Below are 123,256 nucleotides of genomic sequence, written 5' to 3' on the forward strand. Positions count from 1 at the left end.
CTTCATTGGATGCATAAACAGCCAACTGTATTCACCCCAAATTGAGAACAAAGATTATGTAAGGTTTATTACTCATGTTATGAGAGATATAGAACTAAGGTAGCTGAAAGAAAGGATCTCACCTCAATTCCTTTTTCTTTAGCTTTTCCCGAGAAAAGTGATAGAACTTCCTCTAGAATAGCATGTGGATCAAAAGCTACAGCTTCAAGTTCAAGCTTGCGTGCCTCAATCTTAGCCTGATCAAGAACCTCATTTATCACTGATATAAGATCCTTACCACTCTTATGTGCAGTTTGGGCATAATCCATCTGGTTTTCATCAAGTTCAGTGTCCATCAACATTTGCAGCATACCTGGGAAATGATTTTAAACACTTGATATCACATACTATTGACAAGAACAGGTTTCCTATGATAACATCAAATGTTTTCAGTTACCTAAAACACCATTCATTGGAGTCCTGATCTCATGAGAAACTGTTGCAAGAAACTGCAAAAGTGGAAACAATCCTTCGAGGTTAAGATAAAAATATTAATCTAACTTGTAAAAGCAAAAATATTATATAATTTATAACAAAGAATTCTGATGTTGAATCTGCTTTTGAGAAATCACAATATTCTAACCATCACTCAAATATTACTTTGCATGACAGAAAGCAACAATCCAAGAAAAATATAGCACCTGAGATTTTGCAACATCTGCAGCTTCAGCACGAACTTTCAGCTCCGCCATTTTTTGAGTGTCATCCTCCACCTTTTCTATTCGTTTTATGGCTACATAATATATATAACCAATAAGCAAAACGATGAGAAATATGCCAACCGAGTAATTGATTGCTTTCCAAGGGAGAGGAGGCCTCTGCTTGAACCTGAAATAAAAAACAAAAAATTAAAAGTAAAGATATTAGGAACTGTGTTGATATGTGATACCAACTCTTTGGACATAAGACACTTATAAGTTAAAGAAAAACCTGCAGTGCATTTCATGTTTTCGAAGTGGATCCCCAAAATCTAGACTGTTTATACGTAGTAGTCCAGTATCAGCAACATCAGTACCATACATTGTAATCGGTGCAGATGCGTTGGTTGTATCATAAACATTTACAACAATTATTTGCTTGCTTGCAAGTTGGTGGAGAAGCTTGTCCACCAGTGATCGAACATCATATGATGCACCCAGGTACCTTCCAATAAAGAAGTACCAATACACACATTACTGAGTTTGTGATCAATTTCTTTTCATATTAAGAGGAAATATACATGGTTCAAGGTTATGTAAAGCTATAATTAGATAAAATTACCCCACAGTAGCTTCGATTCGCTGCTTTGGTGTAGCATCTGCAGGAACATTGCTGTTATAAACAGCAAATGTAAGTACAACACCAAGGTGATTTGATTTTAGAAGTTTAAAAGGGGATGTCAGAACCCCCTTTCCTGTTGCCCTTGCTCGCAAGATATTCTCACGGTCCTCCTATATAACAACAACAACAATAATAATAATAAAGGACAAAAGTTAAGATCCTTCTGATTGAAATTTTCCCATGAAAGTTTTCTGTTTAGTACAGAAACACTTATGATAAGAGCATTAACATGAATGTATTAGAAAATGAGGATTATTTGGAGGCAATAGAAACATAAAAAAGAGGCACACCTTCCCTGACATCATGTCAATAGACACAATATGAGAAACCGTTTCTTGAGCAAAAATCACCGGTGCATATTCATCCTGAATGGGCGCCGGATCCAATTTTTCTGGAATACAATCTTGGACTAGTGCTTCATTCTCTGTTTCCATTTTCTTAATAGTCCACCCATGCTGCTTCTCAAACTCAGCCCTATCAGAGTGGAGAACTTTCTTAGCATAAGCAACACCACTAGTAAGTGGTCTCTCAAATGCAGTAGTCTCAGTATATTCTCCAAAAATTTTCTGCAGTAAAACCGGAACTCCAAGGTTATGCTATCTTTAATTGATATGTATGTATTCAAAACTACAAGGGAAGGAGCTACTATGCCTCCCCACTAGTTTACATATATGACTTACAAATTTCCATCATTACTACACTATCACACAAGTACTTCGGCTAGATTTCCTTACACAGTCAAAAAGCTATGACTAAAAACACTGTAAAGTATTTGACATTGGACCATGATTAATTCTACATGGAATGGACTAAGAATAAGCATAAGAGATTGATGTCATGAACTCTACCTGGTCAATTGCAGATGGATGTTTACCATGGTGAAATGTAGAAACAAGAACAGCCAGAGCATGAACATGGTTCATGCTGACATTAAACTGATCTTGAAGCATACGGGCACGCTCGTCACACATATTGGTAAGCATTTCTTCTCTTGTCTGCTTAAAGTCGGTGTATAAGTCACCGAATAACCAAATGGAAAAAAGTATTCCAAGTGACAAGAATATAGCTAGCGACCATTTCCTCCAAGTCCCAACACTCTTTAAAGGGTTCTGGGATAAATCTCGCAGCTGCTTTTGATGACCAACTTGATGTCCCTCAACTAGCTTCTGCTTTTGAATTCTTAGTAAACAGAATCCAGACAAATTGCATGATATTATAATTCCTACAAGGACCCACCAGTACTCTTTAACCAAATTTAATGAACTTGTATAGTCCATAATTGCAGAGACATGCAGTTCCCATGACTGCAACATGTTCTGAAGAATCAAAATAAAAAAGCAATATTATTATATTGTGGATGTAACTGTTTCATATAAGCATGTCTCAAGTATCAACTTCATGCTTTCTCAGTTACTGCTCAAGCTAAAATGCAATCTGTCTACAACTATGGCAGCAAAGGCTCTACTTGAATCAACTTTAATTAAAATTCTCTGCTTTCTAAAGATATGCCTTTACATAATAATGTTATGGGAAATGGGAATGTAAAACAAATGGCACAAAATGCTCCTTAAAATCTAATAAGAATGTTAAGGTGTGGTTAGGCAATTTAGGGAATTATCTGATTATGTGTTCAAGTTCGTAATCGTTTAGTTCCTAACCCAGCATCCACCATCTCAGCAATTTTTCAGGAAATGATACACAAGAAAAGCCTAATGCTCATGAACCCTTTAACAGGTTGAGCAGTTTGAAATGGGAATGGTAATTCAGCTAGAATTCAAAGGTACTAACTACTAACTATTTTGCAAAGAATTGACACAGTAACTACTAAACTTTATATATATATATGTTCCTCAGCTTTGGTAAAGACTCTACCTTTCCACAGAACAGAAAATCAACCAAATTGGACGAAAGTAGAGAGTGTGATGCCAACAATACGTATTTTTTAAATGGAAATGATAATTGAATCCTTGTCCGGACATAATCCTCGAGAATTGGGCATTGTTCTATAGGTTCTACAGTGTCTGCAAAACATCTATGCTTCTTTTGTAACTCCTGATTCTCTGGACAACAAACTAACTGTGGATTGCAGGCTATGCCACTGTTTAACAGCATTTGTAGTCTTCTTTCATCAATACAGTTGGAGAAAATCTGCATTACATACTAGTAATAAGACACAGGACAAAGAGCACCACTTTGTTTACCTCTCATTCATATCTTGTGGCAAAAGCATCAGAAGACAATAGTTTATGTTCTCATTATTTGACAATTTTTTACTTCAGCTCAAAGTTATAATTGAACAAGTCAAAAATTCAATGAGAATAACACTAAACTAAAAGAAAGAACAGTTTGTACAGAAGCAGCCAGCTAATTCAAGGTTCTAAGCAGAAGTAGCTGTCCTCAACAACCATATTTTTCCAGCTTCCAAGCTAGAAAGCAAGAAAATTAAATACAGAAGAGTAGCTAAGTGCATGTTATCACCTGATCTGATCCAGAGAATAGGGAAGCCAAAGCATGAAGCTGCTTCCTGCTAATGTTGTATCTTTGTAGCAAGATTCTTGAACTCTCTTCACAAGCAGCTTCTTTCTCCTTGCTCATCAAATACTCACTATTCTTGAAACTCAAGAAAAGCCCGAAACTTGCTATGATAACACCAAAAACAATCAAAAGGAGCAAGGGCTTCCTCCTCCATGTTGTCCTATGAGGAGAATTAGACCCATTTAGAGGCTCATTGACCTTCCATGACTTCATGCTTGGTTGCAACCTCCCATTTGATCCTGAAATTCTTTTATTCACAGACATCTTCTTTCCTTTTGCCAAATTCAGCAACCTCTCTTTATCTTCTTCACAAACTCACTTGAAGATTCAAATCTAAGAAGGCTCCAGCTTTCAGCAGAACATTCCAAAAAACAGCACCACCAAAAGCACCCCACCATGAATCTTCAAATTGATTAACCACAAAAGAAAAAACTGAAGCAGACCCAGAAATTCTGCCAGCAATCCAGCTCCAAAAACTCATAAAGTTTGATGCTTTATGATGTTTCCCTTCAACAGAACCAAACAAAGACTAGAACTTTGAATGCAATCCACTTCATATCTCAACAAACCAGCTCAAATCAGACACTGTGGTAGTGGTCCAAGGTTGTTGTTGTTGATGTTGTTGTTATCTATGTTGGTGCAGCAGTCAGAGTGTGGCTTTTTATGTATATGATGATGAAAAGGAAGAGGTTGGGAGAGTAGCAGGGGCATTTGGGTGGGGGGTAATGGTAATAATCACTCACACAACAGCACAAGAAGCTGAATCAGAACCAGTTGTCATTTTGGCAATCTCACTCACTGAGACAACAAATTTTTGTTTGTTGAGAGAATGAGGATAGCAAAGTTTTGTTCTTTTTCCAATAACAAACACTTTCTGCCTCACTCAGCTCTGAACACCCAAAAGAAGCATCAAGTTTGGAACAAAAAAAAATCTCAAAGAGAAAGGGTTCCCATCACCACCTTGCAAATGCTCATAATAACTTCAATTTTTATTTTTTATTTTTTATTTTTTATTTTTTCTCTCTCTCCCAGTTTGGTGTGCAGCATTTGAGTATGGATCATGATTATCTCATCATCTGGTGGGGAAGGTTTAACCAAAAGCAAACAAAAATTCCAAGATTATAAAAAGGAAGGCTAAATATTTTTGGAAGAAAAAAAGAAAAATGTTTTCATTATTGTTATTATTATTATTATTATTATTATTATTATTAATTAACTTTTTCTGTTGTTTATTTAACTTGTGTTTTGGTGTTATGCTCTTTTGCAAGAGTTGAAAAAGACCACACCATTGAGTGTTTAAAGATGGGGTACTCACAACTGTGAACTGTGGCACTGCAGAAATACGGACTTATGAGTGACAGAGAAAAAGATAAAGAGAGAGTCAGAAGAAAAGATGTGAGAAGAAATGGTTCTGGTGAAACCGTGAGTGTGAGACACAGACACACACACAAACATTTCTAACATTGAAACAGGGAAATAAGGGTAAAAATGCCATTGCACACTTCTCTTTTTCTATTTCCCAGTTTCATCACAAGTAGTAATATGCCATGCTCAATGCTCTTTCTTTAGGCTGGATCCAAACACTTTTCACTCCACCGTGGAACTAGGATTTCTTAAACAATTTAGATAGGTTTTGTTATTTTGTTACTTCTTCTAGTTTTGCCGAATGACTTGAATCCGCAATTTCTAGATGAATATGAGAAAATTATGTCATTTGAGTTATAGTTCGTTGACAACTTAATTAGATCTTTGACGGCATGTATTGTAGAAAAAATATTTTATTTATTTTAATATTTTTGACATACAAAAAATCTAATTACAAAATTAAAAGTAATATAAAGACGCAATTAAAAGAAAAAAAAAAGTATAGAGATCTAATTAAAAATTTAGTACAACAACAAACAACAACAATAATAACAACAAAGTATTGTCTCACTAAGTCGGCTACATGAATCAAACGACGATATTGTGCTCTGTCATGTATCATGTCTACAGAGAAACTGTTTACATGTAGATCTCGTTTGACCACCTTATGAATGGTGTTCTTAGGTCTTCTTCTGCCTTTCGCCCCTTGTCATCCACCCTCCTGACTGGATGGTTTATTGGTCTTCTTCTCACATGTCCAAACCACTTGAGACGCGATTCAACCATCTTTTCCACAATGAGTACTACTCCAACTCTCTCCATTATATCTTCGTTCCTTATTTTATCCAACCGCATATGACCACTCATCCATCTCAGCATCTTCATCTCTGCCACACTCAGCTTATGTTCGTGCTCCCCTTTAGTCGCTCAACACTTCATATCATAAAGCATAGCTTGTTTTATAGCGGTGCGATAGAATTTACCTTTAAAATTTAAAGGCATTTTTTTGTCGCATATAAAATCAGTACTAAATTTTTAAAGTATAGAGATCTAATTAAAAATTTAGTAAAACTATAAAAATCAATAAAATAATTAAACCATTTAGATATTCATTTTATTTTTAAGTTTATGCCATATTGTAAATAAAAAATATTATATACATATAAAAAATAATCATCAAATTCATCACGAGTATTTATAAATAAATATATATTGTTTTATTTTTTAATATATTTTATTAATTGATTTTTAGTGTGTCTATATATATATATATATATATATATAACATAATTATTTGAGATTTTTTGCCGTGATCTTTACTCTTTTCTAAAGTGTGTAGGTTAAAAAAAATGCAACCAAAAAAAAATGTCAAGGTTGCAATTAAAAAATGCTTGAAGGACAAGATGTAATATAGTTTTAAGGTTTAAGAGACTATGTAAGTTGGACTAATATGCAAATGATGGAAAATTCAAGGAGGTGGAGTGCAATTAATCTAACATAAAGTGACAGTGTGACATTAATTATGACACAAGTATAGCAAAATATTCTGTGGTGTAGGGTGGAGAAGGGTTCATAGTAAGAGAAGATTGGCAGGGGTCAAAAGTACTAGAAGGAAGAGTGGGCCATTCATTGTTACAGAGGGGTAGTGGCTAATGTGCGCATGGTGTTAAAAGATTCCTGTGTGATTGGAATCAATGGTTTTCAAGAAATTATAAAGGTTTGTAATGGGAGCATAAAAAAAATTGAATGTCGGCTATATACCTTAACCACCAAAATATATAATAATCATAATATTAACAATAATGAAATTAAAGAAAGTGAGAATCAACAAGAAATGGTACTAAACAAAGTGGCAATTTGATTAAAAACTACTATCAAAAGCATAATTGGTTTGACCATCATTGCAAGGATATTATTATATTAACCTGATTTTTATATTATTGTTTATTATTATATTATTAAGTTAATCTTAATTAGGTGGTGATCAAACACACAAAATGCCCTTGTAGTTTAGATCTTTGGATTTCTTGCATTTAGGGTTAATTAAGAATCATTATAGGGTGATGATGAAGAATTTTGGTTTAATTTGCAAAATGCTATATTTGCAAAGTTGTAGCTACTATTTATGGATAAATATAATTTTATTAATATTTTCTAAACCGTTGTCTTTCTCTGTTTCTCAAAACAGCTTTATCAGTGATCCAACATTTTTATGGTTCTTAAATAATGTGTTGATGATGTAAGCACAACTTGTTGACTTGTACTCTTTATCTATTTGTTTAATTGTTTATTTATATAGTTATTTATTTTTTACTCAAGAAAAAATGAAAAATAAAATTACCAAAGAAAAGAGAGAAGAAAAATATAGCAACATAAATAGAAGCTAAAAGTGGTAGAAAAATAATGATCTATAGAAGCTTGAAGCTTTCCCTTTCATTCAAATTGATAACTTCATATGCTATAATCATCAACTCAATGAAACCCATCCATTGAGTTCTATCGATTGGTCGTTTTCATTGGTGAAAAATTATCGTACACGCATTGCATTCCCCCATCAACTTATTAAATTCATGAGTTAATAATTAGCTCCTTGCGTATAATTTATTTTTAATGCAATTTGAAATATACTTGACCAAGATAACTATTCATTATACATTATCCATTTATTGAATTTGATAGATCTAAGAATAATATTTCGGTTGTAATTCAAATCACAAGTTAAAAAATAATCATTTCTAATATTCAAAGTGAATAAGAGAAGTTATACTAGGGATGGCAAAATTTTTCAAGATGCGAGAATTTCTGCGAAGATTATTTAGAATGAAAATTCGACTGTAAAAATTTTTTTTTTGCAAGGATAGAGATGGAGGATAAAATTTTTTTGAGGCAGGCGCAAGATTCCCGCCCCGTGCTCGCTATTTTCCAAAATTTATGAATTTACTAAATTATCCTTAATAGTTTATTTCTCATATATGCTTTTTTAGTCATCACTCACACATATACAGATATATATCTAGAAACCCAAAACTCCTCATCTTCATTTACTGTTAAATGTTATTGCAAAGAAGTAATAAGAGAGAATTTGAAGAATAAGAAGAGGATTTGAAGAGAGAGAGTAAGTGTTATTCAAGCATTATGAATGAACCAGTAGTTTTTCTTATTCTGCAGAAGTAACAAGTTCACCCTTATATACAAGTTGAGGCCATACTAAGTAACAAACTTCTGCCTAATAATTATAACAAACTTGAATTTAAATACTTGTATCTATCTTCTTCGTTCCTTATTTAGCTAACTAATAATATGAATGACATTCCCCCTTAAGTTGCTAGTTTTGAGACAAAACTGACAACTTACAATCTGAATTAACAACCACCACAAAACTCATACATTCCCCCTAAAGTTGGGAGAATAGATGTCCAACAATCCCAACTTGATGTAGAAAGTCTTAAAAGGAGCAGGTGCAAGTGGTTTGGTGAAGATGTCAGCATTTTGTTCTTTGGTAGAAATTGGCAAAAGTTTGATAAGACCTGATGAAGATTTTTCTCGTACGACGTGGCAATCGACTTCGATGTGTTTAGTGCGCTCATGAAAAACGGGATTGGTAGCAATGTGACGAGCGGATTGGCTGTCACAATAGATAGGAATAGGACTAGAACAAGGTAAGCCAAGATCAGACATAAGATAAGAGAGCCATTGAGCTTCACAAGTTGCTAAGGCAAGAGCACGATACTTTGCCTCTGAAGAGGATCTAGACACTGTCAATTGTTTCTTGCTCTTCCATGAAATGAGGGAGGTCCCCAAGTAGAAACAGAAACCAGAAACGGACCTTCTTGTATCGATGCATGATGCCCAATCGGCGTCAGAGTAACCCGAAAGCAACAAATCTGAGGAAGCTGAGAAAAATAAACCAGCTGCAGGGGCTTGTTTGAGATACTTTAAGACACGAATGGCAGCTTGATAATGAGCAGTGGTTGGACAATCAAGGCAGTGACTGAGTTTGCCAACGGCAAAAGAAATGTCAGGTCTTGTTGTGGTAAGATAAACAAGCTTGCCAATTAATCGTCGATATGAAGCCACATCAGAATAGGGAGGAGTTGAATTTTTACTTAACTTGGTAGAGTAGTCCATAGGAGTAGATACAGGTTTACAATCAGTCATACCATAGTCAGCTAGAAGATCAAGCACATATTTTCGTTGATTAACAGCAATTCCCTTGCTTCCCCTGGCGACTTCTAGTCCTAAGAAGAATTTAACATCCCCAATATCCTTGATTTTGAAAGCCTCGTGAAGGTGTCTCTTGGTAGATTCAATCTCTTGTATATTATTCCCAGTGAGTATGAGATCATCAACATAGGCTAGGGCAGCAGTGAATGTCTCATCGGTCCGTTTTGTGAAGAGAGAGTAGTCATGTTTGGATTGAGAATAACCAAGAGATGTGAGCATAGAGGTCAGCTTAGCATTCCATTGTCTACTAGCTTGCTTTAATCCATAAAGAGATTTTTGAAGCTTGCACACCAACCCGGTTTGAGAGACAACAAGGCCAGGAGGAAGTTGCATGTAGACCTCCTCGTCAAGATCACCATGAAGAAAGGCAGTGTTAACATCAAGCTGGTGAAGATGCCAATCTTTCGCAGCAGCTAAAGCCAAAAGAAGTCGTAATGTTGTCATTTTGGCTACAGGGCTATATGTATCAAAGAAGTCAAAGCCTTGCCTCTGAGTGTACCCTTTTGCAACCAGTCTTGCTTTATGTCTCTCAACGGAGCCATCAGGCTTCAGTTTGAGTTTAAACACCCATTTACAACCAATGTCTTTCTTTCCTATGGGTAAAGGAGTGAGGGTCCAGGTCTTATTTGTAGCCAAAGCTTTTAATTCAGCGGAGATAGCGTCTTTCCAACAAGATTCAACAATAGCCTCCTCATAATGTTTGGGTTCAACAGACGATGCAATAGCCACAGATAGTGTGTGATGTGTCTTAGATAAATTATGAGAAGAAACATAGTTAGAAATTGGATACCTTGAGGATTTTGTCACAGCGGAATCAATTGAGGTTTGAAAATAATGAAAATCATTAAGATATGCAGGTTGTTTCTTTTCTCTAGTAGATCTTCTAATATTGGGAAGTGAGGGTGGAAGTTGTGAGTTATGTTGTGCATGTTGTGATGCAGGTCTAGGAAGAGAGGGAGATGCTGATGCATTAATATAAGTGAAATGAATATTATTTTGAGGTGTGATGGATGCATGAGCTGTGTCGAAAATGAATGTATGACCTTGTGGTGGATTGTGCGTGTGTAAGTAGTCAAAAAGTGTATCAAATGCAATGGAATCATGTGCTTGTGCAGTGGAATGAAAGTTCATACTATTGTCATTAGTACTGAATGCAGAATTTTTGAAGGGTAAAACATGCTCATAAAATGTCACATCTCTAGAAACTATGAGTTCATTAGTTTTTAAATCCAAAACCAAAAAACCTTTTATGTCGTGCTTGAATCCAAGGAAAACACATTTCTTTGCCCTCGGATCAAGCTTTTTCCTTTGACAAGCAAGAGTAGAGATGAAAACTAAGCAACCGAAGACCTTGAAATTTGTGAAATTAGGTAATGTGGTGTTTAAAATCTCAAAAGGAGTTTTCTGAGCTAATAACTTGCTAGGAAGACAATTAATTATGTGAGTTGCATATGATAAAGCAAGATCCCAATAACAAGATGGAACGGAAGAATGAAACAAGATGGCTCTTGTGACCTGTAGAAGGTGTTGATGTTTCCTTTCTACAATTTCATTTTATTGGGGAGTCTCTATGCAAGACCGTTGATGCAAAATGCCTTTAGAGTTAAAAAACTGGTCTTGAGAAAATTCTTTACCATTATCTGAACGAATGCATTTTATATGTGCATTAAACTGTGTTTCTGCATAAATAATGAATTTTTGAATTAAGGGAGTAGTATCAGATTTTAGTGACATAGGGAAGGTCCAAGTGAACCTGCTATGGTCATCAACAAGAGTAAGGAAATATTTATTACCATGTGTTGAAGGGATATTGATTGGACCCCAAATGTCAGCATGTATAAGCTCAAAACAAGAAGTTGATTTTGAAACGCGCATTGAAAAAGGCAATCTTTTATGTTTAGTATAGTGACAAGAATCACAAGGATGCATGCTTACAGTTTTATTGAATTTAAAACCATGAATGGATGGATACAATTGCTGCAGAATTTGCAATTTATTAAATGGTAAATGTCCTAATCTAAGATGCCAAAGTGCAGTAGGGTCAGTGAGTGACGGTGAAATGGTGCCAATGCTCAATGCTGTGTGTTCCTTAAGTGAACAAGAATTTTTTGTGAGTGCATATAACCCATCATTGATTTCAGCTGCTCCAATCATCCTCATTGTATGGTAATCCTGTATTTCACAACCAAACTTGTTAAAAATGAATTGACAGTCAAGTGAAGAAATCAATGCTGAAACGGAGATAAGATTTAATGCAAAATCTGGGAGGTAAAGCACATTAGTGAGATATAATGAATTTGAAAATTTAACTTGACCAGCTATAGTAGCAACTAAGATGCTTTGATTTGGCAATCTGACCCTAATTGGATTTATTTTAGTGTATGAAGCAAATGCAGCAAGACTAAAAGTAACATGAACCGTGGCACCTGTGTCAATGACCCAGGATTCATGACTATGAGGTGAAAGAGAAGACATAACCACAGAGTTACCTTCACTTGAAGACTGTGGATTTGTGGCAATAGTAAATTGATTCACATTTTGAGGATTAGGTGTTGAATGGTGTTGGAGAAGAGCTAACAGGGCGTCCTTTTGCTCAGCGGTAAATGAAGTACCTGAACAAGCATTCTCCTTATACAAATCAATGCTATTGTGACCATCAGTTTCATCGAATTTTACTGTGACACTATTAGCAGATTGCAGCATTTTTTGCTTGAGGTGAGGAGGCAAACCATGCTTCTTGTAACAAGCATCAACAAGATGACCGGTTTTTCCACAGAAGGAACACAACCTTGGAGGTCCTCTTCCACCAAAATGTTTGCCTCCTCTGCCTCCCCGTATATCTCTTCCTTTTCCTCTACCATTCCATGATAGATTGTAAGTGGCATTCCGATCCACTGCATTGATGAGGACTGGAGAACCAAGTGAATCAGTCCCAAGCACCTGCCGTTCTTGCTGTAGAAGCAAAGCAAAGGCTGTATCAATGGAAGGCAAAGGAGTCATCATCATGAGACTTGACCGAGCGGTAGAGTATTGCTCATTGAGGCCCCGAAGAAAGCGCACAACAAACGTGTCTTGCCGATGGTTTCTTATCACTTGAAATCCACAAACACAAGTAGATGAACAAGGACATAGAGGTATCGGCCGAAAAAGTTCTAATTCCTCCCAAATTGTTTTCAATTTTGTGAAATATGAGGTAATGCTCAAGGCGCCCTGTTTAGTAGAAAATAATTCTTCATCTAATTCTGCAATTCGAAAAACATCACCGTGATAAAATCTCCGTTTCAATTCTTCCCAAATATCATGAGCATTGCTGTTCCAAATGACGCTGCTAGCGATGTCCGGACTCAGTGAGTGTGTGATCCAAGAAGCAACTAGAGTATTACAGCGATCCCAAGCTTCAAAGGTAGCATCATCCTTGGATGGTGGTGGCAGAGAACCATCCACAAAAGCAAGTTTATTTTTGGATTTAAGAACCATGCACATTGACCGAGACCAAGAACCATAATTTTTGTTGTCTAACACAATTGGAATTAGGGATTTACCAGGTTGTTCACCGGGGTGAATGAAGAAAGGAGTAGATGGATCCATGATTGGATGCATTGGATGTTTGGAGCTAACATCTTGAATTGCATTGATTTGAGTAATTAAATTGGCAAGAGTTTGTAGATCAATATTGCCAAGGGAGGAATTCGGAGGCGGTGAATCTGAATCCATTGAGGAAAGAGGAAAAAAATGCGTACTGGGTTGTTGGAAATCAAATAAGGTAGAAGAACTTCTTCTCTAAAACTCGTGATCGAAACGCATCATCAAATGCATGGAACTGTCTCTGATGATGACATTCTCATCAGCTCTATCGTGTGAGTTAAGGAGAAAAAAAAATGAGAATGATGAAAAAGAAGAAAAGAAAATAGAAGGGATAGGATGAAGGTGATGCAGCATTGCAATGGCAATGGCTCACCGCACCATGTTAAATGTTATTGCAAAGAAGTAATAAGAGAGAATTTGAAGAATAAGAAGAGGATTTGAAGAGAGAGAGTAAGTGTTATTCAAGCATTATGAATGAACCAGTAGTTTTTCTTATTCTGCAGAAGTAACAAGTTCACCCTTATATACAAGTTGAGGCCATACTAAGTAACAAACTTCTGCCTAATAATTATAACAAACTTGAATTTAAATACTTGTATCTATCTTCTTCGTTCCTTATTTAGCTAACTAATAATATGAATGACATTTACATAACCATTCTTCAATTCAGATATCTCTAATGCTGTCCATACAGCCACCTTCTCGCCACTTTCTCTTCTCACCGCATTGTCACACCTCACCATGCCATCACCCTTCACTGCGTCATGCTTTCTATTTGCGGCGTTCCTTTTCGTAACTCTGCCGTCATGTCCATTCTCGTCTTTGTTGCCGCGTTTCTCACCTCGTCCACTGCTTTGTCCTTTGGCTCGTCATTGTATCCCCCTACTGCGTCATTTTGAAAGAAGTCACCATCATGTCATTTAGATTTTTATATAAAATCTTGTTATTTTTGTATATGATGGATACTTGCAGTTCTAATCATATAGAAATCAATAATTAGTTAAACCTATCAAATAAATGGGGAATGTGGTCCCTACAAAAAATGGGACCTCATGAGAAATGAAAATAGAGAGCAATATTCTCCTATGACAGGGAATGAAAATAGAAAGCAAATTTAAGGACGGAGATAGAGAGTAGGGAGACATCCCTGCTCCTGCCCTGTCCTATCCCATTGACATCCTACATCTTTATAATACCGAATTATACTCATATTCAAAAAATTTTTAAAGATTAATTCAAAAATTAAGCATTTCATTCATTCATTTGAGAAACGAAAACAATATAAAATTTTTAAATAATTTTTGAGAAAAACTTTATTTCCATACTTAAAAAAATACAAAGCTATAATATTTGTTAATAAAACTAATAATAATGTTTCGTTCATTATTTTCAAGAGAGAATAAAACAATATTTATTAACCCTAATATAAATAAAGGAAAAGTATATGGAACCAACTAATAATCAGCCAAGAATGGAACAACATAATTAATTATAATTAGTTTTATTAATTTATAATTTAATTTGTTTTTTAAATTATTGTTGACCACGTTCAAAATATGAGGGAAGATACGCTAGTGATAGGAGAGAATCACGGAACAGATCCTTTGATCATTAATTAGCTGGTTCCATATAATTAATTATGTTTTATTAATGCGTAATACATGAAACATAGAAATAATATCCAAAACCATCTAATTTACAAGAAAAAGAAACATCCGTGTGCCTATCAGTAGCAACATCCAGTTAAAGTCACCGGTACCTCTAGTTTACCAGTTGGCTGATTCTTGGCTTATATAGAATTGGTTCCCTAGCATTGTTGATAAATAAATACTAAATAGTGTTACTTTCTAGCGCCGGAAAATTGAAAGTCTAGATAGACATAAGGTGGCTGTAAATTTAATTAAATCAAAACCCAAATCTTAGGAAGAAAAAGAGATAAAACCCCACCATTCATTTTAAAGGATCCATATGATCTATCAAAAGAAAGTAGCTATAGCCAGAAGGAAAAAAAAATTTTCCAATCATCAAAGTATAAACATACATTACATGGTTTAAAATTATGTAGGGCCATGCTTCATTGTAATCCACTTTGATATAATAACATTTTGGAAGCCTTGTTATTTTCCTCTTCCCAACTTTTCTTTTCACTTCTTGCTGTGGAAACACTAAACTACCATGCTATAACTATTTGATTATTTAATATTAATATTAATATTTAGGGAGCACAAAACACTTTACTAAGTTATGTACATGTTCCTCGCACATAATACTCATTGATATTTGTTCGACACACATATTTTGTATATTTAATTATATCTTAATAAAAAATTATTTTTTTTAAATATATTTAGATACATCTAAATAACATCATATGACAGTATTCAGTCTTATTTTTAATAAACAAAAAACATGTTAAGTATTTTATGTAATAAAAAATTAAAAATAATTAAAAATTAATTTATATTTTAATATAAATAAAATATTAAAATATTATTATAATTTATCTAAAATTACTTTATATTTTATATATATATCGTGTCTTCATATCTTATAAAAAGTTAAGATTTATGTATTTATATGTTTTATATCGTATCGTATTTTATATTTATATCTATATCAGTATTCATGTATTATAGATTAATATTAATATGAATTATTTAATATATTCATGTTTGGAGGTTTAGTACTATGTTCATGTGGGAAGTGCATAGGATTACTGTATGGGGCACATCAAGTAACATTGTAACCTCAATAATTACGAAATCCAGTTGGACATAGACCCACCACTATGTCTATTATATTATTCTCCCTAGGAAGATTTCTCTTCAAGAATATGCATTCCATTCGTAATTATTCCACCTACATAAATGATATCATTTCCTTCCTTTTTCTTCTACACAATCTATTAATTTAATCAACTAATAAAGACCATGAATTTATGAAATTTTTTTTACGACGACAGCTCCTTCTAAATTTATTTTTCTAGTGAGAATACTATTAGGACCCTTCTAAGGACTGTTTAAAACAACTATTTGAATACTAGGGATAATAAACATCTTTCTAAAAGATTAAACTGATTTTGAGGTTTATCCGAATACTAGGGATAATAAATATCTTCCCAAAAGATTAAACTAATTTTAGGGTTCACCAAGAATCGAATTCTTGACCTTTCAAATCTAGCGCTCTAATACCATATCATGATACCACTCATTTCAAAAGTTTCGGTTGATAAAAAAAGGTAACATTAATGATTATATCTCTAATACTTCATAAACATAATTATACGCATTATACAAATATTCTATTGGCTCCTCATACTTTCCCTATTATTATTTATTATTCATAGGAACATCTTTTCTAGCTTGTTTATATAAGTTTTTTTTTTCTCTGTTTTTTCCTTATATGATATATTATTTGTAATTGATGAAATCATCTATTGGACAAGAAAAAATCTTTAGATTCTTATAATTTTCCCAACTAAAAAAAGAAGGGGGATCGACAGCCTATTTTTAGTTATATTCTTAATTCTTAAATAAGATAAAATTCTGATAGCTTACTTTTTCTTGTTAAATATATTCCCCAATTATATGGCCTTATCTGGAATAATATGAAGTTTTCAGAACTAAATACTTATGAAAAAGTCTAAATTTTCTAAAATTTAGAGTGATCATCAGCATAATTATTTCGCAAATAAAATTTTTTGGATTCAAATTTTTGAAAAACGCAGAAAAATTATAATATTATTTTAAAATTAAACAAACTTGTGTTGATTCAAAATAGATGATTGAGTTATTTATTTATTTAAATTTATAATTATTTTTGTAATTTTAATTTTACTATATTTGATAAAAAAAATTAAAACTCATATATATCTTCCACATGTTTACAAAAAATTATTTTATAGTGAAAGTCAGAAGTCACAATCTCTAAAGAACAATGAATTAGGTGTACAAAGCTCTTTAGGTTCAAATATTTGTACAATATTGCTGTTCATATGCATGCCAGCATTTTAAAAGGGATCATATATCCCTAGCTTAATAATTTAATGAATTTTAATATATAGGAATAGGATGGCCAATTTTTTCCTCTTAGATATAATGTAATTCCCCAAATGGTTGAGTAATAGTTTAATCTGAAATTAAGGACCTTGATTGAAAAGTTAGGTCAACTTGCCAATGTTAAATTAAAGTAATTGAAGAAACTTAAGTTTATCAAAATTACACACATTAATTTTTTATTTAACTAGTTTTTTTTTAAAAGAAAGAAACTCAACACATCAAGTAGAGCGAACAATAACAAAAAAACCCGAGTAAATCATAAACTAAGCTATCCAACTCCAAGTAAAACTACTGTTTATTTCATTATTATCTCCGTCATTGCCATCAACAAAAAAAAAATCCACACTTTGACTAATATATATTCACTTTTCTTAATTTTTTATATATTACCATAGTTGCACATGTAAATAATACATGTAAACTTCTTAGTGTAAATGTAACTAATATATATCTCTACATATGTATTTGTTATCCGTGTATATTAAAATTTTTTTTTCTATTTTATTTTACTTTATTCTTCAATTGAAATAATGATAAAAATATCTTTCACATAAATGTTAATGATCAAATAAAAAAAGTAGTATGTGTTCCAAATATAATCCATTATTAAATTAGGAGAGTAATAATCAAGTTGCAAAATTTGATGACATCAGTTTATAGAAATTAAGAGCAACTAATAATCCTTTTTTGGATTTTCATTTTATATATATTCAACAGTTTGTTCCAAATAGCAGTAACTACTTAACATGTAGAATCCCATTATAAAATTCAAAGCCAAAAGAGCTTCATGGAAATTTTGTAAAAGAGTATAAGTTCAATAATTATTTCTCAAGAAATATACAATCCTTTCCATGCACCCCAAATATATAAGAATGGAAGAGTTTTTAGTATACCTGAAACACCAGTGTTCTAATTGTTTTAACCATTGATCTGAATTATAAAAAATATATATAATATATATTAATTAAAATCAACAATTAAAATAATTGAAATACTAATATTTCAGATACATTTAAACTTTTTTCTATAAGAATATAAGTTACTTCTTAAGTTCTTAGATTCTCTTTCCAACTAACAAAAATGGAAAATAAAAAATAACAAAAAATGTTGAGAGGATAGAAAGTAAATTAGGTAAGATTAATTGTGTGAAGCATGACCCACCTAATTAAACAATCACACTAAAAAATAAGGGAAAAATGTAAAGAAATAAACAAGTAAAATATATAAGTAGGTTATAGTATATAAATAATGTAAGCATGTAAGTTGTATAAATGTAACATCACACGTTTGATGCAAAGGCAGTACCTAACAAGAGTTATGCTTGCGTTGAGCCAAGATCTGTTTGCAGCCACCATGTGTTGTTTGTCTCCATGGAACAATAACTGCTGTCTCACTCCCTTTCTATCTTCGTTTAGCAAAAATTTAGGTGAAGTTAATTTCATATGAAATTAATAGTTAAAAATTATTAAATAATAATTTAATTAAATTTATCAACATATTTAACGACTTTTAATTATAATTTCATAAAAAATTAACTGCATATAAATTTTTACCATAAAATTTGGTATGAATCTACCACATGCACCAACCTAGCTACCCGGCTACAAGACAAAGTGACAAACATAGATTGTGTGTTATAATAATAACAAGCTATCATATTTTTACGTAAAAATAATAACTGATGGATGAATTAACATATTTAGTATAGTATTAGTTAATTAGTTAATATTTTAGCTATTATTATTTTTATATACAAATATTTTCACGTAAATAATCACGTAATAATAATATTTAGACTAAACTAAAAATGTTCGTCTGTAACCCATTTATCACATCAATTTAGGTCCAATTTGAATAAACAGCTTAATTAAATTACTTTTAAAAAAATAGCTTAAACAATAAATAATTATATTAAAAGTAGTTTATAAATAAGTTATTTTATATTTATTTTTTAATTTTAAAAGTATTTATTTTATAAAAATTTGATAAAAAAAAAGTAGTATTATGAGAAAAGTGATTTTTTTTACTTTTCTATAAGCTTCTAAATAGACTTTTAAAACACTGCAATTTAATTTTGAAAATTACACCAAACATTAATATCATTACTTTTCATAAGTCAAAAGCTCAAAAATTACATATGATGTCAATTTATTTTTTTTTATTAAATATGTATGTGACATTTATTTAGTCTATAAAAAGATATTCAACATTATTTGTATCTCATACAAGATGCACATATATAACATATACTTAATGTTTTCTTTCTATGGGCTTACTTGATACTACAAAGCACATTTCAAGAATTAAAAGCATATATGACACATATTTTTTGGCAACTAATTAAATTAATGTCAAAATTCTTTTAAGGACTAATTATTAATTCATATCATGTGTATCTGTATCTTTTAAGGGATCAAATTGCTCATTTAGTACAATATTTATTGTGTAAAATGTAAACCTTAAACATACAAGTAAAAATAGCACACTTTAATTCAAGATGATTGTTTCATATTATATGATTGTCCAATCTATCTGTAAATCTATATATAAATACTACTAAATGTCATCTTTATCATAATTTCTCTTTAATAAAGAAGGACAACTGTAACTTTTACACAAATGGTTTGAAGTTGACAAGTTAATCAAAATAGAGACAAAAGTGATAAGAAGACAAGGGACATTATAAATAAATTAGCTCACCCATCTATTTTTTCCTGACACACAAACCCCTTGTCTTGACCAAAGTTTTGATAGCAACCCTTTCTCTAACTCATATTTGTATATGCAAGACATGTGTTGCAACCCTTTTCTTGTGAACATTATTATTCCTGTAACAAGCTTACATATAGTCAGCAAAATTTGAAACTTCATCACAAAATGTTTGTGATGTGTTGGTATTATTTTATAATAGGTGTGTGAAGGGGGATATGGTGATGCAAAATGACTTTATAAATAAGAGCATGAAAGATTGTAATCTCCAAACTTGTCTCTAAATGGTTTATCACTTATTGACTCTAGTCAAATTAAAGTTTTATAACTTTTTATTTATTTATTATTTTTTGGTTTAGGTATATAGGACTTAGGAGCTAGCTATTTGGGTAAAGGGGTGTCCCCTACCTTTTTGTGGTGAAACGGCCACCACTACATCAAAGTGTCAATTCAAGTTTTTTTCAACAATTGAATCAATTTTAGAGCATAATAATTGAATTGACCCTTTAAATTTGACAATAAAATGGAAAAACTTGGCCAAAAATGTTGAATTCAACTACAAGATAAAATTCATGTTAATTTTAAATGATTTAATATTAAAAAAAAATTCAAATGAACAATTATATTTTAAAAGAATTCATAAACTGCTACCTAATACCTACTAATTGCAATATACTAATAATTTTTGTTCTTATTTAAGAGCTGCTTCTTTTGCAGACCTATAATATAATAGCCTGATATTTTTGACATTAATGAATTACTCTCATCAGTCATTACCTCACTAACTAAGAAATTCCACATTTGTTAGTTGTTCACAACTTTTTTATAGGTTTTGATACTTGAGACTATAGGAAATGGAAACTTTTGAAACAAAAATATATGACTTTTTCTTTCTCCAAAAAGAACAACACACTTCATTTCATTTGTTGATGATTTCATTATGTTAAATATTTATTTAAATGTTGTACATAACATTTGATTTATGTATATAATCTTCAAAGTTTATCCATTTTACTCAAATTCTGAATCAATCCAATCCTGCTTAGTGAATTAGTGGGATTATGTTCAGGGTGGTCCAAGTTCAAAAATTTAAGCAAACCAAATGATCAACCCCATAATGGTAAATGAGGAAATGTGTATATCATGAATATACAGAAGGAAGATTCATGATTAGATTAAGTGGGAATTTCAGGTTAAAGTCATAATGATCACTCTTTTGATCTTACCATTGACGTGAAAAGAGTAAAAGATACATATGCAATGATAATAGATTATGCATGCATGCATGCAAGCTCTACTTTCAGGATTATTAACAAAATGGCTTCATTATTATTGCTTTTCTCAACCTATTTCAAAGCAGAGTTTCAGCTTTTAGTGCTGATAACTAAAAAATCATTATTATACTCTGCTTTTTGTTCTGTTCAAAAGAGATAAGAGCACCTCTTCATGCACAACCAGCTTACCACCTACAAAGGGTTAAAAGGTGTGTGGCAAAATAGGTGTGAGTTATTATTAACAAGGCTATAAATACCTAAGAAAGTGAGACTTCACTGCATTCCATTTATTAACACAAACTGAAAGCATTGAAGCATAACTGCTTCATCTTTTGACCCCAATGGCTATCTGGCTTGTGGTCTTTATTACCCTATTCGCAGTTGGTGAATCTCAGCCCACGCCGCCTTTCAACCAAACTGATTTGCAGGAAGCCATGGCTGACATGAGAAGTAAGTCTTACTATGGATTTGTGATCCTCCTCAAAATCCTCAACAGCCAACCAAACTCACTGCAGACCAATGATCTGACATTCCTAATGCCAAGTGATGAAGAACTATCTCAGTACACAATAACTCCAGACCAGCTTCATGATTTCATATTCAGTCATTCTATTCCAACATCACTGGTGCTCAATCATCTATTGCATTTCCCAAATGGCTCTGTGGTTCCCTCAAGTCTTCCAAGCAGGGTGATCAGCATAACCAATAGTGGGAGAGCAGGTTTGTTTGTCAACAATGCAAAAGTAGTCACACCAAATGTGTGCCAAACCTCTTTCATAAGGTGCCATGGAATCAGTGCAGCTTTGACATTCGAGAATGATGCACCTTTTCGCCGAGTTCAAGATCCTAAGAATCCCCCAAAGGGTAGTGATGTACCAGTCCCGAACCATTCTGTCAAAAAGATGAGCATTCCGCCTCTCTATTAGGGCAGAAGATAACCCCTTTAGAGTAATCTTGTGCACTTGTGTTCTTTATCAATAATAACATTTTACTTTCACGTACAATCTATCTCATCAATTCAGAGGACACATAAAAAACAGCAGTAACTAATTTCAGATGCATAACATAAAAAAGGGATCCCAGATTTCACAAAGTTAAGCAAACGATCAAACTCATCCAAGTTTGTCAAAGCATATTTATATATATACTACATAAAACAAGCCAGTTTCAAACTGATTTAGAGCCTTTACTAGTACCTCTCATCCACAAAGGCTTTGGCGTCTTGAATCTTAATGGAATTAGACTGACTTTTCATCAATTGTTTAACAAAACATTGCTACAATTATAATTATCTAATATATTACGACATACACATCTTAGTACTCTCATGGATTTGTTCGGAAAGGGTGGCACTCATTAGATTGACTGTCTGCCTTGGGAGGAACACTGTACAGAAGATCATGGATTTTGGAATACATCAGCATTGAAGAGGGATCACCGCCGCTACTGCTCTGTGATACTCGAGAACTTTCCTGCAATTTGATCTTCTCATACAGATATTGCTTCTCAGCCTCAGCCTCACTTAATTTTTGTTTTAAATAATTGCTAGTATATTCCTCCTCTGATTTGTCTGACTTGGCAAGAGCAATCCTCTGGAGCTTCTCAGCCTCCCTTTTAGCTTCATTAGCTTTCAGTTGGAACATATCAGATTCTGCCGTTTTAAGCCGCACAATTCTCTCAAGCTCTTCAATCTGAACCTTCTTTTTCTGCCTGTCCATCTTGAGCTCTGCTGCTTCTCTGGCCTTATCGGCTAATTCACGATCACAAGCCTCAAGAGCCAAGCGGGCCTTCTTGAACATCCTCATCTTCTCATCAGCGACTATTTCCATCTTTCTTATAGCCTCTTGCACCACTTCAGCAATTCTATTGCATGCCTCTTGAGGAGCAATCAGCCTTCCACCTTCTGAATTTTCCAGGCTCTTAGGAGAGTCCATCTCAAGCTCTTCAATTAGGAAAGGCATTGGTTATAACAAGGAATGGGATAAATAATTAGAAGTAACATCTAAATATCCAACTACAATTATATATCATTAACTCCATTTTCTAATGACAACACCCCATTCATACTAACTTCGCATGTGACGAAAAGCCTCCATCAGGGAAGAAATATCAAGACTAGATTTTGCAGGTAAATTATAAAATATGTACCTTGGAAAACCATCAAAATTGCTCTGCATGCTGCCTTAGCATCCACCTTTCCAGTCTTAAGTTTTTCCTTGAGATCATCACACTTCCAAAATAGTTTCCTTCCTCGCTGATCCTTACTGCCATGGAAAATCCTACTAACAAAATCAAGTTCTCGCATTAAGGCTTCCCCATCCCATGATGGTGCACAATGTTGGAAGACATCTTTAACCCAACCCAACAGTTCTGAAGTCCTGTTACAGGCTTGACACCTGAAAACCATTTCACTAGCTCCTGCTCCACTCTTCACAGAAGGGCCCATGCAAATAAGCTGCTCACGAATGGCACAATCCGTGTGAGTCCAGTGAGAACACAAGTCACATCCAATCCAGCGGCATGTATTTACTTCAAAGTCAAACTTGCTGCAGACTACACACATGCAAAGATTGCAGAAACCATTGCTGTTAGTGCATGTTTCACAGGTACAATCATCAGCTGGAAGCTGGCTTTGGCAAGCTATGTTTCTACATCTCTTGTACACAAATATCTCAATCAGGGAAGTCTGTGATAGGCTGATGCTTGGATGTAAGAATCCCTGAATTCCAGTATTTATGGCAACAAGGATTTCAAGCTGCACTCGATGTGCTCTAATCAATGTCTTGGCTGTTAAATCAGATCTGCTTTGAACAAGCTTCTGCAAAATGAAAAATTCTTCCCGATGCTGTGAGCCATTACCTCCCTCAAGGATGACTCTAAGTCCGTTTTTTAGCTCCTCTAGAAATTCTTCGGGTAGATGATGCATTTTTTCACATATTACATCAACTCTTTCTCTTGCAATGTCCTGAAGACTAATTTTGTCTGCACTAGAAACACGGCGAATAACAGACTGCTCAGGGCAATCAATCTCAGCTTTACCATTCTCAATCTTCTTTGATGCGATTGCATCAGCTGTAGGCCAAGTTTCTCGAGAACTGGCACTTTCAGTAGGAGATTCACGGAGGTTGTCAGAGTTTGATCTAGGTTCCTCCGGAGAAAGACGAGTATCCAATGGAACTAGAGACAGGGATGTTTGTGGTCCACCAGCCCGGGATTGCTGTCGTGGAGGAAGCATCTTTCTTCCAAGGCTTCAGGTTGATGTTAGAGACTGGCTTGCCATACCCATGACAGATTTATTATGTCAGAAACTCAAAAGAGATGCTTTATATATATACACCAAATAAAACCAAACAAGTTAAATGAAGGAGAAACGTAGTTTTAAGCAAGGGATTTCAGTGTTCAACTCAAAAAACTATCTTTAGCTTTGTATTATACGAAAGAAGCACGGAAGTTACATATGCAAAATCTAACTAAAATTCTTATATTAAAGAAGTTAACTCATCAAGTCAAAAAGCAGATCAAGTGATAAAATATGCAACTTGAATAATACTCATACGAAGTTGACCTAGAAATTCAGCACTTAAGAACCAAAAGTGAAAAAACAGTGCAGCAGATTCACAGAGCAAAACAGAAGCTAAAAATGAAGTATCAAGAGTTTGCACAGCTCAATTTGAAAATTATGCAATCACAGAAAAAAGTCTCAGTTTTCCAAAGTAGATAATTGAAATTCAAAGGAGAAGAAGCTCACCAAAGGAGAAGAACGCAGAAGAGAAGCCCCGATTGAAGTATCTTCGACTTCGATTGAAATGGGATCGAAAAAGAGAGAGATATGATTTAGGTCAAAATAAGAACCAACAATGTTCCCATTTTGCCCCTAATCGGTGGTATTGTATACGGTTCAGACCGGTAGAATGAGCGAACCGGCGAAAGATGACAAGAAAGATGGAATATAATAAGTTAATAACAAATTCTTCAATGTATTTTTTCAATAATAGTTACGTGAATTCTTTTAATGTATTTTTTAACAAATTCAATGTTTTAAAAACTTACAAATTTTATCATTTTATTAGAAGTTTTCTACTTTTCGTTAGCAAATTTATTTCGGTATTTATATATATAGAAAAAATCAGTTGAGGGGGTCGTCATTTTCAACGCCTGAGTCACGAGTGACCGGTTCAGCAGGCTGACTAGCTATTGCTTAACGCGTTCACTCTTTGACTTCTGCAATTTTCTCGTTTTTCTATTTCACCGGAAGAGTGTAAGACCGTTAGGCTTTCTGTTATGGTTACCGTTGCCGTGGAATTATGCGGATTCACTGTAACGCTAATAACGGTTTCCGTTTAAATTACAGAATAATGCGACCACTTCAGTCTGAATATTTTGATAAGAATAAAATCCCATAACACTAGAGAGCATGATATATACATGCTTATAATTCTATGTACCCGCCAGTTATATAACATTATAACCTTTCCAACAAACAATAAAAATCATTGAAATGTTGAAACAGAATTACTTGGAGACGGTGTGCTATTGACTACTTATAATAGCATATCACCAAGAAAGGACGAACTCAGTATCCGTTACATTGAAAATCGCTCATTGTATTTGTATGTGAAGTGTACTACTCACTACTACTACTACTATTCAGTTGATGTTGTCAACAATACTAACTTGGTCCATAAGGAAATGCTAAAATGGAAAAATTATAGAGCGAATTGGGGGAAGAAAGAGCAAAAATCTTGATCATTTCTGAGTGCCTGCCTCAGCAGGTTCAACCACCTCAGCTTCTACGGTTTCAGGGACATGGGGCTGGGTTCCAGTGGGATGAAACTGACCAGAAGAGGCGGACCATTTACCGGTCAGAGCCATACCCATCATCTGGTATATCTTCCCTCCGAGCTGTGCTGGATTATCAGGCTGCGTGCAGACACGCACAACAAGAAATAATGTCACACGTAAAGTTAAAATAGCCAATATATGCAGCACCTTGATCAAATTAACAACCCAACTACAATAACTTTCAAAACAATAGTATTAACCGAGCCAATGAACTTACCGTAAATCCACTGGAAACCAAAGCTGCATCATAGAGAAGGTCAATAGCTCTGAGGGCATCTTGATCATCAGGGTTTGTTTTGAATGCAGCCTGAAAATTACACAAGATAGATTTGCATTTAATATTATTGGACCTATTTATTGATGATAAAAGAAGAAAGTAAAAACACTATTTTATCATACATCTAAGTTCCTGATAATAGGGTGGTCAGGATTGATCTCAAACACCCTTCTGCTTCTCATGAAATCCAAGCTAGAGGCATCGCCCATAGATTGTGCCTTCATTAGCCTACAGTGAATTCAATTACATAGAGCACAATGTTAATTTGTTATGTAAAATCCTCAAAATTCGTCATTAAGTACATGATAGAAAGGAAGACCCACCTTTCCATGTTTGCAGACCAACCAAATTTTCCTGACACCAGAACACAGGGTGAAGAGCTTAGTCTGTTTGAAATTTGCACACTTGCAACTTTATCCCCCAAATGTTTCTTAATCCAGTCACAAGTTTGGCCGAATTCCTGTTTCATCTCCTTTTCCCTTTCTTCATTCTTATCACCTGTAGAAACAACAAATCAAATTTAACTAGCTATAAAGGACCAAGCCATGATGAATCCACCGAAATATTAAGATTGCCTCTACAAACAAGGACTACTAAATATTTTGTTGGTGAAAATGCTGATACCATTGACTAAATGAGCATTTTCCCAAAACATGAAGTATATCAAGCATTCGAGATATGTTATTCCCGTACACAATGTAATAGGAACATACCTAGATCCAAGTCTTCCTTGCTAATATCAACAAAATTCTTTTCCTTATATGACTTGAGGTTTTGAATAGCAACCTCATCAATTGGATCCACCAGAAACAGTACCTAAAAGAAAAAATCGCAAACACCAATATTAATAAATGATATAATTAATAGGTACAAAGTTATAAACTTAGGAAGGAAAACAAGCTTATACTTCAAGATCCTTCTCTGCAAGTCTCTCCAAGAAGGGTGTGTTCTTAGCACTATTCACACTATCGGCTGCAATGTAATAAATATCTTTCTGATCAGGCTTCATGTTCTCAACATATTCATCCAAGCTGATCAGTTCTTCTTCACTTTGGGATGAGAAAAACCTAAGCAATGGGGCGATGCGTTTGTGATTCTCACGATCTTCAATACAACCCAGTTTCAAATGTTTGCCAAAATTCTCCCAAAACTTCTCATAGTCCTGCATACAGAGCAAAACATCTAGTCAAATACTAATGAATAAACACATATAGCCATACGGATAATATTAGTGAATCTAAGATGAAGCTACCACAATTTATCCTATGTAGAGCGGAATAATGGCAGAATGTGTACAACTAAAATTCGTCAAAATATGAACATACCTCCCTGTTATCACTCATAGATATCCCCAAAATCATGTCAAAAGCTTTCCGAACTAAACGTTTCCTCATAATCCGCACCTTCATGAAACATGGAAAAAAGGATAAGCAAGATGAAACTAGTTATGAATTCTGCATATCCAAAACAGAGTGATAGGTTTAAACTTTATACGCACGTAACCTCCTACTACTTACTACGCGACTTTCTTGGAGAATTTCACGTGACACATTGAGTGGAAGGTCATTTGAGTCAACCACACCCTTGACAAAGCTTAAGTATCGGGGGAACTGTCAAAGAAAATAAGAAATTAGCACAGGAAAAAAAGTTATGATCAGACGATCAGACCCACCAAGTTGCTATTACTCATGGTGATGGACAGTAAAGGGACTATACCAGCTCTCCATCAAAGTCATCCGAAATGAATACTCTCTTAACATATAGTCTTATATTCTTTGTCTTGGGATTGATTATGTCATCCTTCCCCGTAGGAGCAAAGGCAGGAACATATAGTATAGACCTAAATTCTACTTCACCCTGCAATAGCAAATACCACCACCACAAATGTCAACAAAAACAACTGTCCAGGACATCAGATTCCAAATTAGTATTAAAATCTCATCATTATATGTTTAGAAGTCGCAGAGTATGCTTTACTGCAGAACTAAGAATTTAATGTTTATGAACAGGTGAACATTACACATACATATATAAACTTACCTCTGTGGTAAAGTGTGATGATGCTAATGGTTCCAAATACTCATTAAAAGTTTTCTTGTAAAACTCATTGTAATCCTCCTTAGTGACTTCTTTTGGGTTACGAAGCTGCACAAGCAGACTGGCATTTAATCTCCATTCAAACAACAAATTTCAATTAAAGCAGAAAACATGCAAATTAAGATCATAAGACTCACCCAAATTGGTTGGGTCTCATTTATGAGCTCCCAATCCCAGTAGCGCTCAACAACAGTCTTAGTCTTCTTCTTCTTCTGCCATAATAAGGTTTCAAAGTCATAATTGAGTGGTAAACATGCAGAAGCCATACGACCTCACACATAAGAAGTGAGAACAAATACTTGGTTCACGTAACAAGCAGAAGATTACCTCAGTCTTCCCATCTTCTTCGTCTTTTTTTGCTTCAGCTGGATCCTCATCAACCTCAACCTGGAATAAGCATATATTTTAATAAATGCAGAAAACATTCATGTTTTCTATCAAATTAATCCAGGAGGAGGCAAAACCAACCCAAGTATACATACAGTGCCATCATATCAAACAAAAAAAGATTTGTAGAAAATAATGACATACTTCTTTGGTATATCCTTTTTCCTGCCAAGTGTATATTGGGAACGAGACAAATTGTGAATAGTTTTTCACAAGCTTTTCAATTCGCTCTGGATGAGCAAAACCTTTATCATCCCTCTGAAATGAAGTCACAGATAATACCACTTCGTAAGATCAGGCCAAAAAAAACATTGTTACCCCGGAAAAAATAAAAGACTATCAATAAGCAACATGCCTTAAGATGCAGTGTAAGACGAGTTCCCCTTGGAATCAACTTCTCAGGATCTGTCTCTTCCCTAATGGTATATGAGCTAGCATTTGCCTCTCCTTCCCAAACATATTGTTTATCAGATTTGGGGCTCTTGGTCGAGACAGTTACCTTCAGAGTTCAAACATCAGAAAATTAATAACTTGAGATACCAAAAATGGACACACTTATTTTTGTTAAAATGCATACCTTATCAGAAACCAGAAAAGCAGAATAGAACCCAACACCAAATTGACCAATTAAGTTGTTGTCACCAGCAGCATCCTTGCTATCCTTTTAAATGATAAACATTTGTCAGCCTATAAGATATATAACTGTAAAAGAAATAAAGATAATAAAATCATAAAACATCTAAAATCATAAAGCATCCTTCAGAAGATGTAAGACCTTCAATGCCTTCAAAAATTTTGCAGTACCACTCTGTGCAATAGTTCCAAGACAATCAACGAGTTCTTGTCTTGTCATACCAATACCTGTATCACTGCATAAAGCAAAAAATTGCATTACCAACCGAAAATAGGAAAATATTAGTCAAAAACAATTTAAAAAAGTCATTTATCTTACGTGATAGTGATAACCCCATTATCTTTATCAGCTTGGATTCTGATATCAAAATCTACAGCATCCTTCAAAAGTTCAGGCTCTGTAACACCCAGAAACCGCAGCTTATCCAAGGCATCACTTGCATTGCTGTATGTAAAACAGTAAACAATCAAGAGCTATACATAAAAGTGAAGATTAAATGTTACTCATATATAAGCAGAAGTGGAGAACAAACCTGATAAGTTCCCTAAGGAACACTTCCTTGTTACTATATAAGCTGTTAACAATGAGGTCCATGAGCCGGCTAACCTGCAAAACGATGCATACAGACAAAATTATGATCACGATATGATATATTATTCACACTATAAGGATAGGAAACATGGACATGAAAAAAGAGCCATATACCTCAGCTTGGTACTCGTATCTCTCAGATGGTGTGGAGTTGGATTCAGCAGACTCTGCAGCAGTAGACTCATATCGCTTCCCCAAAAACAAATCTTTCTTCAAGTTTTGATAATTCCTAGATTTCTCTGAACTTAAGACGGAGTACCATCTAACTTTAGCATCTTCCTCACCTACCTGCTTCCAACCCAGGAAAAAAAAAAGGTATTGATAACACACAACTACCTCAAAAAACGCCACATTTCTAAAGCAACAGAACAAAGAAAGGTAAAGCAGCTGGTTCAATGCTTATCCATAATATCAAAATTTCAAACTACAATTAGAATTGCAATTTTTAACAGAAAAAACAGAACTGAAGAGAAACGGATGGAACTTGAGAAAATTGATAGGAAGTAGCTAGTGAAGCTAACATGGAATTGTAGGAGAGACAATTAGTTCAATCAAATGAATTCAACGCGAGAAACACACAAAAGCGATGGATTATACCGAAGAAATGGAAGATAGAAGTGGAACAGCGAGGTGACGGCGAGGAGCGGCGGCATGGCGGAGGACGGCGGATAGAGAGGAGCAGCGCCTTGATAGCCGGTGCATTTTGACGGTTACGATTGACCGAGTGAGTGAGTGATAGAAATGGTAGGGTTTTAGAAGGGCTTTGTGATATTAGCTCAAATAGTGGGGGTTTCCGTCTTCAGAAGCTTCTCGATGCTCCTCGTTTCCTCACTTCGCTATTTGCACGTGATGTAAAGATTTTGCAGTCAAAGAAGTAATTATTTGAAAACCTCCCCTGTAATAATAATGATTCAAGAGTTTAGTTATAAAATGTAAAAGGAAATTGTTATTTAAATAACTAAATATCATAATCCAGCCATAACTTTTAGCTGTTTTAAATAACAATCCAGTAAGATTATGCAAATTAAAATTCTACTGCCTTGAAGACACCACGTATTTCGTTTTCTGTCGCTAATTTTATGGTTTATGGACCATTTGGGCTTTGGGGTTTGTAGTTTGGCCCATATCCACTCTCAATCCTTTTTCACATCCAAAAATAAAAATCCATTTTCCATAGATACCAACTATAAAAGGCTTTCCTTCATGTCCGAAAAAAAGAGGCTTCCCCCAGTGACAAAAAACAGCACCCCCTCCCTTCCCCACATATAAAAGCTAGTTTAAGGCATTACCAAAAAACCAAAAAAAAAGCTAGTTTAAGGTGCATGGCTGCATGCCTGCACAATTTAACTGAACAATTTTATTCTGAATTGCAGAGATCAGAACCTCATCTTCAACAATAAATTCAACTATAATAATTTTCAACAACAAAAAATTAGTTACAGCAACAAAAAAATTTAGTTAGCCATTATTTCAACAACAGATACAACTTCCAACAACAAATTCAACTTTCACCAACAAAATCAAATGCAGTGATGCAGCAACAGAAAATTTGTTGGAACTCACCAAATCGGTTTGTGCGAAGAAAACTGACGACGAAAATCGAGGCTTGCACGAAGGAAGCTGACTGCGAAGGAAGCAAGAAGACGACAACAAAGACCAGCTCACCGGGACCTGCTGCCTCTGCTGCCGGCGACGACTAGCTTAGGGAAGGCCCGCGCCTGAGTGCGAGACGATGACGAGACAGAGAGCGACGAGGACCACCAGTCCCGGCACCTGCTACTTCTGCCGCGGCGAAGACAGAGAGCGACAACGACGACTGAGTGCGAAGCGATGATTTCGAGACCGAGAGAAAAGTGACAGATCGGAGACGAGAGGTGAGAGACCGGAGATGAGACGAGCTGACGAGAGCTTGAACTCGTGGGAGAGAGTGACGAGAAAGAGAGTCGAGAGACGTTGGGGGCTCCAACACTTTGTTTGGATAGATAATAGAAAATGGAAGGAAAGAAAATGAGAAGAAAGAAAATGAGAGGAAAGAAAATAGAAGGAAAATAGATTATTTTATGTGTTGTTTGGATAAAGAGAAAATGGATGGAAAGAAAATAGAGAGAAAATTTTCTTTTGTTTGGATGAAAAGAAAAGTGAGAAGAGAAAAAATTATAATAGAAGAAAATTACATTAATATCCTTATATCTTTTATTTTTTTAATTAATCAAAGGTTAAATTAATAATTTTACACTTATTACACATTTTCCTTCTATTTTTATCTCATCTTTGAAAAGAAAACATATTTATGGGTCCCACATCAATTTTTTTCTTTCCACTTTATTTTCCTTTCTCATCCAAACAACAAAAAACTCACATTTTCATCCATTTTCTTTCTTCACATTTTCTTTCCTCTCATATTCACCTCATCTAAACAAAGTGTAAGTCTACAACGCGTGTTTCGTTTTTTGGAAAAAAAAAATAAAAGAGCTAAGTCCGGGTTATATAAAACAGGGAGGGTCACCAATTTCAGGCGGGTCGAACCGGGTTTCGTCGGGCCCAATGTAAGTTTTTTGTTGGGCCAATTTTCATCCTTACATGGTACAATTTGGGCCGGATTCTTTTGCTTTTTTTCTTTTATCTCCTTTTCTCTCACTATGTCTAGTACGTAGCTGTATTCTCTTCCAGCCCATTAACAGAACCAAAACTAGCAAAAGGATAATGATTAGTCAAAGTTTGATCAATGTTTAGGTTAATTATGTGATGTGATATGTCCAATATTCAGAGTCAGAACAAAACGTGTTGGTATCGTACATGGAAACATAGAAAGCTTTATTATGTGTAAGAAATAGAGCCTATAAATTAAAATATTTAACACCAAATATTTTAAAGTGCAACGTGCTTAACTAAAAAGGATATTACAATTTTGGAGAATACATGATTTTTGTTGTGATAAGTTTAAAATTGTGGATGACCATTATGGGCGGCTGTTTTTCCCTATGAAGAAATGAAGTCCCCAGGACAAATTGTAATTAAATAAAGTTTGAATTTGTCAATTCTTTACCTCTATAAATAGTGAGGTATGAGAGCAACAAAAAAAAACAACAGAAGAAAATAATATTCTTCCCTCCTTTTCATACAAATAATTCAGTCCTCTTTTATGCAATCAAATACCCTTCTCTTTATATTACTATTACAATTCTTTCTCTTCTTTTATTTTATAAGTATTTTAAATTCTATTTTCTATTACTCTTTACATATAATATTAATAGCAATATTAACCATCTTTATTATATTGAGATAGTATCAAATGCAAATCTCTCTCTCTTTATTTTTAATACTTTTTCTTATCTTTGTATATATATACACAATACAACACATAATATTATTATATATATATAATAATTTTTGAGCTAATTATATTAATAATAAAGTCTTCTATTTATACATCTCTATTTTATATCTTTTATTTATTTTACAACACGTTATCAGCACGAGACTCTGATCAAATTTTTAGGAAAACTCAGGTAATATTTTCATTATGTCGAAACTCTCTCATCTTGAATTCAATGCTCTTGATATATCTGGAAACAATTATTTATCATGGATATTGGATGCTGAAATCCATCTTGATTCAATGGATCTTGGAGATACCATTAAGGTTGACAATAATGCATCCCAAAAGGATAAAGGTAAAGCCATGATTTTTCTCCGTCGTCATCTTGACGAAGGATTGAAAAATGAATATCTCACATTAAAAGATCCTGCAGATCTTTGGAAAGACCTTGAAGAAAGGTACAATCATCAGAAAACGGTGATACTTCCTCAAGCCCGGTATGAATGGACGCATTTGCGTTTACAAGATTTTAAATCTATAAATGAATATAATTCTGCAATGTTTCGAATCACCTCACGAATGAAATTGTGTGGGGAAAAAATAACTGATCATGATATGTTGGAGAAAACTTTCTCAACCTTCCATGCCTCGAATGTGCTCCTGCAGCAGCAGTATCGAGAAAAAGGGTTTAAAAAATATTCTGAGTTAATTTATTGCCTTCTTGTTGCTGAACGCAACAATGAGTTGTTATTGAAAAATCATGAAGCGCGCCCAGCTGGCGCCGCCCCATTTCCTGAAGTAAATGCGGCAAATCATTACCCCAGAAGAGGTAAATGGCAAGCTTTTAATAACAAGAAAAATTATGGAAGGAAAAAGAATTATGTTCAAAAGAGAGGATCTCACCAGAAGTGGGACAAAGAAAGGAATATCGGGCAGAATAAATCAACCGAGGAGAAGTGTTTCCGCTGTGGTGGAAAGGGCCATTGGTCACGTACCTGTCGTACCCCAAGGCACCTAGTCGATCTTTACCAGGCATCTTTGAAAAAGAACGACAAAGGAAAGGAAACAAATTTTGTTTCAAATGATGCTGAGAACTCCACCACTCATTATGATGTATCTGATTTCTTTGAGGATCCTGAAGGGAATATTGGTCATTTGATCAATGATGGAATAGTTTAATATGTGGGATTGTGAAGTATATATGTAAATAAATAATGTAAAGAACTTATTGTTAAGTTTTATTTTCTATGTATTTAAGTTTCAAATGTGATGTACATAAATAATGAAATATTAATATGAATTTTGAAATTATTAAATGTGTCAAATTTTAAAATAAAATTTTAGTATATGACATTATTTTATGTACAGTGTTTCTTAGAAAAATAATTCTGATCAAGTACTCAATTTAACTATGCATACTACTCATTTTATTATTTGTTTTTGAAGAATGGCAAGGATATGTAATGAAGATGTATGCCTTGCGGATAGTGCAAGTTCGCACACTATTCTCAAAAGTGATATATATTTTACCCATCTTGTGCCAAAAGAGGAATATGTTTACTATTATTGGCTCAGGCAATGTGATAGAAGGCTCCGGAAGAGCTGTAATTTTGTTTCCTGGAGGAACAAAATTTATAATAAATAATGCACTATTATCTACCAAGTCTCTGAGGAACTTGTTGAGTTTCAAAGATATTCGCCGAAATGGATATCATGTTGAGACGATGAATGAGAAAAATCATGAGTATCTATGTATCACAACTCATGATTCAAATAAGAAAGTTATATTAGAAAAATTACCCTCACTTTCATCTGGGTTGTATTATACCAAGATTAGTGCAATTGAATCACATGCCATTGTAAACCAGAAGTTTACTAGCTCAAATGAGTTCATAACTTCGCACGACCGATTAGGTCATCCGGGAACAACCATGATGAGGAGAATTATTGAAAATTCTCATGGACATTCACTAAAGAACCAGAAGATTCTTAAAACTAGTGAATTTTGTTGTGCTGCATGTTCTCAGGGAAAGTTAATTTTAAGGCCATCACCAGTAAAGATTGGATTTGAGTCCCCTGAATTCCTAGAAAGAATTCAAGGTGATATATGTGGACCTATTCATCCACCATGTGGATCTTTTAGATATTTTATGGTCCTAATAGACGCATCTTCGAGATGGTCACATGTGTGCTTATTATCTTCTCGCAACCTGGCGTTTGCGAGATTACTGGCTCAAATTATTCGATTAAAAGCACAATTTCCAGAAAATCCAATTAAAGCAATTCGTCTTGATAATGCTGGTGAATTTACTTCCCAAGCTTTTGATGCTTATTGTATGGCTAATGGAATAAGTGTTGAACATCCAGTAGCTTATGTTCACACACAAAATGGGTTAGCAGAATCACTTATTAAGCGCCTCCAATTAATTGCTAGACCCTTGCTAATGAGAACAAATCTCCCAACCTCGGTTTGGGGGCATGCTATTTTACATGCCGCAGCACTTATTCGTTTGAGGCCAACGAGTTATCATCAATTCTCTCCTATACAATTAGCTTTTGGCCAGCAGCCAAATGTTTTCCATTTAAGAATATTTGGGTGTGCAATATATGTTCCCATTGCACCACCTAATCGCACCAAAATGGGACCCCAAAGAAAATTGGGGATATATGTTGGATATGATTCTCCCTCTATAGTGAGGTATCTTGAGATACAAACTGGTGATGTGTTTAAAGCCCGGTTTGCGGATTGTCATTTTGATGAATCAAAATTTCCAACATTAGGGGGAGAGAATAAGCTTCCTGAAAAGGAACTTAATTGGAATGCATCATCGTTGATGCATTTAGATCCTCGATCAGGGCAATGTGAACTAGAAGTTCAAAAGATTATACATTTGCAAAGAATAGCAAATGAATTGCCTGATGCATTTTCCGATACAAAGAGGATAACCAAATCTTACATACCAGCGGAAAATGCCTCAATTCGAATTGACGTCCCAGTAGGACAAGTAGCCAATGAAGCAAATTCACGCCAGAAGCGTGGCAGGGCGGAAAATGCCCCAATTCGAATTGATGTCCCAGTAGGACAAATAGCCACGGAAGCAAATACACGCCAGAAGCGTGGAAGGCCTGTCGGTTCCAAAGATAAAAATCCTCGAAAGAGAAAAGAGGTAAATAATATTCCTGTTGAAAAAGACATAGTAAAGACACCTGCAGTTGTCCAAAATTCTGATATAACGCCAGAAGACGTTCAGGTACCTGAAAATTGTGAAAATGACGAGATCTCGATAAATTATGTCTTTACAGGAGAGAAATGGGACCGAAATAAGACAATTGTCAATGAAATATTTGCATATAATGTGGCAGTAGATATCATGCATGAAAGTAAGGATCTTGAGCCAAGATCAGTCGAAGAATGTCGACAAAGAAATGATTGGCCAAAATGGGAAGCAGCCATGAAGGCTGAATTAGACTCACTTGCAAAACGTGAAGTCTTTGGACCTATAGTCCGTACACCTGAAGATGTAAAACCTGTTGGATATAAGTGGGTATTTGTGAGAAAACGAAATGAGAAAAATGAAGTCGTGCGCTACAAAGCCCGACTTGTGGCACAAGGTTTTTCACAAAGACCCGGTATAGATTATGAAGAAACGTATTCCCCTGTAGTGGATGCGATAACTTTGCGTTATTTGGTCAGCTTATCTGCATATCATAAATTGCATATGCATTTAATGGATGTGGTAACAGCCTATTTATACGGCTCATTAGATCGGGATATCTATATGAAAGTCCCTGAAGGATTAAAGATATCTAAACCATCCAATGAATATTTGCAAGGGTTATACTCAGTCAAATTGCAAAGATCTTTATATGGTCTAAAGCAATCTGGACGAATGTGGTATAATCGTCTTACTGAGTATCTGGCCAAAAACGGATTCAAGAATGATGATATCTGCCCATGTGTTTTCATAAAGAAATCTGCATCTGGATTCGTTATAATTGCTGTGTACGTTGATGATTTAAATATCATTGGAACTCCTGAAGAGATTCCAACAATTATAAAAACTCTAAAAGAAGAGTTTGAGATGAAAGATCTTGGAAAGACTAAATTTTGTCTCGGCCTGCAGATCGAGCATATAAAAGACGGGATCTTTATTCATCAAACAACATACACAGAAAAGATCTTGAAAAGATTTTATATGGATAAGTCACATCCATTAAGTACACCAATGATCGTAAGATCTTTGGATGTGAAAAAGGATCAATTCCGTCCTAAAGAAGAAAATGAAGATATCCTTGGTCCTGAAGTACCATATCTTAGTGCCATTGGAGCGCTAATGTATCTTGCTAATAATACGCGACCTGACATATCATTCGCGGTGAATTTACTAGCAAGGTATAGTTCCTCTCCAACCAGAAGACATTGGAGTGGAATTAAACAAATTTTTCGATATCTTCATGGAACGGTTGATATGGGATTGTTTTATCCCTATGGATCCAAGTCACAACTAGTTGGCTATGCAGATGCCGGATACTTGTCTGATCCTCATAAAGGGAGATCTCAAACAGGATACCTGTTCACATATGGTGGTACAGCTATATCTTGGAGGTCCACAAAACAGACGATTGCTGCAACATCCTCTAATCATGCTGAAATACTGGCGATTCATGAAGCTAGTCGCGAGTGTTTTTGGCTGAGGAGTCTGATTCAATATATTCTGTCATCATGTGGACTGATTGATCATAAGATAGCTCCAACGGTCCTGTTTGAAGATAATACAGCATGCATTGCTCAACTTAAAGGTGGATACATCAAAGGTGATAGAACAAAGCATATTTCTCCCAAATTCTTCTTCACTCATGACCTTCAAAATCAAGGGACAATTGATGTCCAACAGATCCGTTCAAATGACAATCTGGCAGATTTATTTACAAAGTCACTCCCAAAATCCTCCTTTGAAAGATTGGTACATAAGATTGGGATGCGCCAATTTCGAGACATTAAATGATGTCGGCAAGAGGGGGAGACTGTACTCTTTTTCCCTTGGTCAAGTTTTTTCCCATTGGGTTTTTCTTGACAAGGTTTTTAATGAGGCAGTCTCTATCATATAGGATTTTGTACTCTTTTTCCTTCACTAAGGTTTTTCCCACTGGGTTTTCTTTAGTAAGGTTTTAACGAGGCATAATCTTAAATGGTCATCCAAGGGGGAGTGTTGTGATAAGTTTAAAATTGTGGATGACCATTATGGGCGGCTGTTTTTCCCTATGAAGAAACGAAGTCCCCAAGACAAATTGTAATTAAATAAAGTTTGAATTTGTCAATTCTTTACCTCTATAAATAGTGAGGTATGAGAGCAACAAAAAAAAAAACAACAGAAGAAAATAATATTCTTCCCTCCTTTTCATACAAATAATTCAGTCCTCTTTTATGCAATCAAATACCCTTCTCTTTATATTACTATTACAATTCTTTCTCTTCTTTTATTTTATAAGTATTTTAAATTCTATTTTCTATTACTCTTTACATATAATATTAATAGCAATATTAACCATCTTTATTATATTGAGATAGTATCAAATGCAAATCTCTCTCTCTTTATTTTTAATACTTTTTCTTATCTTTGTATATATATACACAATACAACACATAATATTATTATATATATATAATAATTTTTGAGCTAATTATATTAATAATAAAGTCTTCTATTTATACATCTCTATTTTATATCTTTTATTTATTTTACAACAATTTTACAATTTTACAATATGATGACATAATTTATTTATTGGTTTGACATTTTGTTTTTTAATTAGCTATAAAACATATAAAAAGATATATAACAAACTATAAAACATATATTTACATCAGCAGATTTAAGGATTATAAAAAGAAAAGAAAAAAGAACACTTTCGGTATTCCTATACACAGATTTATTATATATAATACACTATTTTTATAAATTATAGAAATACGCGTACTGCCTAAGTGAAGGATAATAGTAACCGGAAAAAGAAAAAAGGGGACCACAAAGCCTTATGCAAGTAACTAAGTAAAGTAAAGTCACTCTATAAAAAATAAAATAAAATAATAAATTTGGTATTCCGCTGAGTGATGATGAAGAGGATGAGCTCATAGTAGGGTTGAGACCGGTTGTATACTTGAGAAGTATTGATGATTTTGCATTGTCTTTATCAATCAAGTTGAAAGCTTGTTCAGACTAGGTTGTTTTATGTAGATATGTTAAAAATGGGCCTAGTCATTTTTTTGGTAATTATCGAAGAAATTCATTTTTGGTAATAATGGTTTTGATGAGAGAAAAATTAAGGTAAGTTATGGTAAAATAGAATGGGTGTAGTTTAAGGGTAAAAAACACAAATAAACCATGGGAAAAAAGTTGTTATATGAATAAGCCAAATTGAAGAGTGATTTACGAATGAGCCAAAGCATACTTATATGTAATTCGAACCTATTTGGTTCGAACTACATTTGCATATAAATCGAACCTATTTGATTCGAACTACACACACATAATTTGAACCTAATTGGTTCAAATTACACATGAATAGGTGCCATCACATAATTCGAACCTAATTGGTTCGAATTTCACTAATTGTAAATCGAACCAAGATGGTTCGAATTACTAAGGAACATACCTGAATATGTTACGTGCATGGGATCGTAATTGATGAATATGTTTCGTTTAAGGAGTTTTAAACGAAATGTCTGTTGAACGCACATGGGAATAAATTAGTCTACGAATTAAATTAATTAAGATATGATGCGGAAATTAAATAACATCAAAACGCAAAGTACATGTTTTCATAGTAACACACACATACATCTAAAGGTGGATACGAAGTAACACATAACAAAATACATAGACGAAGATAGGTAACATACAACTCGGCACAGAAATCATCTAAACAGGTGCGACCCCGTGAAGCAACGACATAGAACCCGTGTCCTCTAACCTCTCTGGATAAGCGGCTCATAATCATCGATCTCGTCGTCCTCGTCCTGTGGAGATGGCTGTGCAGGCGTCCTAGGCTGGACATGTACCGGTCGAGATGAGGACGGCCCGACAACTGAATGTGACCCAGCAGTATGTGCCAAAGCTGGGGTACCACCCAAAACGAAATACTTAGGAGGAGGCACGGAGGGAGGCTCATTCAGATCGACATGTAACGGTGCCTGTGTCCCCATCGTCTGACTCCGCCCACGGGCAGCCTTATCATCATGCATGATGGCACTAATCTCATCTAAGAAGGGGGATCCACCAAAATCCCCATCATACCCAACACCGGCAAGGAAGTCTGAAAACGTGCTGCCCGGACACACCCACGGCGTACTCTCCTGAAGTGTGTGGTTGTCAGGGGGAACTCCAACGAAGTAATCTCCGAGCGGCCCCTCCCCAAGTCCAGCCTCACCATGGGCAGAGGGATCTCCGGTGGTGTACCCTTCTCCACCAAGGCCGCCATGATGGGGACTAACAACCCCGAGTGCACCCCTTCCCCCACCGTCCACGTCACGAAGATCACCATCGTCGTAGCCCGCAACGAGTGCCCTCCGTCTGCCTCCACGCCCTCGTCCTCGACCACCACCCTTACCTGTCTCATCAGCCTCCCCCATAGCCTGCTCTAGCCACCTCCGCTCATGCTGGCTCCGTCGTGTCCCGACACGAGCTCTCCTCTCAACCCGACGCCTATCAGGGATGTCGTCGACTTGATCCATGTCAGGAACTCGCCCAGGACCCCTCTGTGACGCCTCGACAAGAATAGGAACGCCCCTCGGATCCCCCAGATAAAACTCGGGTGACAATAACCTCTTTCCATGCTGACTCCACCAGTCTAGGTAGGTGTGCGAAGGTCCAGGGTCGGCAACAACATTGAACCGGAGAACATGGTCCGCACGGGTCTCCCAAAGAATATGCCAATGCTGTAAAGCGGACGGGAACCAACGCTCACCGCCTCTCCCGTCCTTCGACATCAGAAAGTCGATGTTAAGGGCAGGACGCGGGAGGGGCTGCACACCACCGAACTGCGGTAGAACCCTATCTACCTACCTGATGCCACTCTACAACGGCAAAGTATATCAGCGACGTGACAGACCGCCACACCGCCATGTGTCAAGGCTCCAACGCCTTCGGATGCACAACTTGAAGTACCTCGGGGGAGCTATACGGCATCCAGATAAACTGCACAAAAAATAGCTATGTTGTCACGCCAACTCCCTCTACAGAAACATCAGATGTCTAGTTATTCAAATAAAAGTAACCAGAATAACACTCACATTCCTGGGCTGTAACATGTCTATCTTCAGTCTCGTGCTCTGCACTATAGGACCCTTCTCGCTGTAGGAAGGGCTTTTAACCTGACCACCTGCAGCGCACATGGGTGTTATGTTTAATCAGAAGTATGACAGATTTGTAATACAGTACAAGCGTACATGAACATTAGCTATTTTAACTTGAAATAGAAAAGCCTGAGTAGCGTACCTCGATGCCAAAGGCCAGCTGCACGTATCATACCCAACAGGCCTAAACCTGAGAAAGCGCTAGAAGATCCAGGACTGAAGTAGCTGAAGTGGGCCCGCTAACTTCACCATATGTTTGTTTGCCACTCGGCACATGCATCGGCACAACCATGCCAATGCTGCAGACCCCCAATTGTAGGAACCCATCTCCTCAAGCCTAACTACGTAGGGAAGCCATCTGATGCGAATGTGGTTGCCGGATGTAACACCCTACCACACTAAGCTTTATGCTTAAGTCGTAAAACAGAGGTGGTGTGGTATTACGACCTCTAAAATAAAATGAGTACACATAATAGCAGAAGAATTATAATATGCTAGGAGCCTTGAAGAATAGAGGAAATAAAAAAAAATCGCGAATATAAAAGCGCAACACTCGAGAAATGAGTTAACTTGCGTGCTAAGAAAGCTACAGCTGTCAAGTGTAAAGTAACCCAAAACAAGAATAGAGAGTCAAAGATACAAAATAACGAGCTCCTGACTCAGCCTGCGAAGTCAAGACTGGCCGGAGAATATACACACATATATACATATATATACATATCCAAAACCCAAATGTACATAAACAAAATCCTGCCTCTCCATACACCTCTAGGAGGATCAAAAAGAATAAGTTATGTGAAGAGAAAGCTAAGTACATATATATACAGCATAGCATAACAAAATAACCCAGTAACCACTCCGCTTCAAGAGTCCAGACGCCTAACGAGATGCCTCTCGACCTGCATCTGAAAAATAACAACATAGTATGGAATGAGAACCGGAGGTTCTCAGTATGGTAAAGGTGCCACACACATAATATATAAGGTCCTGGGAATGCCAAAGGCAATCCTAGAACGCCGACACTCAGATTATAGAGCTTAAAGTATTAAACAGAAGCCATAAAAGGTGGTTTTCTATGAGCATCTATACCTAACTTAACTTAATCTTAATTCTAAATCTCATACTGTCATTCCTCCATACCTCCAACTCCATCATGCATTTTCACAGACAAATAGACAGATAAAGGCAAGCACAAGAAGGTTACAAATACTGCAGGTAACAAATACTCATTTAACATGGCAAGTACATGTAGACACACCCAATTAAAGCACAAGCAAGTAATTCAAGTAATATGCATATGATGCATGCCTGTCCTATGGCTGATGAGGCTCATCTGTCGGTTATCCAGCCAACCCGACAAGTCTGAATTGCACTTAGACTGTTCCCCGACGTGCATCCCCAAGAGTCTATGCATAGCTTTATCTCAAATAATCAATATTGCTCAATGGGGGTAACATACCCGGGAATTTATATAGTGCCCGGTCACACTTACGTCGTAGGGTCAACAGAGTATCGAGTATTCAACCTGGTACATGTGGTGGCAAGCCACGACACTTGATCCAGGGAATCCCGTATCTCAGATTATTCAAATTCATAAGCCATATAAATAATTCAATTATAAATTATCAACATCCACATCATTCTCAATCGCATCTCATTCATCATTATACGTCAATTATGTTCAATCCTTATCCTTCGTTGTCACACCTCCCATTCCGTCCATCAATAGTTCCTATTCAAAACATAGTTCATTCTTTTCTAAATGAATCAAACTTAAAACATGCTCATTTTCTTAGTAACTCTAAATTAAACCATATAACTTTTGAATCTAAATCTTTTTAAATAATCATATAAACAAAATCTCTAATTTTTATAAAATTTCGGCAGCATCTCCTCTAAAACTCGGACTTTGCCACCCTTTTCGGGTCCAAACCTGCTTTCTGTTCAATCCAACATACCCTTCCTTATCATCATAACAATCACCACAATAAATCTACCTCAGATCAACAATTATACTCATACAAAATTCAAATCCAACAACCAAAATTCAACTAAGAATCATAGTTCACAAATCCTAGGCTCATAACACAAAATACCTCATTATCACAACAACCTCCACAATAATTATACCTCAAAATCAATAATTCACTAAATCACCGATTAATCCTCAAGCACCAAACCAACCATATTCATCAACAGGATACTAAATATTAAATATACACATGCAATCCAACTTATCATATGGTCATCTAGCTTAAGTTTTCACAGAACATTATATATTAAATGCAAGAAACCTAAACCATACCTTAGCAAATTCCCAAGTACTATTCCAAGACAATTTTCCTAAAAGAACACAGCCCTCAAAACCTCAACTAATCTGCTTCCTCCAAGTTCCAGTATTCACAATTTCAAGCTCCAATTATTTATTCACAACCTAATACACATTCATAACACATATATATCCAATTTAATATTCAAAGCTCAAATTCAATGAAATTAAAATAAAATTATCGTATCCTCACCTTACCCAAGCTTCACATAAGCAAGAGTAAACGTTTTCCTCAAGCTAATTGGATCCTAAAATATCAGAAATCAAAGAAATTCAATACCCCTTCTCAAAACTCGAAAATTGGGGAAATGAGAGGCTAAAGTGAAATAGCAAGTTACCTATGAAATTGTTCTGATAGAAATGTAGAGCTCAACGCGGTGAACGCGTGGATGCAAACGGTGCGGCGATTGGAGTTCGGACGGAGAAGTTACGGGAGTTGGAAATTAACGTAAGGGTTATAGGATATTTCTCGTTTCTCTTCTCCCTGGAAGCTGAAAGCTTCGTTGCTGCAGTAATGAGGGAGAAGACAAAGCTGGGTTCATTTAATAGGGCTGGTCCGGTTGAACCGACAGCCCGGTTCGGGTCCGGTTCAACCGGTTCGGACCTTTCGGTCCAATCTTGGACCATTTTCTTCGAAATTAGTGTCAAAATTCTTGTTTCGATGAGCTCTACCCTATTTTGATATAATATTCGTATTTTTAATCCTCCTTATTAAAAACTAATTTATTGACTAATTATCTACTAATTTAACCGGGGTTTACACCGGACTTGTCGGTAAACAGCTGAGTGCCCAACAACATCATGATATATGCACGAGCAAAGCGCCGCACAGTCTCTTCATCGGCTCCCTCGGGGCACTCTCCGAAAGTCTCTTGGAACCAGGTGCAGTTTACTGCGAACTTCTGAACCTGGCTCGGAGGAGGAATCACTCCAAGCAACTCCTCGAACCACACCCAAGCTGGACGTCCACCCTCGATATACATATGGAAATCTGTAAGGCAACCGCTGACATAACGTCCGTCCACTGCCAACCCCAACTGGTACGCCACGTCCTGAAGCATGATCGTGCACTCTCCGAAGGGCATATGGAAGGTGTGCGTCTCAGGACGCCACCGCCTGACGAAGGCGCTGACAAGGGACTCATCTAACCGGAACCATCTATCATTCAGCCTAGCCAGATGGTATAACCCGACCATCTGCAAGTAGGGAACATAACGCTCATCGAGTGGCATGCCTTGTTGCTGCCGCATGCTCCTGATGCATCGCTGTGGCTGCGCATTAAATGGACCGCATTATTAGAACCACATACAATACTGGTAACCAAAAAAAAAACTAACACAATAAACCACTTACATAAACCATCAACACAACCGCATATAAAACCACTTACAAAAATCACTTACCCTAAATCACCAACTAAACCGCATGCAAAACCACTAAAATAAACCATTTGCAATACCACTACAATAAACCACTAACAATACCACCTAACATAAACCACTTACATAAACCATTAATACAACCGCATATAAAACCACTTACAAAAAATCACTTACCATAAACCACCAACTAAACCGCATGCAAAACCTCTAATATAAACCATTTGCAATACCACCACGATAAACCACTAACATAAACTGCCACTAAAACCACATGCAAAACCACTAACTCAAATAAACCGTGTGCACAAATTTTTCTATGTACTAACCTCGTCGTTGATGTCCCCGGCTATATGAGCAACCCAGTCCAACCGGTACAGCCTTGCAGGATCGTCCCCCATCAGCTGAGTCTTCGGTTCTACTATTTCTCGGATCAAATCTGGGTCGTTTTCTCTGAGATTTGGTGGGGTATGGAAAATGAGAAGTGGTTCGAATTTGCTTGATTCGAACTCCTTATATAACCCAATTGTACGTAATTCGAACCAAATTGGTTCGAATTTGTGGTGGCACTTAATCATGAGTAATTCGAACTAATTAGGTTCGAATTATGTGATGACACCTATTCGTGTGTAATTCGAACCAATTAGGTTCGAATTATGTGTGTGTAGTTCGAACCAAATAGGTTCGATTTATATGCAAATGTAGTTCGAACCAAATAGGTTCGAATTAAATATAAGTATGCTTTGGCTCATTCGTGAATCAATCTTCAATTTCGCTTATTCATGTAACAACTTTCCTCCCATGGTTTATTTCTATTTTTTACCCTGTAGTTTAATATCATATTTGTGTTAGTTTGTTTATTGTCCATTATGGATTTATTATTTATTTGTAGGGATAAAATTAAAATATTTTAATATATCTGTAATATAAATTAAATGAATAAATGAAAAATTTTTAAGTTATGTAATAGCATGCAACAGTTTTATATAGAGGCCACACATGGATCATGAATGAGGGGAGATTAATATTATTGGAAAATATATCCCTGAAAACTCATCACCAAATTAGTTTGGTGTTTACTGTAATGAATCGCTAAATTGACCATGTTACATGAAATTAGTTTTTATTAATGTAGTTTTGAAAACGGTAAAATAAAAATTTAGAAAAATGAAAAAAACGAATAAAAAAATATTTTAAGAACAAGTAGATTCTTAATTTATATATGGAAGTTATGTTTAATTTCACAACATTTAACGTTTTATATATTGCTAGATTTAATTGCATAATGTCTCATTTTTATTTAAAATATCATCTAAAAAAATAAATTTAATTAAATACTGATTAATATAAAATGTTTATCATAGTGAATTTTTTATATAATTAATGAAAAAAATTAAACTGTACCCTGTGTTAAATGTTACTTTTATATATATATATATATATATATATATATATATATATAATAATATTAATATTCTTACTTATATTATATATAAATTATAATTTATTAATATATTTAAGTCATTTAAAAAAATAATCTAAATTAAAAGTTAACAAAATTTTAACATATTATCTTTATTAATAATTAATATTTTTTAAAAATTATTCTTCTCTATTATTGGCTAGACACGGTTTTTGAATTTTGAAAGAGAATGAAGTGGGACATTTTTATTTTTTTGTTAAGTAAAAGGCAAATTTATAATTTTATCATTATTGGCTCCTTCTCCATTAAGTGGGACATTTTTATTTTTGCTTGGAATGCAATGCTTCTATTTTTTTCTTCAAAAAACATTGTCATCTTCTTAGTGGAATTTAAGAAGCTCTTCTCCATAGTTCTACTTTTAGGGCATGAGGTTTTTTCCTGTGATCATTTCTGTCTCTTGACTGTTTTTCAAATCAATTAGTGAAATTTGTTATTGTTTACTACAATAATTAAAATAAATACAATTAAATTGCTCTTAAAAGGAAAAAAAAAAAGAAAAAAAAACACTTCTGAAGATGAATGAGGGGAGAGGAATATTCTATTATTATTCTTGCTGAAAATTTATTAAATTAAGCCATGCTTTATTAGTTTATTAACATAGTTTCCTTATTTTACAACATGATTATCATTTTCATTTTCTTTTTCCTTTTGTGGTAATATATAAATAAAACCTTAATTTTTATTCACTCAAAATATCCTTGGAGTGCAAAAGAGAGTCACCCCCATAATGGTGATGTTATTCCTTTGTTAATAAAATAAGAACGTGCAATTCAGGCTAAATTTTTTAGATATTATCAAAGCATATGTGTAATACGGAGATATTATATTAATTTAGTATAATGCATTAATATGGGAGTTAAATAAATACAACAAGAAATCGTTGTTAACGATTTTAGAAAAGACAAAAAACTGTGAAAATGAGACTATCGATTTTTGAATAGGACAAAAAAGATAAAAAATGGGAGTTACGATTTCAAGTAAGACAAAAATAATTTGTGAACCTATGGAACTTGAAATCGTTAGTGTCAATTTCATTTTTTTATTTTAAAATTATTTAATTCGTAAACGTGAGTAACGATTTATTTATTAACTTCTCTATATATAGAATGCGTGCGTGAATGTAATGTCTTGCAATTCTCATCTCTTTTTTTCTTTCTAATGCTCTTCTTTTATTTCTACTTTTTTTTGTTGTTTCTCTTCTTTGCTGTGTGCAAGCAATTTTTGTTGTTGTTTGTTATTGGGTAAATTTTTTTTGTTTATTTTAGTTATATAAATATTTCATTTTGATACTGTGATATTTCGTTAATTCGTGTTAAAAATTATAATAGAAATATAATTTTCGTGATCACAAAAATAAATAATAATATTAGTTTTAAAATTTATTATAATGGGCAAATTTCACATGCCAAAGAGAGTGACAAATATTTTATACAAACGACCTATATTAGTATTCGGTGGATTCGTTCAATTTCATGCGATGTGCATCAATGATGACACAAGTCTGCAAGAGATGTTCTCAATCTACTATCAAGCCCGATCACGAGTATCTGTTATTGAGCTGTATGTGGAGTTTGACCAATTACCGAATACGGTGGAATAAGATGATCATGATTTCGATGGGGAAAGTTATAACGGTGACAGCGAAAAGAAATATGAAGGAAATTACGATTTCGTTGATCCGAATGCAGATGAAGAACAAGAGGACTGCACCATTGAGTCAGACGTCGAAGATGTCGCAAATAATTTTATAGACAAAAAAAAAGGTACTTACATATAATGGATTATCAAGATATTTCACAATATGTTTATCCATTGAGATTTTTTTCTTCCCCGTCTTAAAAATGATAAATCTGGAGTTCCACCTCACATGCAACCTTCATATGGAAACAATGTCACTTCAAATCGAAGGAACCGAAATAGAGAGCTTAACACATACTTTGTGTTTTGGTATTTTGGACTTCTCAATGATGAGTGAGAGCTTCTGGGAGAGAGAACTCACGGACCGACCACACAGGGACTCACCGCATGCTTCCCAGCCATAGATCGTCCATCTTGCGGTTGTTATACCCTGTCTCTCTGCTCACCTCCCACCAAATCGGTACCCTCATTTTATTTATTGATCCTAGCCGTTCTTACTTGATCCAACGCCTCCAGATTTTCTTTCCACACTCTCTCTCCTAATAAAAATCGTTAATCACAATTTGATTAAAATCGTTATTAACGATTTCTGAATACACTAATTATTAAACCCATATCTATGCATAACACATTCGAAGCCTTATTTCTGCTGATTACTCACCTTTTATCTTAATATTAAAAATAAAAATCTCTACAATCCATGTTACCTTAATGAAGGTCAAACTTGGTGGGAATGGTAAAAGCCACATTTAAGAAAGTTATCAGGTGTGTCCAGAAATATCGATGTTCTAATTGTTTTAACAGTTGATTTTAATTAATATATATTATATATATTTTTTGTAATTTAGATCAACGATTAAAATAACTAAAATACTGATATTCTTAGTACACATGATAATCTTTCTATAATTTATTGAAAGTCAAACTAGGTTGGATGGATCATAATTAATGATTCACCAAATTCAGTGACATCCAAATAATAAATAAATGAGCCACTTTTCTGCCATACATATTAGTACGGACTACTGCCACCACTAATTTTCAGATTTATGTACCTTTCAGTGCAATTAGGTAGAGCAGGTTCAGTTCCCTCCATAAAAACTGAATGAAGGTTAAGTCAACCTAACAAATTAGATTAATGATTCTGTTGGAAATTTGATTAAGATATTTGGCCATCAGAAAACGTTAAGCACAAAAAGAAAAGAAACAATGCTAAATAATTAGTAATGTTTTATGAACAACATATGCATTACTTTAATGCAGTAATTATTTGATGAGGACAAATCTACTTAATTAAATTGTCTGGAATTAGAAAATCCATATTTAATGATAATAAAGAAGTTTGGCACAAGCTTCTCTCTTTTCTTTGTTAATTTTATTTTATATTTTTCTTCAGTAAAAGATAAATAACTACATAAATATACAAGTTCATCAACACATTATTTAAGCACCATAAATATGTTGGATCACTTTGACCACACTTATTCCTTATAACCAACATCCCTTCAACCCAGCCCGTGACTCCCTCCTGACTCCCTCCTGACCCCCAACTCCTTCAACACACACACAACAACCCCAATACACTCCTTCCGTCCTTCTTCTTCAAGCTTTTCTGTTCTACATATTTTTTTTGTATGAATTTGTTTCATTGACTTCATTCAAGTTTTTTTGTTGTTTCTGTTTATTTGGCTGTCTGAATTTTTTTTGGGTTTTGTTTTAAGAGGGTTAAAAAATTTTGGAATTTGTTTTTATGGTAATGATTTCAATTTCTGTGATTATGATTCTGTTCACGATGTTCTAGTTCTATTTTTGTTTTATTTTTTATTTTCAAGAGATGAAGCTGAGTTCTCATGGAGTTTGTTTAATGACAATTTGAATATATCTTTACTTCATCATGAGAATAGATTAGAATGTCGATTGTGATTTCAAAGTGTGACCATGTTAATACTAGTAGCTGTTTAAACTGGTGGTAATTTGATTTAAACTTTGTGTTTGCTGTCAAAAGTGATTTTGGTAGATCTTTAACAACACAAGCATTCTCCCAGCTTTTCTCGTTCCTCCATTCCGTTCAAAACAGTAACTTTAATTGCTCTTTGATTCTTCGAAAACCAAAAGCTTATCGTTTTGTTTTTTATCTTTTTCAATTGAAATGTGAAAACTTTCTGTCTTCATTTGCACCTGGATTGTTGCAAGTGATTCTGATTTTTCCTTTTCTTCTATGATAGGTTTTCTCTATTTTTTGTGTTTCAGAAAGGATCCAAATTTTTTGGGTTTTTTTTTTTCTATTCATGTGAAGGTTCCTTTTGAGTTGTGAAGTTTAAGGTATGCCCTCTCCTTTTGAAATTGTGATTGAAGTATATAGACAGACATGTTTCAGCCCCTATCAAATATACATAAGAAACTTGACGTTTTCTTATAATTTTGTAGATAATATTTTTCTTAAATAAAATATTATATACATTTTCCTTCATACTACTTTTCTCATTCACATTTTCTATCACTGATGCTGGTCACTTCTTGGTAATTTTGCAGGACTACAGTAGAAATTGGCCATAATTTTTCTTTGTATGTAGAAGCAGGGAACTCATCTTCACTATTGTCAATATGTCTAATCATTAGGCGCTGGTCACTTTTTCATGTTTTTCATGTTTCAGTCACTTTCACATCCTCCTGCAGCCGCATCAGTGGTGACGAGGATGAGGATATGAAAGTTGGCTGAGATATGAAAACATGAAAGTGAATACAAACACACCAATGGCCATACATGAACCGACCACCATGGTAAAAATTAACCACCAAATTGGGTATGCTTGAGTAATACACTTGTTCTCTTTTTTTCTTTATTCAAGAGTTGAGTTGCACTTAACTTTTTTGGTTTTGAAATATTACAAAAATATTTAAGGGACTAAACTTTTTGCAGTTAAGCAGTGTGAAGATCTCAAAGTGAAGTACAATGAAGAGATGACAGAGAGAAAAAAGCTCTTCAATGAACTTCAAGAGTCTAAAGGTACATCTTACATGTTCTATAAGCAAAAGTTGTTTTGATTTGAAGAGTATTCTAAGCCAAAGGCACTAACGCATTTCTGTTAAGAATATTAGGGAACATTAGGGTTTTCTGCCGTTGCCGCTGGCTGTACTAGTTTTGGATTTTGGTGCAGCAAAGGATGGAATTTTGACAACTAGTATGTCAAAAAAAACAATTCAGATTTGACAGAGTTTATACATCAAAAGATCGTCAAAGTATACATATAAAGCTTTATTTTATTAGTACTATTTTATATATTTTATTTTATTATGCAAGATCTGGAATTTGGTGGTTCGTAAATGGACAGTGTTGCTTTATTTCTACAGTTGATGTTTTTGCTGATGCCTCATCAATGGTAACATCTGTGTTGGACGGCTACAATGTATGCATATTTGCTTATGGACCAACAGGAACAGGAAAGACATTTACCATGGAGGGAACAGAGCTGAATAGAGGAGTAAATTATAGGACTATATAAAATTAAAATATTACATAAAGAGAACGTAAAAAATTCAATTATCATACAATAATAAAATTAAAAGAGTACGTAAAGAGTACATAGAAAATATATAAAAATAAAAAATATTGTTATATATTTTTTATTGAAAAATTATAAAAATAAAATTGAAATTTATAAACTAAAGAACTTGAAGGCCAGATTGAGTTGAAAACATCCATGCAAAACCAGTCAGAAAAACAAGGAGAAATTGAAAATAAAAGAAGAAACCTGCAAAAAGCAGGAAGAAAGGGTATTTTTCCTACAAATTTAGTTTCTGTTGAATATATGTTACACTGGAATTTATTGTCACTTATTACTCAGCATTCTCTCTCTCCCGGATATGTAACGATTTTTATGTTCATTATTCAGATGAAGGAGCTCGAGAACAAACTTAAAGAGTAGGAACAGAGCTCAGTTATGCTTTGTCAGCAGGTAACTTCTTATATTCTTGCATGAATTGTACTTTTGCAACGTGTTATATTATATAACACGGACTTTATTTTGTTGCAGATGAAGGAACAAGAGTGGCAAAGAAAGGCCACAGCCGACGCGGCCAGGAGCTTGACATGCTCTGTGCCCGCTCAAAGGCTGTGGTCATCGATGCCACGAACAACTGCTCCTTTTTACAGCAGAAGTTCCTGGACCTCGCATCGGAGGTATTCGCCGTACAACTCTTTATCTCCGAAGTCAAACAATCAATTGCAACTGGTGAGAAGAGTTCGGATTCCCCATGTCATAGGGATCTGAATCCCCTGGAGTTAGTGAATCCTTGGAGCTAGTGATGGGCAATCTTTTGCAACTGCAGAAGCTAGCTTCTCAACTCCTGTTCGAGTGCTGCAAGCTACTACCCAGGGCAGGACAGTTACATCTAGAGGACGTGGATGTCTGGCAAGACCTCCAAGGCGAACTAACGGATTGTAAATAATAATCTTAATACATAAGACTATTATTTTGTTGATCACATCTACTTCCAAAGTATTATGTAAATACATACGAAAGTATTATTTTTATATGAATTTAATTTTGATGTATTTACAGATTACAGTGTAAAATATTTTAAACCCTAAACCCTAAAACCCTAAAACTCTAAACCCTAAACTCTAAACACTAAACCCCAAAATTAGTTTAAGTTTTTAGGAAGATGTTTATTATTCCTAGTACTCGGATGGTTATTTTAGATAGTATGGGAGATGTTCATTTTGTAACTCAATAATCATTGTACAAATAATCCATTGTCTTCTTAACGGGATTCCCAAATAATACATATTACAAAGAAAAAATATGGCATTAAAGAATTAGCTGCTGAAGAATGAAGACTTTTCAAGAATTCAATTATCATATAATAATAAAATTAAAAGAGTACGTAAAGAGTATATAGAAAATATACAAAAAAAAAAATATTGTTATATATTTTTTATTGAAAAATTATAAAAATAAAATTGAAATATATAAACTAAAATTATAAATATTCTACTCAATTAAATTTATAAATCGTAATTTTTTTTTATTATTATCATGAACTAAAGTAAAAAAATAGTATAATAATAATAATCAAATTTAAATGATTCATTTTTAATTATTTTAAATTAAGAAAAAAATCACTCTCGAAGAAATTCTAATTGCTTGCATTACAAACAAATTCTTGGTCTCTCTCACAGTCAACCCCTCTCCGAACTCCTGTCGTAAGGCTCTTCAAGAATGAAGTCCTCTAATTCCTTCGTCTGCAACAAAATAATGTCCGTGCTATATAATATAACAATTTACAAAAGTGCAATTCATTCAAGAAGATAAGAAGTTACCTGTAGAAAAAATACATTTTCTTCCTTCTCTAATTGACTGATTTGCAGGAACATCAAAATTTTAGAGTCATCTCCTATATGTTAAGTAAGAGCATTATCAATACATGCCTGCAGAAGTTGGGTGTTCTCATATACACATAAAAAATAAAATGAAAAGAAATACACATGCCTAAAAAGTCCTGAAGTAAATGTGTCAATTTTGAGTTTCTTCCAGAAGAAAATATCACTAAATATTTATTAAGAATAGTGAAAGGTAAAGATAATGGTGTATACCTAAAGAATCTGACATTTTGCACTTTCTATTCCCCTTACACATTAATCTTTGTAAGTCTCATTACCCGTCAAATCCACAAGCCAAATTCAATTATCATACAATAATAAAATTAAAAGAGTACGTAAAAAATACATAAAAAATATAAAAAAATAAAATTAAAATATATAAACTAAAATTTTAACTATTCTACTGAATTAAATTTATAAATCATAATTTTTTTTATTATTATCATCAACTAAAATAAAATAATAATAATAATAATAATAATAATAATAATAATAATAATAATAATAATAATAATAATAATAATAACTAAATTTATAGATCCTAATATTTGAGTATGTGAAGGATATTGATCCCTCCCGTTGTAACTTCAATTTATTTTTTAAGACTTCTCAAGTCAAAAACATACTCACATATGTGCTCACTCTTTAAATTGCTTTCTCATTACCAAGTAAAATAAAAAAAGATCTTGCATTCTTCCTCAACATCAGCAGTTGAAAAACAATATATGATACGTAGTGTCATGATATTTTTTTTAATCTTTGTACAATATCATGCCTAAATTAAGCTATATATATATATATATATATATATATATATATATATATATATATATATATATATATATCCAATAGCTAACAAAAGTCTTAATTCAATGAAATTCAACGACAATTAAAACACGACAATTGAAGTTTAAAAATTCAATAGTCAACATAATAAAAATAAATTTTCAGCACCATTAGACCCTCTTCTTCGCTAGTATTGAATAAAGAATATAACATTTCTCTTCAATTCATGAGTCTACTGAAAAATTTCAAGAGCAAGTTCCAACATGACACCTACACATGAACTATAATTTCCAGCCCCCTTTTCTAAACTCTAAACCCTAAACCCTAAACCCTAAATCCTAAACCCCTAACCCTAAACCCCTAAACCCTAAACCCTAAAACCATAAATCATAAACCCTAAATCCTAACCCCTAAACCCGAAACCCAAAACCCGAAACCATAAACCTTAAATCCTAAATCCTAAACCCTAAACCCTAAAACCCCTAACCCCTAAAAACCCTAACTCCTAAACCCTAAACCCCTAAAATCCTAAACCCTAAAACCCTAAAACCATAAACCCTAGACCCTAAACTATAAACCTTAAAACCTAAACTCTAAATCCTAAACCCATAAACCCTAAAACCCTAAAACCATAGACCCTAAATCCTAGACCATAGACCATAAATCCTAAACCCTAAACCCCATACCCTAAACCCTAAATCTTAAACCCTAAACCCTAAACCCTAAACCCAAGACCCCAGACTCCAGACCTAAGACCCTAAACCATAAACCCTAGACTCTAGACCCTAGACCCTAACCCCTAGGGATAATAAACATTTTCCTAAAAACTTAAACTAATTTTGGAGTTTGGGGTTTGGGGTTTGGGATTTGGGGTTTGGGGTTTGGAATTTAGGGTTTGGGGTTCAGGGTTCAGAGTTTAGGGTTCAAGGTTTAGGGTTTGGAGGTTGAGGGTTTAGGGTTTAGGGTTGAGGGATTAGGGGTTTAGGGTTTAGGGTTAGGGGTTAGGGGTTAGGGGTTAGGGGTTTAGGGGTTTAGGGTTTAGGGTTTAGGGGTTTAGGATTTAGGGTTTAGGGTTTAGGTAAAATATTAAATTAGTTCCCTATATTTGAGCGTAATTTTATTTTGGTCCTTAAGATTTAAAGTGTCCTATTTAAATTCAAAAATGTTTCATTTAGCTTCAATGTTTCATTTTAAAATTAATACTAGATTAATTGTATAAATATTATTCTCTGTAGTAGTAGTATAAATGAATTTTATATTATTATAAACTAAATTTATAAATGATATGACAATTTTATAGAAAACTTAAAAATTTGTGTGTTTAGTGTTTACGCCTCTGATCTGAATATTGGAGTCTCGACCTCAGGTCTCAGGTATAAATTTGCTTCATTGATTTTATTTTTTTGTTAAGGTTTTTTGTATGAATTTGTTTCATTAACTTCATTCAAGTTTTTTTTTTTTGGTTCTGTTTATTTGGTTGTCTGAATATTTTTTGGGTTTTGTTTATGAGGGTTAAAAAATTTTGGAAGTTGTTTTTATGTAATGATTTCAATTTCTGTGTTTATGATTCTGTTCATGATGTTCTAGTTCTATTTTTGTTTTATTTTTTATTTTAAGAGATGAAACTGGTGCTGGACTTGTGAGTTCTCATGAAATTTGTTTAATGACAACCTGAATACATCTTTACTTCATCATGAGAATAGAATAGAATGTCGATTGCGATTTCAAAGTGTGACCATGTTAATACTAGTAGCTGTTTAAACTGTTGGTAATTTGATTTAAACTTTGTTTGCTGTCAAAAGTGATTTGGGTTATTAAATACGTTAATTTCCTTGTGCTACTTCATATCTATAAACTGATATTTTTTTAATATGTTATATTAAAAAGAAACATGAATTTCCATTCCAATATACAAATACTTTTTATTAAATTGTTTGTTTCTTATGTGTTTGACCAGTGATTCACTTTAAATGGTATCTATTTCATGTAGTGTAATTTATATGAGTCCAAGTTAATAATTGAGTTCATTGATAGATCACTTTTTCTTTGTGTATTGTTATCAGAAAGCATGTTCTTTGATGGGGACTAATTGAACTGCTAATGATAACTTTCCTCTATTTTTTTAATGCCTGGTTAGATAAATCAATGTTTAATAGTTTACTTTGTGACATTTCTGATTTTTTTCTTTTCTTCCCTGATGAGTGATGAGAAGGCTATACTTTTAGGACAATTGAGCTAGGGGTGATAGCAACTAAGAGGGTACCTCTTCATGTATGTTAATCAATTACTTAGTTCTCTAACAACTGAAAAGCTTCTTGACTCCATGTTTCTCAAAAGCTTAAAGAACATTATCATTGATGTGAAAGAGGATGCTGAAAAGAGAACAATGTTGTATGATGGTGATGAAGGAATACATAGTAGTGGGACTCAATTGGCAAGTCTAAAGAAGATAGGGAATCATACTTTGAGTTTGAGCAATGCTGCTGTTTATTATATTACTTGCCGAAACTCTGTTCATAAGATTAGCTTAATTTCTTATTTGACACTCAAGTATGTATTTTCAATTCATGTATAATATATTTGATATACAATATTATTTATTAAGAGTTGTTTGCCGGCTAATTTTTTTAGTTATGGAAGTTTAAAATGTGTTATACTCAATTATGGAAAAATGGTGTGTTTTTCATAGATATGGAGATAATTTTTTTTTTTAAATTGAAACTCACAAATCTAAGGCTCAGTTTTGTTTTTGGAAACAAAACTTAGGGTCAGATTTGGGGTAATAGAGAAATCTGAACCTCAGATTTGTGTAAGCTGAAAATTTTTTAAAAGATAAACAAATCGGTGGGTCAGTTTTGTGAAAAAAAAAATGATAAACCACAAATCTGACCCTCAGATTTGTGGTATAACAAAAAAAAATTAAAATACACAATACTGTGCCTCAGTTTTGTGATTATCCATACAAAAAAAAACACACCACTTCTCCATATTATTTAAAAATACCACCACAATCTCAATAATAAAAATAAAAAGTGTTGTTTGCCTGCTTGCTTGTGTTTAAAACTTTAAATGAAAATGGATAGTTCCAAATTAAAGGTGACAGCATCAAGTGATTGTTTGGTACTTTTTCTTATATATAATAAATGACACAAAAGCAAAAAACTTTTTACTTGGATGCAAAGCAATGCATTCATCATAAGTCTTGTTAAGTAACCTTGTTATTGCACAAAACCAAAATGAATGCGAAAGATCCAAATTATAACAAACAAGTTTCCAACTAATACTGGCAAGTAGAAACAACTATGCTGCTAGTGCAATTGAAGAATGAAAACAAGAGACGATTTTATCAATGGATATAACTATTGATTTGCCAATTCCACAAAACACAGAAGCCTAGCTCAAGCAAGCCTGCATACCTAAACAAGAATGGTAATCATGACAATGTAGGTTGCATACAGCTGTTAAAGTAGTTTTATGTTTGACCAAAGCTCAAGCAAGCCTGCATAACCACTGTTAGTGTAATATATGAAGTTTAGTTTCTCACAAACAAGTCCTTAACCACGTTCTGTTTCTAACATCTATGCTCTGTACTAAACATTGAAAGTCATGTAGAATGAGGTTCATTGGAACATTGCTAATGTAATGAAGAGCAGAGGTAAATTTAAAGCCCTCAATAGTGAAATTCACAGGAAGAGGAACCTCACTTACCACATAAGAATCCCAAAGTGACACATTTTTTTATTATATATATATATATCATTTTTTTAGACATGTGTCTATTTTTTTTTCAAATTATAAATTTTAATTGATATACACAACATTAAGTGCACCAAAAAAAATTTAATAGCAATCAATAAAGAAATAAAATTAAGTAAGGACAAACATACTCTAAAAAAATTGAAATAAAGGCTTCCAATTATGATCATTCATCATAATCATATATATTTATTTCAAGATTATTTATACTTAAAAAATTTAAAGTATTAATATCTTGTATTTTTTAATTTTTTAATTTTAGACTATCACAAATATTAGTGGCTATTTAATAATGATAATCCTTTTAAAAAATAAATATAATTTTTTAATTTTAGACTATCACAAATATAATTGATAATAGGATAATATTGAATCACTTTTATAAACGTTAGGGATACAAATAGGACGATTTAAACGTTAGGAACACAAATAGGACTTACCCCAAACGTTGGGACAAAAACGATACTTTACTCAAAATTAAACTATACTTTGTTTCAAATGTTACTTAATATATCTTTTGGTGATTGTGGAAAGCTCATCCCTATCAGCCAAGTTGAAAGCTTGTTCAGATTAGGTTGCTTTGTGTAGATGTGTTGAAAATGGGCCTAGTCATTTTTTTGGTAATTATGGAAGAAATTCATTTTTGGTAATAATGGTTTTGATGAAAGGAAAATTAGGGTAAGTTGTGGTAAAATAGGATGGGTGTAGTTTAATATCATATTTGTGTGTGTTTGTTTATTGTCCATTATGGATTTATTATTTATTTGTAGGGATAAAATTGAAATATTTTAATATATCTGTAATATAAATTAAATGAATAAATGAAAAATTTTTAAGTTATGTAATATCATGCAACAGTTTTATATAGATGCCACACATGGATCATGAATGAGGGGAGATTAATATTATTGGAAAATATATCCCTGAAAACTCATCATCAAATTAGTTTGGTGTTTACTGTAATGAATCGCTAAATTGACCATGTTACATGAAATTAGTTTTTATTAATGTAGTTTTGAAAACGGTAAAATAAAAATTTAGAAAAATGAAAAAACGAATAAAAAAATATTTTGAGAACAAGTAGATTCTTAATTTATATATGGAAGTTATGTTTAATTTCACAACATTTAACGTTTTATATATTTCTAGATTTAATTGCATAATGTCTCATTTTTATTTAAAATATCATCTAAAAAATAAATTTAATTAAAGACTGATTAATATAAAATGTTTATCATAGTGAATTTTTTATATAATTACTGAAAAAAATTAAACTGTACCCTGTGTTAAATGTTACTTATATATATTAATATCATTAATTATATATATATATATATATATATATATAATGATATTAATATTCTTACTTATATTATATATAAATTATAATTTATTAATATATTTAAGTCATTTAAAAAAATAATCTAAATTAAAAGTTAACAAAATTTTAACATATTATCTTTATTAATAATTAATATTTTTTAAAAATTATCCTTCTCTATTATTGGCTAGACACGGTTTTTGAATTTTGAAAGAGAATGAAGTGGGACATTTTTATTTCTTTGTTTAGTAAAAGGTAAATTTATAATTTTATCATTATTGGCATCTGCTCCATTAATTGTCACCTGTCAGTCCATATTTCAAGAAAAAAAAATTAATTGGGCCAGATCACTTTAAAAAGCAGCTTGAAATGCAATGCTTCTGTTTTTTTCTTCAAAAAATATTGTCATCTTCTTAGTGGAATTTAAGAAGCTCTTCTCCATATTTCTACATTTAGGGCATGGGGTTTTTTCCCGTGATCATTTCTGTCTCATTAGCATGACGTACTTCTCCTGTTTGAACCGGGGTTTGAAATCAAACTTCTCCTCAGGAAGATAGATGGGGCGATTCAGGTGAGATCCAATATAGATCTAACTTTCTATTCACTCGTGGGATCTGGCGGTCCGAGGAAACCACCACGGCTCCTCTCTTCTCGAGAATTCATACATTCCTTATCAGTATATGGACAGCTATCTCTCGAGCACAGGTTTAGGTTCGGCCTCAATGGAAAAAGAAAAACGACCTGTTTTTCAAATCAATTAGTGAAATTTATTCTTGTTTACTACAATAATTAAAATAAATACAATTAAGTTGCTCTTAAAAGAAAAAAAAAAAGAAAAAAATGTTAGGAAATTATTTTGATTTCCTAATTTATTTGTGGGCAATACATATATTAATTATAATCACAAATGATGCTATTTCAAATTAAATGACTTATATAATGATGATCTCATTTATTGTTATAAATGCTAATAAGTCATTGTTATTTTTGATTTGGAATTAAATGAGAATAAAACCGGATATTATCTTTTGTTCCTTAGATAATTATCTTTTTGAATTTTAGATATATTATCTTTTGGGCTTTAGATACTATTTTATTTGGGCTTAAGGGTTTAATGGGTGCCATGCTCAAATATAAATAGACCTTTTGGTTCCCAATATACCAAAGCCGCTTTTGTTGCTCTTTTCCCATCAAAAGAGTTATAGTTCAGCCGCTAGGAATACAGAAGGTTTTGGTTGAGGAAGATCGAAAGAACGACAAGATTCAAACTCTGAGGAAGATCGACAAGATTCAAACTCTTCCAATAGTATGATTCATGTTTATGAATTCAGGTATTTTCCTTCTTAATGATTTAACATGGATGATCTTTTGGGTTAAGGAATTCTGAGAAAAATTCCAACAAGTGGTATCAGAGCCGTTTATGATTAAATTATTAAGAAAATATAAATTTATTTTATTTTAATTTGAATCTTAACCTGAGGTTGTGAAATTAGATTCAAATATATGCTAAAAAGTACATAAAAAGTGCATAAAGAGTACATAAATAGTACATAAAGAGCACATAAAAAAAATATAAAAGGTATATTTAAAAAAAATGTTACATTCTTTTATATATGTGCACACCATTTTTTTGTCTGTGTCTTGATCCCAACTATTGGAGCCGTTAATGGGTAAAATTAAAAGAATTTAAATAATTTTTTGAGTACGGATACTGCACATCAAGAGAATTAGCATATTTTAGTATAAAGTTTTTGTATGCATTATGGTTTAATCTGTGAATCTGATATTTTTTTTTTAAAAAAAAGAAAGGTTCTTCGTTTATTTATTTTATACTATTCTATATGAATTTATTCTTTAAGGTATAAAAGATACCATTAAGATTTAATTCCTTTTGGAATTTAAATATTTTGTTTAATTGTTACATAAGGAAACTAGTAACAATTTAGATTATTATACCCACATGTTTTATAAAGATTTGGTTTTGGAATAAATTGATTGAACATTATGCTGCCAAAGTAGCATCTTTTGTGAAAATTGATTTATTCAAAACATAAGGAATACGGTGATATGTAATTCATGCGAATATTGGTCGGCCTAAAGGAAGGCCTATATTTGGCCGAATTATATGCACATGTTAATGGTAAATAAATATTTGGGTAACTAAGAATAAAGTAATTCTTATTATTTATGCGGATAATAATCGGCCCAGAAGAAATTTATTATTTGGCCAAATAATAAGCATTGCACACTTTTGTTTATTTTTTATTAATTATGCGGTCAATAATCGGCCCAAAGGAAGGTTATTGTTTGGCCGATTAATAGAAAATATATGCGGTAATAAATAGGTTGCAAAGTTTAAGTTTCCATGTGTGCATTAAGTCGGTCCAAAGAAATGCTTAATGTGTGACAGAAATTTTGACAATATTTGATTACTGCGATGAGAGTATCATTTACAGTTAATTTTTCTATCCAAAGATTGAAAATTAATGTTGTTCTAGATATCTCAATATAGATTTTTCTCATTATTTAACTAATGTTTACTGCATGTTCTTTTTGTTCTAATCCAGAAACTATGGCTTTAGCTACCAATATTTCTGCACAAATTAGCAATATTCCTATGCTGAATGGTTCAAACTTTAAAGTTTGAAAGGATACCGTGGAGATTGTCTTCTGTTGTATGGATCTAGATATAACTCTTCGAGAGGAGAAACCCACTTCTACTCTCGAAAACCTCAATGAGGTTAAAATAGAAAAGTGGAAGAGATCCAATCGAATGAGCATTATGATCATGAAACGCTCAATTCCTGAGGCATTTCGGGGCTCAATTACTGAGGATAAAGATGCCAAACAGTTCCTAAAGGATGTTGAAAAATTCTTTACTAAGAATGAAAAGGCGGAGGCAAGTAGTCTTTTGAGCAAACTTGTCTCTGTGAGGTATAAAGGTAAAGGGAACATAAGGGAGTACATTATGGAAATGTCTCATCTTGCTTCAAAATTGAAAGCACTAAAGTTAGAGTTGTCTGAAGATTTACTCGTGCATTTCATTTTGATTTCCCTTCCTGCACACTTTGGACAATTCAAAGTGAGTTATAACACTTTGAAAGACACTTGGTCCTTAAATGAGCTTATATCTCACTGTGTGCAAGAAGAAGAAAGGCTACAGCAAGATAAAACTGAAAGTGCTCACATGGCTTCATCTTCTCAGTATAAAAGAAAGTGTGATACTAATGCGGATGTGTCTTCTCAGCAGAAAAGGGCTAAGAAACAAGATCAAGTTTCAACTTGTTTCTTCTGTAAGAAGGTGGGACACATGAAGAAGGATTATACCAAATATGCCACTTGGCGTGTGAAGAAGGGTATAATTCTCACTTTCGTTTGTTCTGAGGCTAGTTTAAGTTATGCACCTGTTGATACTTGGTGGGTAGATTCTGCTGCTACTACTCATGTAAGTGTCACTATGCAGGGTTGCCTGTCGAGCCGACCGCCAAGTGATGCTGAAAGATACATCTACGTGGCAGACGGCAATATAGTTACAATTGAAGCTATAGGAACCTTTAGATTATGTTCCATAAGTGGATTTTACTTGGATTTATTAGAGACATTTTATGTACCGTCATTTAGACGAAATTTGGTTTCTGTTTCTTGTTTAGACAAATCAGGTTATTTTTGTTCATTCGGAGACAATAAAGTCCGTCTCTTTTATAATTCGAATAATATTTGCTCTAGTCATTTGGTGGATAATCTATATAGACTTAACTTAAATTCCTATAATAATGAAATACTACAAACGGGCACAAAACAAAAACTGAATGAGAATTCAGCATCATTATGGCACAAATGCTTAGGTCACATCTTTAAACAGAGAATTCAGAGGCTCGTGTCGGATGGAATTCTTGGACCCCTAAATTTGGCAGACTTTGAAGTCTGTATTGAGTGCATAAAGGGGAAAACAACAAACGAAAGGAAATTAGGTGCCGAGAGAGCTAAAGATGTCTTAGAACTAATACATACCGATATATGTGGCACATTCTCTACTGTCTCTTGGAATGGACAACGGTGCTTTATTACGTTCATAGATGATTACTCTCGTTATGTGTATCTATATTTAATTCATGAAAAGTCCCAAGCCTTGGATGTTTTCAAGTCTTTCAAAGCTGAAGTTGAACTTCAACTTGGAAAAAAATTAAAGCTGTCAAATCTGATCGTGGTAGTGAATACTACGGAAGATATGACGGTTCAGGTGAGCAACGTCCCGGGCCTTTTTTTTCTATTTTCCTGGAGGAGTGTGGTATTGTTCCGTAATATACCATGCCAGGCAAACCTAGCATGAATGTTGTTGCAGAGCGAAGGAACCGAACTCTTAAAGACATGGTGAGAAGTATGATTAGTCATTCTTCCTTGCCTGAATCACTCTGGGAAGAAGCCTTAAAGACCGCAGTGTACATCCTTAATAGGGTGCCAAGCAAAGCAGTTTACAAAACCCCATATGAAATTTGGACTAGGAAAAGGCCCAGTATAAAGCATCTGCATATTTGGGGATGTCCAGCTGAGGCGCGACCTTATAGGCCGCATGAAAGAAAATTGGACTCAAAAACAATTAGTTGCTACTTTGTTGGTTACGCTGAGCGCTCACGGGGGTACAAGTTTTACAATCCTGCATCAAGGTCTATTTTGAAATGGAAAATGCGAGATTTCTTGAGGATGTTGAGTTTGGGGGGAAGGAGATATTAGAAATGTTGCTTTTGATGAGGATTCTGTAACTGACAATGATTAGGTCTTTGTATCTATTATTGTTCAAGACACAGTTATAGTACAAGAGCACAATAAGAATCCTACTATAGATCCAGTTACAGTACAAGAAAACAATGAGAATATCGTTGTTGCTCAAAGATGCTGCTACAATACAGGAAAATAATGAGAATCCTCCTCAATCCCAATCCATACAACAAGCTCAACAACCTCAAGAAGTGTCATTAAGGAGATCTAATAGAAAAAGGAGAAAATCCATCTATGGTCTCAAACAAGCTTCCCGTTAATGGTATCACAAGTTTAATTAAGTTATTACCTCATGGTTTTGAGGTAAATATTATAGATGAATGTGTATACCGCAAGTTCAGTGGGAGTAAATACATCCTTTTGGTCTTATATGTTGATGACATTCTACTTGCTAGTAACGATGTAGGCTTGTTGCATGAAACTAAGAAATTTCTATCGGACAAATTTGAAATGAAAGATCATGGTGATGCCTCTTTTGTATTAGGAATCGAGATACTAAGAGATCGTTCTCAAGGTATTATTGGGTTATCACAAAAGAACTATATCGAAAAGATTTTAAGTAGACATATCATAGAAAGTTATAGACCAATGGACACACCCGTAGTTAAAGGAGACAAGTTTAGTCTCAAAGCAATGCCCCAAAATGATCTTAAGAAGACAACAATGTATGATAAACCTTATGCATTAGCACTAGGAAATTTAATGTATGCTCAAGTCTACATACATCCCGATATATCATTTATAGTGGGAGTGTTAGGTAGATACTTGAGCAATCCGGATATGGATCATTGGATAGCTGTTAAACGCGTAATGCATTATCTAAAGAGAACAAAGGATTACATGCTTATTTATTGGAGATCAGAAAATTTTGGAGATCATTAGGTACTCTGATTCCGATTTCATGGCATATGGTTGCGAAATTTTGTCATTGAGCTTCATATAGTAGATGACATTGAAAGGCCATTAAAGATATTTTGTGACAATAAGTCAGCAGTATTATACTCCAACAACAATAAGAGCTTGACAAAATCGAAGCATACAGACATCAAGTTCTTAGTTGTCAAGGAGAAAGTTTAAGAAAAACAGATTTCCATAGGACATATAGGAACAGAGTATATGCTAGCAGACTTAATAACTAAGGGATTGACTCCTAAAGTCTTTCATGAGTACACTGCTCAGATGGGTGTCAATATTTGTGATGCCTTGGTTTAGTGGGAGTTTATTTTATGCTATATGTCCTATGACAGATATTGAGTTATTTTCTGCAGAATTAAGTTGATGGTTTATTTCATGTTATATGAAATGTTCATTTTGCAATATTTGTATTGTGTTTGATCTCAATAAAGTTGGACCAGCTGGAAATAAACATGTATGAGATCACTTGGCATGTAATTTCTATATTACTCATCCAAATTTGATCTATGTCATTAAGTATATTAGGATGGTGATTGGCGTGGTTTAGTCACGACATTTAATGTGATAAAAGCTGCGGTAGTTCCATATCTAATGTATGAGACGGACCAGATTGTTAAAGTAATGAGAGAAATAGCATTCAGATGCGCGCATAAAGTTTATAAGATGTCAAGAAAGAATATATGTATAGCCCAAGTGGGAGATTGTTAGGAAATTATTTTGATTTCCTAATTTATTTGTGGGCAATACATATATTAATTATGGATTTGGCTCTTCTGAAGTTGTTTATTTACTTTAGAGAGAAAAGTAACATAGTCTAAGCCATTGATAACATAAACAGTTTTGATCATCTTAAATAAATAAATAATAAATAAATGCATTAAAAGAACCTTGAAAATCGTGCAAGCAGCAGCTTTCAAGACCGTATGATTTTCTCTTTTTATTTCATTTTCTTTCTATTTTATTTAGTTTTTTATTTCTTTTTTTCAACCAAAAAAAAATTATTTTTGGTTCTATTTTTTCACAATATTTAATTCTCTTTTTACGTTTTATTATCATATTCTTCCATCATATTGTTGTTATTTTGGTTATCTTCTTCTTTTTTATTTTTGTCTTTTATAATTTACATTTAAAATTTTGTCATGAAAGAAAATAATGGTATCACTAGTAATTTTTCATCTTTTTTTAATCCTGAATAATTTTTTGAAAAATCTGATTAAAAAAATTAAAATTAATTAATTTAAATTGGGTCAAGAAATAATTTTTTTATTTTAATATAAAAAGATACTCATGTAAATGTACTAAATTTTTTTAGATAAATGTAGTCAATTTTTTTTGTTTATACTTAAAATAAGAATCTAATTGAGAACAAACTAATGATGTGATGTTGGTTTAATAGATCTCTACTAAATTTATATTGATATACATTAAATTAATTTATTTATATTTTTATGTGTTTTTTATGTTTATTTTATGTCTAATGTTGTAGTTTAAATTTAAATGTATGACTGGTTAAAAAAAAATATATTATCATCAGAATAGACAAATAATAAAAAATATAAATAAAGTGGCGCATTTTTTTCTTTTTAGTTTTTTAATAGTTAACGTTTTGATTCTTTTAATGCATTTATTTATTATTTATTTATTTAAGATGATCAAAACCGTTTATGTTATCAATGGCTTAGACTACGTTACTTTTCTCTCTAAAGTAAATAACCAACTTCAGAGGAGCCAAATCCATTAATTATAGTCACAAATGATGCTATTTCAAATTAAATGACTTATATAATGATGATCTCATTTATTGTTATAAATGCTAATAAGTCATTGTTACTTTTGATTTGGAATTAAATGAGAATAAAATCGGATATTATCTTTTGTTCCTTAGATAATTATCTTTTTGAATTTTAGATATATTATCTTTTGGTTTTAGATACTATTTTATTTGGGCTTAAGGGTTTAATGGGTGCCATGCTCAAATATAAATAGTCCTTCAGGGGTTTGGTCCCCAATATACCAAAGCCGCCTTTGTTGTTCTTTCCCCGTCAAAAGAGTTACAGTTCAGCCGCTAGGAATACATAAGGCTTTGGTTGAGGACGAATTCCAATAGTATGATTCATGTTTATGAATTCAGGTACGCTTCCGCATTTAGTATTTTCCTTCGTAATGATTTAACATAGATGATCTTTTGGGTTAAGGAATTCTGAGAAAAATTCCAACAAAAAAACTTCTGAAGATGAATGAGGAGAGAGAAATATTCTATTATTATTCTTGCTGAAAATTTATTAAATTAAGCCATGCTTTATTAGTTTATTAACATAGTTTCCTTATTTTACAACATGATTATCATTTTCATTTTTTTTCCTTTTGTGGTAATATACAAATAAAACCTTAATTTTTATTCACTCAAAATATCCTTGGAGTGCAAAAGTGAGTCACCCCCATAATGGTGATGTTATTCCTTTGTTAATAAAATAAGAACGTGCAATCCATGTTACCTTAATGAAGGTCAAACTTGGTGGGAATGGTGAAAGCCACATTTAAGGGTGGAAACTCACCTGCAGTCGACTGCAGATGAAGTTGTTTCTGGATCGTTGACACGTGTTATTATATGGTTTAAAAAAAAAAACAATTTATTTTATACAAATCGTTTATTTAAAAAAATCAGTTTGAATAGATCAAATAACTACTTTTAAAATAATTTAAATTCTTTCTGCGTGTTATTCCTAAATTCCTAACAGATGAATTTGATATGTTTTTTTTCTTCATTCATATTGACCAATTTTTCTTTAAATTTATCTAAAACTTTTTTTTATTTGATTTTTGTCAAATATATGTATACAAATTGTTTGAAAAAGTAAAATTTAGTATTCTGAAAAAGAAACAAAATCTACGATTTTTTTATAGGAATGGCATAAATAATATCATCTGTCCTTTTTTTGTGTCTCTGTTTCTATTTTTTTGATGAGTTTTGTTTTATTTCCCATAACTTACATTTTCAGTTGCTTTTAAATTAAGTTGTAAACAGATTTTAAATTAAGCTGTAAAAATATGTTCAATTGTAAATTTTTCGTTAAATTAAATTTTATGGTAATCAATCAATTAACTTTTATTTTACTAATAAACTATTTTCATGCAAATTATTGTTGATTTTTCAATATTATTCTATAAATAAATTATTTTTTTAAGATAATAAGACTATAATTTACTTGTCTAGAAATTATGATTTCACTGTCATGCACGTTTTTGTGTTTTTACTTATCAACTAGAATTTATTTTTTAATGAAATTAGAATTTATTTTCAATAAAACAAAAGTATCTAATCAAAATATTAATTTGGTCTCCTTAAATAATTGAACATAATATTATTAATTTTGTCTACAACAAAAATTTTTAATAAATTTTTTCAAAATAAAATTGATTCAAAAATAGAGAAAAAAAAAAGAACAACTAATGAAAATATTTATTTTGACATTGCCATCAAGAATAGGATAGCCATAGAAAAAATTCAACCAAATAAAAAAGACCTAACTCATACAATTAAACTACCATCATATCATCACAATGTTAACTATAACATCACTAACTAAAGAGACATATAACAAATATGAAAAAGATAATGCCAAAATTTCAATAATGCTCATGCTATCAACTAGTCTACGTTATACCATAATTACATTTTTGTCTTCCATCACATGAAATTGTCATGAATTATCTTGGCATTTATGATCCTGAACATCAAAATGGTGTGATAACATAAATATGTACGTATTTATTAAATAATTTTCATCATTCACAGAGGAATGAATAAAAACATAAATTAAGAAATACATTTGAAATAATAAATTTGATTTAAGAAATATAAATAAAAGGAACATACCTAATTGAAAGGGATTGAAAGAGAACGAATTTTACGTGCGAAATGAAGAAGAAGGGAATAAAAGTAACTGCTTGGTCCAATTCAAACTGGTTTTTTTAAATAAATCATTTATATAAAATAAGGCAATTTTTTTTAAACCATATAGTAACATGTGTTACCGAGTTTTTTAAATAAACTAGGTTGGATGGATCACAATTAATGATTCACCAAACTTATTCAGTGACATCCAAATAATAAATAAATAAGCCACTTTTCTGCCATACATATTAGTACGGACTACTGCCACCGGTAATTTTCAGATTTATGTACCTTTCAGTGCAATTAGGTAGAGCAGGTTCAGTTCCCTCCATAAAAATTGAATGAAGGTTAAGTCAACCTAACAAATTAGATTAATGACTCTGTTGGAAATTTGATTAAGATATTTGGCCATCAGAAAACGTTAAGCACAAAAAGAAAAGAAACAATGCTAAATAATTAGTAATGTTTTATGAACAACATATGCTTTACTTTAATGCAGTAATTATTTGATGAGGACAAATCTACTTAATTAAATTGTCTGGAATTAGAAAATCCATATTTAATGATAATAAAGAAGTTTGGGGGCACAAGCTTCTCTCTTTTCTTTGGTGATTTTATTTTATATTTTTCTTCAGTAAAAGATAAATAACTACATAAATAAACAATTAAAAAAATAAATAAAGAGTACAAGTCAACAAGTTGCACTTACATCATCAACACATTATTTATTCACCATAAATATGTTGGATCACTGATAAAGCTGGTTTGAGAAACAGAGAACGACAACGGTTTAGAAAATATTAATAAAATTATATTTATCCATAAATAGTAGCTACAACTTTGCAAATATAGCATTTTGATGGTCATATCAATTATGCTTTTGATAGTAGTTTTTAATCAAATTGCCACTTCCTTTCCTATATAAAACCCCAACTCCTTCAACACACACCAACTCCAATACACTCCTTCCATCCACATTGCTTTCCCTTTCAGAAATCCACACAACAACACTACTTTGAGTCACCTCAGCAAACACTAAACTCCTTCTATACACGCCCCTCCCCTCAAGCTACACCCGTCCAACCTTCAACCGTACTCCCTCCTCTTGCTCAGCCAATGCCTGCTACCACCCATGCTCATCAGCCGCCCGATGCTGCTCCTCAGCCATGCGCCACTGCTGATGATGCTTAGCCACGCTCCACCTTGGTGTTGGTGATGCAGTAAGTGCTGCATTTCCTGCGGTGGCTGATAAAAGGTTTCCTTTAAACTTCATCTCTTAAAGGCAGACCTCTCACAAGCCACTTCAGAAGATGGAGCACCCACTGCATCACCAGTACCCCTTCTTCTCCACCTTGATGCTCAGCCACCCACTACCAACAATGCTCCTTCGTGATGGGGTGCTCAACGAGTTGAGCGTCGTCAGCGCCGTGGTGCTTCCTCTCCCCCTTCATCCTCCACTTCCAGAGTTCCAATGGAGTCTCAGCCTCAGGTATAAATTTGCTTCATTGATTTTTTTTTTGTTCCCTTAATGTGCTTGTTGTAGGAATCTGCTTCATTGAACTCATTCAAAAGTTTTTCTGTTCTATATATTTTTTTTGTTAAGGTTTTTTTTTTATGAATTTGTTTCATTGACTTCATTCCAGTTTTTTTGTTGGTTCTGTTTATTTGGCTGTCTGAATTTTTTTTGGGTTTTGTTTTAAGAGGGTTAAAAAATTTTGGAATTTGTTTTTATGGTAATGATTTCAAATTCTGTGTTTGTGATTCTGTTCATGATGTTCTAGTTCTATTTTTGTTTTATTTTTTATTTTCAAGAGATGAAGCTGAGTTCTCATGGAATTTGTTTAATGACAACTTGAATACATCTTTACTTCATCATGAGAATAGGTTAGTTTCTCTGATATTTCAATTTTAGCTATGGATATCTAAATATTGCTCAACTGGTTATCATTTTAATTTTCTTATATTAACTGGCTTGGTTAATTGTAACCTATGCTACTGTTGGGTTTGGTGACTGATGAAGTTTGGTATGAAGAAGTTTCTTCATTCATTTTCTCTCTGGGTTAATTATTTGTTATTTACATTGTTTATTGTTCTGGAGTTTCATAGTTGCAATGGCAAGAAATAGCCATTTTATTTAAAACTTACAAGGTGTTAGATTTACATATCTGTGTCATGCTTTATATCCTTCAATAATTATTTGCTTAAAATATGTTTCCTAGGTCGACTCACGAAACATTTGCATCAAAGCTTTATCAGAAAAAAGGTACTCTTCAACTATCTTTTCAACAAAAAATTATGACTTCTTGATTTAGTTTGTAGTATTCTTCCATTTTGTTTCAAAATATATTTCAACAATCAGTTTTGGTTTTTGTTTGTAATAACATGTTGAAAGAATTGTTGATCATTTGATAGGAGACAACAAAAACAAGTTGCTTTTCTATTGGTTAAGTATTGTTAAGTAGCAAGCGTGAAGGATAGTTAGTCTTATATTGAATGAAATAATACGTGAAAATTTATGAGATGAGAAATTCATTTATTTAGTGCCTTAAGCTTTTTAAGTTGGTGTGGTATATTCCTATACAAGTGATTGGCTTTTTTTTTATTTTGTATTGTAATATGATAGCTAAAATATTACTCTTTTATATATTTTTATTTTTTTGATACAAACAATAAATGCACTATTTTGCTCCTCTCATAATCTCTGTCATGAGATGGATATTTTTTTTTATTTGCTTTAACTTAAACCTTTTTTCTGTGGCCATAGGAAAACAACTTGGTGACATTGATTATTGGAGTAAACCATGTTCTTCGTATTTTTGATCTATATTTATTTATATACAAAACGAGTATCATTGTACCAAAATAAATTTGAATACTTTTAAAGTAAACTCCAAGAAGATTGTGAAATTTAAGGATTTGAGAATGAACTGAAAGATGAAGGTGCAATTTTGATCAGCAAGACATTGGAAGAGAGTCATGGCACTTGAAGTTGATTTCATCACAAATTCAATTACTAGGTCTAGAGTTCGAGTTTTGGCTGAAGTTGTTGTGCAAAAACCTAGATTTAAGTTGCTAAACATTAATGCTAACTTCATACCTGATGAAGGGATAGAGAACTTGAAGAATATATTTAAAAATTCACTTGATATGTTGGATATGTACTTTGGATGAGATTCTGAAGGAGAAGACATTGATGAGGATTCCTAAGAAGATGTTGATCCCAATGAACTGGAATCAAAACTCAAGGGTCTTGATATTTAGGAAGATTTATAAGACATAGGCATCTATTTTTTATATTAAATTGATTTGTTGTCATGATCTATTGTATTTTAGAATTCTGAATTCCATATTTTCATGTCTCAAAATTTTAAAGCTTACCAGTTATATGCATATGTCTGTCAAGACAAGAAATGGTATTAGTTTTAGAAATTTTTGGGCTCAATTATGCTTTTTTGTGGCTGTTCTTTATCTTTAGTTGGTTGATCTATTTTCTTTCTTTTATATTAATCTAATTGATGCATATGCAAATAATCTTATAGTTATAGACTAGATGATTGCTACTTTGTTGGTGGCTTTGTTTAATAATCAAGTAGAATTTAAAATACCTAATATCTACTCCTTTGTTATCTATTTTTTTAAATACCCTTCCTTTTGTTATATATAACATGGGTTTGAACTTTTAAGGTCATGTAGTAGAAATGATTTTTCAAAGTATGCTAAACATGTTTCAAACTCTATGTACCATGAACAATAAGGATATTGATGAATTGAATCCGAACATTATGTACCATGAACAATAATATATATTTTTTTTTGAAGCATATCATTTTTATTATATAAAAATAATTTTGATATCTTTAAATGTGATTATGATAATTAATTAAGTATTATATATTTTTTAAAAATCTATTTTACATAGCAACCAATTATAAAAGGCTTCTCCCTGTCCAAAAAATGCTTTCCTGTGACGAAAAAAGGCTCAATCCCCGCTTTCCCCCATATAAAAAAGCCTAATTTGTTCACCAGAAAAAAAAGCCCACTTTAAATGGATTAAGATGCCTTGCTATAAAACAGAATGGATTTCTGGTGTTATGTACGCTTGGATTCATTACCCAAAAACAAAAAAGTAAGCTTGGATTCGAGACTTGATTAAAGTTAATAATAGATCCTGACCAAAAAAAAAAAGAAAGTAAATAATAGATGAAAATTCTTAATGGAGTGTATAAATGTGTAATGTGTATGAATATTGTGATTTTGGAGGAATATAAGCATAAATTTACGTGACAGCCTAAGATCAAAACTATAATTGTGTTTAAAAAAAGCATTTATCTATGATTTATTTTGGAAGACTCCCTAACAAGTAAATTGTAACTTGTAAGATAAGTGGTCAAGAAATCTCATATCAAAAGAAAAGGTCACGAAACCAATTAAAAACTATTTAACAATATGATCATAATGAGAAGAGTAAGATGGAAATGGATCATCTCCAGTTTTTTTAACACTTAATAAGATATAGTGCAATCTTTCACCTTTGATTTTAATAGTGGGATCAGAAATAAACAAGAGAGAGAGAGAATAGTGAATGGTTAGATTAAACACTGCACACCATCCAGTTTTTTATTCATTGGAGAGGATCCACTCCCTATGGGGAGGCCTCTTTTCAGAAAGCTTCTTTTCCCACAGCTGTCATGTAGCTAGCAACGGAGGCGCGTGTTCGGGTTATAAGGTCGGACGGATTGTGCGCGGCGATCCGACCACGTAGATCGGGTCGCCCGTGGGCTGGGTCGATCGCCCCATCAACTGGGTTGGGCCATAACAAATATGGACTTGCTTAAATATATATGGTTATATTGATTTTCAATTCCTTTTACTAAAATGCTTGATAAGATATATGTATTTTTAAAAATATTATTTGTATATTAAATTTAGTCATTAAATTATTTACTATATATTTACATATAAATATATGTATAATTTAATTTATTTTTAATATATATTTTGTATTTTTATATCTTATATCGGTGATTAATTTTAGTGATTGATTTTAATAAACACTTAGTATGATTGATATTTAATATATTTTGCACTCCTTTGCATTTGTCGCGAGTATTAATAATTTTTTTTAGATACAAAAATCTAAATGAACCATGCTCTTGATTTTCAATTTTCCCCTTGATTTTTTTGTTTTTTTTATGTTTTTTTACCGAATCTAAAATGTTACTTTCACCCAACGGTTTTCAAGAAATTAGAAAGGTTTGATTGTTGAATTGTGACGAGAGAGATTTGAGATTTAAGGGTGTTTTAGTTGTAATGGAGGCATCAAAATATTTGAATGTCGGCTATATACCTTAACCACCAAAATATATAATAATCATAATATTAATAATAATGAAATTAAAGAAAGTGATAATCAACAAGTAATGGTACTAAGGTTCAGTTTGGGTAAATAACTTAAATAAGTTCTTTTAGAAAAGGAACTTAAAACATAAGGACTTTTATTAAAAGCAGCTTATAAATAAGTTATTTTGTATTTGGTTTTTTAGTTATAAAAGTACTTATTTTAAAGTTGTCGCGTTTGGATAAATAACTCAAAAGATAAAATTTTTTTATAAAAGAGAATGAATATTAAAATAACCATGATAACAAATAATTTTCAATATTGAATGTTGATTTTACATAACCTAATCACTAATATTGTGTATGATATAGTAGGTGAAAATAAAAAATAAATATAAAATGTGTGTCAATATATATTTTATTACTGTTTTTTATTTTTTATTTTTACTCCTATTAGAACTATCTTTTCCTTTATTGAGGTCAAGAACTTGTTATAATTAACTATGAAAATAATAATAAGCTATAAAATTACATATGAGAAAAATAAAATTAAAACTGAAATTTCATACCACACTTGAATACAAATTTAATAATAAAAAATAGTGATAAAATGATAAAAAAAATACTTAGAAGAAATATATGCAGTAAGTTGTTTAGATGTAATATTGTCTGAAAAAGTGGTAGAGGATCAATACTTCTATCAGATGTTTCATTACGTAAAAATGGTAAGACTTAGAACATTGCGTGAGAATGATGGTGGAAGGTCAGTGCTTCTAGCAGACCTTGTGTGAAAATGGTGATGAAAGGTCAGTATTTTTCATAGAGTCAAGAAGAAAAATAGATTTTTTTGTTTTAAAATTAACTTTTTTTAATTAAGTGGTAGAATGACTTCTCGAAAAGCAAGAAGTCATATATTTCTATTTCTTCAAAAAGCTGCAAATTAACTTTTCAAAAAATTAAAAGCTTTTTTTAAAATAATGCCAAACACATAGATCGTGACTTTTCATAATTCAAAAATTAAAAAAAAAAATAGCTTCTACTACTTCTCAAACGGGCTGTAAACAAGGTGGCAATTTGATTAAAAACTACTATCAAAAGCCTAATTGATATGACCATCATTGCAAGGATATTATTATATTAACCTGATTTTTATATTATTGTTTATTATTATATGTATTAAGTTAATCTTAATTAGGTGGTGATCAAACACACATAATGGCCTTGTAGTTCAGATCTTTGGATTTCTTGCATTTACGGTTAATTAAGAATCATTATAGGGTGATGATGAAGAATTTTGGTTTAATGAGAAAATAGTAATTTACAAAATGCTATATTTGCAAAGTTATAGCTACTATTTATGGATAAATATAATTTTATTAGTATTTTCTCTGTTTCTCAAACCCGCTTTATCAGTTATGGTGCTTAAAAAAATGTGTTGATGATGTAAGCATAACTTGTTGACTTGTACTCTTTAGTTTTTACTGAAGAAAAATATAAAATAAAATTATCAAAGAAAAGAGAGAAGAAAAATTATAGCAACATAAATAGAACCTAAAAGTGGTAGAAAGATAATGATCTATAGAAGCTTGAAGTTTCCCTTTCGTTCAAATTGATAATCATCACCACAATGAAACCCATCCATTGAGTTCGATCGATCACGCATTGCATTCCCCATTATGGAAAATTGGAAATAACTTAAAAAAACTTAAAAAACATTAAAAATAATGAAAATTTAATTAATATTTTAGTATGAATAAAATATCAATCTATCTGTAAATCTATAAATAAATACTACTAAATACAACTATTCATATTTTTTATTGGCCAATTCTGTGATGCGTGTAACTCTGGTGCCGAAATTGTCAAAGTTATTTTTTTTGGTAAGTTTTAAATATTAAAAAATTATTTATTTTTATATTTTTTAATTTAAATATTAAATTTTATCTCATTTTAATAAGTTAGGCAAATATATATAGGCACTATAGTATATACTTTTTTATTAATTTATATTTTTAATAAAAAGTTATTTCAAAACACATGGGTGTATTGCTTTTTATGTCAATACTTTAATAATCTTATTAATTGGTAGAACATAATTATTTGCATTATTTTGCACGTTTTTCCCTGCTACCTTACATAAATTGTCTTTCTATTCTAAGTATAAGGGTTGAAAAACGAAACAATTCTTTCTTCTTTATGCACACGTTGTTGAACACTCTTCTGCGATCATCATTAATATCTATTAAAGTTTTGATAGCAACCTTTTCTCTAACTCATATTTTTATATGCAAGACATGTGTTGCAACCCTCTTCTTGTGAACATTATTATTATTCCTGTGACAAGTTTTGATATATTCAACAAAATTTGAAACTTCATCACAAAATATTTGTTATGTATGTATTAGTATTATTTTATAATGGTTATGTTAGTGTACACCAAAATCAACCACTAAAGTTAGTCACTAGTATAAAATACATGTTGAAATATAAATACACTATAAAAATAAATTAAACCACAGATGTATTTATATATAATACATTAATGATTGATTTTAGTGACTAATTTTAGTATACAAATAATATTTTTCTTTTATAATAGGTGTTTGAAGGGGATATGGTGATAGAAAATGGCTTTATAAATAAAAGCATGAAAGATTGTAATCTCCAAACTAGTCTCACATATTGAATCTCGTCAAATTAAAGTTTTTTTTTTAACTTTGGGGGGAGGGGTAGATAGAATATTCTAATTTTGTTTTATTTTTGTTAACACTTCTCTTTATAGATACCCTCTCTCTGTCTCTCATACACCCACACATGGAATTAGATTTTTTCACTACATTTAACGGTTTATATATTTCTAGATTTAATTGCATAATGTCTCCTTTTTATTTAAAATATCACCTAAACAAAATTTAATTAAATGCTGATTAATATAAAATGTTTATCATAATGAATTTTTTATATAATTAATGAATAAAAATTAAACTATACTTTGTTTTAAATGTTACTTAATTTACCTTTTGGTGATTGTGAAAAGCTTTAGTGGTGAAAAAGGGCATTTCATTTTTCATTTGTGAGTTAGAAATAGCTATTAGAAAGGAGATTCTTATCAGAGTCAGAGGGGACCATTAGTGTTTTTAACTTTTTATTTTATTTTATTTTATTTTATATTTCTAAAATTTTTATCTAATATCATAAATTACAATTATGATAAATTTTTAAGATTTTAAAGGTTTTATATTAGTATTAGTATTAATTAGTTAATAAATCATGTGCAACACTATAACAAAAGTCATCAATACAAATCAATGACTAAGGAAAATTATAATATATAAACTATAATTACGAATTTGGTAGATTTAATAATATTAGTTAAGTAAAAGTTTCTGGTATTTAAATGTATAAGGATATGATTAATTAAATTTTGATTGATCACTTTTTTATTAGAAATAAAAAAAATTATAATCAAAAGCACAAAAAAAAGGGTGAAATTACAATTAAATAATTTTGTATTTATTTAAAGCAAACACTTGTCCCGATGATGTGTCTTAAATGTTTACAGTTGTTAGTTGAAGAAGGTTCACTCACCTTTTTATCGAGGGTAATGCTATGTAGCCAAAATATTATAGATAATAAATAAAGATATATGATTAATAACATTTGCGTTTATAAGAGAGTGTAAATCACTCTCCTAATTTAATTGATATAATTAATTTCTGTTTATAATTAATTATCTTTCCTCATTTAATTATACTAAAAGTTAATTCTAAATTTAATATGAATCAAATTCCAAAAATTTCTCTCTCATTATTATTATATGTATTTATAATCCTATAATTTTTTTCTCCCAAATAAAAATCTCAAATTCTTATATCTTTAATTTTTAAAAAATCTCAAATCACCTCAACACATTTTAAAAAAAATAAAAACTTCTTAAATTTGATCGGTTTTTATTTATTCAAAATTATTAACATCCAAAATTGTTAGTTTATAACCTGCAAAATGAAATAATAAATAATAATAAATTAGCACCAATTTATTGATTATAGATATCATGTATATAAAATATAAATATTATACGTATAAAAATATGGATATTAAATTATAGAATTTAACAACTTCTGTTATACAACTCATATTTTACATATAGATTATTATAAAATAAAAAATAAAATATAAAATATAAACAAAAATTAAGAAATAAAATTTTAAAAATAATTATTAACTCGTCATATTAAAATCAATAGATAAGAATACGTATAAATAGTAAATAAAAAATATTAAAATTATGACTCTTTGGTGTATATATAAGATAATTTGAAATATAAAACAAAACACAGTTTAAAATTTAGTAATATTAATTATAAAAATTTATTAATTATGGATATTATATATATGAAATTATGGATGTTATGAGTATGAAATTATGGATGTTATTAATATGAAATTTTGGATGTTATGTGTATCTTACCTAACTATAAATGTTATGTGTATGAACTTATGGATGTTATGACTTATGAGTAAATTTGCTAATTGAATAAATTAATTTAAGTATTTGATATTCTTTTTTCAAATCTAATTATAGTATATGTAAATCAAAATAAATAAATTTCACTTTGAAAAATATGAAACAAATTTTTAAATTATCAATGATTTAAAAAATTATACGTTAATTTAAATGTATAATATCTTCAAAAAAAATTAAAACATGCATCATAATTTATTAGTGCATATATGAAATAATTTGAAATATATAATAAAATATAGTTTAAAATTGCATAATATTAATTATAAAAATATATTAATTATAAAAATATATTAATTATAAAAATTAAGTGTATAAATATATAGATGTTACATAATAAATAAAAGATATACTTTTGTTATTATAATATAAATTAAAAACCATAAATATAAATTATATATATTCATTTAATAAGAATATAAATTGATAAGATATGTATTTATAATATGCTATTTAATATACATAATTAATGTTTACAATAAATATTGCTAGGCGCGTGAAAGAATACTAATTAAATTTAGTTCATCTAATTAAATAAAGTTAAAAATAGAAAGTTTTGGTTGATTTTGGTTCCTAAGTTTGGTTACCAAACTTTTAAAATCTATCAACTCTTTATAAGAAGCATTCCTTCATATATATATTATCTTAATTGTATTTTAGGTGGTGTTATAATTATGTAAGATGTAAGATATATTAAGATGTATTTACTATAATTTTAGGTGTTTGGAAAACAACTCAATTTGTAGGTTCTCGTTCGATACTTCAATTACTTTTCAGGTTATTAGCAATATAGATTAACTATATTATTTTTAAATTTAGATTTAATATATATATATATATATATATATATATATATATTAATATATAAAAGAAAAACTAAGATGAAGCAAAATAAGTAATATATAGGAAAAATAATTGTTTTTCTTAGACCATGCAAGAAATTTTCATATCCATTATATATTATTTTTTGAACGAAGTACATGAATTACCTTTGTAAACGTGGGATATCACTTGTAACTAGAAATTATATTCACCGCAATTTAAAATTGGTTATTCTGTTTCAATCATCTTTTAATCCATAGGACTAATAAAGTAATAATAAGAATCTATGTTTTGTATGAAAAAATAAAGTGTATAGTATATATGCGCATATATGTGCTGTATATAAAATTAGGTGTTAGGTATATCCGTATATGCTTAATTAAGTAGTAGGAGAGCAAATCAACTTTATTTGATGATGAGAACGAGGTAATATAAACTATGTATATAAACTACTAGTTTTATGGTACCTTCCTTGTATTATATATTTAGATTTCAGATAACTTCGGATCTGTAATTCATATGACACAATCACGAACCTAATGTAATGCGTAATTGGCAGCCTAGAATTGGAAGAATCAAGTTACAAAACCATCTTAAGAGATATCAATAAGCCGAAAGTCAGAGCGATGAAGCAAATGAATATGACATATACTGTAGATGAATAAAAAGTTGAATTAAATCATACTTGTGGGTAGTAAAGAATAAAAGCTTGAAGCTTTTTCCCATTGATGATTCCTTTCTATTGTAAACAATACTTATATTCTATAAAAATGCTGTTATTTACATACATATTTTGATAAAAATACAATTTAATCAATTTACTGGTGAACTTGGTATAGCCACACTTAAGCACGGAACTCAACTAAGCACCATAACACAACTAAGCACTATAGACAACACCTACTTATATTCTATAAAAGTGCTGTTATTTACAGATATAGATATAGAGAAGCAGCACTAGTAAATATAACCTCTATCTAAGAGGTGGTGGAATGCACCTTTTACCAGCCACTGCCACATCCACACCACCAAGGTGGTGGCAGGCATTGGCTCACGAGGACCATCATCATCAGTAGTCCCAGGCATTGGACCGTCATTGGTGCCAGGCATTGCCTGAGCTCCATCAGTGGTGGCAGGTAATGGCTGATGAGGACCTTCATCATTGTCGGCGGCAGGTATTGGCTGAGCTCCATCAGTGGCGGCAGGCATTGGCTGAGATCCATCAGGGGTGGAGGAGGATGTGGAAGTGAACTGAAACATGAAAAACATGACAGTAAACACCAACATACTGAATACATCTGCTTTGCTATAAAAACAAACAACAAGAACATAAACCGCAGTTCCATTGTTATCAAGTAGAGAACACTGTATGCCATGCACTTCAGTATTTACTTAATTCCTAAAAAACCTATGAAAATTACTTTGAGATTAAAAAATGCACAATACAATTTAGTACTTTGTAAATCTGATACGAATTATCTCAGTCCCCTAGCTCCTACCTCAACCTACTCATGCAATTCAACAAATTTCACTCAGAAAAAGGAAAAAAAAAGCACAAAGTCTATCGAATTCCCAATAAATACTAAGCCCTAGATAAAGCTCCCAACTTGAAATATTTTTCTTCTTTCCCCCAAAAAACTGAAATGGAAAAGATTTCAGGAACGTTTTGTTCAGTTTTAGCTGAAATTAGCAAAATAGAAAAATCCAAATGGAACGTTGAATCTATAAATTGAAGAAAAGGAGCAATGAGTTGAGTGAATAATAACAAATTTTTATGCGAGAGAGAGGGGGGAGGTTTAGGGTTGAGAACTGACGGTGACGGGGGGCGTCGACGCGGTGAACGTTGCTCTCTTCGACGAGGATTTCCATGGCTTTGAGGCAGAGAGCTTTCACTTCGGACTCTTTGAGAGGTTCGCATTTCTTCAGCTGCTCTATTTGCCTGTCTAGGTCTGACATCGATTCTCTCTCTCTCTCTCTCTAGAATCTTCTTCTTCCTCCTTCTGCTCGAGGAAGGAGGAGAACTCAATCTCTATCACTCACTATGGAAGTGTTTGTGCTTCTTCTCCCGCTTCAAACTCCTTTATGCTCGTTTACGATTTTTTATTTAAATAAATAAATTAATTATAATAATTATCAAAATAAATAATTTAAAAAATATTTATTGAAATAAATATCTCTCTTATTTCTGTAAACGAGATATATGTATTTTTTTAAAAAAATTGAAAATAATAAAAAATATTAATATTATCAATAATCCAAACTTTAATCGTATAATTAGTACATAAAAAAGTTGGTAGAAGATATTAAAATAAATATGTTTGATTGATTGGTATTTAAAAAAGTTGATAGGATATTGACAAAAAAATTAAAACAGTTATCTCTTATGTTATTTTTCATTATTCACGTGAGAGATAACCATTTCAATTCTTTTTCTATTATTTTATTAATATCTCCTACCAATTAATAAACAATTATTTTTATTTTTAAATTTAAATCAATTAAATTGGATCATAATTTAATTTAATTTGTTTTTAAATGGATATGATGAGAGAAATTGATAACGGTTTTCATAATTTAATTTAAATTTTCATAACTGTTTAAAATGAATACAATGAAAGAGATTGATAAATTTTCATAACGATTTGTGATGAATTATATATAAAGAAGAGAAAAACCCAAATCAGTCCCTAACAATTAACTCGAAAGACAACGAGGTCCTTGACAAAAAAAATCTCAACCCGGCCCCTGATAAAAAAAACTCAATCCGACCCCTGACAATTACCTCGAAAGGACAACGAGACCACTGTGCCAAAAAAAATCAATGTTATTTTTTTTAGCACAGGGGCTAATCAGTCCCAAAAAAATTATCAGAGACCGGATTGGGTGTTTTTTTTTTCTTGAGAACCTCGTTGTCCTTTCGAGATAATTGTCAGGGACCAGATGGGATATTCACTCTATAAAAAAAATCCACAATAATCACGTGCCCCTCACATGGAGGCACCAACATAATTTTTTATAAAAAATAATAAAATAAAATTATAAAATATAAAATATATACTAAAAATAATTTAAATAATATATTAATTTTTAATATGCACATTAAATCTAATTTTGTCCGATTTATGAACATTCCTAACACTAATTAAGTACACTGAACTTCCACATATATATATATATTCTCCTAAAAAAACAAACGAAAATATTTAATAACAAAAAAATAATAAAAAATAATTATAACTTATTTAATATTTATTAATTATTGTGGTAATTAATAAATATTAAATAAAATAAATTTTAGTTATTTTTTTATCTTTTTATTATTATAAAAAAATTTTTAAAATACAATAAATGATAAGATGAAAGCGAAAATTTTGTATTGTTTGAAGAGTATAGTGAAATAAGGCTATGCTAGGTAAACAAGACTGGCGGTTACTCTCTAAGACAAACTCTTTAGTTTACAAGGTATTTAAAAGTAGATATTTTCTTTTCTTCAATTTCTTAAAAGCCCTACCAGATAACAATCCTTTTTGGGCCTGGAGAAGTATGCTAGAAGGCAGAAAAGTTATTGAAAAGGGTGTTAAATGGCAAGTGGGGAGTGACAGTATGATTCCTATCTTTGAAGAGCCTTGGGGTGATAACAAAGAAAAAATTCAGAGATTCCAATTAATTAATCCCAACCACAACTTATACTGGGTGAACCAATTGCTGCTTTTAGACGGAAATTGGAATACACAGCTCATCAACGATAGTTTTCCCCCACTATAGCTCAGCAGATAATCCAGACCCAAAGAACAGAGCAACAAGATAAACTGATTTGGACAAAAGACAGAAGTGATACTTACAAAGTGAACTCAGGATACCGAATTGCATTCCAATTTTTTCATTCGCCAATAGAGTTCCAATAAAGTTCCTCCCGGAAGTCTTCAAGCAAAAAGATGTGTGGCAATCGATCTGGTCCTTACATTCTCCAGCAAAGGTGAAGGTATTTCTGTGGAAAGCTATTCATGGAGGACTCCCAGTTAAACTCAAGCTGCAGTCCAGGTTTTCGAATGTGAATTCCCAGTGTCCTAGATGCATAAATGAACCAGAATCGATTATTCATTGTTTAATTCGTTGCCCTCAGGCTGAGCAAGTATAGAGGAAAACTGATAATTTTGGCTTACCTGAAAATACTACAGTGTTATGGAAATGGTGGAGGGAGATAGTAATGCAAAGCGGTGGTGGAACCCAAGAAAAACAAAGACGGAGCCTTGCTGCAATCACCTTATGGAAGATCTGGTTGGCGCGTAACTTGCAAGTCTTCGAACATAGAACGATCCCATGTGTTGAAGTTGTTGAAGGGGCGAGGAAGCTCTTGGAGGAATTCTTCTCCAGCAGGAACCCTCGTTGCTGAATCCCTCTTCCCTATTGTCATTGTCTAATTGTTTATTTCTTTCTCAAAGTTATCTTTATTTCATGTTAATCAATGTAATTGGTGGAACTATCTTCTTCTAGTGTTGTCCTATTTTAGACCGTCTATTTTCACAAATCAATAAAATTCTTCCTTTGATAAAAAAAAAAGAGTATAGTGAAATAGCATCTTGTCTTTCTCTTTACTCATATAATAAAAGATAAAATTACAGTCTTGTCCTCTAATGTTTAACTAATTTATAATGTTTAACCAATTTATATTAGAAAAGACTTAAAGAGTAAAAGTTGTGATAAACTAACATAAGTAAATCTCTTTTCAACTAGCATTTTTGTTACATGAGCTCATGGTGGGGTTGAGACTGGTTGTATACTTGAGAAGTATTGATGATTTTTGCATTGTCTTTATGAGCCAAGTTAAAAGCTTATTCAGACTAGGTTACTTTGTGTAGATGTGTTAAAAATGGGCTTAGTCATTTTTTTGGTAATTATGGAAGAAATTCATTTTCGGTAATAATGGTTTTGATGAGAGAAAAATTAAGGTAAGTTATGGTAAAATGGAATAGGTGTAGTTTAATATCATATTTGAGTTAGTTTGTTTTATTGTCCATTATGGATTCATTATTTATTTATAGGGATAAAATTAAAATATTTTAATATATCTGTATACGTAATATAAATTAAATGAAAAATTTTTAAGTTATGTAATATCATGTAACAGTTGTATATAGAGGCCACACATGGATCTCCAATACATTTTTTAATTTAGATATGGAAAAAAAAGGTGTAGAGAACACAGTTATAAAGTGTATAAGTGTTTTATGCGTTGTGATGTTAAGAGTAAATTGGACTGTTCGATTTGTATTTAAAAAATTAAAAAAAATTGCATTACACAAATCGGACCGACCGATTTGTATTTTAAACAATTAAAAAAAATTAATATTAAAATCGGACCATTCGATTTTTGTTTTCAAAATAAAAAAAATTTAAAAATATAAATCAGATTCTCTGATTTTTTCTCCCACACAAATCGAATGGTCCGATTTGTGTTCAAAATTTTTTTAATAAAAAAATTGTACAGTCTAATTTTTTCACTCTATAATTCAAAAAAAATTATCCCATATTCATATTTAAAATTACTCACTTTTATACCCATATATAACACACACAGAATCTGCATATCCAAAAAAATTAGCCTGATAATTAAGAGGAGATTAATATTATTGAAAAATATATCTCTGAAAACTCATAATCAAATTAGTTTGGTGTTTACGCCTTTACGGTAATGAATCATTAAATTGACCATGTGATATGAAATTTGTTTTTATTAATGTAATTTTGAAAACGGTAAAATAAAAATGTGTCGCTGTCGTGTGTTTAAGATATATCTAAACATGGAAACATAGAAAGCATCATCATCTGTAAGAAATATACGTATACATTAAAATATCGAAAATGTTTGATAGCAAAAAAAAATCAACTAAAAATAGTTATAATTTACTTTATTTAATATTTATTAATTATTATAATAATTAATAAAATATTAAATAAAATAAATTTTGACTTTTTTTTTTATCTACCTAATATTACCCTAAAATATTTAGCAGCAATATTTTAGAGGGCAACGCGCTTAACTAAGGTCAAAAGAGGATATTACAACTTTTGGGGAATACATGATGTGAGAGTGAGAAAGTGCATTTTCTTCTCCACATGTTAATTAATTCCTCGGATGGTATCTCCAAGAGGGCATTATCTACATTTTCTTTATTATTTTTTATTTTTTCTGTATTTATCTGTTATTTTTATATCAAAATCTAATTACTTTTCCGAAAAAAAAAAAAAGAGGAAGAATTGGTTGGTTTGATTCCTAATATAATCAAATTTGGTTTGAGTTTTTTCATCAATTTTCCATTACGTCTTAGGAGGACTAGCCACTAAAACTCTGTTCATGACTTCATGTCTATATATTTTTTAACTTATTTATACACACTGATGCATTGCCAAGATTTATTTTTCAAAATTAAAGTTGATACGGGTAACCGAAAAAATACTCATAAAAATGCGTTTCAAAATTTTTTTCTTGCTCAAAGAATATTTTGTAGTATGTAATCTGTAAAGATTTTCATCAAGGTTTATTTGACAATATTGACTTGGGTGAATTTTTATATAAAAAGAAAATTTTAAGTGATTTTAAAAAAAAAAAATAAAAAAATAAAAATAATTTTATGTTTAAATATCTCACGTAAAAATATTCTTTTTATCTAATAATTATATTTAGATATAATAAGATAAAATTTTTTATTATTATGTGAAAAAACATAATAATTATATTTGATTTTTTTTATTTATCATGTAAAAAAACACATTAATTTAGCATTTTTTAAAAAAATTGCATTTTCTTTTGTTAATATTCTCTTAATTCATCCGAAAATCGAACTCATTAACTAAAAAAATTTAATTGACAAATACACGTATTTATATTGCATGTATTTAAATAGCATGTTTGTTTAATTTCTATATGTTCATAATGTCTTATTAATTGCATAATGTCTTATTAATTTATAATATCATCTAAGAAATAAATTTAATTAAATACTAATATATTTGTTCTTGTTTACTACAATAATTAAAATAAATACAATTAAGTTGCTCTTAAAAGAAAAAAAAAAGAAAAAAAACACTTCTGAAGATGAATGAGGGGAGAGGAATATTCTATTATTATTCTTGCTGAAAATTTATTAAATTAAGCCATGCTTTATTAGTTTATTAACATAGTTTCCTTATTTTACAACATGATTATCATTTTCATTTTCTTTTTCCTTTTGTGGTAATAAATAAGTAAAATGTTAAATTTTTATTCACTAAAAATATCTTTGGAGTGCAAAAGAGAGTCACCTCCATAATGGTGAAAGTTTCAATCAGCAATTGATGAAATTGCAAAAAATTGAAAAAAATTGAATCCTTAACTTTTCTGGTTGGGCCAAATTTTATCCTTACATGGTACTACAAATTGGACATGCCAACAAGGGAACAACTCTTCAATGCTCTCTCTCTCTCTGAGCATCACATTAGTACATAGTAGTATTCTTCAAACCCATTAACAGAAGTACCGAACCAGAACTAACACATTATTTGGATATAAGATAAAAAAATAAAAAAAAATAAAAAAAGATAAAAAAAAATTTAAAAATAGATTTTATTGTATATTGTTTAAATGAAATAAATAAATAAATAAATAAATAAATTGGTTAAATAAAAAAATTATACTAAAATAAAATTACAGTAATATCTTTACTTATATTATATATAAATTATAATTTATTAATGTGTTTAAATAATTTTTTTAAAAAATTTCATCCAAATTAAAAGTTAACAAAATTTTAACATATTATCTTTGTGAACAATTAATATTTTTTAAAAATTATCCTTCTCTATTATTGGCTAGATACGGTTTTTGATTTTTGAAAGAGAATGAAATCAGACATTTTTATTTCTTTGTTAAGTAGAGAGTAAATTTGTAATCTTATCATTATTGGTTCCTTTTCCATTAGTTGTCACTTGTTAATCCATATTTGAAGAAGTGAAAAAATTTAAATGAACCCAGACCACTTTTTTCTTTTCCCTTAGTTGTCACTCTTTATTTTTTAACGAAGAAAACTAGAAAATAAATTTACCAAAGAAAAGAGAGAAAAAAAGAGAAAGTATAGGGAGGTAATGAAATATTTATACAATGTGTACAATGGATATTTATTATCCCTACTATTATTCTGAATAATATAGGTGATATTCATTTTGTAACTCAATAATCCATTGTACACCTTGTACGTTTAGATATACAGCAACATAAATAGAAGCTAGAAGTGGTAGAAAGATAATGATGTATAGAAGCTTGAAGCTTTCCCTTTCATTCAAATTGATAACTTCATATGCTATAATCATCACCACAATGAAACCCATCCATTATCGTACACGCATTGCATTCCCCATCAAGTTATTAAATTCATGACTTAATCAAGTTTTTTGGGGGTGTAACACTTTTCTTTATAAATACACCCACACATAGAGTGCATCGTCGGAGGTGGTGGGTGGCTTAGCATCGGAGGTGGCAGGTGGCTGAGCACCATCAGTGGTGGTGGAAGCGGACCAAAAGAATATGCTTTTGGTACCCCTTCTTCGCCGCTGTGATGTTCAGCCACCCCCTACTTCCGATGCTCTTTAGTGATGGGCTGGGTACTCCAATTCTTTCGCTGGCTCTTCCTCTTCCTTCCTCAAATCGAGCAGAGCGTAAAGGAAGACGCGCCGGCATAGCAAGTGGTGACGGAGTGGCATAGTAAGATCGGTATCAAATCAAGTAAGAGCCTTGGTAAATACATTTAAAATTTCCTTTTCAACATGCTATGTTAATGGGTTCAACACAAGGTACAAGACATTCATTACTGGGAATCATTGTGGGCGAAAATTGGGGTTTCAGGGAAGAACGAGTCATTCATTTACTCCATTTTTTCAAGCGCAGTATTTTCGTTGTGCCAAGAAACGAAAAATTTCTAGAAAATCATGATCTCTTGAGTTGTGTTTGTACTAGGATCATAATCTATTACTTGTTTTCTGGATATTTGGTTTTCATTTTTTTTATTTTTTGAATTTTCAGATTAAGGTTGAATTTAATTTTTTTTTGTTATTTTAAAACGATATTTGAGTCACAAATCACAAATATAGAAAAAGATAATCCTGTCTGTTACTAACTAAAATCGTAATCGTATATATGTCTACTTTTAATTATTTTTAAAATTATTTTGTTGTATATATTGACATAATATTTTTTGAAACAATAAATTTCAGCTAAAAAAAAAAAAACAAGACTACGACTCATAAGTTGTTTATTTGGCTATAAATAAAAACCGTGTCTTAACAAAAGTTTATCAATTATGAATAAAATTGACTCAATAAATAAATTAAAAAATTTAAAATAACAAACAATTAAATTATCCAAACTAATAGATTATAAATGAATGCTTTTAACTAATATTAATTTAAATAACATTAAATTTCTTAAATCAATGCAAAATTTTTTTGTTTTCAAAATCTTCATTTTACAGTAGATTTTGTTCAAAAAAATCATAAATGTATAAGATTTTTTGGACTAAAAATAAAATAATTAATAATAAAAATTGATAAATCAAAATATAAATCTTAAAAATTGATAAATCTAAATAATCATGTTTGGTCTTTTTATGAATATAGTTATTAAGTGAAAAACAAAAAATGAAATGATTTAAGTAGTTAGGATCATTTTTAATTTTTAAACATTAAACCTCATTGAGACTTTTTCAATGTAAAATTCACTTTCTTAACATACTGTCGCTTAGTTTAAAAAATATTAATGTCTCTTTGAAAATTTATGGTGTTAATAAAAAAAATAAATTAGAAGCATATATAATAATGGAAAAAACATTATCCGTGTCATTTTGACACAAAATATTAAATACACTCATACAGATTTTAAAACAATTTAATATACTAAATTAAAATATAATCTGTTTTGATGTTTTCTGTTTATAAAGAGGGCAAGGGCAACATATATATACAAAAGAAGAGCTTTGAAGTTGGTCTACTAATTAAAACACAAAAACCCATTAAAAAGGTAAATTTCATGATGCTGAAACACAGTTGATCCTTGTTTAACGTTTTAACAGTGCAGCAAAGTGGTTATGAACCTGTATAGATTACTGGAAAAGTATAAGTAAATTTTTTATACTGAATATACGGATGGAACATGCCTGTTAAATGATAGAAAAAGAATTCTATTTAGATCCGAATATTAGGAATAATAAACATATTTCTAAAAGGTTAAATTGATTTTGGTGTTCACCGAGGATCGAACTCTTGATCTTTCAGATTTAGCGCTCTAATATTATGTCATGATACCATTCATCCCAAAAATTTCAACTAATGAAAAAAGATAACACTAATGATTATATCTCTAATACTCCATAAATCTCTATTGTACACATTGTACAAATATTCCATTGGCTCCTTATACTTTTCCAATTGTAAATGCAAATATTACAAAGGGAAAGTATGAGGAGCTAATGAGATATTTATACAATGTGTACAATGGAGGTTTATAGAGTATTAGAGATATAATTATTAGTGTTACATTTTCCCATCAGCTGAAACTTTTGGGATGAGTGGTATCATGACATGGTATTAAAGCGCTAGATCCGAAAGGTCAAAAGTTCGATCCTTGGTGTATCCTTTGTACTCGGATGGTTATTCTAAATAGTATAGGAGATGTTCATTTCATAATTCAATAGCCATTGTACACATTGTACAAATAGTCCATTATCTCCCTAGCGGGATCCTATTACAAAAATGAAAAATTATAATGGGAATGAAGTTTAGCAACATGGATTATCGTTCACCGCAAAAAACTAAAGCACATGAGAGTTTGTTTCAAACTCTATGTACCATGAACAATAAGGATATTGATGAATTGAATCCGAACATTATGTACCATGAACAATAATATATATATTTTTTGAAGTATATAAAAATAATTTAGACGTGATTGTGATAATTAATTAAGTATTATATATTCTTTAAAAGTTTATTTTACATAGCAACCAATTATAAAAGGCTTTCTCTCTGTCCAAAAAGAGCTTCCCCTGTGCTAAAAAAAACCCCAATCCCCGTTTCCCCCAAATAAAAAAGCCTACTTTGTTCAAACAAAAAAAAGCCTATTTTAAGTGGATTAAGATGCATTGTCTATAAAACAGAATGGATTTCTGGTGTTGTAATAAGTACGCTTGGATTCATTACCAAAAAAAAAAAAAAAGGTACGCTTGGATTCAAGACTTAATTGAAGTTAATAATAGATGAAAATTCTTAATGTTGAGTGTATGAATGTGTATGTGTATGAATATTGTGATTTTGGAGGAATATAAGCATAAATTTATGTGACAGCCTAAGATCAAAACTATAATTGTGTTTAAAAAAGGCATTTGTCTATGATTTTTTTTTGGAAGACTCCCTAACAAGTAAATTGTAACTTGGTAAGATATGAGGTCAAGAGACCTCATATCAAAAGAAAAGGTCACGAAATCAATAAAAACTATTTAACAATATGATCATAATGAGAAGAGTAAAATTGAATATGGACCTGCTTAAATATATATGGTTATATTGATTTGCAATCCCTCTTACTAAAATGCTTGATAAGACATATGTATTTTTAAAAATATTATTTGTATGTTAAATTTAGTCATTAAAATTAATTATTATATATTTATATATAAATATATGTATAGTTTAATTTATTTTTAATATATATTTTATATTAATAGTTAATTTTAGTGAATAATCACTCATCCCAAAAGTTTAAGCTAATTTTAGGGTTCACCAAGGATCAAATTCTTGACCTTTTGGATCTAGAATTTTAATATCATGTCATAAAACCACTCATCCCAAAAGTATAACCTGATAGAACAATGTAACACTAATGGTTATATCTCTAATACTTTTTAAACCTCTATTGTACACATTGTACGCTTAAGCCATTGGCTCCCTATACTTTCTCTATTAATATATTTTGCACTCCTTTGCATTGGTCGGGACTATTAATAATTTCTTTTAGATACAAAAATCTAAATGAAACATGCTCTTGATTTTCAATTATCCCCTTGATTTTTTGTTTTTTTTTTTAAATGTTTTTTACTGAATCTAAAATGTTACTTTCACCCAAATTGATATATATAATTTTGATGAGACATGTCAACCTTTTCTTTTTATAACTTTAGGACAAGCGAATATAAAGAAATGTCTTATCCACATTGATAGGGTTTGCTAAATATTAAAAACATGCAACTTGGGAAAATTTTTAGTGTGGTGTAAAAGTTAACCATTTATGCAATAAATGATTAATCATAACTCATATAAGTCTTTAGGTTTTTTAGGGCGTTTGGATAGGTTTATAAGTGACTTTTTTTTTAACTTATGAAAAAATGTATTATTAATGTCTAGTACAATTTTTAAAATAAAATTATAATTTTTTTAAAAACTATTTTGGTATTTAAGGAGAAGTTAAAAAAAATGACTTTTTTCATAATAAAAAACTTTTTATAATTTTTCTCTTAAAATAAATACTTTTAAAACTAAAAAATTAAACACAAAATAACTTATTTATAAGTTACTTTTAATATAAATATGTATTATTTAAGCTATTTCTTCAAAAATAACTTAATTTAGTTGTTTATCTAAATTGGGCCTTAGTCTCTCATTGTTTCAATTACATATCCAACATGTAACAAATTAATTTTCATTTTAATATCGACAAAAATAGTAATGTTAGGACGAGAAAAAAAAAGTTTAAATTTATTTTATTTAATATTTATTAATTTTAATAATAATTAATAAATACTAAATAAAATAAATTTTAACTAATTTTAACTAATTTTGGTTGTTATCAAATATTTTCGGGCAATAATAACAAAGCAATAATAAAAAGAGTAGTGTCTATAATCGAATTATTACTGCATTCATCCATTACAAAATACCAAAATATTATTTTCTGGCCTATAAAATGCCATGTAATTTCTGTTTTCTTTATATGAATTACAAGCTGCCCCCTTGGATTTCTGCTACAAAACGATGGAGAACACATATAGGATTATTAACTTAATATCATACAAACATATAATATATATTGGTATTAGAGAAGAAGTACATATATATTTACAGATGAAGGGAAGTATCAACATCAGAGCTGTCAAAATTTCTTGATGACGAAGATGCACCTTGTGGTGATGACCATAAACTATAGGAGGAGGAGGAGGATGGTGATGATGATGATGATTTCATGGTATAGTTATGATGATCATAATAACCTTGCTTGGAATTCAAGTTGAGACCAAGAGAAAGAGAATCATCATGAAAACCTGGCCTATGTGATGGAACCATCAACCTTGGTTGTAGAGAGTTATTATTATTCCTCTGTGATGCTTGTTGGTTCTGCAAAGATGATAAATTACCCCTCAGATCATGAGTTTCTGAAGAAGAGGAAGAAGAAGAAGAAGAAGACAGCAACTTAAGAAGTTCTTTCCCTTCTCTTCTTTCTTTCACTTTCTCCAATTGCCTAAACCTCTCTTGGAGAAGAGCAATGGAGGAATTCACCATTGTGTGATCATTATCTTGCCTACCCATTTGGCAATGACATAAAAATTTTCAATCTTTGGGGAAAAGTTTCAAACTTTAGGACTTCTTTGATGTTGGGGTAAGTGGGGATGATTATGGGGTGGTCTATATTTTGGTGAATTTGTCATGTAGTGGCTTGGAAGTGGTATATAATACAAGAGGGTGCATATTAGGAGATCATCATTTTTTTTTTTATCTGTTGAGCATTATTGTTTAGTGTTTTGGGGTCCTTCTAATTGGATTCCTGATGATAGCAACAGAGATTAGAATCGACTGCTGTTTGAGAAGATGACAAATGGATACAAGTTAAAAAGTTAGTAATAGGGTAAGGCAAGGTCACAATGATGTGTGGCCAAAGGGACTTTTTGAATGAGGAAAATGTTAAGGGTTTGTGTCCAAATTGATGATGCAATGTAGCATTTGGAAGGGAGTGTTGTGAAGAATAAATGGTTAGGTAATGCTTATCTGGGCTTGTCATTTTTTTCCACTGTTTGCTTGGGAGAAGATGGTACATCTTTGTTTGGTTTTGATGGTATAATTCCTTCTCTTTTTATTTTTCTAAAAATAATTTTATTCAAACATTTTCAAAGAAAAAAAAAACATTTAAATATAATTATTATCGTATTTTGTGTCAACTAATGATTTATCTATCATAATAGTAAAATATATAGTGTCTCGAATCATAAGATATTTAAATCAGATCACATTTCTCTAAATTTGGCTAGAATTTGATATAAATCTGTTGAATTTCTGAGAGAATAGCAGAATAAAAGAAGATAATATTATATGAACTTGTTGTATTGAAGTTGTGTTTTACATGATACAAAAATCATTCTATTTATAAAGATACTTTCAACTAACTTCATAAATATCCATCTACTAACTATTAGGTATTACTGACTTAACTCCCAACTACTAATAACTCTAATAATATTTTAATAAAATCCTTTCATGAATTCATTTATAATACACTATAAATATTAAGTGAAATATCTATAAAATAAAATACTTTTTTTTATTATAATTTTCATATCTTTTGGACTTTAACTAAGTCAATCATCCGGATTGAGATCATCTCCCTATAAAATTAACCTTAAGAAGTTACTGCTGAACAAATTCAACTATAGATATATTAAAAAAAAAAAGAAAGAAAGAAAATGTTGAATTGTTGAATTGAATAAGCCCATTCTTGTTTTGGAGCTTGGAGGTTGGAAGGTTGGGGCTACGAAGAAGAGACAAAAGGAATTGAGAAGGAATATTTTTGGAGTTAGCAATCAATGATTAATTAGTCCATTGTGTCTATGAAGGGAAAGATAGAAAACTCAAGTCATAGCACTGTGTAATGTGTATACATCTGGTTTGTTCAACGATACTATCTAACTACTTTTAAATTGTAGCTTAATAATCTTTTTGAAACCACAAGCATGGTGACAAATGATATACTATTCATAAGAAATGGCCTATAGTGTGTCGTTTGTATTCTTAGAGTGGTTATTCTAACATTACTTTTATTATATTGTTGCCAATTACAACTACCGAATCATGACATTTGCAACAACTGATAAACTAAAGTCAAAACAAGTATGATTAATCTTCTATGTTACTATTATGCATGCCACTTTCAATTCATATCTTCTTCCACTAATATTAACATCAAATTTTTTCTTCCTTAATTTATTGAAGAAGTAAATATTATTTTTATTGGATATAGAATGGCAAGAGAAGTAGTAGTAGATATTTAGTTGATAACATAAAAAGCTTTTTCTATTTTTTAACAAGTGCCTTTTAAATGTATACAAATTTTAAGAAAAATATTAAAATATTATTGAATAAAAAATTTTTTGGCTCTCCTATTATTATTATTATTATTATTATTATTATTATTATTATAAATGAAGCGACTAAATACTTATTTTTGTCCTTGAGATTCACGCGATTACTCAATTTGGTTTCCAAAATTCAAAATTACCTATACTAGTCCTCCAGATTTAAGTCTGGATACCAATATGATCCCTTAACTCTTTTCAACGATGACTTGGCAAATAGAGTGTTGATATAACACCTTTTCTGTTACACTGAATGATGAGTAAACAATGTCGTTTATTTTTGGTGTCAAACAAGTCAGAAATGAAGAATAGTGGAGGTAGAGAAGAAGAAGAATACTTTATTTTAAGTCTCCATCGTTTCTTCTCTCTTAATATACAAAGCGACGATATTTCTTATTTGTTTGGGTGCCAATAGTAAATAACGTCATTTATTCATCATCATGCGTGATAAAGAGAGTGTCATCTCAGCATTTCGTTTGTGTAATTATTGAAATAGGTAATGACGTGAATCTTATGGATTAAAATGAGTATTTAGTCCAATGAAGCTTTCTATTAAGAGGAGGAGTAATCAAAATAAAGTTGGTTAATGACAAAGGATAATGCAATGTGTATGAAATGAAATTGAATGAAACAAACGAAACAAAACGAAATGAAATTGAGTGAATCAGAAGAAGAAAGGTAATGAATGCAATGCAGAACCTTGCTCAATCTTTCTCTCTCAATCCATTTCTCTTTCAAGATCGTAACTTTACTCAATTCCCCCAAACCCCACACCAATTCCACGCTCTCTATCTCAAAAGCGGCACCTTGAATCACCCTTCTCTCTCTTCTCGCCTTCTTTCCCTCTACACGGACCCCAAAATCAACGACCTCAAAAGTGCCCTCTCCCTGTTCGACGCATTGCAACAACCCTCTCTGCTTTCGTGGAACTTGATCATCAAGTGTTGCGTTCAGAACCACCGTTCCAATGATGCTGTTGCACTCTTTCGCCGAATGGTTCTTCATGGGGTTGTGCCCGATGGGTTCACGCTCCCTTGCGTGATCAAGGGCTGTGCTCGCTTGGTTGCGGTTCACGAGGGAAAACAGGTTCATGGGTTGGGATTGAAAATTGGGTTCGGTTCGGATAAGTTTGTGCAGAGTAGTTTGGTGAGCATGTATGCGAAGTGGGGTGAGATGGGTGTGGCTAGAGAAGTGTTTGATCGAATGGAGGATAAGGATTTGGTGTCTTGGAACTCTTTGATTGATGGGTATGCTAGAAATGGTGATGTTGAGTTTGCGATGAAGCTGTTCGATGAAATGCCTGAGAGGGATGAGTTTACTTGGACTGCTTTGGTTGATGGGTTATGCAAATGCGGCGAGGTTGAGACTGCAAGAGAGGTGTTTGATCAAATGCCTAGTAAGAGCTTGATCTCCTGTAATGCTATGATTAATGGGTATATGAAGTGTAGGAAAGTCCATCTGGCTAATCAGTTGTTTAGCCAGATGCCGGTGAGGAGTCTGATAAGCTGGAACTCAATGATAGCAGGTTTCGAGCTCAATGGGTGGTATGTTGAAGCTTTAGAGTTGTTTGATGCACTTTTGAAAGAGGGACTCATGCCCAGCAATGTTACAATACTCGGTGCTCTTTCAGCAGTTTCAAGTTTAACTGTTCTCAGTAATGGAAGATGGATTCATTCGTTTATGGTTAAACATGGCTTTGAATTAGATGGCGTACTTGGTACATCGCTGATAGCAATGTATTCCAAGTGTGGCAGCATAGAGAGTGCCATGAAAGTTTTTGAAGCAATAGCCAATAAGAAGTTGGGACATTGGACGGCTATAATTGTGGGGTTAGGAATGCATGGCTTAGCTGACCAATCTCTTGAGCTTTTTCAGCAAATGCGCAGAATTGGAATGAAACCACATGATATAACTTTCATTGGAGTGTTGAATGCTTGTAGTCATGCAGGATTGGTTGATGACGGAAGCCGAATTTTTCACATGATGATAGATGAATACAAAATCAAGCCAACAGTTGAGCATTATGGTTGCTATGTTGACATTTTGTGTCGAGCTGGACATCTAGAGCAGGCAAAGATGATCATTGAAAGCATGCCAATGAGGCCAAACAAAGTTATCTGGATGAGTTTGCTCGGCGGTTCTAGGAACCATGGAAATTTGGAAATTGGCGAATATGCAGCTCATAATTTGATTGAGGCAGATCCAGATTTCACTGGGTGTTACACCGTGCTGTCAAACATGTATGCTGCAGCTGGGAAGTGGGATAAGGTTTCGCAAGTAAGGGAAATGATGAAGAAAAGAAGAGTATCCAAGGATGTTGGATGCAGCTTCATTGAGCACAGAGGCCAACTTCATAGGTTTATTGTGGGTGATAGATCACATCCGCAATCTGAGGACATATATGCAAAATTGAAGGAGATGAGGGAAAAACTGAAACAAGCTGGTCATGTTCCTGATACAAGCCAGGTTCTACTGAATATTGAAGGGGAGAAAGAAAAGGAATCTGAATTAGAGAACCACAGTGAGAGGTTGGCCATATCATTTGGCCTCATCAATATGGAAGGCACAACTCCTATTCGTATCATAAAAAACCTTAGAGTCTGTAATGATTGCCATGAAGTTACTAAACTCCTGTCTGTAATCTACCATCGCGAAATTGTAGTTAGAGATAATAGCCGGTTCCATCATTTCAAAAATGGATCATGTTCTTGCAATGATTTTTGGTGATTGCATTTCCATTAGCATTATAGTATGTCATGGATTCTTGGGCAGCTTTGAACATATTTGTCTGAGTTGTTTCCCTGTCTCCTTGTCTAGTTGTATATTGATCTTAAAAATTGATATAGCCATTGAAAACTTGAAATTCATCGGCTTCTTTTCACTTGTTAAAATGCAGATGAACTTCATCTCAACAAATTGGTATAATATAGCACAATCAATGATGATTGTAATTACTAAAAATGATGTAAGATGTAAAATGATTGTAATTACTAAAACTGATACCAATGCCAAATATATATCCACCCAAATAAGTGTTACATATTATGGAATTATATATTTCTTTCACAATTATATATTAACAGGATCTCTTTCAATTATGTTAATTATATTATAAAAATGAACATATTTAAGTGCTTCAAATTGTTGAGGATAAATAAGAGATGAAACTAGCTGTAGTGTAAGGCATGTGATTAGGAGTTAGTTATGTTGAGTTGTCAAGTTTGTTAGAAGGATAATTAGTTGTTAGAAAAATCTGTTTCAGCTGTGACTATAAATTCAAGAGAAAACCTACTCTGTAAGTAGTTTTTTTAAGAATCAATAAACTCAATTTCTCGTGCTCTTCTCTTCTCTCTGCTCTCTACTCCCTTTCTCTCTCGCTCTTGATCTCTTTTCAGATCTAACAGAGTTTTCTGATACCTTCTCACAAATATGACATTTTTAAAGATGATATTCTTCCCTTGTCATTTTCTTTGTGTAGAATATAGCCATTTAACTATAAAACACAGAAAAGGAAGTTTAATAGCTTAAAACTCTAAATTTAGTCAGGTTTTTGTGTAATTATCACTTTTAGGAGTCCTTGAATTTCTGTTGATATCTAAGTTATTCACATATGAGGAGGATGTTATTTGAAAAAGTAGAAACCATGTAAACTAACACATTCCAATCAGTATTACAAAACCATGCATAAGAGCTGACATATCTAATATATCATTGTTCTCATCATACAGATTCTTCTGCTCATAATTACATCAATGTCAATGAGAACTAGCAGAAGATTTCAGCATAACAGACACAAGTTATCCTCATTTATTGTCCAGGGACAAAGTTAGTGGCATAAGCCCAAGCATTGTTGGCAACAGGGTCAGCAACATGGTCAAACAGGTTCTGAATAGGTCCCTTGCCAGTAACAATGGCCTGAACAAAGAAACCAAACATGGAGAACATAGCCAACCGGCCGTTCTTTAGTTCCTTCACCTTCAACTCGGCGAATGCTTCGGGGTCATCAGCCAAACCAAGAGGATCAAAGGCACCACCAGGGTAAATTGGGTCTAGTCCTTCACCAAGAGGCCCTCCACCAACTCTGTAGCCTTCAACAAATCCCATGAGCACAACCTGGACAGCCCAGATTGCAAGAATGCTCTGAGCATGGATCAAATTCGGGTTCCCCAAGTAGTCGAGGCCACCCTCTGAGAAGATCTGTGCTCCAGCCTTGAACCAAACAGCCTCACCAAACTTGACACCATTCTTTTCAAGGATTTCTGGGAATGTGCATCCAAGTGCACCAAGCATAGCCCATCTGCTGTGAATCACCTCCAGCTCACGGTTCCTTGCAAAGGTCTCTGGGTCTGCAGATAATCCGGCAGTGTCCCATCCGTAGTCACCGGGGAATTCTCCGGTCAAGTATGAGGGGATTTGGTCGGAGAATGGACCCAAGTACTTGGGACGGTCAGGTCCATACCTTAACAGGGACAATCAAAGTTAGATTCTTAAGCAAATAGGCCTGCTAAACAAAATGTTGTATTTCAAAAATCAGCTACTAAATCAGTGTATTTTTTGTGTATTTATACATGTGCATTTTCAATATAAATATTTTTGTGACTATTGAGAAATATTACAACATGAAAAGTTACATGGTTAATAGCTAGGTAGTTATTTTCTGTTATTTTATTATTCATAGGTATAGATTCACCTTTTGACCCTTATAACAACAACCATATTGTGACTATATCATGAGATAAAACAAATAACATTGTATATAATATATTATATAAAGTTTTCTGATATGAAACAGAAAAATGTTACAAATATTTTGAATAGAGTAACTAACTAACTAACTAGCTAGTGCCAACTGCCAAGTATAATGTTTAATTTGCAAACAAGTTTAAGTTGTTACCAAATGCTCTGAGGGGTACTCTTCACGGTACGACGCATGTTAATGCGGCCTTTGCCGGCGCCACCAATCTTGCGGAGAAGCTCATTTCCTTGCTTCAAGGCAGTTTGGCCGGTGAATGCAGATTGCTGGATGGCAGAGGTGGCCATGGTTATGTTATGATTTCTTTTGTTTTCTTTCTTGTTGTTGTGGAGAGTGAAGGTTGAGAGTAGAAAGGTTTATAGAAGGGTGGTGGATGAGGATATGCACAACTCAGCAGCTTCTAATTGGTTGTTGAGTTGCATGTAGATTCCCAAGCTGATATTTTCTGATGGCAATGTGTCTCTCCTTCTGCCACGTGGATGCAAAGATCTTCTTGCTCAGATGTTTTCAAGAGGGTCAATCTAAGCCACACAAATTTGGTGCACCAATTAAAAGCTATGCTTAGTAAAAGGGGTTGGATTTGGATTGGGCGAATATTACACTAAAATATTGCCCATCACATCTTTATATTTTTTTTATATTTTTTATTGAAAGGAACAAAAGAGACAGGCTTGTTGTGAACACCTCAGCCTCAAGTCACAACTCACAAGGTGTTAGATCATGTTTGCTACATTCCAAAATTAGGTTTTTAAGAAGTAAGAATTACAATTTACAAGACCCAAAAGAAAAGAAAAAAAAAATGTTTAATGGCCTTAACAACTTCACTTGCTGAGAATATTTAACTTTTGTTTAGATAGCTATTTTCTTCTTTTTTTTCCTTTATTTATTTTGTTTTGCATGCTGGATGCATCAAAGCCAAGGAACACAACTATAAGAGAGTCATCATATACAAAGAAGATTTAACAGAATCAAGATTTTCTACAGAAATTTATTCTACTTGCACATTCACAAATCACAATCACAATCACATGAAGTGTGATGGATGGAATGAATATGAATAATGAATAATACACACAATGGTAGCACCTACAACTGCGTTATTCAATATTCTACACATACAAGTGCAGGTTGCATTTTAGAGACTAAATTGCAATCTGCAAATGAATTATTATACACAAAAAAGTGAAAAACTATACACAAAGGTACTACCTAGAACTATAAATTACTGAAGTGGTGTGTTACAATGCTACACACGAACATGTTAAGTTCATCCACTATCTAAGTATCTGTTTCATTTGGTCAGGGAAGAAAAGCAACATCAGAAATGGAAATCCCAAAGGGAGATAAAACCAACGTGACCAATTAAACAATCCAGAGGGAGAAGTACTTGTTTCTGAAGCATTACTGGTGCTAAGAATCACTGCTAGATTCTTCAGGATCCATTCAAATACACATGAAGAGAAACCAAGAAGGACACAGATAGCCCAGTGTGGAACATTCAGCCTCATGCAATAATATGCTAGGCATTTTGCATACTCAATCATCAGCACCTGCACAAGAATGCAAAAAGCTAAAGCCACCAAGAAAAAGTAGCTTTTCAGAACAACTTTGACAACTTGCTTTTTCAACAAATTCATGGTGTTGAGTAGATTGAAGACCTGGCAAAATAGGAATGAGTTGAAGATCATGGTTTTCCTAACTTCTTTCTCTTCATTAGTTCTATGGCCACTGAATTTGAGCATCATCGATACCCAAGTCTGGTACAAAACCTGAACAGCTATGCTCTTCAAGATCTCTCTTGTTATAACTGATTGACTCCTTGATGATTGAATAGCAAGAAGCTTTTCCTCACAACTCAACTGCATTATCATCATTAGGCCACCAAGAAGGCACATTACAAAATTCACCCAAACAAATTGGAATGCTGTTAAAGGTGATTCTCCTGTGGAGATTGTAGTAATCAAGGTTATGAGTGAACCTGATATGCTAAAGGTGAGTTGAAGTTGAATGAACTTCTGAATGTTTCTGTAGTTATTTCTACCAGCCATAACAATTGGTTTCAATGCACTGAAACATCTGATGGTTATTCCAGAACTATCTGTGTCCACTACTGTGCCTAGAGAATCATGGATTATGCCTACATCAGCTACTTGCAGAACTGAACTATAGCTAGTTGTCCTTTTTCCAACAAATGCAACCACATGACCCTTTTCTTGCAAGCATTGTACCATGAGAATCTTGTCTTCAAGGCAAAAACTTCCCATTATGAGGGCCAGGTCCACCTTATCCAATCTAGCACTTTCATTCAAATCTTGAAGTACTTTTCCTTCAAGAAAAATGTCAGCTAATGTCAATTCAAATCCTAGTTCCTGAGCTATGTCCTTCACTACCACAATTGCATCCTCTGAAACCAGTATGATCTTTAATCCAGCTTCTCTGAGCTCTTCCATTGCTAGTCTTCTGGATTCTTGACATGTTCGTTCGAGACCCATCAATCCTAACAATATCAATTCATCGTGTTCAAGTTCTTGCACAGTAGTTTGTTTATGAGCAAATGCAATTGGCTTCAGACCACTATTTTCCATCTCCTTAATCACTTCTTCAAATTTGATTTTCTGATTCCCTATGGTGTGGCATTCCCCTTTGCTATCATAGTACAGCGAACACATATCCAATACCGCGGATGCATCACCGCTCCAGTGCAGGTGCAGATTTTGATCATTCTCCCCAACCTTTTTCAACAAAACTCCACTGCCTTCTTTGTCAGAATCCAGTTTTCTGTGCTCTAGAGTGTCAAAATTTGTTGTAAAATACTCTCTATTCATTCCCGATGTTGTTTCAGCCCAAGAAATAAGTGAACTTGATATTGGAGAAAGCTGAAGCTCTGGTGCAACAGATAAAACAACTCCATGTTGAAGCATACTGAGAACAACTTGATTAACTTCTGATTCCTCAACCTTGCTAATATCTTTCTCCCCCATCCAAACTCTGCTAACCTTCATCAGCTCGGATGTCAATCCACCAGATACATCAATGCAGATGACAGTAACTAGCCCCATTGTTGTACAAGCTGATAAACCATTTATGACTGCATCTTTTCTAGACACTACCTTCTGGTAATAGAGAGAAACTGTAACCATAAGTGGCACTCCATGTTGCACACATAGTACTACAACAGTAACAAGACCTGTTAAGATGGAAATCCTTCCATATGGCCTCAAAAAGGTTCTCTGAAGAAATTCCATCACCAAACCAACTGAGACATTCCCCTTAAGCTCTGGCAAATCACCACTGTCCCCATTCGATTTGCAGATCAGGCGAATAAGCACCACAAGAGCAACTGATGCTGAGACCAAAAGAACAAATTTGTCAATATAACAGATTGGCTTCTCGATTCGCCTCTCCAACAAGCCCTCCCTTTCAACTGTGAATATCATTTTCTCCTTTCTCTTTGACAGTTTCATCATCTTCCTTTCGCGCCAATAGTTTGTTATGGAAGGGAATGCAACAATCAGGATAACAGCAATTACTATGGCAACACCATCATGCCAACCATATTTAGGTCCCTCTTGCTTGAACTCTGTGGCAAAGGACAAACCAGCTGAGCATAACAGTACTGAAATTACATAATTGTTGCGTTTGAAGCAATTCGACAAACACTTGGTGAAGCTTGTTCCATCATGCCCTGGCAACACCTTATAGTTCCCATTGCCAATAAGGCCCTCCTGTTCATCATAAAACCAAACTGTTCACATAACACTACTATAAGAAAAGTAACATCCAAATAGTAATCTATTGATTGATACCTCAGTGTGTTGATCAGAAAGTGGTGAACAAAGAGGGCCATCATGTTCTACTTTCTCCTCTTGATCATCATCAGAGGCAATCTCAATTTCATGGTATGATTTGGATCTAGCAGGAGGCAATGCAGTGTATGGTGTTGATTTCTTGAGATAGATGAGAATTCCAATGTATTTGGTGGTTCTATGCCAAATCTTGATGTACCTGCTGCTAGTTATGAGTAAGCTAGCACCAAGATTATTAATGTTGGCACCACCAACAACATCATCATCACCAGACATGCTTGCAGTTAGTTAGTTGGTAGTTTTGTAAGGTAACTGAGGATCAGAATAGGAACAAGAATGAATGGTTGGACACTTTTTTGGCTTTTGAACAGAAAATGGCGAGAGTGATGATTTCTAATATAAGAGAGAATGAAGAATATCTCAAGAATCTTAGATCCTATTTTTCAATGCACAAACCAAATCATTCTGGTGAGTTGAGTACGGATAACTGAGTAGGAAAACAAGAGAATCAGCTATATTTATATGTATAAAATTAAGTGTATAAAATGCTATTTTTATTTTTAATTGAAGTTCTTAAGTAGTTGCTTAGAATTTACAAGGTAGGCATTAAACTCTTCGTATGTGTTTGATTTTTAGTTTTTTACTAATATTTTAGTTTGGTGCACTTCTAGATACATGCCACGTTCCGCGTTTACGCGGGGGCGGCTGGAAACTCTCTTCACTTGCAACTACAAACACTGCTGTGGTGACTTTTGTGGGACTGGGAACTGGGAAGTGCATTGCCGACCATTGGAGAGTTTGGAAATTTGGCCCAAATTTCCTCACATTCTTTCCTTTACCTAACTTTTATTTTTACTTTTCATTTTTCAATGAATATTAATTAATATCTTGAGCTATATTATGGATTTATGGCAAGCGAAACACTGGAATGTCAAATTAAGAAAATCAAAATTAATAAAGAGAAAGTGAGCAATCCGGGTGTGGTGTGGTCTATGAAAATGACTCATTATGTCCCAATTAAATATTGATGGTTTGATTTTTATTGACATGAAACACTTTAGAATTTTGAATTAGTTACCAACTTCTACTTTAATCACTATGTTCAATAGTAGATATTCAGAAGGACAAAAAAGAGGAGCTACTGTAAAATGTAATGTTTGTCAGTTAAATCAGTTAGTCAGTTAATGTCTATGTCTGTGATATTGATACATCCAAGTCTGTGTTCTGAAGGGTGTCCCCGGTAGGCAAATAGCTTTAAAAAACAACCGCAATAGAAAAACAAAAAATGAAAATGGTGTTGCCTAACCCAAACCTATTTTATTAGCGCCGAGCCATTTTTTCATTATGCACTTTTTAATATTTCGTAGAGGATAAAAAAGTGAAAAAAAAAAAAAAAAAACAAACACGCAGCCTTTTGTTCCCGCAAGAGCAGCAATGGTAGGTAGAAATGAAGTAAAAGTAACATTTCTCTTTTAATATTGGCTCACGACTCGTATGAGAACCATTATCGTTATCAGCCAGTGTGAATGTGAAATGCAATGTAATGGTTAAAGGGGAACGAAATAAAAGCTGCATTTCACATGTCATGCTACCTACACTAGATTGTAATACACTATTCCATAGGGGAAGGCCCTTCTTCGTATGTGGTATCACCACCTTCCTCACAACCCAACATGATTGCCATTAGCATAAGCTTGCCTGCAACGGGGAAATCCTTGTGTTGCATCAATATTGCTTCAACTGAAGAACTTGTATCTCCAGGAGTCTCCATATTTTCTTGTCTCAAGGGCAATACTTGGTCGAACCCTTCTTCGAAAGTTGCAGCTCCAGGTCCATAACACCTGCTTGAAGCCTGGAACAGTATGGTACTCTTCAAGTTCTGCAGGGTTTCCTCATCACTCCATCCTTCAACTATGTATGAATCATGGAGTTTACTCCAATCATCTTGACTAGCAGCTTTTCTCCAGCAATCTTCCAAAAGCCTTCTGTATACCTTGCGAAATGAGGCACTGGTCCATGCAAACACATCAAAGGCCCACAGCGAGAATTCTGGCCCCTCGCCTTCCAGGCACAACTTAATCAAGTCTTCTGGATGAAGCAGCTGGTGTTCAACAAGTTGCTTATCTTTAATCGAACGGAATCCTTCCATTACTTGCTCCTGCAGGTCAAGCAAAAGTGTATGAAAAGGACGCTTAAAAGAGTGAGGTGCCGCTTATTTTTGGTGCATAGTTCAATAAGTTCTCATGAAAACAAAGAAAATATTAGTTTCGTATCTCAGGAGCCACATATAGGGAAAAGTTAAACTACTTTTCAACATTGTTATTCAGACAATTTTGTCACCAAACACATCATTCGGAAATTAATCAAAGCATGCAAAATCATTGCGCAGCCACCTGTTACTTTCCCTTCCTTTTGAACTGAAGAAACTTTAGATTAGCTTCAATTTTTTATCTTCTCAAATTGTGTTAAATCTTTAACTTAGCAGCTTAGATCTCATACTTCAGGTTTATTCAAACACGACCTTAAAAAGTTATCATGTAAGCAGAGAAAGGTGATTTAATTTTATTCACGCGTAATGTTCATGACAAAGCAACTCAAGAAAATTTTCAGGAATTTCATTTTGAAATTGACAATTGATATAAAAACCTTATTTCTACCTGTAATTTTAGGATCTTCAAATCAGCCTCAATGCGGCCCACCTTCACTTGAGTACCAGCATCTCTACCAGCTGTTAGACAGGCAAGGGAATTTTACTTATCACAAATATATTTTAGCAGGCATCGACCAAAAAGTTAAGGCAGTTAGCTTTAAAACAACCATTTAAACCATTAACAGATAGGGAAACAAATAAACAAAAAAAAAAAAGAAAAGAAGTTCTGAAAAACAAACAAGTTCTTTTCCAATGTTCTAAAAAAGGATTGAATTCCTCTAAAGTGAAAAAGTTGGTAAAATAAAGTGAGATTTTAATCACCATTAAATCAAGATAGTGGGACTCAAATGATGTAAGTTACAAAATTAATGATGATTAAACCCTCACTTTCTCCCTTTTACCATGTTTCTCATTTTAAAGAATATTTTTCCCTAAAAAACAGGCTGAATGCATACAAGATATGAGGAAATGAATCACAGACAAAATGGCTAGATGAATGATGAGTGTGAAAATGTTGCTTAACTTGCAATACCTGAGGGTGAACAGTTAATAAGCTAGCAGTTGGAAAATATCTAAGAAAAAGCTACACGGTGGCAATACCTGCAAAGGCAGCTATCTTTGAGAGATATAAAAGATTCTTTCTGTCACTTAGTTTTAGATTCAACTTCGAATACTCTTGTTCTCCTTCTTCAGCAACCGAGGTAGATTGAACATTTTGTGCTAGAGCCAATTCATGAAGTGTTTCTGAAGCAGACGAATATTGATGAAGGAACAAATCATGAAGCCAAAGAAGATCTGGATGCTCTTTTAAGAAAACAGACAGCTCCTCTGGAAATTCTTCACCAAGCCTCAAGAGCTCAGAGAATTGTCTGCTTTCATGAAGTTTCTTAAAGACATAGTAACTAAAACCCCCATCAGGACCCAAGCTCTCATGCTGCAAACCACAGAAACATTATTGGGGGAGGATGAGGTTAAAATAACATTAATACTAATCAAGAATGTCCTTCCAATAAAACTGGAAACACGTTACATATAAACCTTTGGTTGCTACAATACAATCATCATCATTGGAAATGTCTGGGGAAAAAAACAAGCAAAGGATAAAATCATACTCATACCATAATATTTCTCAGCAATTCTGAATCATTTACATCACAGCATATTGTCCACATAACTTTGTAGCATCCATGACGTTTAGCAATTGATAGCAGATGTGACATAATCTTCAAAATTGCATCTCCAGTCATCCCTTCGGATCCTTCAATTGAATCCTGCAAACGTAACCAAGTTAACAATATACTTGTATTCCAAGCAAGAATTGCAAGGTAAGCAAAAGAGTACTAACCTTATAGGTAGCCTCAAATTCTTTAACCTGTTGATAAAGAGATTCAAGAAGCGCATCCCGCCTCTCCCAATATTCATTTAATAGACCTTTATGTTCTTCTCCACACTCAATTTTAGCTGTAACAGCACCTGAATATGCCTCAAGTAGCACTTCAGCTAGAGCTTCTAAATGACTATACAAATCTAATTTTGATGATTTATCAAACCCAGATATTTCACTTAACAACCGAAGCAGAACAGAAGCACCACTCCAAATACCCTTACGTACAACAGGTTGACAATACCAAGGTGTTAAACCTTCAGGAGGTGGATACCATAGATGATTCTCATTCTTATAGTTTAAGCATGTCGTAATTATGGTAACACATGCATTTGAGAGTTCACACGCCCTCTGAAACTGGATTTCAAACGGGTGTTCTGGTCTTATAACATATTCTATTTCTGCATCTAAGCAGTAAAGGAAATCTTCAAGATCTGAAACCTTACTGTAGAATACTTCAGCATTATCTCTATCCATCAGAAGGACAGTATTACGCCGAGCTCTCTCACCAACCAATTGTATCAGGTCCCAAAGAGCACCTGACATCTGTATATCCGAACTAGAACCCAAGGAGTTAACACTAGCTGAACGATTCTGGCAAATCATATTTTGCAGTTCCCTAAGCTGAATCATTGCAGATAGCTTTTCACCATGTTCCAATATAATTTGCAATGCGTGTCCTGGCAAAATAATATATATAAAATTTAGTCATGACATGTTCACCTGTTGTTCAATATGTACAGTTTTTATTCCATTTTGCTAAACCTAAAACAAGTTATTTTACCACCTAACACATTTAATCAGTTTTTGAACAAAAAAGGGAAAAAAAAAGCTGGGAAAGGGAAGGAACTTTTGATCATACTCTGTCTAGAACACAGCTCCTCATGGCACTTGGATAATGCAAGAAACTGAAGGAACTTTTGATGTTTCTGCTGCTTTTCCAAGAGTTGGGTGGAAACAACTGCCATAGCCAAAATCTCAGCTCCTCTGGTTGTTGTCCAGTGTTTAGCTAAGGTGTCAATGATTGATTTGCTAGTCCGCACAAAAACATTTGTTTCTCCATCCCTTTGAAATGAACCAGAAGTTTCCAGCTTTTCAAGTGCCCTGTCAACTTGCCCAGATGATAAAAAATCATTGAAAAGAAGATTTAGTAAAGCTTCTGATTCTTCATCTTGTGCAGTTCGACGTGCAACCCCACTTAAAACAGCCCTCTGTCTGTCTCCAGTACCCCATGCTTCAGAGCTAGCCCTTCTGGGAGCAAAATTACCTGCAACTGTAAGATTTCTTATCTCTTCTTGGGCAGATCTTTCATTTGAACTGCCCTTCCGTGATAGGCTCCGCTCAGGTGGTTCTACTCCACCAAGTATGACAGCCTTCTCTGGTATTGCCCATATTCCTGCTTTCTCTGTTAATACAACCCAGGCACCTTCTTCATAATCATCTGCAGAAGGAAGAACTGAGGCATCTAGTACCTTTCCAGCATCATAGGGTAAATCAAATTTGTAGAGGCGAGTTAAGTTTCTATGATAATGGGAAACTGTTGCTGTTCCATCCCCAGATATTACGACCGTAGACCCCGAAGGCTTGCCTCCAACTCTAAGCCTCATGGAAAACAAGAAATCTTCATCTTCATATCTAGCTTTTGGGATTATCACCTCCATTGGAGACTTTTTCTCCAAAATCCTGTCATTTGTAGTCTCAGAATCCAACCCAGATTTATATTGCAGGGTTAGAATAGAATACTGCATGTAGCTTGAACTGCTAATCCGGTCATTACATAAGGTTACAACAAGAATGGTGATCACTTTTCCATGATCATCCACCTGCACATCAAGAGGCCAGATTTTCTTTTGACCGGCAAGATCTTTCTTAATGCCAACTTCAGCATCTGTTCCAACAATTTCCTGGGACCAAAGCTTTGAAACATGCATATCAGAACTGAGTTCTACCTTAAAACACTGTATCTCATGGTCTGTCAATAGGAAGAATTGCCGATTTGATTCCTTAGGAGAATGATGTGGAAAACGCCACGTCAATGACCTTGGATACCATTTGTTGCTCACATTTTGACCTGATTCACCTCCTTGCTGAGGCGAACGCGTAACATTTTCATATACTTTCCTTCGACGAATGCCATCTGGACCACAGTGAAACTGCCAAAGCTCACCATTTGAGCTACATGCAAGAGCAACACACACAAACTTACAACCAGGAACCACAGAAGCAATCAAAGAGTTGAAAGTGTGTAATCCATTCAAGCTACCACCCACCTTACTTTGTCGCCGGTGCTTGCCAAAGGAACTTCTCCTATCAGGAGTCAAAACAGTCTCCAACTCATCAGAGGAAGCAACGCTAGTGACTGGAGGATTGTGTGATTCAGAATATATATCAGGCCAGTAAATAACAGCCCGAGTTTTCCAATTACACATAATAACAGCAGCAGAACTGCAATGCTTAGGAACTTTATTCATCCCCTTAGACGTGTCATCACAATTAACAACACAAAGCAACCAGCTCCCAGCATCACTTTTGCCAGTGTCACCGTCCTCCAAAACTTTCGAGGGAATCTCAAGAACAACACATCTCATCCCCGATGCCGGCGACAAGTAACTCCAAATGAAGACCCTATTCCCACAAGTAATCCAAGCAATGGATGTGTCTTTGTCGATCCCACCAGACCCTAAACCTTCAACTGCAGCACAAGTCACAGAACACCTCAAACATCAATTCTTCAATTTTTTCTTTTCTCTTTGAATCTGAACAAATTATTAGAGATACCAATACCACACAAGAAAAAACAAACACTAATGCAATAAATTAAAAGAAATTCGAAATCCGCTGTCACCAGAAACTCGTTTGTGAAGCAAGGTAGCTTGCTCATCGCGAACCAATTGAGGAAACTCCGCAACGAAAACCGGCTTAATTGGATCTGTGTCATCACCTTTTCCACTTCTATCAACTTGAGGAACCCTAAACAAACAAACAAAAAATGGAGAAGCAGAACGCGATTTTAGCTGAAAATCAGCGTTAGAATGTAAAATGAAATGAAGGTGAGAGAAGGTTACCTGGCGAGGACGGATAAACGAGGAGCCCAGGGAGCGGGAGTGCCGGTAGAAGGGCGGTTAGGGACGGCGTTTTCGTTGAAGATGAAGGAGCTTCTTTGTCGAGACTGAGGTGTTGCCGGAGAATGGAAGAGGTTGGCGGCGGCGGCGGCAGCAGCACCACCGTGATCTCGGAGTGGAGTAGCATAGGTGTTCTTTTTCTTGGGTGCTGAGGAAAACATTCGTTAAGGAAGCGCCACGTGTTAGGGTTTATGAGCGGAGTGGGAGGTTTAGGCTTACTTCCACACTTACAGTCACAGACTCAAAGGAGACAGCATTTGAATCGGAAGAGGGAAACGACTATGCAGAGACGAAAGTAAACACAAATTGAGAAGAGCCCTTGTTCAAATGAAATCATAATGCAGGTTTAAATTTTCAAAAGTACATCTAAAATTTGAGAGAAAAATCTAAAATAGTTGCTGATAATTATTTTAAAACACAACGACGTCTTTAACAAAAAAAAATTCAATCCGGCTTTTGAGATTTATTTTTATGGGATTGATTAATTCCTGTATTAAAAAAAATCAATGTTTTTTTGGCACAGAAGCTAATCATTCTAAAAAAAAATCAAAAGCCGGATTAAATTTCTTTTTTAGACTTCGTTATCCTTTCGAAATAATTATCAGGACCGTAGTATTCACTCTTTATTTTAAAAAATAGCAAAGAGTAAAAAAAAATTAATTTGGTTGTTTTGCATATTTAATATCATTAAAAATTGGCCATTATTCAGCGTTCAGTCTTTAGAAAAAAAAAACTAAAAAACAAGTATATTCCGATAAAAAACAAATAAGTTTCTATAAAAATAAATATTTAAATTAATTAAATAATATTATTTAAATTAAAAAGCTGACTATTGGCTAAAAATTTAAAGGACAAGGAAGATTTTCCTAAAAATTTATCTTTGCGTAAAACATAGTCAAACCATTTTTTGTCCCTTGAGGTTCATGCGAATGTGGAAATACATGAATTGATTAAGAAGATCTGAAAATACATGGAGCTTCAATATATTTTTTTTCCACTTGACATCTCAGGAAAACAATGTACTGTTCTAGTATTGTACACATTCTCACATTATTCAAGCTATTTGTAATGTTGTATCTGTATGATAATGAAATTTGAACTAGTAGTTACCTAAGTAACTATACTCACTCGCTGACGTAGTAGTTAGCTCTATATTAATTTGCAAAAGATGACGTCAAAAAAAGAAGAAAAAATTGCGAAAAGAAAACTGTAATATTGATCAATTCTGTATAAATCCGTATCTTCAGGAAGATAACAAGAGATTAACTCAGTATAAAGATATCAATCCACAATATATTTTGGCCTTCGGAAATGTATAAGCAATTGGGAATGAACATGGGACATGGCCAGTACTCTTGGATCTCACACAAACTATAAAGTTGGTCACAAAGGAGTTTTTCTTTTTTTTTTTTTTTTTTTTTCATTTGCGGGTACATGACAAAAGAGTAATTGAACTTGAAGAGTAAAGGCATATATAGTATTTTTCGTTCATATAATATGAGAGAATACATAATTACACAGCACCATAAATCATTACACAAGGACCTCGTTCTCCAGAAAAGAAACATACACCTTGTGGAATCATGAAAAAAAAAAGGCTAAACCAAAAAAAGTGAATTCCTACCTTCTGTGCTCTAGGCAAAAAGAAAATTGCTATAAGTACACGCATGGCAGTGGTTGTGTTGCATCTATGGCTCCAGCTTCAAAGAAACCACTCTTGATTGTCTGTTGGATTTTGCAACTTTTAAGAACACTGTGGATAGGCATGCCGGTGCCCACCACGGCCGCCGCACCTTTTGCTCCCCTTTCAGACAAGCCACTACAGAAATATGTACAAGTTAGCAGCACATAACAGATGCGGATATTTGTTCATTCACCCACAGCATCATGCTGATTTTAAGATTTTCATCATCTTCCTATTTTTGTGTTGTCATAACAACAACATCATCTTTTAAGAAAAAGTCAGAGTACAAGACAATGATACAGAAGGATATGCACATTTCATGTCTCCTTATATATAAACATATCAAATGCTTAAGGAAAGGATGTTTTAACTAATGAGCTTCACATGGTCAGACTTTTGAACCAACAAATCAGAACATAGTTGTCAGTTGTCACATCTATGGAGGATTGCTGCAAAGAAACTGTCATTTGAATATTACTTAGCTAAGAAAATTATCTGATATGATTAGACCCTATTGAACATTGATTGCAAGATATCCATTGATCTTTAACTCTAGCATGATCATGTTTCCTTAGACTGTTCAAATGGTGTGAAACAAATGATTGCAACAAAGACGACCAAGCCTTATCTATGTGATGTGCGAAAGGAGGAAACAAGAAAAAAGAGATTTCATTTTCATGTGTTTGTATGTGTACTGTTTGAAAGAGATGGATTGAATACCTTTAATCCGTCTCAATTCCTTGCACAATGTAATGAAGTCTCCCCACCTCATGTGGCAGCGTCTTATGAAACGAAGGATCTGCTCAGTTGTGAACATAGACATTCCTTCCAAGTATTCGCCATTAACACCATGTTCTTTAAAAGTTTGGCGGTAACTGCCAAGATTTATAGTCTCCAGCCACAAGCCAACATCCTGATAAACCAGACCAAAAAGGATCAGCTAGAGAACTTGTTGTTAGTCAATTAAATTTATAACTGCCAACGACCTACATCATAGATTTTTACACCAGTGCTCAAGAAAGAAGAAGAAGAAAAGTGTATTCATGAAGCTTAGGTCTGCTTCAACAAAACTCTCTTGTAAGGTGAACAATTCCCAATACAGTTAACATACATGAATATATATACCCCTTCGTGAGCTCGCTGCATTATAGAAGTGATTAATAACAATACGACATTATGTTGCCAACTTTATAACTAGCACAAAGCACCAGCCAACAATTAATGCTGCAACATCATGATCTTGATATGCTTAATGCAACATCAGACAAGTTCAAACTATAAAATGATGTTATAGCTCTAACAACCTACTTAACAACGCAACCAGTCACAACTCACAAGCACGAAGCCTAAGCTTGCCCTGATCCTACTGAGAGCATAAATCAGAACAACAGACTTAAAAGAGTATCCTAAAAGGATGCACCTAGATAGCTTTGCAGTTGCAGCTGAAAATCATCAAAATGAAGATTTATTCCCATAAATCTGTTTGAGAAAAGGTATAAGCATTCAGCATGACCAAATATTTGGACAGTACTTTGATGCTTTGTAGAGAAAAATATCATATAACCCCTCACTCTATGAAAGATCAAACTGAAGAACTGAACAAAATTTCCTTACACAAATTAATCGAACAAAGCAGATACATGCCAATACAAACATTTCTTACAGTATCAAAAGCTTAATTAGCAAAAGCCTGGCTTCTCATTAAGAACACAAAGTTTTCCTACTTCAAATTTATCTGAATTTCTGAATTGAAAAAGAGACAGAAAGGGAACAGCGATACACAAGAAATGGTATGCTAAATTGTTAATCTTACTTCTAATAACATCATTGGTATCAAATTCAAACACAAGTTCCTTAAGTCACAACCAAGACTACCTTAGAGATTAGAAACTTAGAGCAAATTAGCTCATCCACCCATAATTTAGTTAAATTAAATGTCACATAGATCTAACTACATATTAAAAAATTCAAATTATGAAAAAACAGTATCAAAAGGCAATTTTTATTTTTATTTTTTTAAGTCTTAAAACTTGAGGTAAATATAAAACAATAATTGAAATAAATAAATCAAGTGAGTGAGTGTAATTGAAGAAATGAATAACCTCAACAGTCCAGATGAAGAAATCTAGAGGCTCCGGTGACTGTCCCTTGTTCATTTCCCAAATCAAAGTTTCCCCAAATCACCTAAACAGAGCACCAAACACATAATCAGAAACCATCACAAACAATAACAAGAGCGAGAAAATTCATATAAAGATAAAAAGGTATAACTAACAAGGAAAAAGATCAGATAAAGCAGCTAAAATGGAAGCTGAAAATCGCAAGATCTCAAGTAATTAATTTTGCGGGGAAAACTAATCGAGAAAAATCAGAATTAAATATGAAAATTAGAGAGAATATATAAGCTTACCACTTTGGGCAACTGAGAAAACACAGTTAGAATTATAAAAAAGAAAAGGATAAAAAATAAAGAAAGAAAGAAAGAAATTATAGGTTTGGAGAAGGAGAAGAAGACAGAGAGAAAGAAATGAAAGTGAAGAGTTGAGAGAGAAAGAGAGAGAAATGGGAGCCAAGCTTTCTTTTTTTTTTTTTTTTTGAGCTCAGAAATGCATGTTAACGTGGTAGATGGAGTCCACGCGAGAGCATGGGGTGAGTGAAGACACGCGCCAAGTGTGACACTCAGCTCCATGCCAATATCACCCTCTTTCTTTCTTTTGAATTTTGATGAGAATATTTTATTAGGGTTAACTACCAAAAACGTCCTCGAATTATTCAAATGCTGACAAAAATACACCCGAATTTTACTATTACCAAAAATACCTTTAAATAATTTAAAAACACAATAAAAATACCCAACAGTAAATATATATTTTCAAAAAATGCCTTAGAGATTGAATTTTGATGCAATTTTTTGCAAGAATAATTATAAAATTGAGATATTATTATTCTTAAAATTTGGTGATTTTTCATTAAGTATATTTTTTTTTATAATTTTTTTGTTAACAACTAATAATACGTTTAAAAAATCACAAAAAAATATATACTTAACAAAAAATCACCAAATTTTAAGAATAATAATATCTCATTTTTCTAATCATACTTGCAAAAAATAGCATCAAAATTCAATTTCTAATGTATTTTTTGAGAAATACATATTTAATGTTAGTTTTTTTGCAAGATTATCTAACATTAAATATGTATTTCTCAAAAAATATATTAGAGATTGAATTTTGATGCGATTTTTTGGAAGCATGATTAGAAAAATAAGATATTATTATCTTTAAAATTTGGTGATTTTCTGTTAAGTATATAATTTTTTTGTAATTTTTTTGTTAATAACCAATAATACTTTTAAAAACTCACAAAAAAATATATATTCAGCAAAAAATTACCAAATTTTAAGAATAATAATATCTCATTTTTCTAATCATGCTTGCAAAAAATTGAGTCAAAATTCAATCTCTAAAGTATTTTTTAAAAATATATATTTACTGTTGGGTATTTTTGTTGTATTTTTAAATTATTTAAAGGTATTTTTGTCAATAGTAAAATTTGGATGCATTTTTGTCAGCGTTTGAATAATTCGGGGGCATTTTTGGTAGTTAACCCTATTTTATTAATATCAGTTTCGTCAAGTTACTATTACAACTAGGCATAGCTAGTAGATACTACATTCTAGTATTTTGTACGTACGGCCTACGGGTAAAAAGTAAATTCATTAGATGTAGTAACTAGTAAGTTGACTTCAAAACCTATATGCAGATTTTTTTTTAATACGAAGATAAATTTGGTGTAATTATTCGGCTAATTTTTTTTAGGATAAAGTATTTTTTTAATTTGATAAAAATTTTAAAAATATCTCTAAATTTTATTTTGTTTGAATTTTGTCTTAAAAATTTTTTATTACTATCGACAATTAAATTTTCAAAAAATTTAAGACTAATTTAACAATAATACATGAAAATTATGCTTGATTTATTTGTGTTGAGGGTTATTTTTATGAAATTATTGTTGAATTGATCTTAAATTTTTTGAAAAATTAGCCGTCAGGGATATATTTGATGCAAATCGAAATTTTTTGGGAAAGAATTGAAACAAAATAAAACTTATAAATACTTTTAAAATTTTTGTCAAACTTCAAAGAAAAAAATATACTTTGCCATTTTTTTATATTATACTGTTAAGAGTGATTTAAGTTAATATTATAATATTTTTGAGTAATGCATTGATATTGATATGAAGTATGAATAAAATTTTACTAACCAAATATAATCAAGTTGTTATAATAACTTTTAAAATTACATGTCTCCTTCTCATTTTTTTTCCTTCTCGTTTTTTGTCTCTTTCTCCTTCTCCTCCCCCTCTTCCTCTTTCTTCTTCTTTGTCTTCTTTCAAATTCATACACACTTCTTCTTTTCTAATGTTGTGTCTTCTTCTTTTTATTTTTTAAGTAATTTTTTAACTGTTTGTTTAATCTGAATCGAATTACTAATAAATTAGAAGCAGAAATTTAAAATAGATCAGTCAGAAATAGATTATATTGTTCAAAATAATGAATGATTCAAGTTCAAATCAGATGAATGAGAGCAATTGGGATTTTTCTTCTGAATCAAATTAAGTGGGCGATGTTTGGATTATTTAATTTTGAATTGAATGGAATGAAATGCAATTGCTAAATCCAGTTGTTTATAAACACTATTTTCAGTTCATTTGATATTATACAACGGTTTTGTTTTGATAATATTTTCGGTTCATTCGAGACGTAGGTTTTCTGAATTCGAATTCATATAATGGACAATTTTTTATTCATTTGGTATTGTACAATGGTTTCGTTTCGATAATATTTTCGATTCATTCGAGACGCAGGTATTTCTGAATTCAAATTTATATAATGACAAATTTCGGTTCATTTGGTATTATACAATGCTTTCATTTTGATAATATTTTCAGTTCCGAAATTATTTAATGATATCACCGATGTTAGCAAAATGTTAGTATTGTTGATGATGACAATAACGAAAGAGAAAGATAATGAAAAAGAAAAAGAAGAAGAAAATACAGCATCAGAGAAGAAGAACCTACGTGCACAAATTTAAAAGAAGAATGAGGAGAAAACAGAAAAGAAAAAGACAAAGACAAAAAAAAATTACATTATTGAAGCGCGTGTCTGATACATGTTGATGTGATGAAAGTGGTTTTTATTAAATTTGGACCAATTTAATTGCAAAAAATATTTAGATATATAGTTGATCGGATGAAATATTTAAAAATAAAAGAAAATATATTGAATAGCAATTTTAAAGGAAAAAAATTCTGTCATTTATAAAATATATTATTTTAAAATTTGGAAGAACCAATCTACCTACTCGACTTTTTATATTAAAAATGATTGGTGTTCGGATAAAAGATGCACTTTTTCGGAAATAAAAAAAAATCGATCTACTTTAATTTGGTATTTTAGTTTATATTTTTTGACTTTTTCATATTCAATTAAATCCTCTTTTTAAAAAGAGGGAGTTCCAAGCACAATATTAATTAAAATGAATATTAAAGAGCGAAAGGCAGAGGAAGACCTAAGAAGACCATCCGTGAGGTGGTCAAACGAGATCTACATGTAAACGGTCTCTCTGTAGACATGATACATGACAGAGCACAATGGCGTCGTTTGATTCATGTAGCTGACCCCACTTAGTGGGACAAGGCTTTGTTGTTGTTGTATTAAATTTATTATTTGATTATGAATTTGGGAGCTTATCTTATATTAAAACTTAGTTTCACAAATTTTCTTAGAGGTAATAAAATTTATGTTTGATAAATTAATTACTTATTTTAAAAAGTTAGGATTGTTTTTAAAATTCTTCCATAAATAATACCTTTAAATTTTAATGTAGTGTAGTACCATTATTTGTGTTTAATTTAAATTTAAAACGGAATATTCTAGCAAGATTTATATAAATATAGAAAGAGAATAATTTTTGTTTAGGAAAATCATGTAAATTTATTTTATTTTATTTTATTTATGTACAAAACCCAATTTCTATGTTCCAATAACACATTTTTATATCTCCAATAACATGTGCTATTTGTTTTCAATATACAGTACATATTCATCATATTCGCTACTTTCAAATAATACAACATTTTTAGGCTAATTTTTTTTAATTGATTAAATATATGTGTAATATATTGTTATTGGAAGATTAAATTTTTTTTATATGGTATTTTATTTAAATTGGACGGTCCAATTTGTTTGAAGAAAAAAATAAACTACAAATCGGAGGGTTCGATCTGTTTGAAAAAAAAATAAACTACAAATCGAAAGGTCCGATTTGTATTTGATATTTTTTTTTTATTTTTTAAAATAAAAATCAGACGGTCCAATTTCAGCATTAAATTTTTTTTTTATTTTCGAAATCACAAATCAGACCGTCCGATTTGTGATTGTTTGTTTAAAAAATAAAATAAATTAGAGGCACCAATTTATAACTCCCATGGCAATATCAAACACTTCTCTTCTCAGATCATCATGAGATACACTCTTCTCTCTCACACACAAACAAAAAAAAGCGACATTTTTGCTTTCAAAGAATCACTGTTCAGAACTTTTTATAACAGACTCCATATGATTGAAGGTCATCATGAGTGACAACTAGTTTATTCTAATCCAAACTATGATATATTAATGAATAAACCCTAAATATCTCATCAACTTTTTATCTCGAAAATAAATAAATTATTGTTTGAATACAAAATATAAAAATATTTTTTATTTTTTAAAAAAATAAGATATCTAAAATTTTTTTAGAAGATCGATTTGTCTTTATATAATTTAGATATAAGAACTTATTTGTTTTGTATTTTAAAAGGTCAATAATATTTTTATATTTTCAATTAATCATAAATTTATGTGTTTTCGAATTAAAAAAATGAGAAAGTCTAGGGAGCCAATAATTTTTGTATTTTATGGCCAACACTTAACCATAAAAAAAGAGTGAGTGATCTTTCACTATTAAATGTAATCTCACACCATTAAAAACATTATTGATGGCCAATTGATAGTTACAAAATACAAAAGTTATTGGCCTTTTAGTACTCTTCTTAAAAAATTAGGGTCCTATTTATTTTTTTTTTTTGTGAGGAATATTAAAATGTTATTTATGGACAAATTTTGAGTTGCTCAACATGATGTTGGATTGTTGGTGATGAAATTAAACTTACCTCGCTAGGTATATATTCTCTATATGGACCTACTAATCTTTAGTGTCTATTTGAGTTTTTTGGGGGAGAAAGAGAACTAACATAGAGAAGATATGCCTAGATACTTTGGACATTGTGTGAAAAATGTTCTAAATTGTTATGTGGAGCCACAAATAATGCTAGATCAAGTTGATCAAAACATTCAACACTAAGGTTAGGTTAGGTTTGATTTAATTAAGTGCATATTGCTTCGTATGATTGAAAAAGAAAAAAAAAAAAGAAACCATTAATTATTAATGTAGATTATCTCATATATAAAATTATTAGGATAAAGTATATTTTTTGTTTTTGATGTTTGTAATTTTTTTAAAATATATTTTAATTTTGTTATTACTAATATTTTTTATTTATTCAATTTTATTTTTAATGTTTTCGAGTTATGTCAAAATTATCTCTGATTTTTTTATCCGTAATATTTTATATAAAATTATCGTTTAAAAATAATTTTAACACAAATAAAAAATATAAAAAATAAAATTAAATGTAACTAAATATTAGGAATTCAAAATATACTTTATCCAAATTATTATTAGTAATTCTTTGAGAGTTTGAGTTTATGTAATTTTTCCTTGCACGCAAGATACACATGGAAGGGCTAATAGTGAATCTAATTATATAAAATCAAGTTGCCAATAGGGTAAAATGGAAAATAGAAAGATTACACTATAGACTATAGTAATATTTAATAACTATATGGAAAAAAGAGAGAAAAAAGAAAGAAATTAAACTAGATAAATTACTTAAACTTTATTTCCATGAGTGCAATTATTAAACAAGTTATATTACATATAGGCAACATATAGCAAAAAATAAGAATAAAAGAAGAAATTGATTAGTCAAATATCTCCTTTTTCTTTCTTTGTGAAGAATGCAAAAGATAGACATGAAAAAAAAATTGTTAAATAACAATTAACTAAAATATTATTTATGAATGCTCTTCTTCTCGAGTAATAATAAGTTTGCCTTTAAAAAAAATTATATTTATGAATATGCATAAAATATTATTTTTTTCAAAAAATATTTATCGTTACAGAATTGATCGCTTTTTATTTTTGTTATTAGACTTTTAATGATGTTTTCAAACCATGTAAATAGTTTTTGCATTTTTTTCATGGAGAGCACAAATCTAAAGGTTAAATTTGTGATTTTTAATTTTTTTTTTAAATATTCAAATCCGAGAATTAGATTTGAGTTTTTTATTTTAATTTTTTTTAAATATACAAATTTGACCATTAAATTTGTATTTTAATATTAAAAAATTTTAAATATTTAAATTAGACTTTCTAATTTACTTCAGAGTAAAAAAAAATTTACTTTAACACATTTCGATTTGTAACACTATAAAATTTAATTCTCAAATTTTTTATTTTCTCAAAATTGAGGATCTAATTTGTTATTTAAAATTAAAAAAATTAAATTTATATTAAAAAAATACACCAATTATCTATGACGATGAATTACACATAATTTTTTTCAATATAAAAAAAAATTAGCCCATAAGTGATGCATATAAATAAAAAGTTTATAAATCTCTTAATTGTTGTAGAAAACATCAAGAAAAAAATGACACGTAGAAGCAGTAGATAACAAAGGGAGCAGTTCACTTAGACTTAGACATCAACTCAGAAAACCAGGCACTTATTTCAGACCCAAAAAGTGGTCCCAGAATGTCTTGGTTCATTACAACATCATCATCTTAGATTTGGGACCCACTCAAATAATCATACTCCTCCTAAGTACATTTAAGTAGATCAGATGCATGGTCAAAAAGTCCTCCTTGTCAACCACCATGATATTGAGATAAATAAGGATTTTTTTTTATAAAAAATATCTTTATATCTTTAGAAAAAAATAAGGATGCAAATAGAAATTTGATGACTATTGCAAAAGAGAGATTTTGAATATAAAAAAATCCATATACTGTAATACATATAATTAAGGTTAAATTACAAGTGCTTATATTTTCAGTAAAATTATAAATTGATTTTTATATTTTAAAAGTTTGTAATTAGATATTTAAAAAAAATTAAAATTTATAATTTAGACTCTGCTGTTTAAAAAGTGTTTGATTTAATAAAATATTTTTAGTATATTCTCTATTTTAACAGTTAGCATATGCTAAAAATATTCTATTAAATCAACACTTTTTGAATGATAAAGACTAAATTGTAAATTTTAATTCTCTTTAAGATTTAATTACAAATTTTTTAAGTGTAAAAATCAATTTATAATTTCACTAAAAATATAGGATTAACTGTGTAATTTAACCTATAATCAAATCAAATATGTATTGTTATATCAACAAAAATAATTAATTTTTAAATTGTATTAATCTGATTGAATAATAAATGTGTAAAATTATTATATCAAAATTTAAAACTCTTTGATTCTGCTATGATATTTATTTTACGTTATTTTAACTTTTTCTCATGAACGATGGCTTCTCAATAAACATATTCAAAGGATTTTTATTATCACATGATAGAGAATAAAAATATCATATTTTTAATTTGGAATTGAAAGATGAAAGGGCACATGAAAATGGGCTTGACACATGAAAAATTGAAAGATGTGATTAAGAAAACGACAGCATAACATCAAACATATCAAATTTAATTTCATAGTTCAAAGAGAAAGGAAAAAAAAAAAGAATGAAACACGTGACATGAATATTTATTATTCTTCTTACTAGTTAAGACAGTAAGTATTTTATATTCTACATTTTAGAAATAATAAAAGAAAAAATAAAAGATTATTGAGATCAGCAATTTTTTGTAATTTTTGTTATTATTTAACTACTATAAATATTAAATTATTTTTAATAAATAAATTTTATTAATTTATGTGTACAAATTCTAAAAGATATAAATATAAATTGTATTGATTTATATGTACAAATTTTAATAAATATAAATGTAAATTATATGTTTTTTGTATGTAAAACTCTTTAAATATGGTAACAAATTATTGCTAGCAAAATGCTGACCAAATAATGACCAAAAATAATAATTTTTGTTAGTTATATAACATTGTTCTTAATAAAATATTTTTTTATAAATTATATAGTACCATAAAAATATTTTAAAAAATGGTTAGTGTGTTGATAAACGGGTTTTTTATTTTTATAAATTAAATAAATGTAATAATTACCAAAATAAACAATTTTAAAAATATTTACCTCCATCTTATCTCGTTTATAACGAGATAAGAGAGGGGTATGCGAC

General features: G+C 32.2%; 11 protein-coding genes and 2 long non-coding RNA genes across 19 annotated transcripts in view; 3 read left to right on the forward strand and 10 right to left on the reverse strand.

The window, feature by feature from the left end:
* Positions 1-5,074, reverse strand: part of LOC130940453 (histidine kinase 2) — an 8,549-nt gene extending 3,475 nt beyond the window's left edge. Inside the window, exons 1-10 of the mRNA XM_057868581.1 lie at positions 3,838-5,074; positions 3,232-3,507; positions 2,208-2,675; positions 1,650-1,925; positions 1,300-1,469; positions 970-1,182; positions 681-867; positions 437-488; positions 123-352; positions 1-25 (exon numbers count right to left, since the gene is read on the reverse strand). The exon at positions 1-25 is cut by the window's left edge and continues 74 nt beyond it. Of these exons, the coding sequence (XP_057724564.1) occupies positions 1-25; positions 123-352; positions 437-488; positions 681-867; positions 970-1,182; positions 1,300-1,469; positions 1,650-1,925; positions 2,208-2,675; positions 3,232-3,507; positions 3,838-4,158 (2,218 nt within the window). The 5' untranslated portion in view covers positions 4,159-5,074. The remainder of the gene's footprint in view (positions 26-122; positions 353-436; positions 489-680; positions 868-969; positions 1,183-1,299; positions 1,470-1,649; positions 1,926-2,207; positions 2,676-3,231; positions 3,508-3,837) is intronic.
* Positions 5,075-21,450: 16,376 nt separating this feature from the next.
* On the forward strand, positions 21,451-22,045 carry LOC130941120 (fasciclin-like arabinogalactan protein 19). The gene has a single exon (XM_057869513.1). It carries the CDS (start codon positions 21,451-21,453, stop codon positions 22,033-22,035), a length of 585 nt encoding a protein of 194 aa, XP_057725496.1. The 3' UTR covers positions 22,036-22,045.
* A 148-nt stretch (positions 22,046-22,193) lies between these two features.
* On the reverse strand, positions 22,194-25,105 carry LOC130941307 (OBERON-like protein). 2 transcript variants are annotated; one of them, XM_057869763.1, is made up of 3 exons: positions 24,858-25,105; positions 23,258-24,377; positions 22,194-23,051 (listed from the first exon to the last, which is right to left on the reverse strand). In XM_057869763.1, exons 2-3 carry the CDS (start codon positions 24,342-24,344, stop codon positions 22,435-22,437), a joined length of 1,704 nt encoding a protein of 567 aa, XP_057725746.1. In that variant the 5' UTR covers positions 24,345-24,377; positions 24,858-25,105; the 3' UTR covers positions 22,194-22,434. The 2 variants fall into 2 exon arrangements, with proteins under 2 accessions (XP_057725746.1, XP_057725747.1); XM_057869764.1 differs by having other exon boundaries at positions 23,258-24,381; positions 24,858-25,082.
* A 369-nt stretch (positions 25,106-25,474) lies between these two features.
* LOC130941306 (heat shock protein 90-6, mitochondrial) lies at positions 25,475-30,785 on the reverse strand. The gene is made up of 20 exons (XM_057869761.1): positions 30,535-30,785; positions 30,052-30,225; positions 29,879-29,952; positions 29,665-29,790; positions 29,488-29,581; positions 29,290-29,373; positions 29,068-29,211; positions 28,857-28,970; positions 28,653-28,712; positions 28,463-28,537; positions 28,269-28,373; positions 27,945-28,085; positions 27,746-27,838; positions 27,554-27,631; positions 27,136-27,390; positions 26,942-27,044; positions 26,552-26,726; positions 26,351-26,456; positions 26,169-26,258; positions 25,475-26,029 (listed from the first exon to the last, which is right to left on the reverse strand). Exons 1-20 carry the CDS (start codon positions 30,637-30,639, stop codon positions 25,856-25,858), a joined length of 2,370 nt encoding a protein of 789 aa, XP_057725744.1. The 5' UTR covers positions 30,640-30,785; the 3' UTR covers positions 25,475-25,855.
* A 13,899-nt stretch (positions 30,786-44,684) lies between these two features.
* Positions 44,685-45,718, reverse strand: LOC130941122 (protein MAIN-LIKE 1-like). Its single transcript, XM_057869519.1, has 2 exons — positions 45,647-45,718; positions 44,685-45,209 (listed from the first exon to the last, which is right to left on the reverse strand). The coding sequence occupies exons 1-2, from the start codon at positions 45,716-45,718 to the stop codon at positions 44,685-44,687; spliced, it is 597 nt and encodes a 198-aa protein (XP_057725502.1).
* Positions 45,719-49,897: 4,179 nt separating this feature from the next.
* LOC130941641 (uncharacterized) lies at positions 49,898-53,035 on the forward strand. Of its 4 annotated transcripts, XR_009070683.1 has the most exons (8): positions 49,940-50,070; positions 50,664-50,760; positions 50,971-51,242; positions 51,359-51,445; positions 51,538-51,678; positions 51,790-52,212; positions 52,332-52,394; positions 52,473-53,035. It is a non-coding gene; the product is annotated as an uncharacterized LOC130941641 (long non-coding RNA). The 4 variants fall into 4 exon arrangements; XR_009070684.1 differs by lacking the exon at positions 50,664-50,760 and having other exon boundaries at positions 49,898-50,070; positions 52,473-53,034; XR_009070682.1 differs by lacking the exon at positions 49,940-50,070 and having other exon boundaries at positions 50,695-51,242; positions 52,473-53,034.
* A 27,645-nt stretch (positions 53,036-80,680) lies between these two features.
* On the reverse strand, positions 80,681-84,448 carry LOC130940735 (uncharacterized). 2 transcript variants are annotated; one of them, XR_009070382.1, is made up of 4 exons: positions 84,118-84,448; positions 83,797-84,021; positions 81,769-82,032; positions 80,681-81,205 (listed from the first exon to the last, which is right to left on the reverse strand). It is a non-coding gene; the product is annotated as an uncharacterized LOC130940735 (long non-coding RNA). The 2 variants fall into 2 exon arrangements; XR_009070381.1 differs by lacking the exon at positions 81,769-82,032 and having other exon boundaries at positions 84,118-84,421.
* An 8,427-nt stretch (positions 84,449-92,875) lies between these two features.
* LOC130941818 (uncharacterized) lies at positions 92,876-93,655 on the reverse strand. Its single transcript, XM_057870416.1, has one exon. It carries the CDS (start codon positions 93,557-93,559, stop codon positions 93,092-93,094), a length of 468 nt encoding a protein of 155 aa, XP_057726399.1. The 5' UTR covers positions 93,560-93,655; the 3' UTR covers positions 92,876-93,091.
* Positions 93,656-95,983: 2,328 nt separating this feature from the next.
* Positions 95,984-98,227, forward strand: LOC130940757 (pentatricopeptide repeat-containing protein At1g08070, chloroplastic-like). The gene has a single exon (XM_057868987.1). The coding sequence runs from the start codon at positions 96,058-96,060 to the stop codon at positions 98,101-98,103; it is 2,046 nt and encodes a 681-aa protein (XP_057724970.1). The 5' UTR covers positions 95,984-96,057; the 3' UTR covers positions 98,104-98,227.
* A 771-nt stretch (positions 98,228-98,998) lies between these two features.
* On the reverse strand, positions 98,999-100,523 carry LOC130940956 (chlorophyll a-b binding protein 215, chloroplastic). Its single transcript, XM_057869262.1, has 2 exons — positions 100,271-100,523; positions 98,999-99,835 (listed from the first exon to the last, which is right to left on the reverse strand). The coding sequence occupies exons 1-2, from the start codon at positions 100,414-100,416 to the stop codon at positions 99,184-99,186; spliced, it is 798 nt and encodes a 265-aa protein (XP_057725245.1). The 5' UTR covers positions 100,417-100,523; the 3' UTR covers positions 98,999-99,183.
* A 689-nt stretch (positions 100,524-101,212) lies between these two features.
* On the reverse strand, positions 101,213-104,211 carry LOC130940502 (calcium-transporting ATPase 12, plasma membrane-type-like). Of its 2 annotated transcripts, XM_057868642.1 has the most exons (3): positions 103,936-104,211; positions 101,788-103,854; positions 101,213-101,679 (listed from the first exon to the last, which is right to left on the reverse strand). In XM_057868642.1, the coding sequence occupies exons 1-3, from the start codon at positions 104,209-104,211 to the stop codon at positions 101,404-101,406; spliced, it is 2,619 nt and encodes an 872-aa protein (XP_057724625.1). In that variant the 3' UTR covers positions 101,213-101,403. The 2 variants fall into 2 exon arrangements, with proteins under 2 accessions (XP_057724625.1, XP_057724624.1); XM_057868641.1 differs by having other exon boundaries at positions 101,213-103,854.
* A 1,159-nt stretch (positions 104,212-105,370) lies between these two features.
* LOC130941034 (nuclear pore complex protein NUP133) lies at positions 105,371-111,414 on the reverse strand. The gene is made up of 8 exons (XM_057869390.1): positions 111,035-111,414; positions 110,815-110,939; positions 108,832-110,661; positions 107,931-108,649; positions 107,704-107,856; positions 107,186-107,519; positions 106,593-106,663; positions 105,371-106,093 (listed from the first exon to the last, which is right to left on the reverse strand). The coding sequence occupies exons 1-8, from the start codon at positions 111,250-111,252 to the stop codon at positions 105,548-105,550; spliced, it is 3,996 nt and encodes a 1,331-aa protein (XP_057725373.1). The 5' UTR covers positions 111,253-111,414; the 3' UTR covers positions 105,371-105,547.
* A 1,126-nt stretch (positions 111,415-112,540) lies between these two features.
* Positions 112,541-115,354, reverse strand: LOC130940485 (uncharacterized). Its single transcript, XM_057868617.1, has 4 exons — positions 115,186-115,354; positions 114,878-114,959; positions 113,496-113,688; positions 112,541-112,910 (listed from the first exon to the last, which is right to left on the reverse strand). Exons 2-4 carry the CDS (start codon positions 114,929-114,931, stop codon positions 112,780-112,782), a joined length of 378 nt encoding a protein of 125 aa, XP_057724600.1. The 5' UTR covers positions 114,932-114,959; positions 115,186-115,354; the 3' UTR covers positions 112,541-112,779.
* Between the last annotated feature and the right edge of the window lie 7,902 nt (positions 115,355-123,256).

The sequence above is a fragment of the Arachis stenosperma genome, chromosome 7 (assembly GCF_014773155.1).
Source record: "Arachis stenosperma cultivar V10309 chromosome 7, arast.V10309.gnm1.PFL2, whole genome shotgun sequence".
In the NCBI taxonomy this organism is placed as follows: domain Eukaryota; kingdom Viridiplantae; phylum Streptophyta; class Magnoliopsida; order Fabales; family Fabaceae; genus Arachis; species Arachis stenosperma.

Coding starts and splice junctions, on each gene's coding strand:
- LOC130941120 (XM_057869513.1), top strand. CDS start 21,451: ATGGCTATCTGGCTTGTGGTCTTTATTACCCTATTCGCAGTTGGTGAA.
- LOC130941307 (XM_057869763.1), bottom strand. CDS start 24,344: ATGCTTCCTCCACGACAGCAATCCCGGGCTGGTGGACCACAAACATCC. Junction 23,052..23,257: donor AATTTTGATGGTTTTCCAAG/GTACATATTTTA, acceptor TCCTAATTGAAG/AGCTTGAGATGGACTCTCCT.
- LOC130941306 (XM_057869761.1), bottom strand. CDS start 30,639: ATGCACCGGCTATCAAGGCGCTGCTCCTCTCTATCCGCCGTCCTCCGC. Junction 29,791..29,878: donor TTCCTTAGGGAACTTATCAG/GTTTGTTCTCCA, acceptor TTTTACATACAG/CAATGCAAGTGATGCCTTGG. Junction 27,391..27,553: donor CTATGAGTGATAACAGGGAG/GTATGTTCATAT, acceptor CTCTGTATGCAG/GACTATGAGAAGTTTTGGGA.
- LOC130941122 (XM_057869519.1), bottom strand. CDS start 45,718: ATGGGGGACGATCCTGCAAGGCTGTACCGGTTGGACTGGGTTGCTCAT. Junction 45,210..45,646: donor CCGGGGACATCAACGACGAG/GTTAGTACATAG, acceptor TTTAATGCGCAG/CCACAGCGATGCATCAGGAG.
- LOC130941818 (XM_057870416.1), bottom strand. CDS start 93,559: ATGGGTAGGCAAGATAATGATCACACAATGGTGAATTCCTCCATTGCT.
- LOC130940757 (XM_057868987.1), top strand. CDS start 96,058: ATGAATGCAATGCAGAACCTTGCTCAATCTTTCTCTCTCAATCCATTT.
- LOC130940956 (XM_057869262.1), bottom strand. CDS start 100,416: ATGGCCACCTCTGCCATCCAGCAATCTGCATTCACCGGCCAAACTGCC. Junction 99,836..100,270: donor AGTACCCCTCAGAGCATTTG/GTAACAACTTAA, acceptor GTCCCTGTTAAG/GTATGGACCTGACCGTCCCA.
- LOC130940502 (XM_057868641.1), bottom strand. CDS start 104,211: ATGTCTGGTGATGATGATGTTGTTGGTGGTGCCAACATTAATAATCTT. Junction 103,855..103,935: donor TTTCTGATCAACACACTGAG/GTATCAATCAAT, acceptor TATGATGAACAG/GAGGGCCTTATTGGCAATGG.
- LOC130941034 (XM_057869390.1), bottom strand. CDS start 111,252: ATGTTTTCCTCAGCACCCAAGAAAAAGAACACCTATGCTACTCCACTC. Junction 110,940..111,034: donor CGTTTATCCGTCCTCGCCAG/GTAACCTTCTCT, acceptor TTGTTTGTTTAG/GGTTCCTCAAGTTGATAGAA. Junction 107,520..107,703: donor AATTGCTGAGAAATATTATG/GTATGAGTATGA, acceptor TGTGGTTTGCAG/CATGAGAGCTTGGGTCCTGA.
- LOC130940485 (XM_057868617.1), bottom strand. CDS start 114,931: ATGAACAAGGGACAGTCACCGGAGCCTCTAGATTTCTTCATCTGGACT. Junction 113,689..114,877: donor TCTTCATCTGGACTGTTGAG/GTTATTCATTTC, acceptor CTGGTTTATCAG/GATGTTGGCTTGTGGCTGGA. Junction 112,911..113,495: donor GGAATTGAGACGGATTAAAG/GTATTCAATCCA, acceptor ATATTTCTGTAG/TGGCTTGTCTGAAAGGGGAG.